At 44.9% G+C, this 144,179-nt stretch overlaps 2 long non-coding RNA genes across 10 annotated transcripts; both read right to left on the bottom strand.

Moving 5' to 3' along the window:
* Window positions 1-66,446: 66,446 nt before the first annotated feature.
* Window positions 66,447-88,815, bottom strand: LOC123028395. The gene is made up of 3 exons (XR_006415673.1): window positions 87,145-88,815; window positions 86,037-86,164; window positions 66,447-66,740 (listed from the first exon to the last, which is right to left on the bottom strand). It is a non-coding gene; the product is annotated as an uncharacterized LOC123028395 (long non-coding RNA).
* Window positions 88,816-89,056: 241 nt separating this feature from the next.
* LOC123028296 lies at window positions 89,057-130,691 on the bottom strand. 9 transcript variants are annotated; one of them, XR_006415648.1, is made up of 8 exons: window positions 130,524-130,691; window positions 114,275-114,350; window positions 113,906-114,096; window positions 102,905-109,377; window positions 101,769-101,909; window positions 96,250-97,297; window positions 91,788-92,171; window positions 89,057-91,335 (listed from the first exon to the last, which is right to left on the bottom strand). It is a non-coding gene; the product is annotated as an uncharacterized LOC123028296 (long non-coding RNA). The 9 variants fall into 9 exon arrangements; XR_006415650.1 differs by adding an exon at window positions 112,403-112,594 and having other exon boundaries at window positions 91,788-97,297; window positions 130,524-130,690; XR_006415649.1 differs by having other exon boundaries at window positions 91,788-96,364; window positions 96,717-97,297; window positions 130,524-130,690.
* Between the last annotated feature and the right edge of the window lie 13,488 nt (window positions 130,692-144,179).

Raw genomic sequence — 144,179 nt, 5'->3', positions numbered from 1 at the left:
AGGTAGGTTAGGCTGAGAGTCTGTCTGACCTGGAGTCACATGGTGAGAGGGAACTAGAATCTAGGTCTCCCAGCTTCCTGGACCAGAGTTTCAACTCCTACGTCATCCTGGCTCTCCATATGCTCAGTCAGGGTCAAAAAACATAAAATCATTGAGTGGGAAGGGGCCAAGAAGGCCATCGGGTCTAAGTCCTTCCTCAATGCAGGACTCCTAATCATTAAGAACTACACTGATATTTTGATGACTTTTTCTCCTTCAACCCTCATCTTTCTCTTTACTTCCATTTTTGAAAAGCCTTTAGAAGACTAATATTATAAATGCAGAAAGTAATTGCTTTTTTGAGAGTGAGAGAGAGAGAGAGACTTTCTCTTGGCTTAGAGACACCCCCCTCCACACACACGTACCCCCTTTCAGGTTCTGAACCTGGAGAGATTACTCTTCTGTTTCATTAAGGGATGTCGAGGAAGCTCTTCAAGTCTCTCTTTCCCTCCACTCCCAAGACACCTTTCTCTTTTCATTTCTCCTCATTTAAATATGTGGCCCAGTTTAAAAGCTTAATAATGATGAATAAATGTGAGATTAGGTCATAAAGAAGCATTTTAGTGAACGATTTTTCATTCCGATTCCTCTAGGTCTTGAGGTTGAAATGTTTTGGCACCCAGCCACCGCAAGCATGGTCTGGAAAGGTCTTCTCCCAGAGATCTTCTGGGATGATGCTTCAGGGAGCTAGAGTAGGTCAAAGAACTAGAAGAACTGGCACCAGGTAAGAACATCTGGTTGGCACCACCTGAATGTCTGAAGCTACCTTTTCCAACCAGACACTGTGGGACTCCAGTTCCCTTCATCTCTGACCACCATAGCAAATTGTCATGGGTGATGGGAACTGAAGGCCAGCAGCTGGAAGGCCAATTGTTCCTCTACTTTAATTGGAGAGCGTGACCTTTGGACTGAGGAATCCTGGTGAGCACAGGGAGCATTCATGGGGCACTCACTGGGCATCAAGCCCTCTTGCTGCTCGGCCAGTGCTCCTCTCATGCACCGGGAGAAGCCACCATTTGAGCAGCAGCAAGTGACGCCAATGAAGGATGGTCATGGGAGCTTGCCAGGAGATCAACCCCTGCGACCACTGCCCGATTCAGTCCCCTCTTCTCCACCACCCATGGCTGACGTGGAAGAAGGTTGCTGGTCGTCCAACTAGGGGCCCGTGAGTGTTGAAGGACTTCCCCTTGATTCAGCTGGCTTTGGAAGACCCCGGAAAGCACAAGGGGCTTCAGGTAGGCTTCGTCTCAACCCTAGGCTCACTGCCCTGCATAGCTCTCCATGTAGGCTGCATCAGTCCTCGCTTGGTCGACGGAGGAAAGTGGTGCAGAATTTCGCACATTTTCCACACCCAGAGAGCAAACAGAGAACAGCAGTGTGAACAGAATCAGGCCCAAGATGATGGGATGTTTGGAGAATCCTAGAGATGCATTGCTCATCTATCCATCCCTCGATAGGTCAGTAAAACTCAGTCTAGAATGCTCTAAGGACATAGCCACATCTGTGCTAGACCAGACCAAAGTTCTATCAAGTGCAGTAGAATTTGGTTGGCTCAGTGGCCAACCAAATGCCATCTTGCTTGTGAAGCTCAACTACCAGTATTCAGTGGAATGCTGCATCTTGGAGGCAAATTAGATCCATCAGGACTAGTACTTTGCAAAGTTCCGTCAAATCCAGCATCCACATATTTCACATAGACCGCCAAGCGCTTGTGGGAAATTTCTCGACAGAACACAAATAGAACAGCTAACTCCTACAATCGCTTTCCTGCTCACACTCACCCACCCAAGGAACAAGTGCTATTCAATGTCATCTAAATTCAATTTGGTTTCTGCATCTTTGTAAAGAGCAGACGGTTACAACAAACCATCAGTACAAGATCAGTAGAAAGCGGAAAGCAGGATGCAATGTAACGGGTGATAAAATCAAATCAGATTTGGTCAAAGACAGAAGTAGAATAAAAGGTGAGAAGAGAATTATGTTGATCCGAAGAACAACAACTGAACAATTAGGACAAACCCAGGGAATGATTAAGGACGTTAAGAGAGGAATGCTGAGCTCTGAATGAGGTGGGGTGTTGGTTTTCTTACCATGCCCTGATTTTTCTCCAGTCCAATAAAGGGGAAAGCAGGGGTAGTGAAGGAGGTTGGGGTGCCCATGGGAAGAAGCGTAAGTCCTTGATCCAGCTTCTTCCCCTCCTTGCCCCCTGGCATGCCCCCTTCTCCCACCATGAGATGCCTTTGCAATCTTAGAAACACAGAAACATAGAAAACAGAGCGAGTCAGAAGGGGCCTCCTGGGCCATCTAGTCTGACCCCCGGCACCAGCCGGCTCCGCTCACGACATGCCCACCATGTGGACGTCCAGACTATCCTTGGACACCCGCACCAATGGGGCCTCAATAACCTCCCATGGAAGCCCATTTTTGGTGGAGGCCACTGTCGTGAGTCTTCCCACACTGGCTGAGAATGAGGTGGAGATGGAGCTTAGGCTTCAGAGTGCCAGTTCTGAGATGTCAGCATCTCGGAGCTGGGCTGAAAGTGACAGAATGACAGTCAGTAGCGATAACTGTCAGTTCCACACCTTGGAAAAGTGGACCGAAGGCACGGTTATAATGTGGCAGACGCCCTGGCTCAGCAATACTGCAAGTGAGAAGAAACTTGGAATTGTTGTAGAATTACCTAGAGGCAAGTGGTACAGAATCGATTAGCTGGCCTTTCTTCTCGCATACTAGAGGCATTCAAAGATCAGCTGGGCAGCCATCTCATGGGGGTGGATTACTGTGGAGTCCTGCACTGAGCAGGGGGTTGGACCCCATGGCCTTTTTTCCCCTTCCGGCTCTACTCTTCTGTGGTTCTGAACAAGCTGAATATGAGCCAACCATGTGATGTGGCTGCAAAAAGGGCCAATGCTATTTTGGACTGCATTAATTGCATCGCTTCCCAAGCACACGAGATTCTGGGTCCTCTCCATTGGGCACTAGTTAGGTCCCTTCTTGAGCATTGTACAAGTTTTGGGCACTGCACTTCAGGAGAGATGTGGACGCGCTGGATAAAGTTCAGAGGAGGGCAAGCAGGATGAAACGTGGACTGGAAACAGAGCCCCGTGAGGAGAGATGGAAAGAGCTGGGCATGTTCGGCCCCAAGAAGAGACGATGGAGGGAGGGAGGATAGCACTCTGTGAGTGCTTGAAAGGCTGTCTCAAAGGCGAGGGCCAGGCTCTCTTCTCGATCATCCCAGAGTGCAGGACATGAAATAATGGGCGTAAGTCACAGAAAGCCAGATTCTGGCTGGACATCATGAAACACTTGGTGAGTGGTAGAGCAGGCCAGCAATGGAGCCAGTGACCGAGCGGCGGTGGGTTCTCCAACTCTGGAGGCCCTTAAGAGCCAGGTGGACTGTCTTCTCTCAGGGATACTTTAACTGGCATCCTGCATGGAGCAGTGGGGTGGACTCGAGGGCCTTCTGGCCCCTACCAACTCTATGGTCTATGATTCTATGGTAATCATACATCCAGTAGACAACATTAGAAGGCCATCAGGAGGCCCAAGGGATAATCTGAGGCATGCATAGATATAACAAGCCCTTCGACACTCATCATTCCCAAGCCAGTCATGCTGACAGGGGAATTTGGGTGCTGCAGGAGCACCATTTACAGAGAAGAAGGGGTGGAGAAGACCTCTGATTCTCTGTCCCTGAGTTACCTATCCCCGATAACCATTGAACCATTTTAAGGGGCTTTAAAAATGTTTTAAAAAAATAATTGGAAGGAGTGGATGTTGCAAAGGAAGGTAATGTTTTCTGGCACCCTCTGCATTGCCAAGAATGCTTCTGGGTGCCACAAGGGCCCCTGAAGCACCCTTCAGCAATGGGAAAAGGGTGGGGAGATGTGGTGCTTTAAGATGGAGCTCAGCACCAGGCAGGGGTTGGACCTGATGGCCCTCTGGCCCCTTCCGACACCACTACTGTGTGATTCTATGCCTAGAGGCCCAGCTGCCCAAGCAAAGAGAAAAAGGGAATGTTGATGTCACAGGGAGCATCATGCCGGGGTTGTGGAATGAGAAATGACAGCTGTTTTGTCTGTGCTGTGTGCGTGTATTGCTTCTTGGTGTGCCTGTATCCACAGTGTATGTTATTAGTCAAGGCCTTAGTATTTTTGATGCAGGCATTTCTCTCAGACCACCAGTTTCCCTGCTGTGAAATGGATATTTCATTGTGCTTCATGGGAACAAACACATGATTTGGCATTTAGGACTCAGACCCTGCCTTTATCTTGCTCATGGTTTCTTTGCCAAATGACTTGTTTCCGAGTCTTAACAGCCTGCCTCCTGAGGGGTGGGTGTTGGAGCAAAATGCAGAGAAGGTTCAAAGAGAGGTTTCGGGTTTTAGAATTCAGGCTTCTGCCTCATTGTCTAGGTTTGTGGGCAAGAAGCTTTTCTTCTCAGGTTGCTGTGGTGGGGGGCAGTTAGAGTTTGGATGCTTTTGATCCCTCTCTGCCCCCACCATGGCCACAAGAAGGTCCCCAGTAGTTGTGTCCTGGGAATTAGTGCATTTTTGGAACCAGAACTAAGTGTCTTCTACTATTAGAGATACCATATTAACATCAAGGCAAGAAACGCTTTGGGGATTAAGAAAAACTGAGAATGCATCAGCACACCTGAAAATCCATGTTTTTAATCATTTGTTGACACTGCTGGTGGAGAAATTTGAATTCTTGTTCAGCCAAAACCTCTAGAGAAATTTGAGCAATTTTGTGTAATGCACAAGATTCAGTTGATAAAATTCTGGAATGACTGGCTATAGTTCTCCGGAGCTCGGCACAGGAATTTTTCCAACTCTACCTGGAATTTTTGGGAATTGGACCTCAGAACTTCTGCATGAAAAGCTAGGACCCTATGACGGAGTTACAGCTCTGCCCTACAAGTTCAGGGAGAGCCCCATTGGCTTTTCATGTAGTCAAAACATGAATATAAATATAAAGCCCAACGGAGTATTTTGCAACATACCACCTTCCTTGAATCGATGGCATGAAGCTCGGTTGGGGAGCAGGTTGCCGCTTTCCCCACACAAGGAACACTGGGGAAGAGCCATCGCTAGGACACTGGTGTTGTCATTTACAGTCCTTGAGAGTGAGAGATGTTTGGGAATTTCGACTTGCTTCGTTTTGACCCAGGTCACCCAGGTGACCCTTTCCAAATTAAGCACAGAATCAGATACAATCTGCGGTTGAAGTTTGTAGATTTTCAAATGTGTGGGGCAAATCGCATCCACCAGCAAGTGCACCAGAGCACGTGCAGATTGGGAAAAATGCATGTAAATAGATGCATACATTTGAGAAATATGCACCATGCTTTCATCGACCCTCTAAGCGATGCAATGTGGCTCTGTTTAAACCCAGTTGGAGTGTCTCTTCTCTGCCTTCCAGTTTTGTCTACAAAGACATTTTATTTAATGGGAGGTGTGCATATATCATATGCATATACATGATGCGTCCATTTGGAAGGAATATGCATGAAAATCGATGCAGAACAAACAACGCTGGAAATCTGATAAGGGACAGAGAAGGAACACTCTGTTATGGAACGGAGCTCAGGTTTTGATGCTTGGTACTGGTGACAGAATGACAGCTTAGCCGTGATGCTTCGGTCAATAGCCATTGCCAGAAAAGGGCTGGGAGCAAGTCTGTCCCACCAAGTCTGGAGCTGGGAGAGGAAACAGACACCCTTCCTATTGCACATCCAAAATTAAAAAAATAAAAAATACCCCACACAAATCCACACACAACACCTGCGCACACACAACACCTGTCTTCTCCAGGGTGTTCAACAAGAACCCTTTGGCAGTACTTTGGGAAGGTCTGGAAGGCTGCCATGCACATGCATGGGTAGACTCCATTCCCGCTGGCCAAGTTCCTTCGTTTCCCGTAATGATGGGAATTTAATTTACCGACTGTGTGTTGAACAGGAGGGAGCCATCAATTTAGCCCTGGTTCCAACAACTCAATCAGCAGCAAATGCACCTGACTGGACAAGGTGCTCAGGCAGGAACACATGACCGACGTCTTTGCTTCCTCGGACCATATTCGCATAATTTTTCCTAATGATTGTTGAAAGATATATTTTTTTCAGTCTCTAGTAAAGAGACATTTCAGCTTAGGATGCTTCCAGGCTGTCTTTTCACATTTGTGCAGGGTCATGTAAAATGTAATGAAAGGTCTAAGGAATAATGAAGGGCGTAAGATTTTAAATGTGGACTAGTCCAAGAAGGAAGTATCTCTTAACTGTGCTAGTTGACTGCCATTTGAATAGAAATGCCTTCCGTCCGGAGAAGGCATATGATGTTGCACCAGGTCAACGGCCAGATACATCGAGGGACAAACCAGGCTAAGCATGGGAACCCCTCTTGGGTTACTTGCTGTGACGTGCGGACCCAGACAACTGGTTGCAGAATAGGGGAAGAACTGGGGGAAGGAGAGGACGAAAATAGTCAGTCCCTGCCTACTTGTGCTGGCCCCATCATTCGCTGCCCTCTTCTCCCTGGCCATCTTGCCTCCCAGAATGCACTGCCTACCGGAGCATGCAACTGCCAACCGAAAACCAAATCTGCCTGGCTTAGAGGCAGGTGGAGTCTTCCACTGTGGAGAAGCTTTTTGGCAACAACTGGTGTTGCAGATCCAACCGATGCCAATATTGGGCAAAGGCCAGGAGCTGATTCCTTTGCATGGAGCTCCGATGCATTTGCCCATCCCTCACTGCGTTTTCTGCTTCCCCTCGCTCCCTTCTCGGGAAACAGCTTCACATCTGCACCTATTCACTCCTCCACTTTTTTATTTATTTATCCCTGCAAAGGGGAGAATGATAATTGGGAACTCGAGCAATGAAGAGAGTGGGAGGAAGATTGCTTTGTTCTTTATAATTTTTACTTCATTCTACCCCCCTCCCAAACATCTTTTAGAGATTAACTTCAATTAGGAAGCAGATGGCACCGAAATGTCATCAAACATTTCGGACAGGCGGCAAATTACCGACTTAATTATGTAAATAATTAAAATGTATATTTACACCTGATCAGCCAAACAAGGGTGAAAATACCAATTTCAGGGCTTGTTCTGATCCTTGGCAGAGCATCGTGCTGGGATGGAAGCTGCATCTTAGAATAATAGCCTCATGCAGTTGGAAGGGGCCATGAAGGCCACTGGGTTCAACCACCTGCTCAGCACGGGACTCAAGTTACCCATCCAGATTCTAACCAGGCCTGACCTTGCTTAGCTTCCAAGATTAGGCAGGATCAGGTGAGAGAAAAGGGGACTTTAAGGCTGCCAGATCTCATCTATCAGCTCACAAGTGACCAGAAGCTGAACCAAAAGTTATTTTCAGATTTTTTAAAAAAAATCCAGATCATGCACAGGGGTTCTGAAGCCTGAAAGGTCTCTCTTGCTTGCTTTTTAGGACTTGCCTGTTGTGAGCAAGATCTTTCCAGCTTCTCTTCAGGGGCCAAACCTCAAGGCTTTCCTTTGAAATGCAGTTCTTTTATTGCAAATGAAACAAACCAAGCTGGAAGGCGAAGGAGACGCCGCATGCTTCCTCACCTGGTGCTGGGAATCACTTCCCAGTGAGTGCCACACGAGCGTCGGAAATGTTCACTAGGAGCTTGGACTCTGGGTCACTACAAAGCTGGCAGAGTTGAGGAAGTTGAGGTCAGGGAAACTGATGGATTTCCACCCCTAAATGGATGATTCACACACCCCTAGCGATGAGGGTCCTAGTGTGAAGGGTACAGCTTTTAAGTTCTGGTCTGGGGCCCTTCACCTTCTGAAGAGGAGGAATACGAATCCAGTGATGATGATGTAGCGGGTACATACAAGTTTGAAATCCTATGTTTTGGGCTGAAATTCTGACGTGGGATGCAGTGGTGGATGGCTTTTGGGTGCTTCAGCAGCTTCTTCTATCACGCTTTGGGTGGGCATTACCAGAATAAGAAGACACAACTTGGGCTGCTGGCGGTAGAGAATTCTGTCCCGTTCAACGTGTCTTGTGCACAAATATAATTTTGCATCCTGAACCACAGTGCCGCCATCCTTCAAACGTCACACCTGTCTGAATTTTGCAACGTTCTTCAGTCAAAAATGCACTCAAGGTGAAGGGTACTGGTGCTACTGGGGGTACTGGGGTAGGAGTGGCAAATGGGAAAACATGAGAACCCAAAGTTCATTCTGGTTTGAGTTCAGCTCGGATTGTGAGCTTTGCAACAACATGGGTTTTTTTTGCACACTCCTGGAATGGATACAATGTAGCCCTTTCTTTTGCTAAGCTTCATTTTGTTTTAAGACGTCGTTCAAATTGAGCCACACAGTACACATCACATATTGATTGATCCAAACTGTGCAATTGTTCTTCTGCTTTAAATATGGACACTGTGTTCACTCCATAAGCATGTTTTTGTACTCTAAGTGCTCCCCAAACCGGCAATTTATCTGAGCATTGTTCATCTGTAACTTCTTCATTTAATGTGTTAGCAACCACTTTGGGGGGAGAAAGTTCCCATAATACCCGAGTGCTTTGCTATAAAAGATAATTATTATGATTATGATCTTCATAAGCAAAGTCCATCGTCTGGTCCAGAAAATAGAAAATGAACATATTTATCTTTGTTTCAGTGGGAGATACCTCCAAAACTCTAAGCTGGATTTCTCTCCTGATTTCGGAACGCAGAACTAACTGTCATTCTTTTTCATATGGGATCAATGCCTGAGGAATTCTCCATTGTTCCATGACAAATTAAAGTCCCCAAATCATGTACGCAGAACTAGGCATGGACCATTTGCCCCAGTCCAAATAGTCCTATTCTTTATGCTTTTCCCTGGCAATGATAAAAAGTCATTTACAATCTGACCATAGTTGATACAATCGCAGAACGAGATCTGTGATTCATGGATATGCCCGATCATATGGGCTCTCCCGGACATCGTAAAGTCCTGCTCTCAGCCAACCATTGAAATAAATATATTGGCATCTCCTGGAGGCAGGGGCTTTTCTGTGATGGCCCCGTGTTTCTGGAAACACTGCCCCTAGGCAGAAATCCACAGCTCCTGCACTGACGACATTCAGGTAGCGATTTTCTTAATTCCATTCCACTCACCTTCTGGGCATTGCTGTTCATTCTGCTCTCTGCTTTTGGTGCATTTTCTTTGACTTTGGGAGTCCTTCTGGGCCTCACATGCTAGCAGAACTAAATATACTTTGTGTGTTTCCCATGTCACCTTGCCGCCTCTTAATATTGCCACATTATTTTAAGATATGGAGGTATTTAGTATTAGTGGGGCTTGCTTGACCCTTAAATGTGGGTTTCCCCCATCTCTCTTTATTGCGACGAACTCCGTTTTAAGCAAATAACACTTCTCTGAATGATGTCTTAATCGTTGAGACTGGCTCAGTTTCTCTCTGGGGGAAAAAGCCAAGTCACGGTCTTGTATGTGGGAAAAAGGTGTTTGCTGCCCAAAACTGTCATATTGGAATATGGCTTATTTCCCCAACATGTGCAGCTTTTTTCAAAGTCTGTCTGGGAATCCGGGCCACCGGCAGAAGCCTAAAGCAGCCGTTCAGTCTCACAAGAGAATATGTCTTTAGCAGAATGCTTGTAAATATTTGCTTGTAAATATGTACAAGCAATAAATATTTCAGAAAGAGCAGACAGGGAAATAATCGGGCTATTTCTCTTGACTTGGAGGCATTCCTTTTCACCATCAAAAAGAAAAAAGCGAACTCTCTTCGACTCACTGTGGCTGAATTAATATCAAGAACTGTTTTTTTAATTTAATGGAACCTCATAGCATAGTGGTAGACACTTTAGTCTTTTTCTGTAAGAAGAGAATGATACCAATTACAGGATTTAAGATAAACAAACAAACAAATAATTGAAAAATCGCCAAAGGGCTTTTTTGGAGGAGGGCTTTGCCTGCTGGCAGAAGGGTAGCGGAAAAGGAGAGATGCGCATCTATTTAGCATCGATTATCTCCATGTAACAAGGGAGACGAGACGTATGCTTCTGTTTCCAAGCATATGAGCTACAAGTGAGGGATTCAATTCCTCCTCGTTCGGAAGGGGTTGTTCGCCCTTGGTTTACTAGCTTCCACTTTCAGGATTCTCCCGTTTGTTTTTTGTAGGGATATATATGGGTTTATCCAATGTCACACTTCGGAATACATGTACACCTGAACTGAAACTCAGCGATGTCTTAAAAATGTGTGGTACTTTGCAGGGGAGTTCTCCATTGTAAAGAGGCGTGAGTAGCAAGCGCAAGTTGGGGAAAAGAGCACACAGAACATATTTAAAAGCATGATTAGGATGATAATAGCATTTATAGTCTGCCTTTTTCCTCTTTGAAGGGATCCAAGGTACTTGGAATGTTCCTTCTCGCCATTTATAATCCACACAACAGCCCTGTGAGGTGGGTTAGACTTAGGGTCAGAAATGGGCCCAAGGTAAGGCTCATGACCGAGTTGGAGCTAGAAACTGAACCTCTCTAGCCGTAGTCCAGCTCCATAAATGCTTGAAAAATGCACAGAAAAGGGCATTCGTAAGGATAAATGCAAATTTACTTGCAAACTTTAAATTATTCTCTTCAGAGTATGGAATAAGCTGAACTGAAAAAAAAATGAGAAAAATTAACAGAGATATTTGAGAGAGGTATTTTTAGTATCCAGAAGTACAGAATTCTGCTGCCAAGTTAAGATAAAGGTAGCCAATTGGTTTGTTTATCAGAAATACAGAGAAACATGTTTGAAATGCATCAACTTTATCACTGTCCAGCTTTCACACCCATAAGCAGTGACTGATTTTGGCTTTGGTAACCAGTGAAACATCCTTATATTTGACTCTCTTTTCTAGTCCCTCCATTGATACTTTCCAAGCCTCAGTCCTCTTCGAATTTCTTGGCTGCAGTCTCCCCTTTGAATGGATGACTGCACCAAGGTATACCAAATCCTTCAGTTTCAATTTCCTTACTGTTGACATTAAAGTTTTGTAATTCTACTGCATCCATGAATGCGGTTTTCTTGATTTCTGCTGTAGCCCTGCTTCTGCGGTTTCTTTTTTCATTTTATCAGGAGTCATTTCAATTCATTCCTACTTTATGCCACAGTCTGAAACATAGTACCAGAAGAGAGCTTTGGACCAACAAAAAGATGCGCACATCTAAATAATGCATTTTGAGAAACAATCCTATGCACACCTAGATAGGAAATGGCTGACAATTTCCAACATGCTCTACTTAATGCAAAGTTTTGATAGTTTCCATATGTATCTTAGTGCAAGTGTATGGAACTAGTTGAGTTTGCATTAAAATGCAAACTAAATAATTTTGCTCCCGTCTCTCCTTGAGGTTGGGGTGGGTGGTTGAAGAGTGAATTGTACAACAACAACATTTGTTGACTAAATCACGGTGGCAAATTATTTATGCTCTGCTTCAGACAGAAATATATTTTGGGCCAGCAGTGAATCCAACTGTGTTCATAATTGAAAATGCTAGGAAAAATGAATTAATATACAAATTAGATGTTATTTTTTATGGGCAAAGTTAAATGGAAAGGGCTTTATTTCATCCGGATTTGTTTCAGCTCCAGTCGGAATCACTATATCTTAGTTTCCCTCACAGTTCAAAGGAGCTCTGTGCAGTTCACATGATTCCTGTTTGTAACTTGGAAATGGCTAAAATATAAGCCAGTGGTTTTGTTCCACCTGTATTTCCCATGCTCCACATGAATTCACAGCATCTACCTTTTTTAATGCTTTCCTTACACCACTTCTGTACTCCATATGGCAAATACAGCTCCGTTGCCCCCACCCCCATCATCCACAAATGTAATTTTGATTCCTTTTCACCTTCCCTGGTGAGATTCATCTTATGTTGTAATGACAGTGTGAAACTGGAGCAGAGACCTAACATGAAACTTTATTATTGTTACACTAAAGTAGTTTTCCCTTTGCTAATTCCCACTCTCAGCATGCGGCTGGGTCTTGATGAATCTAACACTGATACAAATTTAACTGTGTGTATAACAGTGATAGATAAAGCTAATTATTGGCAAGGCTAGTTCTATTCTGAGTCTGTTTTAACTGGAGTGTAATTCTGGTCATGGCACGGCACCCGTCTTTGTCCAGTTGTGTATCATGTAGTCTGGCCTCTGTTGGGAGAAAGGTTGGATGGGTCTAGTTCTGTTTATCCCTCTTAGGAACACAGGAAACTGGGTTATTCCAAGCCAGATCTTTGGGCTATCGTCAACTTTATCTGGGTTTGGACAATGGTTAAGAAGCAGATCCATTGCATGGTTTAGAAGTGGAAGTCCAGCAGGACTGCAAGGGCCCAATATGGCCATCAGGTCCAATCCCCTGCTCTGTGCTGGACTCCAAGTTCAAGTGTTCCAAACACCTGCCCAGGTGCATCTTGAACACCTCCACTATGGAACAGTCCACAACCTTGCTAGGTCAGGAGTTTCTGGTTGTATTGCTGCAAAAGTTGGGAAGCTGTCTTTTTCTGATGCTCAGCTGGGAACTGGCTGCCTGGAACTTCACAGCTGGATTCTTCTGAAAGGGTCAATTGGTGACTTCCTGCTTCTCAACCAGAGCCACTAAGGCCTACCCTCCATGCCTATGGGTCACCGTGATGGACCAGAATTATTTCCTCAGTGCTCCTCTATCCCACCCAACACATAGATGGGCGATTTTTGGAAATGCTGGTGCCAGATGTGAGAGTGGATGGTGGGCACACCAAATTTGCTCCCTTTGGAGGACTCTTCCTTGAATGCAGGTAGGATTCCGAAGTATCCTACCTAGAAAGCATAAGGTCGTCCAAGTTTTGCATCCTTAGAATTCCGAAAACAAATAACACCCTGGGGAAGACCCCTTCCCATTTAAGTTTCCTTTTCTTGCAGTTGATGGTTCCTCTTTTCCCCTTTGCATCTGATTGCTGTTATGATTACTGCTACAGATTTGTATCTGTGAACAGTCATTCTTTTCTTACCCCCACCCCTGCGATGCTTCTCTTTTGCTTTTTAAGCTTCCACTTAGTGGCTGCATAATGCAGAATGCACCACTCAAAATGAACATTGTTATCTGATTTGGAGTTTAATGTCTGAAAGTCACTGAGACACCTTATCTAAAGAGCCTTCCTGTATAATTGTGCATTTAGAATTCAACAGCTGTGTAACACAGAAAGGCTTCATCTCCTATCTGGAATTCCAGAAAAAAATGTACTCCTGTAACGATCATCCAAGCACAGTGATGGTGGAGCCTGGAAAGCGTTTCAGTGCACGTGCTCCTTGCTCAGAACAGTGGATTGAAGATTTGCTAGAACAGTGGGATAGAAAACATGCTTACGGTCAAGCCAATGGATTATATATTGGGTCAACCATCCAATCACTTTACCCTGCTTCCATTTCTTGGGTTTCCATTCTCATTACAAACCTGTGAGGGGCTTCAGTTAGTTGAAGACCCTGGACTTAATTGAGATGGGTGTTATTTTGTTTACTTTCAAATGTGGTGAGGCGGGCCGATGACATTTGGAACCCCTGGTCTTTCTGCTAAATGGAGACCTGGACATCTGCCCTGGAGTCCTATTCTTGTGGTGCTGATATTTTGGGGAGGTAGCATTCTGATCATCAAACTAACGTGGAGAGGGTGTTTCGGAGCACAATGGGAGTATTCCTATTTGACCTATAAGGCCCAAAGGAGCTTGGATACCTGAAGGAACACCTTCTTCCCTATGTGCCTGCCCGTTCCTTGAGATCTGAGGTGGAGGTCCTTCTCTGGGAGCCATCTTTGAAGGAGATTAGGAGGGTAGCTACCCAGAGAAGGGCCTTTTCACGAGTGGCACCCTGACTGTAGAACACGCTCCCCAGGGAGGTCTGCCTGGCGCCATCGCTTTATTCTTTTCAACATCAGGTGAAGACCTTTTTATTTTCCCAATATTTTAACAGTGAATTGGTTTTATCCGCGTTTGTATCATCATCTATTGGATACAGTGTGTTGGGTGCTGTTTGTTGTATAAGGTTGCTTTTTTTGTTTTTTGTAAGCTGCACAGAGACTTTTAGTATTGCGATGTCATATAAAAACTCTAAGTAAATGAATAAATTAAATAAATATCCCACTACTTGAACACCTTCCCTTAGAGAAAGGGTTTGTGGAACTGGTGTTTTCCATAAGTCAAACATCTTCCCTTGTCTCTGTCTTCCCTTGCTGGTCGTCCCATGTTAGGATCTTTTTGCCTCTCACCTTTCCCCTCCTCCTCAGGACACGTGCTTCAACTTTTCTGGTGATTCAGCTTCTTTGCCTTGCCCCTCATTCTTGTGAATAATTAGGATTCAAGATTTCCATTGTGATTTGGTCCTTCTAGGTGGCAAGCAGACGAGCTGTGCATTTGCATCGACTGAAAGCCATTTAAGTGGTGCTTAGGCTGTGATCTTTTTGCCCAGAGACAAAGGTCATCTGACTTTTGAATTGGCTGTCTATGTGCTGCTCAGCAGCTCTTGATTAATGCTTCGAAACAAGGCAAGCTGAATGCTGAATATGTATTCAATAACCTCAAAATCGGTGCAATATTTTAACCTTTGTCCCTGATAAATATTCTAAAATGTTTGAAACTTGTTAATAAATATTTTATTCCACCTCTTTCCAGGCACCAGATGGAGCTAAAAAAGAAGAGGAGAAAAAGTCCATGCATTAAAGTGGCAAAGAGAACCTTAAAAGGGAAAGAAATTGTCCTAGATGGAACAAAGGATTATGCATTGCTTTTCTTGCCCCACACCCTAGAATACAGGCGAAGGATGGCAGCAATGGGTGAAACAGAGTTAGATATATATTGGAATCCCAGTTTTCAAAGGGATACCTAATTCTCTGCTCACCCCTTTTTTTACTTTACAGTGGATGTTAACTATCACTAGTTAACTATCACTCCCCCACTTCCCCAGGGAAGATCCGAGATCTGAGCCAGAGATGGGAACAGGGGCACGGAGGTGGGGAGAGACCTGTTCTCCCCTGCAGAGGGAGGCAGGATGCACTCCAACAGAGCCAAGTTCAGGGAACCAAGGTTTAATTTGCATGCCAGGAAGCACTTCCTGACAGTGGGGACCCCGAGGGTGTGGAATGGGCTTCCATGGGAGGCGGTTGAGGCCCCATCGGTGAGAGCGTTCAAGGACAGGCTGGACATGCACATGGTAGACATGTCATGAGCAGAGCCGGGGGTCAGACTAGATGGCCTGGGAGACCCCTTCTGACTTGCTCTGTTTCTATGTTTTTCTGTTTTCTCATCCTATACCAGACCCTTTGCACCAGGACTGCAGCTGTAATAACGCTGGACCCTCGTCCTGTACCCTCGACCTTGTTGCTGACTTCTCTGTTGCCTTGATTGAACTTGAACTTGCTGTAGATCATAGGCTGAATATGAAACCATCATGGTGTGGCTGAAAAAGGGGCAAATCCAATCTTAGGCAGGTTGACAGAAGCATCACTTCCACATCCTGTGTGGAACTCGTTGCCCTTCACTCAGAACTGGTCAAGCTTCATTTGGAGCACTGTGTCCAGTTGAAGAAAGATGTAGACTAGCTGGAAAGGGTTAGGCAGGGCAGCAAGGGAGATTCAGGGACTGGGATCAGAGCCCTATAAGGAGAGATGGGAAGGACTGGGCATGTGCAGCCTGGAGGAAATAAAGACTGGGGGGAGGTAGGACAGCACGGTGCAAGAACCTGAGGGCTCTCACAACAAAGGAAGAACAAGCTCTCTCCTTGATCATCCCAGAGTGCGGGACATGGAATAGCAGGTTCAAGTTACAAAAAGCCAGATTCTGGCTGGACATCAGGAAGAACCTCTGGACTTTTGGAGAAGTATGGCAATGGGACCAATCATCTCGAGGGATTCTGGGCTCTCCCACAGTGTAGGCATTCAAGAGACACCTGGATAGCCACCTGAGAGGGTGCTTTATTTATTTATTATTTATTTATTTAGGAGACTTCTCTGCCGCCCCATTCGCCGAAGCCTTGGGGAGGCTCACAACTGCTTTAACTGGGAGTCCTGCACCGAGCAGGGTTTGGACCCAGTGGCCCCTTCCAACTCTACTCTTCCGTGATTGTATGACTTTTGAATAGCCCTGATTGGATGAGAGTGAAAGAGTGAACAACACTGATTAGATTCAACAACCCTCAGCTGAACACTGATGCTGAAACTCTGCTGCTTTCTTGGATTGCTGATTTAATCAGACTCTGGACTAGACTTGGTTGCAGTTCAGTTTGTATCCAGGTTTACCCACTGTGCCCCTCCTGGACTGAGCATGGAACCATGTGTGGTTGGAGTTTGCAGATTTCTAGTCTTGCAATAGTATTTGTGGACTTAGAGCGATATGTTTGCTCACACATACATTTGGACAATGCACATAAAAACCCAATATTTGAAAAATGCACAGAGATGTACCCCGATCAATAAAAGAAAATGCATACATTGCAAAGATGCACACAAATGAGATGCACATTTCGGAAAACATGCAGGGATTTCCATTCCAAAAAGGAACGCCAGTTCTGATATGGATTTGAGCCACATCAAATTTCAGGACAGAGTTTAGAGAACTTTGGTGAACTTTGCTTTTGCTGATTTGCAGAAGGAATTTAGGAGCTTACACCTTGGGAAGACTGGAAAATCCAAGTCTTGTTGAACCAATAGAGTGTCATAGAGGCTGACTTTGAAATGTCAGAATGGGTAGACGAAAAGAAGGGCCTCTCATTGGGTCTTTTCGACATCAGCGACTGAGGAACTTGTCTTTGAAAATTAGCTACACAGCATGGCAGTGTTGAAATTAATTTGATGGCAGGTAAATTGACACACTTGATACTTTTTGATCATTTCTTTCTGCTTTAGCTGCTGACCAACAGAAATTAAGATGTTTACTCCCCGTGAGTTTGGGACAATAGGTGGCGAGGTTCTCCCTCCCTCCCTTTTCTACATCTGTCAGTGCCTTGCATCAGACTTCAGATATTAAGCATCAGCATAAGAGTCTGCATGCAATAAACCCACCCCACAAATACCATTTCTTTCAGGGGAGCTGGTATATGCTAGGGGGGCCTGGAATGTGAAGCAGGGCTTGCCTCTTAAATTTACCTTGGAAGTTAATTAAGAATGTTTATTGCAAAGATTTGTTGAACAGTGCAGTGAAATATTTATGGCCAAAGAGGTGACACAGTGAAAGTTTTGATATGTTCATAAATATGAAGGGACATTATTAGGTGTTTATTTCATTTTGCTTGATATTTTTGGTTTGCAAATAATAATAAAAATAATAATTTAATTGTCATTGTAAAATGGCTCATAGTGGCAGCAGATTAAATTGCCACAAAAACGCCATTAGGGAAATTCATGGCCCCCTATAAATGTAAAGTGTTTTGCCAATGGCCCATAAATAATGCCACTCATTCCAGAAATATGAAGTGTGGGAAATAAATTAAGAGAACCACAACCAAGTGGACTTTAAGGTGATGACAAGTTTTCCACCTGGATGGCTTCCGGGAACTGCAGCCGGACCAAGAGCGCAGAGGCAAATTCAAGGTTTAATTATGGCCATAGTAAATCACCCGTGTATGTATTGTGCCATATTGACAGAATTGAAAGATTACCCCACTGTCCAGCAAAATAACCCTGATGGTGGATGGAGAACGGAGTATATTTCAGATGCCTTTTGACTTGAGCGGAACTTTAAGAGTCTGCTTTTTTCCTCGTGGATCTGGAAAGGTTCCACTCACAAGAAATGAAAGTCATCAAGCCGGTTCCAGTCAGATTCATGCAATGGGATTTGTTATGCCTGATGGCTGGGTGCAGGCAACTCAGCACAACCTCTCGGCAGTGGGAGTAAGGTTGGCATCCTGTGGGGATACAAAGATGGTGAGGAGCAGGCAGAGTTCATGTGTGTTTGCTGATGGATTTCTTTGTTTGGTCCTGTGCGGTTTTTTGCTTGGGTTTTGTCTGTGTGTCTTTTGCCTCTGATTCCATCGAGTGTGTTTGTGTGTTTGTAGTGTGACTCATTCAAGGGAGTTTGCCTGGTGTGTAAGAGGATCAGTTTGCTTTGGGGGAAAAGGCATTTTGTCATGTCCATGTGCACTAACATAATTTTTCTTTTCAGGCTCAGATTCCACCTCTGCCTTGTCCTCATTTTCTTGACCACATGTCTTGTCTCTGAGACAAGGATCTGTGAGGAATCTCCTGGGGGTGGCGTCGAAATCTAATGGATCGAGCTGGCTAGATCTCCTTTATTCCAGCTCATCTGCAAAGAATTGCCTTTACTCCAGCAAGCATGGAGACAGCATGTGGTCTTCCATTTTTAAAGCAGGTCACACCTTACGTTCTTTTTTTTTTTAAAGGCCAGAGAATTTTGTGCAAAATATGGGAGCTATTTCTGTAAAATATGGGCATAATTTGTGTAAATACAGTGCTGGTTTATGCAGATTGTGGCCATATTTTAAGCAAATTCCCTTGCCTGAAAAAAAGTAAAGTGAATTACAACCCTCTTTATGAATGGAAGCCACAAAAATCTTGTATAATAGGATGGCATACAAAAGCTTTTAATAAATAAGAATCTGCTTCTCCCTTCTTTCAGTTGTTGAGTCGGCAAGGTGTGCCAGAGTCCACCCAATGCAAACTGGTTGCGTGTTGTCCAGGCTATCCTTGAGGGTCCTCAGTTTGGCTGTTGTGAAATGGAAACAGAACACGGTAAGTCCAAATGAGTGGTTTTGTGTTTTGGAATTCAGATTCTAGCTTTGTTACTTAGATCTTGGATGAGTTACTTTTCTTTTTTCCTTGCCCATTTGCCTCTTGGAAAAGGACTTTTGCCACTGGCCACGGACTCCCCAGGGGCCATTTGGTCAATGGGCAAACCCCACCTCTTGGCAGTGGTGTTGTGGGATTGCCCAAAACGTACAAAATATTCTCAAAATCCCAAGTGTAGCAGTAAAGATCAGAGGGAGGGAGGGGGGTCCCAATCTAGACTAGCTTTCTCAATGGAAACACTGTCTGAAAATGATGAAAATTATCCATCACATTTGGAAAGTGCAGTGAAAATGCATAAAACCATTGATATTTTGAAAAAAAAATAGTGACGTACCACTCCTCTTGCTCATATCTAGAGCTCTTTTTGGACTGGCTTATCGAGCTAAATATTTTCCATTTCTGTATACTGTGAGGGGTTCCTTATGCGATATTCCCCCACTCCTCGGGATAAGTAATGAGTTTTTAGATGTTGAGGCAACCATGCTCCTGCCCGGACATCAGAAATAGATTGAATGATCATATAATACTTTTTAAACTTTGAAAATCAAACTTTGCTTTTGGAGGAAAAGCTATTCAAATGAACATACTTATGCATTTAGTTATTTTACGCAGATGGAGCTTCGGCATAATGCAAGGTAGTGGGTAGATCGAAGGATGTACAGTTGGGGCCTAGTGGGTGGGAAAAGAGGATTCTTAACTTAATCGTGTTAGACAGCAACATCTGCGGCAAACATATTGGGTGGATAAACAATACAGCTGTTGGAGAATTCCTGTGAACAAGGAAATGCGGTGGCCATATGTAATACATTACCTGCCCTTAATTAGTTGAAATCCTTAATGCAATTCAAGAAGAGAAAGGAAAACCATCAGCAAAGACATCCAATCAGTTTGGCTATCCCTAACTCATCCATCAGACTTATTTCTGCCTTGGTGAGCCACTGATTGTGTTGCTTGAGCTCTCCAGAGCCCTGTTAACAATATGGGCATATGGTCGCATCCAGTTATGAGTTCATCTGACAGCACAAATGTGGAAATATGTGGTAACAAAGCACTTCTGATGTAGATATTTATGTAACAAGATGTTAGGTGCGTTTGAGTGAGGGCCATTTAACGACAATGTGAAATGAAGAACCTTCATCCCATCGAGGATTCAAATAGTTCGGGAGAAGAATGTTGTCTCTTCTATATATTCCTATCCATGTAATCAATAGCAGCGTCTTGATTGGGGCTCTCACACACATACGCACACATGAAGGCACAAAATGCAAATTAGGTTTGGGGGCCCACCCAAGGCAGGGTCTTCTTCATGGTAGCACCCAGGTTGTGAAATTCCTTCCCTAGGAAGCCCCCCCCCCCCCAAGGCTACATGGCAATTCAGGGAAGCCCTGTGAAGGCTGGTTTTCAATTCTTCCTAGGTTGTCACGTCTCCCACTTTATGGAGGGCATTTCTCTTTACGGGATGGGTTTGTCCAGTCCAACTCTGGTTTAAAAATACAGAACTTTAAGAAGAGAAGCACACCAGAGCTGTGATGTTGCCCACCGCTCTTACATTGCGCAGGAATGCATATCAACATCCCCCGTTAGGAAGACATAAAGACTAAGAAGAGATCTGTTTCATTTGTATTTTAAGACAAGGTTCCTCATTTGCACCTTCTGGACCAAGACATGAACCCAAACACAGTTTAACTATCAACAATTGCAGTTTTCCAAATTTTGCAGTGCCAAATATCTGTGCACAAAAGTTCATTCGTCAGTGAATGCAACTTTATTAGCATTTTAATCATAGAGTTACTCACAGAAATGCACAGAGCAGGCAGAACTGAGTGCAAATACCTCATATGAGGAGACATGTGAAAGAAAATCTGCATGCGTCCCTGTGGACTTTATTTTAAAAAGTGTAAATTGCTGAAGAAACAGGAGGAAATGGACTGAAGGCTGGAATGGGGAACAATGGAAACATATTTATCCATCCCTAAGGAGTTGCCTCGTATTTTTATTTAAATTATATTTTACTTATATTTGCATGTGGACAGAAATTAATGTATGTGGATATTATGCCAAGCTATATGTGCTCTCTTTTGCTATTTTGGGGGATGATGAATTCCTACTTGTTTGTTGAAGCATAAGGGAAAAGTCAGACCCATGTGCCAACTGTTCTTGGCGGACAGTTAATGGAAAAGAAAAAGGAGAGTGAGCAACTTCCAGGCACAGTTGGACACAACTTTCAGTAGAAGACTTTGAAATGCAGGGACCAGACACAGAACCAGATGATTCTGAAGAAGTATCTTCTAGTTCTGCCCAAGATCACTAAACCAGAGATGTGTGGATTGAAATGGAATACACTGAATGTGATCCATGTGCCATATTATTAAACTACCACTGTTCCCCTAATAAGAGGGCTTGGATCTGGCCTTGTCTGGTCCTATAGGTTCCTCAGATGTCATCCCTTTCCCTTTTCCCCCAACTGGCAAGCATTTGCCGGTTTTCCAACGTCTTTCTATTCCACTTGCCCCTTCTGTCTCCCTTAAAGCTCATTACTGACAGTGCTTGGATAGATGGAGGCTCACACTTTGTTCAAGTGATACATCAGAAGAGCTACAACTTACTCCTCCTTTGACATGGACAAATTTAGGCTGGTTTGAAAAAAATCCCTGAAGTTTGATCTCCTTCCTTTTATGACTCGCTTTCCATAAATGTGTAGTAGCTGAAATCTGAAATCTATTCTTATGCTGATTCAAAGCAGCTGGGGGAAATATTGCTCCTCAGGCGTGGGGTCCTGGCCAGGAACCTGGACTCATGGACACAGTGGAGCAGACCAGAGTCTGGGGAGCTGAATCCAGGGATACTATGGATCCAGATTCCTTCGCTCCCCACTGACCTTCCTCCTTTCTCCTAAAACATGGAAATGATGCCCCTTGGATTGAATTAGGGCCAGTGGTCCATTTTGCTTAGAATGCTTGATGTCTACCTCTCAACATTTTCCGGGATATCACACATGATGTTCTATTCGCCCCCCCCCCCCATCTCTAACTGGGGATTGGATTTTGGACTATACCACTGAGCTAAAGAAGAAGAGGTTGCTAGATGACTGCCATGAACCTCATTATAAGTAACCCTGGTGCACAAAGATGTGTGGGTCTTCTCATCCCCCACTGTCCACAATGGAGGCATCCGGAAAATGAACATTCTAGCGGGAGCTGGGGGTTCTCATCTCACCTTCCTTCACCCACTCTTTGCATAGCTCAGAAGTGGATCCTGCTGGGTCTAAAGCCAAGCTCACCTCCCAGCATCTCTTTCATCGCCGCGTCCCCTGGAAAAACTTGGCTGGTCCTGGGTCTGAAGGTGGACTAGGAGCTGGGGTTGATTACAGCAAAGCAAGGAACGCTGGCGAAGGGAGGGCTGTTGGAATCATGCCCCTCCTGCTTAGCCAGCCAATTACTGCCTGAATCTACCATGTCATGCTCTTCACGGCATTTAACAAATGCAGCAGGGGCTAACCTTGAAAAGTCGGCAGCTTCCCTCCCACAGACATGAAATGAAAACACAAAGATTCCTCATTAATGAGTGGGAAGCCAGGGACAGGCCTTGAAAGAGAGTCAGTGCCTTTCTATTTTTTAAGAACCACCATTGAGAATAATAGGATTACATGTTAGCACTGTAAGATTGTGTAAACACTGTGCTGTTAAAAGGGAATGCCTAATTTTCACCCTCTGCCCCTATGAATGCGATTCAGAACCACATGGAAACGGAGAGTAAAATAGGTCAATATTTGACGAAAGAACAAACACAGGATTTTTAATCTGGATTCAAGAAAGGTTCTCACTTACCCCCCTCCCCAAACAAAATGGACAGAAGGGGGGATGCACTTTGCATAAAATGCGTGCGTGCTAATTTTCAGGATAGAAAGCACAACACACATCGCCACTGCTTATCGTTCCATTTCTTTAATAAAATTCCTAGGCTGCTTTTCACGGCAACATTCTCAACAAGGGAACACAAATCCACTTTAAAAATACAAATAAGAGAAGCAGGAGAAAGACGTGTCTGTCTGTTTCTGATCAGGATTCACCCAATTGGCTTCTTCTGGATGGATGGTTTTGCCCATCCCTTGAACCGGTATTCAAACTGCCAGCATCCAAACATTGCCCTTCTTTGAACAACCACCTTTACTCACCGATGAACCGATTCTAAAAAAGATCCTGGACTGTGCAGAAATGGATAGATTGACTTTATCATTGAAGGAGAAGGAAGATACTTACTTCTGTCAAACTTGGGACTCTTTTTATTATTAGCTAGAGAAACGGGACTTTGCGTAGATTTAAATACGTTTTTAAGTTATCATAAATGGAAAAAGAAGGGTGTGGGGGCTGACCCAGCGGACCCGATGTTTTTGATGATGGATGTTTGTAGTTTTCTTTTTGTTTTTTAGGATTATAATTTCAAATAAAACTTATTTAAAACAACAACAACAAACACCGAGCCAGTTGCAACCTCTCCATGCATGCGCAAGCTCTCTGTGTGCAGTCAAGGACCCTGGGCGTTGCTTCGTCTGTGCAGTTGTGTTTTGTTCAGAGCTGCAGTGATGAGACTGGCAGGGCAGCAATTTTAATCATCGGGGATTCTGGCATCATCTGCCAGGCCTCGTGGAGTTCCTGCTCCTTCTGAGCAGGGCTGCAATTCTCACAGTTGCGGTGTGCATGTTTGTGTATCCAAGTGCCTGTTGTTTTCTCCATTCCGTTAAATGCACAGCGTAGTTTGGATTGGCACAGTCTTGAATGTGGAATGATGACCTGCTAGCACAGAGGTCCCTGTTGTTCTTGGATCCTTGGACACCTTTGGGAATTTTGGCACCCGGTGTGGGCACCACCACAAAAGGGGTCCACCATGGATGGTTGGTCCAGTCCCATCACAGCTACTGTGGGAACGTGGCTGGTAAAGAGGTGGAGAGCAGAGAGAGAGAGCGAGAGCACAGGGGGATGCTCTGTGTGGATGGAAGAAGATTGGGTGTGCAAGGAATCAACTCATCATTTTTCACTCCCTCCCAGTAGAACTTTATTTCTTGTTCCAAATTGCTGAAAAATCGCCTGTTCACAACCCTGAATGTGAACAGGAGTAGAAGTTCTCCAAACTGTTTACAATTCCCCAATCTTGCATTTGCAAAAGATGCACTTGAAAAGCACACATCTTTCTCAACATGTTCAGCTTTTTCCTTTGATGTACCAAAACACAAGTTGAAAGTGAGAATGAGAGTAAGGCAAGAAGAGAATGGGAGTAAAGGCTGGAGAATTTCAGGAAGTCCAACCTTCCCTGGTTTTGCTATCACTTTCCATCAGCACTGGGACACTCAGAGAAGGACTGGTTTGGACTCTGATGGGAGGGACTTCTGTTCTAATTCAGTGGGATGAATAAAAGAAACACTGGAGAGAAAGTTCCATTCAACCTTCTGCTGGAAAAAGGAACTGGCATGTGGTTCCATCAAAATGAATGAATGAACAAAAAACAGGGAGAACAGTGACAGCACGCATACTCTTTATTAATATGATGCTAAAATTAACAATGATACTAATTAATGTAGACAGCATACTAAATAGCAGAGACGTCACCTTGCTGACAAAAGTCCGTGTAGTCAAAGCTAGTTTTTTCCCAGTTGTAATGTATGGCTGTGAGAGTTGGGCCATAAGGAAGGCTAAGTGCCAAAGGATTGATGTCGGTGGTGTTGGGGGAGACTCCCGAGAGTCCCCTGGACTGCAAAGAGATCATATCAGTCAATCCTAAAAGAAATCAATCCTGAATGTTCTCTGAAGCTGAAGCTCAAATACTTTGGCCACCTAATGAGAAGGAAGGACTCATTGGAGAAGCCCCTGGTGCTGGAAAGGATTGAATGCAAAAGGAGAAGAGGATGGCAGAGGCAGAGGTGGCTGGATGGAGTCCCTGAAGCAGTCGGCGTGAGCTTGAGTGGACTCCGGGGGAAGGTGGAGGACAGGAAGGCCTGGAGGAATGTTGTCCATGGGGTTGCGAAGAGTTGGACGTGGCTTTCCCATTGAACAAGAACAAGATAATTTCATTTCCGGTGATGAACCAGTTCTTCACGAGGCTGCTTCTTTCATTTGGGAATATTAACCTCGTCTCTCTTGATTTTGAGATTCCGTATCACTAGAAATCTAGTCATGACAGGGCGGCACATCTGTCAGGTCTCCTTTCGGCATTCTGTGGAGCTGCCTGATCACAGATTGTGCCACCCAGAAATTAACTCTGTCCCTTTCAAACATTTCTGCCCCATTTCCCCCATTGCCTGGGATGCACACAGACATATTTGGAGATGCGTGAAACTGCTCGGGAGACTAATCCTTTGAAATGCAGAGATTTCCAGATCCTTTTCCTCTCCTGGAATGACAGCAGGGTGGTGACTGGAGCAGTGAAAACTTGCAGGCCCAGTGAGCTCTCCTGCTGTGGGGGAAATTGCTTTGAAACACATCTGCAGTTACATGTTAGCTTGTAACACAACCCGTGCAGGGCTTTAGATCCAGGAAAGGAGGCTGTGCTTGTGCTACAGCAATTATGGACTGACTTTACCCTTTTCTATGGCTCTTCCACCACTTTGGACTCCCTGCAATCCAGCCGCCATCCTGGTGACCCTGCACTGCACCCATTCCAATGACATGGATGGAGGTCATATTGCAGGGAGTCCAACTGGTGCAGCGTAGAGCCACAAGGATGGTGGCTGGATGTCAGGGGAAGCCATATGAGCTGGGATTGGTAGAACTGGGTCTCTTCAGCCTGGAGAAGTGAAGGCTGTGAGGGGATCTGTTGGAGACGTGCAGGTATGTGAGGGGGTGTCACACAGAGGTGGGCAGAGACCTGTTCTCCCTGCAGAGGAAGGCAGGACGCACTCCAACGGAGCAACGCTCAGGGAGCCAAGGTTCCATTTAGATGCCAGGAAGCACTTCCTGACAGTCAGGACCCCGAGGGTGTGGAATGGGCTTCCACAAGAGGTCGTTGAGGCTCCATCGGAGCTGGTGTTCAAGGATAGGCTGGACATGCACATGGCGGGCATGTCGTGAGCGGAGCCGGCTGGTGCTGGATGTCAGACTAGATGGCCCGGGAGGCCCCTTCTGACTCTCTCTGTTTCTCTGTTTCTATGCTGCAGAAGTTGAGTACCCCACCTTCAATTTTATCTGTATGGTTACAAGAAGTGTGGTCTCTCTCTCCCCCCCTCTTCCAAAATTCTCCTCTGGCTTGGGTTGTAAAATAAGGGGTTGCACATTCCTGGTACAGTCCATGTGCCCAAAGCAGCTCCGTGCCAGGCTGCCAGAACAGAATCTCGGGCATCCAGCCAGGGTGAGTTCCCAAGGCACGTAGGCTGGAAAGGGCTGGAGCTCAAGGGAGGAGGACCTGTTTCAGGGTGAAATCCCAGCATCTCCACACAGGGCTGGGACTCCGGATGGGCAGCTTTCCACCTTCCTTTGCTGCCCCAGGTTCACACATGGGGTGGCCCAGAGAAGAGCAAAGGGCTGCAGGAGGAAAGGCAAGGCTGGTGCACCGCCATTATTCCAACAGAATATTCTAGAACTGAGAAGGTTTTAGGCTTTCCACCTAGAACAGATCTACAGGCCATAAGCATGAAGGAATGGTTGGCCATAAGCACAATGACCTTGCTCCTACTCTACTCACAAGGAGTCCATATTCCTCAGCTGGGCTCTCCAGCATCCAGTAACTGGCTGAGCCCACACCTTTGGATAATTGTACTTCTGTTGAAGGAAATAACAATTTTAGAAGTTAGTTCCCAGAGTTTACTCTCATTGCAAACTTAGTTGTTTCCTTCTGCAGAAGTTGGTAAGTGTTTAGTGTCTTAAAAACCCAGCTTTTACCCTAAAATAAGAGTTCAGGCCTTTTATAACACTGCTAGCTGCACAAAACAGGGAAAAAAATCTGGGAACACTCTCTCAAACCATTAAGAGAGAAGAAATCATTTATTTCTGCACAACAAAGCTCCCATCAGAACCAATTTTGCAGTCTATGAATAAAGTGAACAATTTATTTCACACTTTGATGGAATCTTCGCCTTCAGTCTGAAGTTAGTGGTCTTCTCTAAAACTCTTTCTCCCCCCACCCCCGCAGATATATGAAAAATATAGACTTTTACCCAAGAAGAAACTTCAAATGTCTTGCTTTTTAAGATTAATTGGAAAATCTTGATACATTTGCGATGTGAAACCATCTGTTCGGTTATAAATACAGCTTAGCAACTATAGATTTCATCCCATTTCAGTGTTCTAGTTCTAGGTAGATCTGAAATCACATACAGGATAAAATTCATCAGAAATTCAGAATCCAAATCCCACTCTTTGAAATTTAAATATTTCCATTATTTCTCTTTCTTTCGTTTGGCTTTGGGATTCCCCTATTGCGGGGGTGGGGGGAGACAAGTCTTTACAGTTTATTTATGATATTTTGTCATTTGTAGTTTTTTTTAATAATTAAGTACATTTACCATTAACAAACCTGCATGCCATCTTCTTGTGCCAAGAGCAATTAAATATTCTTGGTTTGGAAATGAGTGTGTTCCGAACCTTTTCTTTTTTAATATACTGCATGGCTCCATCATGGTATTATGTGTTGGATAATCTTCTTTCCAGAATTTGATATTCTGATGTATAATTTGTAAAGGCCGTGCTCTAACCTTTCCTAATCCACTGGGCTGGAACCAGACCCCCAACAGACCTTTTGTTGAATTCAGTGGAGCTACCCGAAGCATGATTAGACCTTCCTCCAATATAGACTTACCTGGCAGGGAAGCCTGTTGACTGCAACCAGGCTTACTTCTGAGTAGACACATAAGGGAATGCATTGTAAGTCAAGGTTGCGACTGAGCTCCAGACTTGCAACAGCCAGAAACGTACCTCTTGCAATTTGTAGGAAGCTAAGGCTGCAAGCGAGTGACCTATTGAATGGGGTGCTCATACTTCCAGAGCGGAAGATATGGAAGGTGCCAAGGAGAGGTGTCCAGCTCCACCCTTGGGGTTCCAGATGAAAGGATCTTGAGGAGATCTTGCCCTGCCATCACTTGGCTTGCGGTCGCTTGGATCGCTGCAGTGCAAAGCAGTCCTCTTCTGGAGCAGAACTTGGTCTCTCTGGGAGTGAGATGGAAAAGCAGAGTAGATAATTTCCTGAGCTATTTGGGGCCAGTAGGGATTCAGTGACACTGTGAATTTCAGCTTGTTTGAGCTCAGCAGACCTCCTGCCTGCTTCCAATTCAGTGATCAGAAACAGTTCCCATTAGGATTTTTCCCCCCGTAGGCTTTTTCTGCAGCTTCTAAGAGGGGTTCATACGTTTAAAAAAAGCCCGCTGTTTTTGCAGTGTGTGTAAATTCGTACAGTTTGATTTATGCTGTATCTGTGAATAGGAAGATGCAAACTTCCTTGTCCTTGTGCAATTTGCAGAAGTCACATTAGAAATGTGTGCTTTTGTCTTCCAGGTTCTGTAAATAGTGCAAATCGTGGGGCTTCCACACATTTTATTTCTTTAATTATTTATTGCATTTGTATGCTGCCCTATAGCCAGAGGCCCTCTGAGTGGCTCCCAGTGCAACATCCATCCATCTATCTAGGCGCACACACGTGTGTGTGTATGTATTACAAATGAAGATAAATAACAGAGAAACAGAGCGAGTCAGAAGGGGTCTCCCGGGCCATCTAGTCTGACCCCCAGCTCCAGCTGGCTCCCTCACGACAAGCTCACCATGTGCATGTCCAGCCTATCCTTGAACACCCTCACCAATGGGGCCTCAACCACCTCCCGGGGAAGCCCATTCCACACCCTCGGGGTCCTGCCTGTCAGGAAGTGCTTCCTGGCATCTAAATGGAACCTCAGTTCCCTGAGCTTTGCTCCGTTGGAGCGCATCCTGCCTTCCTCTGCAGGGGAGAACAGGCCTCTACCCATCTCCATGTGACATCCCTCACACACCTGTATGTCGCCAACAGATCCCCTCTGAGTCTCCTCTTCTCCAGGCTGAAGAGACCCAGTTCCCTCAGTCTCACTTCATACCCCATCCCCATAGATAGCATATAACAATAGCAAACAACTCATAAAACAAAATAAAAACGCAATATAAATACAGCCATAGAAATAGGAAACAGGAGGAAAATAAACACAATATAACCAATATGATATATTTAAATATAAATATATTTATCTTATATATTTATATATATATAATAAATAGATAACAATCTAACCAATAAAATAATAACCCCCGCAACCCAACCGTCCCCCTTGCAAAACCAACAGCAAACCAATAATCCAATCTAAAAACAGATACTATATTAAAGAAGTCTTAACTTGGTGCCAAAAGCAAGATCGAGTGGGTGCCAGTTGCACCTCCCTTGGAAGGGAATCCCAAAGGTGAGGTGTGGTGACGGAGAAGGCCCTTTTCCTCACCGGCATCCCCCTCACCTCATTTGGGGGCGTTCACAAAGTGGACCTCAGTGATCCACAGGGACATATGGGGCACATGTTCCTTTCGACTCTAAAGTTTAGATATCCCATTCCCACGCCGTTGAAGGCTTCCCATGTTAGCGCGAGCTTTTGAACTGGGCCCGGGAATAGCAGGCCAGAGATGCAGTTGGTGGAGGACCCTCGTGATGTGCTGCCTAGGGCTGGTCCTAGCTAGTGGCCACGCTGCTTTGGGTTGGGTTAATTGAAGATCCTGGACCATCTCAGAGGCAGCCCACTGCAGAGCGCTTTATAGTAATTCAGGCGAGAAGTTACCAGCGCATGGATAACTGTGATGAGGCTCCACTCCCCCGAGTAGGAGCGTAGCAGAAAAATCAGCCAGACCGATTTCCGTAACGATTTGCTCCCTTTTCTTAACACTCAGAGTGTGGCTTGTCTTAGACACGGCACCCCATGAGCTACCTCGACGTTTACACCAGCAAGGTAGCATCAGTGTGTGGTTAGATCACAAAAAGTTGTTGGATTGTGTCACTCCAGCATCTCTACCGGTGACGTTGTAGGGCCTGGACAAATGCTCTATTTCTTCCCGAAATAGAGCATTCCAAAGTGGGTATGTCAGTCTTCGAATATGAACTGGAGAAATCTGGGGTGCTGTGGGGAGAGACCAGCTCTTGTCAGGGAAGAAGGAGTAGGTTATGGAGACTAAGGGTGTGTGAAAGTTGTTTTTGCTCTGTTCCAATTGAGCGTGAGTGTGTGTTGGACCAACCGACAGCGACAAAACCTTCAAAAGTGATCAAGCACACACTCTTGTGCATCTTGTTTGCCATCTATCATTTGACTTGTGTACAATGTCCCAATTTACACAAATCAAGGGGAAGCCGCTCAAATCTCTCTTTTGGTTGCTGCATCATTTGCACTCAAGCCAAGTTGCTCCTCCTGCTTTAGCACCATGAACAGAAATGGGAATTGCACTTAAGAAGAGTGATGGAACGTTCTTTGGGGAACCCCGGGAATTAGTGATGGGGTGTCCATCCACCCCCATGGTGTGTCCGTCCATCCCTAAGCAAGGCACGAGAAAATGTTTCTAGAATTCTGAATCAGTGGAAGGAACCCAAGAACTGGTGCTCATGACCCACTGACTGTGTTCCGTGGCATTCACAGATTATCCATATTCACACTTCCGAGGGTATTTTTCTATTTTTAGTAAGGTGTATGCAGCAGCAAGAGTCCCGAGCAGCTAAAATTGTAACAGCCTAAAGCAGCTCTGCATCTTTCCAAACAATGCATAATTTACAGATAAATTTAGCAAGAAACCATAATTGGCCTTAACTGCCTGCTGAGTGTATATTAATTATACGCGAGGCTTAAACAAACTGAAAATTTTTCTTGGTCAGATATGGCCTGGCCACTGTTAGTCATGTACTGGCAACTCATGAGTCCTTCGGTCTTCAGACCCATATTTATGCTTTTCTAAATCTTTGCACTCCTAATGATTTTTTAAATATCTTGACCTGGCCTTTTTTAACATTGCTTGAAGCAGAAGGCTTTTATATTAAGTTTTATTATGTTGATGCAATTTACAGTTTTAAGTTGGTTTGCAAATCGTCCATGCTGCTTTGGCCAAGGGTGGTAATACTAGTACCAGTTATAATAAAAATAATAATCCGGATTAGTCTACCATATGGCAATGTACAGAGGTGTCCTGGTTAATCTACACCCCATCCTTCGAAGCAGTCGAGGACTAGCTTTGATCATACTAATGCCAACCAGTAATTCTTTTGGCTTTGCAAAAGGAGAGACTTGTGGAAATAAGTAACTAAAGAAACTAGCACAGGTAAAATACTGCTCATAGGGGGATTCCATCTCAGAATTCATTCTACCTATAGGTCTACCTGATTACAGGTACTCCTTTTTTCCATTTTATGTGAAACACCATGCATATTTCCATGCATAGTTTTGAAATGTCAGCATCATCTGAGTGGATCTTTGAAATGCATGCACTCTTGTTTAATTGAGTAAAGTGAATTTGTGTCTCTTCCGTGTGCATGGAAAAGTCCAGTTGGAAAAAGCCATTTTCATGCATATTTTTCAAATCCAGCCCTACTTTCACACGTATTTCCCTTTTGTCTGCAAATCACATGCAAGCTGCGTAATGCATAAAACGTTGACTGTGGATTGCATCCGGGTCCTTGTTCCATTCAGAAAGTGCAGATTAGGCACATCTTGATGCAAAATAGGCTGAAATGAATGTCTGGAAAGAGTACTTGTTGTCATTTGTGTGTGTATAGAGAGGTACCATCATCACAAAACAGTGCCCCAGAATAACGCAATGTTTGGGAGATTGTGGGAATTCCAAAATGGTGGCTGGCTGCCAGCACTGGAATTTTGCTGCTTCGACAGTTAATTGTGATGATAACAGAAATTACAATAAGCCAGCCAGTGAGGAAGCGAAACCCCCATTACAACTTGGAGAGAGAAAACTCTAAAACTCTGCTGTTCCTGCTTAAAATGGTAAGTGATGATGCCGGATAATTGTATGCAGGCCACATTTTAAAGTAAGCCTACCTCATTTACACTTCCTTGCCTAATACAAAAATCAGAATGCAGTTATGTTTCAGATTACAACTCCTCTGAATAGTGGGATGCAATTCTTAGCTCAGGAAAGCATAACACGGTGTACAAAATAAGGACTTTGGGGAATTGTCTACAATTTAAATATGAAAGGCGTATGTGCTTAAAATCACAGAAAAGGGGGTGGAATGGATGGATGATTGAACTAAAACTAAGATAGATTAGGAATAGATGGATCTGTCTGTCCTTAATATGGTAGAGAATTGTGCACATAAATTCAGGTGTGCACATAAATTCAAATTCAGCTTGAAATCAGCATCAGACAAACTCTTCTAGATGCTTCTAGATATGTGCTGACCAGAGGGCTTCTTTCTTATTTATGTATTTGTTGGACATATATTCCACTCCTGTGATCTGCTTCTTAAGTGCACAACAATTCTGTGAAGTAACATAGAAACAGAGTGAGTCAGAAGGAGTTCCCTGGGCCATCTAGTCTGACCCCTGGCTCCAGCCTGCTCCACTCATGACATGCCTACCATGGGCATGTCCAGCCTATCCTTGAACACCCACACCGTGGGGCTTCAACCTCCTCCCATGGAAGCCCATCCCATACCCTAGGGCTCCTAACGGTCAGGAAGTACTCCCTGGCATCCACCCTGAATCTTGGTTCCCTGAGCTTTGCTTCACTGGGATGTGTCCTGCCTTCCACTGCAGGGGGAAAAAGGTCAGGACCTATAAGATGGAGACTGCTAGCCAAAGATAGCAGCTGATGGAGGTCCCGGCTCTTTGGAGGCATTCAGCCTCCAAGCTGAGCTGATGGGATGGCTGGAAGCAGGCATGGTTTCTCAGGGGTAGCATAGCAGTTTGGTCAGCTCCCAAAGCCCCGCTGCTTCCTCTGCCGTGGAGTAGCTCTGCTGTGCTGGGAAATGCTGACGAGAGCTGGAGACAGGCAGTTGGATGTCCTGCGGCCCAACTTGGATGTCTCGTAGCTGGTTGGTAGAGCAACTGCAGCTGATGGAGGCCTTGCTCAGTGAGAGATCTTTGGTGGCTTTCAGCCTTGGACAGGAACTGGTGTCGGTGGAAGGCTGAGGAAATCGCCCTGTGATGCCCGCCCTGTGATGCCCACCCTGTGGGCCAGGCCCCAAAATGGGGGAAACTTGGAAGGTCAGTGGATTGCTCCAAAAGTAGTGCCAAGTTGTTGGCAGAGGCCCTGCCATATTTGTCCTAAGTCAGGACTTTGGCAATGCACAGGAAGTGGTGTTGGTGGAAGGCTGGGAGCATCTCCCCAGGGCACTTACCCACAGGTCAGGGCCCTGGAGTGAGCGGAATTTGGAATGCCAGCTGCTTTGCCTTCTCCAGGTGCCCACAGCTGCTTTGGATAATAGCTCTGGCATTCATAATCCTGGCTGGGGCTAATAGGAATTGAAATCCTAAAAGCCACTAAGCTGGGGAAAGCAAATGCAGAGTTTAGAGTAAATTGAACTCAAAGCCGGGTTTAGTAAGGTATCTATCTTTCAAGGAAAGCATTTCCAATGTCCTTTGGAGTATGCGTTCTTCCATCCTGCAATGATCAACCATAATTTTCTCCCATTTTTCTGAGCTTTCTAAGTCAAGGGAAGTTCATCTGTTACTGTTTAATGTAAGGTTTTGTTTATGCACCAAAATTCTGACTCCTTTTCTGCTGCTTCTTGTCCACAGATCTTCCATGCATGCACGAGCATTTCCATGGAGAAGGTTTCAGGACCACCTGCTCAAATGTTCAAAGCTTAATTATTTTTATGACATTCATTGGACATTTGGGTTCTTAGCAGCGCAGGAGAGAGTCTGCACATGGTCAGAGGTATTTGTGAATTCCACAAGGTAAGCTTCACTTTGCTACTTATTGGGCAAGCTGAGGGTCAGTGTAGGTGGTAAATAACACAGAAGGGGAAAGATGCCTTTTGCAGTTAGGCCAAATTTTAGAGAAGATTGGAGATAGAATCCTTAAAGATTATGGAATTAGGATGTGGGGAGAGCAGGAAAAAAGAGAATCAGGAGAATGGAGCACCTAGTCTGAGAATGATTTTCAATTCATGGCTGAATTTTATGACTCTGTGCATGACAAGCGGAGAGTTTTCTGATTCCATCTTGCTTTGATAAGTGGAAGGAAGCATCATTTTATTTTATGTCCCTGGTGAACATAAAAAATGATTTTTTAAAGCCTAATCATCAGCTTGTAGCTGAAACCAATCCAAGGATAGCTGTTTAAATTCTTTTAAAATACATTTAATTGTTCTTATTCGAAAGGAGAACTTAATAAGAAAGAATCTGTATGTGGGTACATAGGGGATTGCTATGCACCAGCCTCCATCATGGCCTTCTGTTCTGAGTCCTTGGCTCAGAACTCCTATTTCCATCTGTTTAGGAATAAATGTGGGCTTCTATTCAGGTTTTAAGATGCAAAATCAAAAGCCAAGCAAACCGGAGATGAATGTGGAAATGGGGTGGAGCAGACCTATAGGTTGCCACTTGAGGGAGTAGCTTGAACCAGAAGTGGGCTGGTTCTCTTGTGTTTGCAGCATGCGCCGCCTCCGAGGGTCTACCCTAGAGAAAGTGCCTCTTGAGGAACTTACAGGAAGTGCCTCTTGCGGTAGGTTTTTCTACCCTTCCATCACTACCGGTGCTTGAGTGGGGGATGACCCTGCATCCTAGCTTTACGTCGGTTGGAGAAAAATGTCTCCCTTCTGATTCCATCCACTCTGCCTACCACTCTGCCAGGACCTTGTAGGCCTTTGTCCTCAAGTCCATTGGCAAACATTCATTTGCGCTCACTTTCACTTTGGTTTGTCCCAAATATTGAGTATTTTTCCTGTCCCAAACATTGCAATCCTTCTTTTTAAAGCTTGCGTAGCTTGCATATGTGGTTTGTGCCCCCCATTTTGCTAATATGTTTGAGTACAGTTTTGCCCAGTGCATGCATTTTTGCATGCAATGCTCATATGTAGAAAGATGCAGGTAAATTAGAAAGGGTCCAGCGGAGGGCAACAAAAATGATCCAGGGTTTGGAGACACTGCCCTGTGAGGAGAGACTGAGAGAACTGGGCATGTTCAGTCTTGAGAAGAGAAGACTGAGGGGGGACATGATATCCCTCTATACGGACCTCAAAGGCTGACGCAAAGAGGAAGGTCAAGCTCTCTCCTTGCTAATGCCAGAATGTAGGACATGGAATAATCAATTCAAGTTGCGGCAACCCAGATTCAGACTGGGCATCAGGAAAATCTTCCTCATGGTCAGAGCAATACGGCAGTGGAACCAGCTGCCTGGAGGGGTGGTGGGCTCTCCCACAGAGGAGGCATTCAGGAAGAAACTGGGCAGTCACCTGAGTAGGATGGTGTGACTTGGTGTCCTGCAATAGCAGGGGTTGGACTAGATGGCCTTCATGACCCCTTCCAACTCTACTATTCTATGATTCTAATATATTGCATTGTGACTATATCACAAATACAGACGTATACACTAAGGGGTGCATTTGGATGGGGGAACTCATTGCAAATTTGGAGAAGGCCACATTTGGAATGACAAACAAGTTTCCTGTTTCAGTTGGTTTGAAATATGAAATTAGATTAGTCCATGTTAAATGCAAATCAGATCTAATATTTTTCTTCTCTGTCCCTAAGGAGAACAGGGCTGACAAGTTATAAGTTCAGATCTTGATGGATGTAGCATATGCTTGATCTCAGTCAGTCCAGATATTAGCAAATCCTCCGAACATTCATTCATTCACACATTCATTCTAGTGATAATAAATATAGACGCTTGCCAGCCACCTCCAAGTCTCTGAAAATGTGTCTTGCTCATGCTTGCCATCTCCCAGATTAAATTATTTTGCAAAATGATCTTTTCGGGCACAGTCAAGCAGGTGCTGAGCTTCTGATGCCTGGAAGCTGGGACTCTGAAGACCTCGACACCACCCCACCTGTCCCATAGCTGGCATGAAGAGAAGCACGCAAGATGCTTCTTGGAAGATGCTGTGCCCTCAGAGAGAAGGGAAAGCGGTGAACTTGGAGGAGGGACAGGGAGAAGGCTGGGAGAGGCATCCTTGGATGTGAGCTGAAAACCAAGGCATGCTGCAGGGCCAGGAGAATCTCAGATTGCTAAGCACTGGCCCTGTTGTGGAGCTCAGATGAGGCTATTGGGCGCTTCAGAGCCCTTGGGGCAGCTCAGATAATGAGGATCTGATAAGTATGCCTCCTTATGAGTTTCCTAAACAGACAGAGAAAGTTTTATTAATGCAATCTAACATCGGGACAAGGTGGCACCCAGAGCAGAAAGTCATGTTAGGAGCTTCCGAGTTTTAGATCCTGTGGAAGAGGTCTCCTGGAGAAAAACGACCCGAGCACATGATCCGATCAAGATAACCATGAGTTCCTGAAGGGTCACATGCATGCAATCCAAAACAGTGGAGGCAATTTACTCACTCGCTCTCCCCCACTCTGTATTTCCACTGGCTTGTCCTTTTCCTTCCATTTCACACAGGCATTTTGGAGATGGAGGTGAGGCCATCCCATCTCCTGGCCCCTGAAATGCCCTATTCCCAACCTCAGAGAGCAGCCACTGCAGTTCTGGATGCCAGAGGGAGAGAAGGTCTCATTCCCAGCACAAAGCTGGGACCATGGAATGCTTCTCTAAGCAGTTGACAAGGGGCCCAGATATATGGAGGCAGGTACAGTCCTGACAAACCTCAAGAGAACTTCAGGCCAACACGCCCACCTACTCTGGGAACTCTGCAAGCATCGGAGAGACTGTTGTGAGCACTTTTCCTCAACCACTCAGACATGCTGGGAGCTGATCTCATGATCCTCAGGGAATGGCCATGTTCTCTGGGGACAATGGGAGCTGTAGTACATCCAATTGCAGAAGACTGGAATGGAGGAAATGGGCAGCAAAGGTTCCATGTTGAACTTTAACAGTGACCTTAAAAAATGAGTTGCATTTATTTCCGAGCCTTCAAGAAGATGCAACCCAGCTTCTCTTGCAGTCTGACTGGTTAATTAGCTTTGTTTGATTCTATTTTCTGAAGGATCATTTAGGCTTGAGTTATGTTTTAGGCAACTGCAGCACTTTCTTTAAAAAATAATAATAAAAATCCTACAGATGGCAAAAATTTCCACCAACATTGAAAGCAAATCATAATTTATGCCTAAACAATAAATAACAGCACAATTGCTGACAGTGTAACAAGGACTCCTTGTTTGTTTCTTTATTGTTTTTGTTTCACAGCAGAGTTAATAAAGGAGAGTGAAAATCTCAGCTAAAATATTTAGCCTTAATTAGTGATGATATACTTAATACTGTGTTTGTTTGTTTGTTTGTTTACTGCAGAAAATGTTGAGCATGACCAAGAGGGAAGGCACGCTCGGCGGCTGCACTTTGAGGTAGTCTGAAAGAAAGCACCCATGTGTCAAAGTTTTCAGTTCTGACTGTGTAGGAACATTTTCCTGGTGAACACAGGAAAAAGATGCCCACTTACCTTGCATCGTTCTGTCAGTCCATCTAGCGCATCTCTCGTTTCCTCTGATGGGCAGAAGCTCACTGGGCCTTAAGATAGAGATATTTTCCTACACTAAGCTTCTTTAGGTAAATATACCAGGGACTGAATCTGGGACTTACTGAGGTATACTGGAAGCCTAGATCTGGAGCAGAGCCTCTTGCCCAGGGCTAAAATACGCCCAAAATTGGCCATCAAGTAGAAGACCTCCAGTGAAGAAAAGGTCTTCTAGATCATTGTCCCTTCTAACAGGGATGAATTTGTGATATTCTGAGGAAGGACAGGTTTGGCCCTCCTCAGATGGTGGAACTTAGAAACATAGAAACAGAACGAGTCAGAAGTGGTCTCCAGGGCCATCTAGTCTGACCTCTGGCTTGAACTTCTTTCAAACAAACTCTTATTTCAAGTATGCAAGTGTTTGCACTAGTGTGGTAAGAAAGAGCCTCTTGGGAGTTGGAGTTGGCTGACCCGAGGAGCCTTCTGGCTAGAGATGCATGAGGAATCCTTTGCGGGTGGGCAACTGCTGGATTCCCTGGTCTCAGCTCTCCAGATTCTGGCCTGGTTTGTGGCGGCCCTGAGTCTGAGCCTCCTGCTGAACACGCCCAGCATTCGTGGGACAGGAACTGAGCCCTGTGCACTGTCAAGCAGCACCGCTCCGCTGGGTCCAGTGTGGCCACCGCTGGCGCCACCTGGTGGGGAAGAAGTTGGCCACTGGGAGCGATGCTCGGTGTGTCTGCTGACAGCATCGCTCTCCTGCATGCTGCAGCTGCTCTTTGGGCAGCTGGAGCTGCGGGAGAAGGTTGCTGGTTGTGTGCCTGGAGGTCCGCAGGTGTTCCTGGGCTTCCTCTTGGCTGGGCTCGCTTTGCAGGATAGCAAGTGTGTGGATGCTGGAGGGACAGCTTCTGAACGGGCTGCTCCAGACCTTTCCATCACGTGTTCTGTGCAGCCTTTCTGAATAGGTTGTTTTCATGGGGCCTAATGCCAGTCACCAGCATGTGGAGGAAGGAGGAAGGTGGAATTGCAGAGTGCTCCCTCTTGGTTTCATGTTTAGCTGCTGCTGGCAGGCTCCACCCCTCACGATCCGTCCAAAGCTTGCAATGCCATCAAAAGCGAGTGTTAAGACTTTTGACCTTGAGCTGAGTCATTACAAAAGCTGGAAGTGCCCCTGCTTAAGACTGGTCCCTGCTGGTTTTGCTTTTAGGCTGCTTTACCAGGTAGGTTTTAAGGTGGTCTTTAATCTTAAATTACGTTTGTATTTGGCGCATTTGGTGTTTTTCTTCTTCGAATTTCTTGCAGAATGTTTTGGTTGGTGGTCTAAAAATGCAAGACGTAAATAAGCTGCCTTGCATGGTTTTCATGGCGCATGGTTTCTCCTGGATGTGCCTGACAGAAGATCAAGTGGTTACCAAGCCTGACTGAAGCCTGACAGAAGATCAAGTGGTTACCAAGCTAGATCAAGTGCTTACCAAGCCTGACAGAGGCCTGGCTGAAGTCCAAGTGGTTACCAAGCTACCACTGTCCTTGGTCGGTCCTCCTGCTGTTGGCATCCATCCCATTGGCTGCCACGCCTGCATTTCAATCCCATGCTGGATGACTGGAGCATCTCCTGCTGCAGCTGCTGCTCCTTCCAGGGCTCTCTGCAGTAGCTGCATACCAGGAGCACGGAGACCACGATGCCCGGTTCAGATGACCAGAGAAGCCACGGAGAATCATGGAAGCCATAGAACAGGCCATTGTTTCTTATGAGTTATAAAAACCAGACGCACCATTCTGAGATCCCACCACAGGGTTCAGATGACCCAACAGACCATCCTGTGCAATGGTGGATCATGTCCCGAGAACCTGCCCAGTCTGTTGGTTCAAACTCTTGCTTGGGTACACAGCTATCTCATTGTGGAGAATAGTGAGAAGTGGAGAGGGACCTTGTATGGAGCCCTTTCAGAAGAACCAAATGAGCACGAAATCAACCAATAACAGGCCACTGTGCGGAAGATGCCATTAGTTCTAGGTGGGGAGGCAATCCATCCGTAAGACATTCTCACACAATTGGTGGCGGCAGCAGTAAGAAGGGGCTTGGAACGGTGGCTTCACCTGGGGCTGAGCCACTGAACTTCATCCCCAGTTACGGTCATTTATATTCTGCTAACTGCCTTGTTTACACAAAACAGCACAAATGCAAATCAACGTGAAGTAGTGCTGGGGCCAGCGAGGTGTGTAGCCGTAACAAGCTCCTGGGATTGGTTTTCTCAATGTAGTGTTAACAGAGCTACACTTGACTTCACACACTTTCTGAATCCCTGTGAGAAAAGAGGCGGCGGGAGGAAGGAGAGCAGGACGGTAGGGGAGGCAGAAGTATGATTATCTGGACACTGAGTATTTGCAAATCAACTCGGGCAAGGGAAGGTGATCGCTATGGGAAGGGAGAAAACCTGGCTGAATGAGTTGGTGTCCCTCTAGGGAAGCAGGAGACCTTTTCCCCAGTGTGTTTTTAGTAGGATTGTACAGACTTCACACCTGTTGGGCTTGATGTGAACTCCCAGGCAAACTGAGGTTGGAGTCCTTCAATGTCAGAGCTTGCAGTGTGATTTGGGCACTACAAATCCAACACAAACGAACAAAACATCTTTCGCCAGTGCAGGTACATGGAGGAAAATGTGTATCTGCAACACTGGTGTGTAACGTGATGGCAAGCACCCATTGCACGCATTTCAGAAGGGAACAATTCTTGTAAAAAAACCCATGTGAGTCCTGTGGCCCATTAATTAGCAGAGGAATCCACAGAGGAATCCTGTGGCCCATTAATTAGCAATCTGTTATTAGCCCACCCTTGGGGTGTCATTTTTAGAAGGATGGCCCATAAAGGCAATAGGGGAGCAAGAGAGTGCTGTTTGCAGAGTCTGAAAACAAAGGCTGCTTTTGCATGGATATCAGTGCACCTATTCCTCCGAAACCTAGCAGGCTCGATCCACCAAGAATGGGCAGTTGGCCTTGCACTTCATCAAGTTCAGGCAAACTTTTTTTTAAGTTGCAGTTCTGTTTGCAGTTCCCTTTAAAAAACTAGCATGTTAAGGTGTGTTTTACCTGCCCCTGCACGAACCCCTCCTAGGGGCCAGTACACCTGCCAATTCCATCCACATCTAACAGGAAAGAGAAGTTGTAGGCACTTAAAAAATCCCCGTGATAGCCAGTGGGAGATGGGCAGCCTCTAACTTCTCAGTCTTGGTTTGGACTTTGTACTGGTTGAAGCTTGCAATGTATGGCTGTGGAAGCTGGACCATAAGGAAGGCTGAGCGCCGAAGGATTGAGGCCTTTGAATTGTGGTGCTGGAGGAGCCTCCTGCGAGTCCCTGGACCGCAAGGAGATCAAACCGGTCAGTCCCAGAGGAGATCAACCCTGACTGCTCTTTAGAAGGCCAGATACCGAAGATGAAACTCACATACTTTGGCCACCTAATGAGAAGGAAGGACTCCCCGGAGAAGAGCCTAATGTTGGGAACAATAGATGGCAAAAGAAGAAGGGGACGGCAGAGGCTGAGGTGGCTGGATGGAGTCACTGGGGCAGTGGGTGTGGGCTTGAGTGGACTCTGGATGATTGTGGAAGGCCTGGAGGAATGTTGTCCATGAGGTCGCGATGGGTCGGACATGACTTCACGACTAACAGCAACTGGTTGAAGCAGATTGAATCTAGGTTGGTTGGAGCACAGCTGGACTCTTCCCCAAAGAGCCAAATCAGAGATTCAGTCAAATCTTGAGGCTGGGTGCACACTTCTAGTCTGTGCAGAATCAAGTGCTTGAATGGGTGCTGTGAGAGCCAGGCTCGACCAGTTGGCTTGCTGCTTATGGATCAGTATTGACTGAAGCATAATGGAGAATACAGTACAGCCCTGTGTGGCAAAGTGTTCCATTTCTGCAAAATAGACTTCTGACACCAGATGATGATTAATACTGCCCTCTGGATGGTTACTAAAGAACTGTCAAACAAATTTAGGACTGAATGTACTAATTCATCAATTACACACACACACACACAGAGAGACACACACAGAGCCAAAAATAAGAAGATTAAAAACAGTGACCCATCAAATACAACACCCAGTTTGGCAGGAAACTGGCAGTCCTGCACAACAGTCCTTCACAGCCCTGTTGCGTGTGCGAAGGGGCAAAACTTCAACTGGCGGACATTAATGCCGGATTAATTCATCTCAGCGAATACAGATTTAGCTCAGTTAATTGCATGGCATTGGGAGTCATGCTAAAAAGAAAGGAGCAGGTGAGGCATGCGGAGAAGACAAGTGGAGCCGCTGCTTTGGAACACTGTTTGGTGGTATCCAGTAGCAAATTTCCACCTCCTTGGACAAGGTCGTTTTTCTTCTTCTAGGTCTCAGCAACAGCACAATGAGATTATAATGTCTACGACTTGATCATGCAGGGCTCCTGTATCTCTCTCTGAATTTCAATCGCTTTTCCATTTGCAAAACTACATTTAAAAATACCTTATTAAAACAGATCCTTGCTAGTTTACAGTAATTAAAAGCAATAAATATTCTCACAGTCAATGCGGCAGACCTTGAATAACTATGGGGTCAATAATGCCTTCCTAGTGAGGTTAGATAATAAATCTTGATTCCTTCCTAAATGGAAACACAGGATCTTTCTCTTTCTTCTTTTTTCTTTTTTCTTTAGTTCTTATTAAATTAATGAATTTGGTGACCTGGTGAAGTGACATTTGAAAAGCAAGGACTTTCAAGATGAAATCTTGCCTTTTCTGAATGGGGCACAATCCAACCAAAATTAAGCACTCTTTAATGGGAAAGAGTGCTCAAGCAGATCCGTATCTTGCAGTAGGTTAATCGGCCTTCTCTTTCACATGCCTCCAAGAACTCATTTGTCTAACAAACTCAGACTGTGGAAGAACTTTCTCTGTAATGACACTGGAGAAGTCGTAATTCTGTCAAGGTTCTATAATGGTAGTCATGAACTCTGCATGGATAGCTCTGGAGACAGGCAAGTGGGAAGGTATTGGAATATTTCAGATGGGCAAAATTCAGTCGATATTTAAGCTTTGATCTACCCCTGAGTCTGGTAAGTGCAGATCAAGCCAGCCCACAAGGAACGGCTTCTTCAAACCAACCCTAAGGCGACAGTGAGGTTGTGAGCTCACCCAGAGAGCAACTTGATGGCTATTAGGAGCTGTTTGGCTGGCCATAGGAAGCGGTGGAGTCTCACTGTGACCATGGAAGGTTTTTCTGGGAACCCTGTGGGAACTCTGTCTTTACCTCCACCATCTCCATTTTTTCCGATGCTGGCTGAAGCCCTGAAGGTGGGGGTCTGCTTTTGGGACAGGTGCTCAGAAAGGGGGGATGAGAAGGGAGGAGCAATGTACTACTGGCGCCCCTCAAATCCAGGTGGTGCTCAGCCTTGTCTTCCTCACAGGAAGAGGGAAACATTTAGATGGCTGAAAGCAGACTAAATGGATCCATTCTACAAAGGAAGGCACCGCCTTGAGTTGACTAGGGCTGAGCAGGGCTTTTTATTTATTATTATTATTTCAAATTATTTTTTTTTGGAGGGCCTTCATGTTTAGGGTTGCTGTAAGTTGGGGAAGACTTGCTGACATGTAGCAACAAATGTTTTTGAGAGTGAGGGCAAGGTAGAGGCAATCCTTCTTGCACTCAGTTGGATGCTTGTAACCTTTGGAATTGGTTTACAGACAGCCAGAAAGGATTGTGGTCTGAACTACCTACCCAATCAGACTTGGTTTTGTGCTAACATCACAAAGAGCAACCAATGCCCATTTAAAATAACAAGTAGCCCGGCCTACTAAAATGGGCGAACCTAGTCAATGAAGATCGAGAAGCGAATTAAGTTCATCTATCCCATCAGCAGTGATAGCTTTGGAGGGGAGACACTGAAAGTGAGTCATTTAACAAAAGCACACTTCTCTGAGCTCAGCCCTGCATTTTGGCCTTGGTTTTGCCCATGCCTTTGAATACCAGGAGGAGGAAAAGCAAATGAAACTTTCATGAATGCATGAAAGGACAGACTGCATTGCAGGCTAAACAGAGGAGCATTCTGAAAGGTCCAAAGCTCTTGCATGTCTGTACAGAAGGATTCTAGGATCCTCAGGGTGTGGTGGTCATGGAAGCATAAGCTCTTGCATTCCTGACGCCATCTCTACAATGCACTCAGCCTTCATAGCTTTTGCTAACAGATGGAGGGGGTTGCTCCGAAGCCAGATCAAACAGCGGCGCTTTGTTCTCATCTACAATCGGCTTCATTTGCTTATGTAATCTCATTGGCTTGGAGTACAGCACGAGGGGGCCAATGGAGCCAAGAGGTTTTTCCCCACACATCACCTTCTTATCGTATGACAACATTGTGATGCAAAGCATGTAAGCAGAAGTCATGCCATTGTGCATTTGGTTGGAACGGGGCCATTTTGAGTGGAACTGACTCAGTGGATTTTGGAAATGACTCCCCAATGCTTGACAATGTAGGACACCGCAAGATCTTCTCAGGAGCGCTTCTGACTTTCCTGTCTCACTTTCACCACAACAGACACCCCCTCCCCTTTTTTTTGGCTCTTCATTCTCCAGTGCACATCCAGCAAACCATAACCAATTGGTTGAACCCAAATTAGAAACGACTTCTGAGAATGCTCCTTTTGAGAAACCCTGGGTCCCACCTCTCTGGAAATGTCCTTCTGGGACCAGGCAAGCCTCCTACAGTAGGTGCCCCTCAGGTTGGCGAGTCCTTCTCTTCCAATGCCATGTCATGGGGTCAAGCATCATTCCTAGCTCATCTGGCTTCTGGGCCTCCAGTCCCACACTCCTTCCTGGGACTTGCAGACTCTGTCTGTTCTCAGGACCTGCCTGAACACCTGCAGATAAGCCCTCCCGCCTCTTCGACCTTGCTATCTGGAGGTCATATTTCCCAGGGTTCATTCTTCCCATCTGAAGAGTCCATGACCCCCTGGGTCTGCAACACACACACACACACACACACACACACACACACACACACTAGGTTCAGGAATGATGCCTAGGCTGCTAACACAACTCCTGCCTAACCACATCCAGGGATAGCAATGTGGAACATTTGTGGAAACGCAAAAATCTGTTTTACCATTCAGAATGGATCTGAAATTCATTCATTTTGCACTTTGATGGGAGATTACTAACATTTGCACCAATGTTCAAACCAAAGTTAACTTCTGTAATGTGCCTTCTTCCAAATTTTAGAATCGAGTTCTCCAATTAAAGTAAAGCATAAATCGTTGGGTATGCCAAGGAAATGTGCACCCCAAAATGGCTGTGTTTGGTAATACAGTGGGCTTGACCCAGAATCTGCCCTCTGCAAGTGGAAGGGGCCTTCTCTACTCCATTCAGTGGGGTCTCCAGACTCTCCGTGTTCTACTGTGCAGGGGCTGGTGGGACCACCTTGTGAGGCAGTGGGCCCAGATGTCCAAGGACAACAGTGCAGTTGATCTGTCCTGAATATGGATCAAACCCCTGGACTTCAACCACAGCCCTCTAGACCATTGGCAATGTTGGTTGAGGCAGAGAGAGGCATTTTCAAAACATCTGGAGGACCTCAACATCTGCTGTTCTATTAAGAGTATGACAACCCATTCATCAGGTAAAATGCAGAGAAAGATTCATATTTTTCCTTGCATAAAAAAAAAATCAGTGTTCAGGATAAACCAAGCTATAGACTGCCAGAATTAGAGACTGAGAGAAATAAAACCAACAGATTCATCCCCTCCTAACCACCAGTGCTAGTGGGGTGCTCCAGCCCTGAGAAACTGTTGGATAATTTCTCCTGTTTCTGGAAAAAAATAATGGTTTCTCCATTCCATGCTGTTATGGTTCCCCTGGTTCACTTTACGCACCATTCTAGTCTTTCTGCTTGCCAACTAAAGCAACAAATGTCTAAAATTAATTCTGGATTTGAAGCATGCACAACTTGCCAAAGTGTTCTTTTTCAAGGTTCTTTCAGTGTATTTGCATCATTTCTCTCCTCTGGTTGCCCATGAACATCTGTGCCTTGAACAAACACTGCCAAAGGTGGTGGAGGAAGGGGAGAAACAGCCTTGTGTGAAAGAAATGAATTACACCATCTGGAAACCTGCACTTTATTTATTTATTTATTTATTTATTCAAAGTGCTGAACCCCCCTCTTCCACTGAAAATGTTTCCACAGTCATTTACATATGATCAACAAAAACCAGACAGTCCGCATTCACAAGCTTACAACTGAAACGCACAAAAAACAAAAATGAAAAATCACCTCCCCCCCCCCCAAAAAAAAAATAAGAGAGAAGGACAAAGAAAGCAAGACAAAGGAGGAGAGAAGGGGGAAGCAGATTAAAACAGGAATAAAGAAAACCCAGGAACCAAATCTTAAAGGGAAATAATCTTTAGCTGGAGCAGAAAGCAGGGAGCCAAACAGAGCTGTTGTGCTAGCAGAAGCAGGTACTTTTACCTTGGGGATGGGATGCTCGTAGCATGATGCAATACCCCTCTTCAAAGATTTCAAGGACTATTCTACGGAGTTGTTCCCATACCCCAGAGGACAGGCTTTGAATGCACAGGTTCAGATTATAAAGGAATTCATAGAAACATAGAAACATAGAAAACAGAGCGAGTCAGAAGAGGCCTCCCGGGCCATCTAGTCTGACCTCCGGCACCAGCCGGCTCCGCTCACGACATGCCCACCATGTGGACGTCCAGATTCCACTTAACCTCTGAAAGGACCTCTTGAAGTCTGACAGTAGAAGAGAAGACTGCCTTGAGAGGCAGACAATTCCCTGCTTTGCTTTGCTTTTTTTCCACCCTGGTTCTTTCCTGTCCCTCTATCACACTTTGCCTCACCTCACTTCACCTCGAAACAGAATCTGGATGTCCTGCTGTTACGATGCTGCAGCAACAGATTTCCTGCTTCAAGATGGGGCCAGTTAAAGAATTTTGAGGTAGTTCCCAACTTCCTGATTCTATCTCAGGTCTGTGGAAGTGATGAAGGACAGGCTGCCCATGCAAGGGACTTAGGATATAAACCTCATACAGAGGCAGATTGAGTTAATTGCACTCTATATTGTCTAACCAGAGGTCCAAAATAGAGCATCCATGATGTCTCCACTGGAACCCATGAGGAGGTCCCTAAAGGGGCACCAGCAGGACCCAGATTTGTGACTGATGCATTTATTTATCCCATTTTAATGGAGGCCACGTGAATTGCAAGAAATCGCAATTCTTGCAATTGTACATAAGTGTCCACAAAAGTGGACTAAATATCTAAATAAATATCCATTGAAAGGTGGCATCCATATGCCACCTGTGCAAATACTGAGGGCAGTATAACATCTCAATCCACTGCATTAGAGGCGCTTAGTGTTTTTCCTTCGGGTGTTTCAGTCTTTTCTCTGTTAAAAGGGCACAGAGAATTCATTTATACTGACTATTTTTCAATTTCCTTAAGCAGGTAAATAATTTAAAGAGCATGCACATCAGTAAATATGAATTATCATTCCCCTCCTCCCTCCCTCCCTCCCTCCCTCCCTCCCTCCCTCTCTCTCTCTGTGTGTGTGTGTGTGTGTGTGTGTGTGTGTAATTCTTGGAAAAGGCACACTACTCGTTGCTGCCAACATGTGTGCTAAGAAGAAGTCATGTTGCTCTCTCAGCAATTAGCTCATGCAGTCAAGTAGCCAGCAGACACAAGCAAACAGTGTTGCAGAAGAAGATACAGCTCAACAGCCATCCACGTGACGGGTAGGTGCAGAACAGTGTTCCAGTGCTCAGGTGGGGCTCACAGCAGTTTCTCAAAATACTTTTGGGACTACAGTTCTACATGAACTCTTTGATTTATTCATTAAGATTTTTATATGTGGCTTTCTCAGTGCATTGTTCTTAGAAAGGTTCACAAATGATTTACAAATGGTAAATGCCCCCGCCTTTCTCCCCATTAAGCCTGCAGCTATCCAAGAGTGGCTTCCTGACAGAATTAAGCCTCTGAAAACTCCTTCTGTCAAAGATTAAGGACTAGTTTATGTCGAACTTACGCATTTCCATCTCTCTGCAAATGCAGAGCACTGCGGCGGTACTCTCTGAAATTAATTTGAGTTATTTTAATTATAATTTTCATCTCTCATACACAAAACACCCTTGCACATTCACCAGCTGTCCAGAAAAAAGAGCTGTAGGTTTCTTTCCACTTAAGATTAATTAAAGTCGGCAAGTCACTCAGCAATTGCCAGTTGGCCAATCTAGGCACCAAGGGGTTGAGAGATTAGATTTCCAGGAAATGACAGATCGTGGGTTCAAATATATGGTTGTCTAATAAAACTTCTAATTTTCCTAGGGCCAGTCTGCACTGCTGCTCCCCTCTGCTTGTATGTCTTGCACTTAAAAAACAAGCAACGAACAAACATGAAGCGATTTTGCAGCTTCCTTTAATCAGAGACTTCTTTCCATGGAGCTACAAAAGAGCGTGAGATTGTAAATGGAAAAGAAAATTGGAAGCTTTGGTGAAGGAAATGGCCTTCAATAAAAATTGAAGAAGAACAGGTAGAACCAAGAGCATAATGATCGAGGGAAGAATGTATGTTTTAAATGATCTGCAGAGAGGAAGAAGGTAGGGATTTAGCTGAGCATTTTGTTTCTGAAGTTAATAAAGCCTGAATTCACTCGAATTTACAAAGCTCTCAAATTTAGGAGAAAAAAATAACTGATTTATGTTATTATTTGGATTATTATTTTAAACTGGATGTGAGAGAAACAGAACCTGACACAGAGTTGAAATGAGGTTGCCAACTCTTTCTTCCTGATTGGCTCCTCGTCCATAACAGCTCCATGGCATCATGGTTCATGGTGCATCAGGGCTTTCTCCATGCTAGGAATAATTATACCGACTGTGTCATGCTTATAGCTGAGAATTTAGTTTCATTTGTTGCTTGACACAAACTTGCAAGAATTTGTAAGGGTCTTCATTATTGTATGCCGCGGTTTTACGGATGAGACCAGACACCAGTTGGAATTCTCGAGAGAAGGAGTTTATTTGCCTGCCTGCAGGGACCATCACTCGTTAGAGTGCGGTCCTGAGCAGATTGAAGGCAGAATTTTTAAACTCTTTTACACGGACGGCTATGCAGGTGCTTGAATAACAGCGAACAATAGGGGAAATCCACTGAGCTACATTCGCACATTTTTTTTATGCTAAAGCAAGCAAGCGAGGGTGCAAGGGCGTAACGTTATGCTGGAACGTAGCAACAAAGGCTGCTTTGTGGTCAGCCTTGCGTAGCGTGCACATTTGTTGGGGTTCTTGTTCTTACGCGAACAGGACACTCTGATCATGCTTCTTACACATGACGAGCCATGCCCTAGCTGCATGTTCGATTAAGAGGGGGGTTACAACACTAACCCTAATATAGGGGTAAAGTTCCAGTGAATGGAGGGCGATTTTGAAAAGACCTTCCTGGAGTAGCTTTTTCTGCCCAGCTCATTCTTTCTGCCCATTCTAAATGCATTCCAACCAACAGAACCATGCCAGGACACCTCGTTTTCCTAACCCTAACCCTACCCTGGTGCACACCCCTAACCCTAATATAGGGGCAAAGTTCCATTGAATATTGGGTGATTTTGAAAGGCCTTCCTGGAGTAGTTCTTTCTGGCCAGCTCATCCTTTCTGCCCATTGTAAACGCATTCCAACCCTCAGAACAATGCCAGGATACCTCGTTTTCCTAACCCTAACCCTACCCTGGTGCACACCCCTAACCCTAATTGAGGGGTAAAGTTCCATTGAAAAAGGTGTGATTTTGAAAAGGCCTTCCTGGAGAAGTTTTTCTGCCCAGCTCATCCTTTCTGCCCAATCTAAACGCATTCCAACCATCAGAACCATGCCAGGACACCTCGTCTTCCTAACCCTAACCCTACCCTGGTGCACACCCCTAACCCTCATATACGGGCAAAGTTCCATTGAATATTGGGTGATTTTGAAAGGCCTTCCTGGAGTAGATATTTCTGGCCAGCTCATCCTTTCTGCCCATTGTATACGGATTCCAACCCTCAGAACCATGCCAGGACACCTCGTTTTCCTAACCCTAACCCTACCCTGGTGCACACCCCTAACCCTAATTGAGGGGTAAAGTTCCATTGAAAAAGGTGTGATTTTGAAAGGCCTTCCTGGAGAAGTTTTTCTGCCAGCTCATCCTTTCTGCCCATTCTAAACGCATTCCAACCCTCAGAACCATGCCAGGACACCTCGTTTTCCTAACCCTAACCCTACCCTGGTGCACACCCCTGACCCTAATATAGGGGCAAAGTTCCACTGAATAAGGGGTGATTTTGAAAAGGCCTTCCTGGAGTAGCTTTTTCTGGCCATCTCATCCTTTCTGCCCACTGTAAACGCATTCCAACCCTCAGAACCATGCCAGGACACCTCGTTTTCCTAACCCTAACCCTACCCTGGTGCACACCCCTAACCCTAATATAGGGGCAAAGTTCCATTGAATATGGGGTGATTTTTAAAAGGTCTTCTTGGAGTACCTTTTCTGCCCAGCTCATCCTTTCTGCCCATTCTAAACACATTCCAATCATCAGAACCATGCCAGGACACCTCATTTTCCTAACGCTAACCCTACCCTGGTGCACACCCCTAACCCTAATATAGTGGCAAAGTTCCATTGAATTTGGGGTGATTTTTAAAAGGTCTTCATGCAGTACCTTTTCTGCCCAGCTCATTCCTTCTGCCCATTCTAAACACATTCCAACCCTCAGAACCATGCCAGGACACCTCGTTTTCCTAACCCTAACCCTGCCCTGGCGCACACCCCTAACCCTAATACACGGGTAAAGTTCCATTAAATATGGGGAGATTTTTAAAAAGCCTTCCTCGAGTAGTTCTTTCTGGCCAGCTCATCCTTTCTGCACATTTTAAACGCATTCCAACCCTCAGAACCATGCCAGGACACCTCGTTTTCCTAACCCTAACCCTAACCCTACCCTGGTGCACACCCCTAACCCTAATACACAGCTAATGTTCCATAAAATATGGGGAGATTTTAAAAAGCCTTCCTGGAGTAGTTCTTTCTGGCCAGCTCATCCTTTCTGCCCATTGGAAACGCATTCCAACCCTCAGAACCATGCCAGGACACCTCGTTTTCCTAACCCTAACCCTGCCCTGCCGCACACCCCTAACCCTAATACACGGGTAATGTTCCATAAAATATGGGGAGATTTTAAAAAGCCTTCCTGGAGTAGTTCTTTCTGGCCAGCTCATCCTTTCTGCCCATTCTTAATGCATTCCAACCCTCAGAACCATGCCAGGACGCCTCGTTTTCCTAACCCTAACCCTGCCCTGGCGCACACCCCTAACCCTAATACACGGGTAAAGTTCCATTAAATATGGGGAGATTTTTAAAAGGCCTTCCTCGAGTAGTTCTTTCTGGCCAGCTCATCCTTTCTGCCCATTGTATACGGATTCCAACCATCAGAACCATGCCAGGACACCTCATTTTCCTAACCCTAACCCTACCCTGGTGCACACCCCTAACCCTAATCCAGGGGTAAAGTTCCATTGCATATGGGGTGATTTTTAAAAGTTCTTCCTGGAGTACTTTTTCTGCCAGCTCATCCTTTCTTCCCATTCTAAACGCATTCCAACCATCAGAACCATGCCAGGACGCCTCGTTTTCCTAACCCTAACCCTGCCCTGGCGCACACCCCTAACCCTAATACACGGGTAAAGTTCCATTAAATATGGGGAGATTTTTAAAAGGCCTTCCTCGAGTAGTTCTTTCTGGCCAGCTCATCCTTTCTGCCCATTGTATACGGATTCCAACCATCAGAACCATGCCAGGACACCTCATTTTCCTAACCCTAACCCTACCCTGGTGCACACCCCTAACCCTAATTGAGGGGTAAAGTTCCATTGAATAAGGGGTGGTTTTTAAAAGGTCTTCCTGGAGTAGTTTTTTCTGCCCAGGGAATCCTTTCTGCCCATTCTAAACTCATTCCAACCCTCAGAACCATGCCAGGACACCACGTTTTCCTAACCCTAACCCTACCCTGGTGCACACCCCTAACCCTAATCCAGGGGTAAAGTTCCATTGCATATGGGCTGATTTTTAAAAGTTCTTCCTGGAGTACTTTTTCTGCCAGCTCATCCTTTCTGCCCATTCTAAACGCATACCAACCATCAGAACCAGGCCAGGACACCTCGTTTTCCTAACCCTAACCCTACCCTGGTGCACACCCTTAACCCTCATATAGGGGCAAAGTTCCGCTGAATATGTGGTGATTTTTAAAAGGTCTTCCTAGAGTAGTTTTTTCTGCCCAGCTCATCTTTTCTGCCCGTTCTAATCGCATTCCAACCATCAGAACCATTCCAGGACACCTCGTTTTCCTAACCCTAACCCTACCCTGGTGCACACCCCTAACCCCAATACACGGGTAAAGTTCCATTAAATATGGGGGATTTTGAAAAGGCCTTCCTGGAGTAGTTCTTTCTGGCCAGCTCATCCTTTCTGCCCATTCTTAATGCATTCCAACCCTCAGAACCATGCCAGGACGCCTCGTTTTCCTAACCCTAACCCTACCCTGGTGCACACCCCTAACCCCAATACACGGGTAAAGTTCCATTAAATATGGGGGATTTTGAAAAGGCCTTCCTGGAGTAGTTCTTTCTGGCCAGCTCATCCTTTCTGCCCATTCTTAATGCATTCCAACCCTCAGAACCATGCCAGGACGCCTCGTTTTCCTAACACTAACCCTACCCTGGTGCACACCCCTAACCCTGATATAGGGGCAAAATTCCATTGAATATGGGGCGATTTTTAAAAGGCCTTCCTTTGAGTACATTTTTCTGCCCAGCTCATCCTTTCTGCCCATTGTAAATGCATTCCAACCCTCAGAACCATGCCAGGACACCCCGTTTTTCTAACCCTAACCCTAACCTGGTGCACACCCCTAACCCTAATATAGGGGCAAAGTTCCACTGAATAAGGGGTGATTTTGAAAAGGTCTTCCTGGAGTAGTTCTTTCTGGCCAGCTCATCCTTTCTGCCCATTCTAAATGCATTCCAACCCTCAGAACCATGCCAGGATGCCTCGTTTTCCTAACCCTAACCCTACCCTGGTGCACACCCCTAACCCTAATATAGGGGCAAAGTTCCATTGAATATGGGGTGATTTTTAAAAGGTCTTCTTGGAGTACCTTTTCTGCCCAGCTCATCCTTTCTGCCCATTCTAAACACATTCCAATCATCAGAACCATGCCAGGACACCTCATTTTCCTAACGCTAACCCTACCCTGGTGCACACCCCTAACCCTAACATAGGGGCAAAGTTCCACTGAATAAGGGGTGATTTTTAAAAGGTCTTCCTGGAGTAGCTTTTTCTGCCCAGCTCATTCTTTCTGCCTATTCTACGTACATTCCAACCCTCAGAACCATGCCAGGACACCCCATTTTCCTAACCCTAACCCTAACCTGGTGCACACCCCTAACCCTTATATAGGGGCAAAGTTCCAGTGAATGGAGGGTGATTTTTAAAAGGTCTTCCTGGAGTAGCTTTTTCTGCCCAGCTCATTCTTTCTGCCTATTCTACGTACATTCCAACCCTCAGAACCATGCCAGGACACCCCATTTTCCTAACCCTAACCCTAACCTGGTGCACACCCCTAACCCTTATATAGGGGCAAAGTTCCAGTGAATGGAGGGTGATTTTGAAAAGGTCTTCCTGGAGTAGTTTTTTCTGCCCAGCTCATTCTTTCTGCCCATTGTAAATGCATTCCATCCCTCAGAACCATGCCAGGTCACCTCGTTTTCCTAACCCTAACCCTAACCTGGTGCACATATCATGGTTCATGGTGCATCAGGGCTTTCTCCATGCTCGGAATAATTATCCCGACTGTGTCATGCTTATAGCTGAGAATTTAGTTTCTTTCGTTGCGTGACACAAACTTGCAAGAATTTGTAAGTGTTTTCATATCCAAGAGAGAAAGAATTAGCTTTTATTAAAAAAAGTGAATATCGCTGAAAATGGAACTGACAAATTGATCCATGCATCCATCCGTCCATCCATCTTCCTGTGTATATATTTCAGGGCGCAGTCCTCTCATGGAAGGGTTGCCCAGTCTACATCCAGTTTAAAGTTAAATATCATCAGAGATGGAGCCATGGCCTAGAGGTAACCCATCAACAGCCCAGACTGGAAGCCAGCCAGTAGGTCACTTGGACACAGCCCCTTTCCACTATGATGTGATGCATTTTATTCATCTTTTAATTATAGTGCTTCTTCCTAAATAGGCATCCATGAATATTTCATTTATTTATTTATTTAGACAGCTTATATACCGCCCCCTTTGCATAAGCCTTGGGGCGGCTTACAATCATTAAAATCCCGCATATAAATACAAAAAATACATAGAATATAGAAAATACATAAAATAGTGGAAACAGCCTGGTCAGTTTAAAAATCAATAAATAAACCTTAACAATATATATATATATATATATATATATATATATATGTGTATGTATGTATTCGTATATCTGTGTGTGTGCACTTGCACCCACACACATATATGTGACACACACACACACACACACACACGAGACTTTTAATGCAAATCCATATCTTCTTTTTCTTCCCTGTGAGTGATGCTTAAGTGATCATGGAGCTGGGAACTTCACATTGCTTGGTCTTCTTTCCAAAATGGACTTCCACAGTGTCCAAAACCCATGATAATCCCAGGGTTTGGGAAGGGAGGGGAAAAACAGAACAGCAGCCATGAAAAACCCAGCAAAACCAAATGGAAGACAGAATCCTTCATTGTGGCCCTCTTTATTGAGCAGGTGGCCACTCAAAGAAGCTCAAAGCGACAGCTTCTTTTCAGGGGAAAAATGCCCCTCTATTCTTCCGAGAAATGTTGCTCTTGCTTTTTCCCTTTTAGCCTGAGAGGCTTATTCTCAGCTTCTCGGTTGGTGGTGGCGAAAATGGAAAAAAGCAGACGGCTTGTACAGTGCGTGCTATAAACTGAAGTGACCTGCTTTGCCCACTGTTCCTGCTGGCAGAGCTATGAAGGAAGTTCTGTTTGCTGGCTTCTTCTCGTTGTGGCTGTATGTTGACGGTCCTTCCCCGAGAAGCTCTTTGCTTCATTTTTTATCATCCTCTGTAACTGCCAGGAAACAAACAACATGTATATTCTTCCCTTTTCCATTCCATCCTTGAAGTTGGAAAAGACAGAAAAATACAGCAAAGCAGAAGTTTCAGTGGAACCCACCAACAGAAACTCAATCAACAAAGAGTCATAGCTCACCCCCACTGGAGGCTAGTTTCGGAAACATCTCTGGAGACCTATTTGGCTGTTACTAAAAAAAGAGACGAAATTGCAGGCCAAAATTATTTCATTAACCCAAGGAGTGCTAGTTAAGTGACTGGAGGGCATCTTGCAAAGCCTTTCTCCAAAAGCAATTCTGGTAATAATTACTTATCCATTCCTCTGCTCTCTATTCTAATCCAGTTTACCTGGTTGGTTCCATCAGGCCAACTGTTCTGGCCCTCAGTCATTTGCGACATTGAGAAACATAACCTCTTTGTCTGAGTCAGAATGAACATTTCTCCAGCCAGTGTGTGGGTTTGTGAAGCTGTCCTTTATCATAACATGGCCTTTGTTTCAGGTCTCCATGGTTTCCTTCTCCATCTTAAGAGCACCCTGAGGATGATAGCAGCTTCTTATGTCCAGGTTTGTTTTCGAGACAGTGGTCTGAGGCCACAGTGCTTCTGTGGAAAACTTTGCACCTTTTAGGTGATCCGGTCTGCTGGGCTATATATCCTCTTTGAAGCCCTGAGCAGTACCTCCTCAGGAAACTTTGTGAGCTGCAGAAATTTGTCTCCATTCTTAGCCTGTTTTCCAGCTCACCTCAGCCACTTCTTGCTCACATAACCCTGTTTCACTGCTGTAAACCAAGTTCCCAGTTCGTCTTTATTGGCCTAGAAAAATGTCAGTGCCCAATGAAACTTTCGCTGTTTTTTCTTTTCTTTTCTTTTACGAACAGCACTGGGGAAGGTACATAATTTTGCTTTTTTTAAAAGAGTCTTTTAAAATTTGTTTTTGGGCATGGGATAAACTTATCACATCTCCATCTCCATCTGGAAAGTGCCCTTTCATTCCTTCCTCCCTGCCTCCAAGGCTACACAATCACTTATCAGCTATCCAGGATTGGGAGGTTCATATTACTGTGAATCCAATTGTTGTATCACCTGTACTAATCTGCAGGAAACTGTCAGCATCAAAAGCAGAATGACTGGCAAAACCCATTACATTAAGCAGAATATCATCTGCAGGTCCAGAAAAGCAATATACGCTACAAGATGCAAATACCCTGGAGGATATCCGAGGCACGCTAGGAAAACAATAGCTACCAACCTTTGCACCCTTTGCAGAAATCAGAAGCCTGCAATCACAGCCACCAAAACATTCAAGAATGTGTTGCATGATATTTTAGATTCAGAGAAGCTGAAGTCTTTCCAACAGGGACGTATTTACAAACTGTGAGTGGAGGCGCAGAGGGTTAAACAGGGCTTGCCATCTGTCTGTACATAGACGTCATTTCGCAGGACTCACCATCGTCATCTGAAGAGATGGTGCCATTTTGCTCTGGAAAGTGCACCAAGAAAGAGGGTTTCATCCTTTCCCAACATCAGCCATGCAAGGAAAATGTTATGTCTTGTATTACATGGATTGGCTGGGAAAGAAAGCACAACAGGGAGAGGGCAGCAACGGGGAGGTGGGGAAAGAAATCCCATGATTAGGACGTATTCCAGCAGGTATACTCAAGAGATACTCAAGATGCACCACATGTGGAGAGAGGTCACGAGGGGGTCTGGGATGGGCCGCAGAGGGGGGTCTGCGCAATGGCAGAAAGGCAGGGAGCAGGCAAGGAAGGAGGTGGCTCTGACACATAAGCAGACTGTTTTCCACAGGGCAAAATGTGGGGATGACTAAAGGCAGGGAGGGTAGCCATTATGCTGTGGAATGGGGGCGGCTGAATCCTGCGCTTGACTGCAGCAGGGAGATAAAATTGAGGCCTTGAATTAGGCAACTCGAACCAGGTATGGTGGGTTGGGGTGCTGTTCCCTGAAGCTCAAAATGTGAGACTCAAGAGATGCTTTTACAAAATCTCCCTATATTCAGAGGAACTTGCCCCTGTATTAGGGTTAGGGGTGTGCACCAGGGTAGGGTTAGGGTTAGCCAAACGAGGAGTCCTGGCATGGTTTTGATGGTTGGAATGTGTTCAGAAGGGGCAGAAAGGATGAGCTGTGCAGAAAAAGCAACTCAAGGGGGGCTTTTTCAAAATTGCCCTATTTTCAATGGAACTTCACCCCTCAATTAGGGTTAGGGGTGTGCACCAGGGTAGGGTTAGGGTTAGGAAAACGAGGTGTCCTGGCATGGTTCTGAGGGTTGGAATGCATTTACAATGGGCAGAATGAACTGTGCAGAAAAATTATTGGAGTATGTCTTTTTTCAAAATCCCTCTCTTTTCAATGTATCTTTAGTCCTTTATTATGGATCGAGGAGTCCTAATATGAAAGACCTTTTTATTTATCCATCACTTTTATAATTAAATTCACAATCTGTAGAAAAAATAATTATCAGTTACATCTTCTTTGTCTTTTCCTTTTCCTTTGATCTTTTCTTCATTTCTGTATAATTGGTTGGATTGAATGTTTTAATGTTTAATATTGAAGTTTATTTGTATTTGATGTAGTTATCTATTTTTTGCGAGCCATCCTGAGGGCATGCAGAGGATGGTGTTTAAACCCTTTAAACAATTAAATTCCAAGAGAAATACGTGTGGATGGGAAACCCCTTTCAATGGATGCTAGTTGAGTGTTACAATTCCCTCTCTCACCCTTGTTCCGCAGTTCTCGTTGCTTGCCAGATTGTCTCCGTGGGCATCCAAGGAGCTCGGGCAACCTGGTTGCTGTTCTGCTCACTCTACTCTTCAGCCCGCCGTAAATTCTCTCTTAGAAAAACCTTTATAGAGTCCACCTGTCCGTGCTGAATAAATCAGTTGCTCTAAATTACATTCCACAAGGCCTGAGACTTTGGGGGGCACATTTCTGGCATCTGGATTTATTCAGGAGATGAGAAAACCGTAATTTCCAAAGTCAGCTTCCTGACCCTATCTTTATCCACCCAGGGGACCGTGATAAATCTCGTGGTATGTCTGTCTACTCTAGAAAAAGCCATTGCTCTACTTAGAGATCGTTGTAATGTTTGTGTCCTGAGAAGGAAGAAGAAAAGACTCCCAGCAAAAGGAAGCTATTGAGCGCCATCCTCAGATTAGGTCAAATTTTATGGGGGAGGCTGAGTTCAGTTTCCAGAGCTTTGAGCATCCCAGGGAAACTAGGACAGAGGCCAAATTGAACACATGTAATACAATAAATCGTGCCATGGTCTGCCTGTTTGGCAGGCACGGCTTTTGCTGAGCATAACATTAGGGGAGTGTTCACTGGGATGCCCAGCTATGCTCACAGACGTTCTGCAAAAAAGAACCCCACTTGGGCTTTGTTTATGGGATTTCTCCCTCCCACCCTGAGGGCAGCTGTGAACAGAAGCCTGGAGAAGGTTGACCCTTGCACGGCCTGTTTATGCTTGTGATCTTCCGTTTCTGCTCACTCTTTGCAACTTCCCATGTGAGAAAAAAGTGGGGAAAGCATTCTGTTATGTCCTAAATGAAATTTATCTTTCTGTGGACAGAGTAGTTTTGGTGTGTTCGGTTTTTTGGGGGTTTTTTTTTTTTCAAATTTAGATTTATGTTGCTCAGGGCTCTCCTACAGTTCACAGCATTTAAGGTGCTGGTGCTGACCCATAGAGCCCTAAATGGCTTAGAAACTGGTTCCCTGAAGAAGCACTCCTTCCACATGTGCCTGCCTGCTCCTTAAGATCTGGGGCAGAGGCCCTTCTCTGGGAGCCCTCCTTGAAGGAGATTAGGGTGGCTACCCAGAGAAGGGCCTTCTCTGCAGTGGCACCCTGGTTGTGGAAAACACTCCCCAGAGAGGTTCACCTGGTGCCATCACTTTATTCTGTTCAGTGCCAGACCAAAACCTTTTTATTTTCCCAATATTTTAAGGTCTGACTGTTATTTTAATATGGTTAAATAACATTGACCAGTTAAGAATTTGATCAGGATGCTGGGTTGTATTTTATTTAGGTCCTACTGTTAAACCACCCTGAGACAGGTAAGGGACAGTCTAAAGAGTTTTAAAGAAACAGACATTGAAATACAGTAAGTAATTTAATTAAGCAGTACTATCTCGAGTATAGGGGAGGGGGAAAGTCTGCTGGAGCAGAGTGAGCTTGTATAAGCAGGTGCTACAATCAGGTCTCGAAATATCTGCAAAGGAGCTCAGTTTTTGCTGGTGCCAAAGCAAAAGTACTGGCGTCACCAGGCGGACCTCTCTAGGAAGCTGTTCCAAAGGTGGGGGGCAGCCACTAAGAAGGCCCTTCTTCTAACTGTCATCCCTTTTCCTTCCTTTAAGGACGACTCTTTCAGAAGGACCTCATTTGTCAAACGAGGAAGGCTGAGGAGCAAGTCCAAGCCAAGGATCCTCAGTTGGCTAAGAGCAATGGAAGAGGAAGTTGTGTTCGCTCAGTCATTCATCTTTGTGCAATCCTTGCGGCGCTCTCTCTCTCTCTCTCTCTCTCTCTCTCTCTCTCTCTCTCTCTCTCTCTCTCACACACACACACACACACACACACACACACACACACACGGCAGTCATGTTCATGTAACAGGAATGTGAGCCCTCATTGGCCAGGGCTGCTGAAAAAGAAACAGTGCAGGCTATGAGTGTTTTTAGTTTTCATCCTACTAAGCAAATATGTACCACCTTTACAAATTACCCCAAACCCTGTCTTAATTCCTACAGAGAAGACTCAGCTGCTTTACTCTTTCCTGGCAGTCAGATGGGGCCTTTCAACAAACTTGCCTCAACATGAAACGTTCCCCCAGATTCTCTAAATTATTAGAGCTGATTCAAAATGCATCAAGGCAATGCCTGTGCTTCAAAGACGATGCATATAATTTTCTGACACTAAAACCATCTAACAAACGTCATTGTTCAAAAGAACCCAGCTCAAGAAACATTCAAACTGGCACACAAAGAGCGCGAACGGGCCCCTTGCAGGGTTTTGGACCCGCACCCCCCTCAGTCCAACTGTTTCTAAATACCAACATGAAGATGATTAGAGTCTTATTGACACAAGGGAAGTGACATCAAACTAACTGCATAGTCCTCAACTAAGACATCTTTTCCCTGACTTCTCCTGGGGAGGCAAAATATCACCCAAAGGCCTTGTTAGACACGTCTTGAGGAACTCTGATCTGTCATCAATTCAGCGTCTTTCAGCTGCCTCTTTCCTGCCAGTTTATATGACTAGCTGGTGCATCGTTCCACTTAGTTCTTCGTCTCCTCTGCAAAGGTGCATGTGTGAGCGAAGAAAATGCTTGCTTGGCAGCACAAGGAAAGTGTCATTGGCTTTGTGTCTTTGGTATTTCTCTCCTAGCGAAAGGAGGAGAGAAGTGCTGCCCTGTCTCAGCATTTCCGAACCTGGTACCCTCTGGGGCTTGGGGTGCTGGCTTCCATCAGCTCCAACCAGCTGAGTCCGTGGTCAAGAACCAGCTGGGGACGTCCACAGAGTCCTGTGTTCACGTGTCATGAAAAGCAAGCCGTTGCGGTTTCCATGATGTGCTTTTTCATGTGGATAAGCTTAGCAGATTTTTTTTTTTTAATGCCAGTATAGTTTTCGCGAATTCTGGTGCTGGAGAAGACTCCCGAGAGGCCCTTGGGCTGCAAAGAGATCAAACCAGTAAATCCGAAAGGAAATCAACCCTGACTGCTCTTTAGAAGGCCAGATCCTGAAGATGAAACTCAAATACTTTGGCCACCTAATGAGAAGAAAGGACTCCCTGGAGAAGGCCCTGATGCTGGGAACGACTGAGGGCCAAAGGAGAAGGGGACGGCAGAGGATGAGGGGGCTGGATGGGGTCACTGGGGTGGAGGGTGAGGGCTTGGGTGGACTCCGGGGGATGGTGGAGGACAGGAGGGCCTGGAGGAGTGTTGTCCATGGGGTCGCGATGGGTAGTGCACGACTTTGTGACTAAACAAGCAAGCAAATAATTTTCACCCTCTTTGCTCTGCCCTCCTGCGGCTGGCAGGTATCCCATCAGCCACCATGCCTGATATTCGCTCCCACGCTGGATGGCTGGAGCAGCTCCTGAAGCTGCCTCTCTTCCCAGGGGACTCTGTGGCAGCTCCATATAGGACCACAGCACAACACCAGGTTTGGCTGAGCAGACAAACCCATGGCGAATGTGCAAACAATAGAACAGACATGTTTCCTTCCTGCTCTTGCTAGAACCAAATGGAAATACCACTACAGGGACCAGGTGATGCAATAGACCATTGATGTTTGCCCCTTGTCTGGGATCTCAAGGAAAGTGCGACACATTTTTGGCCAGTGGTGTCCCTGCAGATAATACATCAAGATCTGGTGTGTAAGATCGCTGGACACGCCCTTTCTTGCTTTCCAGGAGATGGTACACAACAGGAAGAGAGAATGAGGCTGTCTGGCTCTTACACTGGTTTTTACAGAGCTCTTGAATGCGTATTCTCAGTCAAGACGGTTGATTTTAATAAATAAAGACTTCACTGGCTCCAGGATTTTGCCTACGGACAGAGGGCAGGGATGGCGTCAAAGCCATCGCTGCGTGTGAAAGCCCCGCATCCAATCAGGTCAAGCATCGCCTCTCCTTGCTCTTGTGTCCTGCTGGGCCTGCAGAAAGAGTGGGGGCGATCGGGTGGGAGGGGGGTGTTGGGAAGAGAACAAGCGAGGAAGGGGCAAGGGGGGAAAGAGGGCCAGGAAGAGGAGCAGAGAACAGGGGGCCCTGCACGCCGGGAGCTGCTGTGCCGACTACGGCCGACATGGATCGAGCCCGCGGAGGAGATTCCCCCTGAGGAAACCCAGCCCTCGGCAGGCAGCGTGAAATCAAGGTGGTTTCCCCATTCCTGCCTTAGGGGAATCATGGCTATCCAGACACTAGTAGGACCCCGTGTGCTTCACCGGCCTTGCCACTGACCATGACGATGGCTATGGCGTAAAAGAGAACAGCAGTGATACTTGGATGCCCAGAGGATTAAGAGCATTACAGTAAGATGCACTGGCGACGGTTGCTTTCAGTTACAGTTCTGTCTTTCCTTCCTTCCTTCCTTCCTTCCTTCCTTCCTTCCTTCCTTCCTTCCTTCCTTCCTTCCACTATATCGTTCTTTCACTGTCTCTCTCCTTCCTTCCTTTCTCTATATCGTTCTTTCACTGTCTCTCTCCTTCCTTCCTTTCTCTATATCGTTCTTTCACTGTCTCTCTCTCCTTCCTTCCTTTCTCTATATTGTTCTTTCACTGTCTCTCTCTCCTTCCTTCCTTCCTTCCTTCCTTCCTTCCTTCCTTCTCTATATCGTTCTTTCACTGTCTCTCTCTTCCTTCCTTCCTTCCTTCCTTCCTTCCTTCCTTCCTTCCTTCCTTCCTTCCTTCCTTCCTTCCTTCCACAATCTCTCTCTCCTTCCTTCCTTCCTTCCTTCCTTCCTTCCTTCCTCCCTTCCTCCCTTCCTCCCTTCCTCCCTTCCTCCCTTCCTCCCTTCCCTCCTTCCCTCCTTCCCTCCCTCCCATCTTTTTTTCTCTATATCACGCTCTCTCCCCCTCCCTCTCCCCCTTCCTTCTGTTTCATCCAGAGAACCAACTGAAGTTGCAACTTCGGGAGGCTACTCCCTCCTCATCAAGTCTTAGATTGCCCACGAAACAGATCAGAAGGATGTGTGCAATAGCTTCATACTGAAAACATCAATTCTAGATGCTGAGTTTCCTAGAGTGCTTCATTTGTATCTTGCATTGCATGGGGGGTGGTGATGGACTTGGTTGTTGTTATTATTAATACTACTACTAAATCACCTTAAGCAAGCTGCCGGCTGAAAAGCTTTCAAACTTAATGCATGCATGAACATATTATGTCCTGCAAAGGAATAGAACACTCATAACAGATATTTTTTCCAGGGCTACAAAGCAACAAAGTGCCTGGCTAATAACTGGGGATTTAGCTAACTAAATTTCATTCGATGAAATGAATAAGACCAAGCCGAACACAACAACACTGCTACTGTTAGAAAACCAAAACAAAAAACCTGTAACAGTCCTAACCAAACAGACTGCTTGCAAGTCCATAACTAGCAATCTCCCCTACACCCCATCTTCAAATGGTACTGTCCTGCAAGGGCTGTAGCACAAGCTTTCTCAGGGTGGGGAGATCCACCCTTAGTTTGAATTTTAACTCCCATATATGGTGGATTGAGGCTTAGCTGCTGTTGCATAACCCCACAGTGATTAGGAAGAACTTCAGTCTCTCTCGCCTTGTTCTGCAGTTCTGTGGAACAAGTCTTCTAAGTGGTCCGTCCACCAAGGAAAACAGCTTCCAGGGTGACGACACTCAACAGGGGAGACGGCAGCTCCACAGGAGAACTCATTCCCAGCAGCACCTCTGTGGTCTCTGCCCACTACAATTCTTCTCCTTATTCTGACAGACCGAAAGACTTCTGGTAGGCTTTATTTTTCTCTCTTCTTAATGGCAGAGAATTAAGACGAAAGGCTACTTCAGGAAGTCCTCATTTAAAATATGCAGGCTTGAGAATGGGTCTGCTCAAGGTGAGGAGCTTCTTGGGGGAAAAATGGGAGCCAACTAGAATTCAAGTGGTGCCACAAACTCAGAACTGTTCATTGCTCAAAGCCCTCGACCTGGACAGACAAATCTAACCATTTTAGACTTTTCCACATTCATTTTTGTCCAGTTTGCTTTATTTTCTACTTAGATCCATCCTGTTTATGAAGAAATTAGGGACGTTTTCTTCTGAAAAGTCATAAGTAACTTTCTTAATTATCCCTAGTATGTAGCCAATCTTTCGCAAAACTGTACTATTTTATGAATTATTGTAACCTCCCCAGAAAGTTGCAGCTGTTGGACAGTGTGAAAGTGTTGTTGCGGCTGGTGATGGAATAATCTCTTGGCCTTTTTTCGTCCATTAAACTGGCACTGAGCGGCAAAGAGGGTAGTGAGTAGTTTCATTGCTTCATTGTGCCAAGTAGATCTGATGATGGGCACATACCAGAGTTTGACTACACCCACGAAGCGCCTTTCCCCATCTGCACGCAAGCTTTCTCCTGTTTTGCTTCATCTCTTTTAGAACCATATGAGCTTCTGCTATAGACCACACTCTCAACAGCTGTTTCTGCATGCCACAGATTGGCCAGGTCTTCAACAAGAGCTCCATCCATCTCAGCTGGGAAACCTCCTAGAACCTATGACTGATTGTTTTGTTGTTAGTCACAAAGTCATGTCCGACCAATCATGACTCCATGGACAACCTTCCTCCAGGCCTTCCTGTCCTCCACCATCCCCTGGAGTCCACCCAAGCCCACACCCACTGCCCCAGTGACTCCATCCAGCCACCTCATCCTCTGCAGTCCCCTTCTTCTTTTGCCGTCAATCGTTCCCAGCATCAGGGGCTTCTCCAGGGAGTCCCTCCCTCTCATTAGGTGGCCAAAGTATGTGAGTTTCATCTTCAGTATCTGGCCTTCTAAAGAGCAGTCAGGGTTGATCTCCTCTAGGACGGACCAGTTTAATTTTTTGTTTTCTTTGCATCCATTTAATTTTCAATCCACATTATTTAAAACCCAACATGGACCTTATATGGACAAATCTTTGCATTTCCAGATTGCAATGCATTTTATGGAAAATAAAAAAATGCATCTGATGAAAATAAGATGCACGCTTTCTAGCTTGAGGAGCTGCAGATCCTCAAGTCCTCCAAGCATCTTAACAAGGAAAAAGAATGACTTCCTCCAGTTTGGGACGTCCCCTGCCCTTTCCAAATGAACTCTTCAGGGGAACTTTGCTTGCCAAGACTTCCACAGCTGGTGTGATGGTTGATATCTGGAGCTTATTTATCAGCTCGTCCATCCATAGCACTAATTGTCCCCTTGTGTTGCTGCACTATCTGGGAGATGGGCAGAGAACATCCACCCCTGGGATGAGGACACGTGCAAAGCAAGTCTCCTGGGTCGAGGATAATTGACGTCTGGGGGACCATTCAGGTCCTGCGAATCAAGTTTGGCCAAGAGGGATCAATTTCCCGGGCTTTGAAGAGCTGAGGCGTAAGACTGATCCTCCATTCTATTGTCCTGATGGCCAATTAGCTCAAGATGCCATGGCTGTCCTTTTCTCCTGGGGAAAAGCTTGCAGCCGAGTTCAAGGAACAGCAGAATTTCGGGATCCAAACTACTTCCAATAGCTAAACTTGATGTTGTGGGGAACTCCCACCCCAGTTTTCCAGCCAATGCTTAATTGCATCCTTTCCGTTTTCCTGCCCCCAAATACTGTTAGGGCCTTTGTTTGTTACATGATCATGCCCCCTAAACAGAATCCTCAACTATCAATCTTTCTTTTCCATAATTTACCAGATTTGTTTGTACTTTACACCAGGCAAATAAGAAAGGGAGGGAGGGAGGGAGAAGGAAGCTTTGTATTTTGCCTTTGTGAGATTCTGTCCAAATTGAATTTTGCACATAGTTTGCCCTTGTTTTGGTCTTTGGAAATATGCCTTTTAAAATGCATCACCCAAGAGAGAAGAACACTCAAGAAACAATTTCACCTAACTTACACGGTAGGCATGTTATGAGAGGAGCCGGCTGAAGTTGGGGGTCAGACTAGATGACCTGGGAGACCTCCTTCTGATTCACTCTGTTTCTATGTTACTTCACAGAGCTGTTGTGCACTTAAGAGGCAGAGCACAGGCTGAAGTGGAGTATAAGTACAACAAATACATACATGAATGAGAAAGAAGTCCTCTGGTTAGCACATACCTAGAGGCACATCAGTTCGTCTGATGCAGATTTCATGCTGAAGAAGAAACCAAATAAACATGCACAATTCTCTACTGCATTGAGGGTAGACTCGCTCTGTTTCTATGTCTCTACATCTCAATCCCACATACCCCCAAGCAGAACAGGCTTTGGACTCCCATTACGATTGGTGAAAAGAACCATGCTGGTTCCTTTTCTCTGAGGTTCCAGAGTGACTTTGGAGAGTTGCATTCTGGGGGAGGTGAGGCAGGAAGAGCTGTGATGCCAGGATGCCACACACCCTAGAAGACCTCTCTCTTCTTCTCCCACTGCACACACAAGCCGTGATCTCACTGTGCTGCAGAGCAGGAGGAGTGCAAAACCGCCCGGAGGTGCCCCTGGCTTGCCAGCTGGCAGGGGTGACGTCTGGAGAACACCAGGCTGAAGAAAGCCGATTTGGGCTCAGTGTCCCCAGGCCACGCTGGGTATTTTCAAGGTAGTGTTGGCAAGCACCACTCTGATAATTCTATAATGTCTTTTGTGAGGTGAGCGTAACAGAAGCTAGATATGTAAATCCTGTATTGTTTTAACAGACACACACACTCCTCTCTCTCTCTCTCTCTCTCTCTCTCTCTCTCTCTCTCTCTCTCTCTCTCTCTCTCTCTCTCTCTCTCTCTCACACACACACACACACACACACACACACACACACACACACACACCCTCTAATGAAATTCATCAGCTTTGCTTTCTGGCTCATCATGGCAGCTCTTCCAAGGTGCGACAGAGGGAGGGAGCTGCTGTGTTTGACTGAGCTGAATTTAATAGCATCATTTCCCATCTCTCACAGGCCGAGTCTGCCCAGGTCGATGGAGGCCTGGCATCCCTAATGAAACCGGGCTTGGAGCTTATTCATTTTACAACAGGCTTCTCAACCTTCACTCCTTAATTACTCTGACAATCGAATGGAAACAGGGAATGTATTTGGAATGGAGATGTTGGTTTATTGCACCAGGGTGACATTGTTTCCTTAGATGGATTTTTAGCCCACCTTTCAGTCAAGGAGGAACATAAAGGGTTCCTTCTCCTCTTATCCTCACAACAACCCTGTTTGGTAGCCTGGACTATAGCAGCTGAAAATCCAACAGGTTTTCTCAACTCAGTTCCACAGGTTCCATTCTGTCCATTCTTTGGAAATGTCCTTGAGTCAAACCAGCCTGCAAAGTTATTTTATTGCTTCGTTTTGTTCCGTCCCATTCCATTGATGTAGCTTCATTTTGTTGTCTCTCTTTTCTCTTCTCTTTTCTGCAGTACAATATGTAGCAAAATTGGCTCTCCATTTACACAAAAGCGGGCAAATTGTGTAAATGTGTGCAAATGGCAGAACAGAGGCTTGGTTTCAGTCCAAATCTGAAATAAAAAAAATCCAATGTGTATTGGATGCATATTCAGAGACAGGAGGGGGGTTCTTTAGTTCTCATGTTCGGTACAACAACAACAACAACAACAACAACAACAACATGGATCCAGTGATTTGACTGCAATTTGTGCAAAGCATAATTTGCACAGTTGGCACTAGAGATGAGTTCTCAGCTTCCTATTCGCATAACCTGTGCAATTTCACAGAAGTTGAAAAAAATGGAAATGTGCCAAAAGTTGGTCAAACTCACATGGAACCAGTTTGCAATGTTTCATATACCTAAGTTTTGCAGAGAGAGAGGGAGTTGGAGACTGTCTGGCTTGAGCGAACTACATGACTGCAAGTTCCTGCTGAATGGGAACTGGAACCCAGATCACCTTGTTCCATGTCTGTTGCTATAATTAGTCTAATGCTCTAAATCTAGCCCCCCAAGATCTATACACATTTACCGAATACAAATGTGTTGCACCAGTAGCAAACTGGAATAAAGTTGTTTATAAGGATGCATTATTTTACAAGTTTAACGTTGCAGTTCTCCATGAGACAACAAATATGTGCATAGACATGCACATGGTAGGCATGTTGTGAGCGGAGCGGCTAGAGCCAGGGGTCAGACTAGATGGCCCGGGAGACCCCTTCTGACTTCCTCTGTTTCTATAACAGGGGATATGCAAAAATCCATGCACCTTAAAAAAATGAATGTGAGCACAGAGAAATAAGGAAAAGTAGTGTATAAAGGCTGCATCGCTTAGCAAGAAGGGTGCACTGAAATAGATATATTTGGGGAAAAGATACGCACAGAACTACCTATAGTAGGAAAAGTGTATAAGCACATACATACATGTTTCTATGTGGATCTTTAAAAGTAAAAAGTCTCACTGGTTTGTAGACTGGACCAATTTGTTTACTTCGTAGAATCTTAGTCACAAATACATAAAACTTCTTTTTTTAAAGAGTGCATTTCCCTCCTTGCCTAGATAGAATAGTAATACACATAATTTTCAATGTACAAATTCGCACAGTGCCAAATTTGTGCAAGTGCAAAAGGAAGGTTTGCTCAGGAAATTGGGAGAAGGGTGAAAGCATTTTTATCCCTGAACAGCAATCGAGCCAACAACTCCAACAATCTGTGAGATGCAGAGGTACTAGATTTAACTAATCCAGACCAAAAGAAGCTGCAAAACTATACCCACTTATCTAGGAGTAAATCTCACTGAAAGCAACAAGACCTACTTCTAAGCAGGCCTTTGCCTACACTGGATATTTTACAAACACTAAGTTTATTTTTACTGCTATGATAACTTTGAATTTCAATTCTCTCCTCTTCCTCTTCCTCTTCTTCCATTTCGTTTTGTTTCATTTCTGTTCATGACTGGGGATCTTGTTTAGATATGGAGTGGTTTATGAATTCCAGGGAAAAAAGAATGCATCAATGAAATAGCATTTCTGCCATACCTAACATATATACTTAATCTAACTGGGAATAAGAGCTGTATGCAACCCAAATCTAGCGTAATCTGTAGCTAGAGGGTTTCCATTCTCCGTTTGATGGATAAGATAGGCATGGTGAATGGAGAAACAAATAAAGCACTGAATTGGGTAGGAAGAAGGGGTTTTATGTAAACATGAAATGGTTCCCCTGAAGTGAGGGATGTTCAGAAATAGCACTTAAACTGGAAAATGGATTTAAAGGGCTGCCGCAAAGAAAATTGCTAAGAATTGTACTCTGTCGCCAAAGTGCTCAGGACCAGACTTAATGGGCGTAAGCGGCAGGAAGGTAGATTTCAGCTGAGCACTGGGAGCAACTCTTTAATTGGGGTGAGGAAGTTCTAGAAGTCCAGGTCTGCTTTCACACAGTTGTCACACAGGGTGTCATGCAGGGGTCCAAGTGCCAAAGCTACTCCAAGCAGCATAACAGCAAATACGTCAAGTTTGTTTCCAAGCTGAGCATAACCTCTTGCCGCTCAGTGGCATGCACAGGGCGTCAAAATGACTAAATTTAGTTCCAAAACAAAAAAGAAGCTACCTTTAGCCCTTTGATTCCTTGATCGCCAGTGCGGACGACAGTAGAATATTTTTGGAAAAAAATAGGAGAACACTTGCATGCAGCAGGGGCAAGACCTTTGGAGAAGTGCTAGCTTCGGAATATCTGCTGGAACCCCCCTGCAACTCCTGGGCACTATCATTCCAAGGGAATGATGCTGGCCATGTTTAGACAGAACGAAAGGCCTCACATGAAGAGAGTGCTGGGAGTCCCGTCCTTTTCTAGGCTTGGACTGGATTGAGCCTGAACTCCATCTGGGAAGTCATGTTCCTTTTTCCCACTTTTATCCCAGCTTTTCTGCAAGGATCATGTCACTGCATTCCGTCCTCATGGCCACCAAGCCAGGAACGTTCACTGGAGAAACCGCCATCAACCTGAGGTCAACTAAGGTGTGAAACATGGCGAACACTTTGCACCCGAGAGCATTGCTGCCTTGTGAGGGAAACTAATGGGGCTCCTTTGAGGAGGAGAGGCTGATTACATAGAATGACTACTGAGAAACAAGGCTCCCCTCCCACACTGGGGTTTTTCCTCCCTGTGGAGTCTCTGGGATCCTCCTCACTCGCATTCGGTTGTGAAGTTTATAGATGCCCGCCCCTTGAGATCAGCGGGAGAGGCCCTTCTCTGGGAACCCTCTGTGAAGGAAATTAGGAGGGTGAGTACTCGGAGGAGGGCTTTCTCTGCACCCCAGAGAGGTCCGCCTGTCGCAGTCGTTATTTGTTTTTCGGCGCCAGGCGAAGACCTTTTTGTTCAAACGTCATTTTAATTGTTAATATTATTTATTTATTTTATTCTTTGGCCAGGGTGACTTAATTTATATTGTTTTATTGGATTCTATTTATTTATGGTTGTGAGCTGCCCCGAGGCTTTGGCGAATGGGGCGGCATAGAAGTCCCCTAAATAAATAAAGAATAAATAAATACGTTTACACATAAGTAGGTCCACATTCAGAGATACAAGGATCCCCCTGAGCAGGTGGAGCTGGAGGAAGGCAGTGGTGGTAGAAAAAGAGGGAGTGCTGAATTGACACATTGTTCCTCCTCTTTTGCATCATGTCCTTCAGCCCAGGCACCTTTTAATTGAAAGTTAATTGGCTTGTGGGTTGCCTAGGGAGCAGCCAGTGCCTGAAACTTAATCCACGGGGCTGCTACTAGAAGGGAAGATACCAGGGGTGGGCTGGGACCATCCCACATTGCTTCTGGGCTCCTCGGAAGCTTCTCTGGCCCTTCTTGGAAATGAGGTGCCCTGCTTGATGCACCTTTGCTCCAACCCATCAAGGACCTTCTATTCTTCTTTTACAACAAGGTCCAGTCCAGCAGTTTCATGCCTTTGAAGCTTTTTAGTTCTTCAGGGCATCTCACTTGTTGAGAAAGCTTCATGGAACACGGACGCACTAATAAGCGCACCAGCAGCACCATGTCTGTGCAAGAAGCCCACTGAAGCTCTTGATTTCATAGCATACTTCCCCCAGGTATCTCCCATCAATGGAGCTTCCATTAACCAGGCTAATATTACTACTATAACCAAGAGCGGTCTTCTTTCTTCCAAGAAGCCCAAGGTGCCTTCCATCTGCTTCTACATGTTTCTCCTCACAAGAGTCCTATGGTGCGGGTTAGGCCAAGAGTCAGTGACCAACCCAAACCACCCATGAGCTTCATGGCCAAATGGGGCTAGAACTGAGGGCTCCTTAGCCCCAGGCCAGTGGACTAGCCCCCAAACCCCATGCAAAGCTCCCCATGCTGCTGGAATGCGAGAGTCTGACATGCTAGAGCATGTGGGAGATCCTTTGAGTCAGCCCGGTCTCCTCCTTCCAGCATCAAAAGAGGCATGCCCAGTTTTTCCCGCGTGGATGGAGGTCTGAGGATTTGTTTGCACAAGGCTATTTCCAAAGACCTTTTCCATCAACTCCCCAGGAGAGCAAACTTTTCACTCTGCACTGAGTAAAAGGCCTTTTAGCCCACCTGCTGGCATGAATGCATTAAAGTCACAGGCTTCCAAAAGCTTGAGCAGAGTCACGTTTCAGAATTGAGACTGCTCGGTTTTGCCTCTGCTGTGAGGAGGACTTATCGTTGTAGACAGGTAGGTGAGGTTTGGGGTGCAAGTTTACCTGTGGATGGGCTCTCTTTCCCAGTATGGTCAGGTTTCAGGAAAGGACCAGAGGTGTCCCCGTCATCTTCTCTTCTTCAGGTTAAATGCACCCCACTCTTTCACAGTTGCCTCATCACCACCCGCTCCTTTCTGGATACTCTTTCCCTGGGCTTTCTCTCCTGCTACATCCCATAATGCCCATTTTCCTCCATTCACCAGTCCTTTTCTGAAATGTTTTATCAATGGATCAAAGACGGCAGCAGCTTGCAAATCCTCCCTTAACATTTCATAAATGCAGCCCAGGAGTTTCATCACCTGTTAGCCTGTGAGTGGCAGTAATTAAGCAAAAAATGATAAATAATTAAGAACTAATTATGTGCTATTGGTAATTTCATTTTTCGGTGGAGAGCACTCTGTGTGTTTGCAGTATGGATTGGAGGCCCATCTGCAGTAACAATTTCCTCGTTTGTAGCTTGCTAGAGTGCCTGCAGCCTTCAAGCTTTCCAGGAGACAAATAAGATGGAAAGAGTTCTATTATGTAGGCAATTGCCCATTTCTTAACAGAAGAGAAGCACTGCTGAGGCTATTGTTAGGTGTGAGTTTGGTGAAGGAGAAAACAGAGTTGTAAAAGAGTGTTTTTTTGGTTTTTTTAAACTCTGTGTGTCGCCAGAGGGTTTGTGAACATTGCACATGAGGCTGGAGTTGGAGGTAACACTCAATTCACCACTGGGAGAAACTTCCGTCTATGTTATTTGCACTAACTGCAAAGTGGAAGTTAACAAGCTAGAAAGAATTCAGAGGCAAGCACAAATGAACATGGTAAAAAGTCTGAGAAGAAAATATAGACAAGGGAAAGCTGGAAGCATCGCCACGTTTTGTCTAACAAAAATAAGATTTTATATATTTCTTGTCCAGATAAGACAAATAATGTCAGGCCCGTCTTTTCTGGTTTAAAGAAAGAAAGCCAAGCACTCTGCCCACCTAGAAATATTCTTGGCTTCTCCTCTTACCTCTCTCAGGTTAAAGGCTCAGATAGGCAGCTTTTTCTAAGGTCCCCAAACTGTACAGTATTGTATTGCTGTTTTTATTCAGAGGAAAAATGGCTATATCAGCAGATATTAAGTAAAAAACAAATTCAAAATGACCATTAAAATAAATAAAACATAGCACACTTTTATCTTGTATCAAGACATGTATAGAAATATTTGTCAAAGTCTTTCTGCAGGTTATGGAAAAGAGACAAAATATAATTTCATATAATATGAAGAACAGTTAAAATTTTTTTCAGAAACTCCCCAAGAAGCCAATCTATTTTACTCATATTTTTTTCTGTGAAGGGAGGAAAAGTTAAATTAATTCCATCTACCAATAGCTAAGGTTACATTTGATGCTTTTTTGTTTGTTAGTCTCTGTATATATCATATTTAGATACCCTGGTGCTGTTAGTATATTTTGGGCTATGAACCCCAAAAGCTTTAAACAACATGCCCAATAGTCAAGGATCATGGGAATCATAGTACCAAGGCTGCTCACTTTTGGTCTAGCAGCAGCTGTCTTGGTCTGGAGCTGTCCAAGGTCTGGAGCTGTCTTGGTCTGGAGCTGTCTTGGTCTGGAGCCCATCTGTGAAATGCCAAGCAGGGCTTCAGCCACTCCAGCTCCTCCAGCTCCTCCAAATCCATTTGAGAACTGTAAATCTAACAAGGCAACGGACAGGCAGTCACTGAAGTTGAAATAAGATTAGAATTATTTGCAGCAATCCTTTCAGGACCAGAAGCCAGGGTGGAAAGAGCAGGAAGCCTCCCAAATACATCAGGGCTGGTTGACCACACGTATGGAAGTGGATACATATTGCCATCGAAAATGCTCTCCACAATTCCTGGTCTGACCATTCAATCCATCGACTAAAACGAGCCAACCACAGGACTGTCTGGGTGTTAGATGAGAGTCTGATGGCCATATCTTGCACAAATCGAACGTTATTGCCCCTTCAATGCAAGCATGCAAAACTGGATGTGAACCAAATGAGTTGATCCCACAGTGCAGTCTGGTGTGTGTGTGTGTGTGTGTGTGTGTGTGTGTGTGTGTGTGTGTGTGTGAGAGAGAGAGAGAGAGAGAGAGAGAGAGAGAGAGAGAGAGAGAGAGGTGAGAATTCCTGTTTTTGATGGGAATCAAATCCTCTATCATATAGTCAATTTGTGACCATTTCTCTTCTCCCACATGTTGTCCTCCTCTCTGAATTTCTAATTCAGACAATGAGAATGCATGTTTTGAGAGTGCAGTACAATGAAACATGATCTATTCATTTTAATCTGATCCAAATGATTTTTATTCCTTTCGATGTTTCTTTCGATGTCTTTTTGCCTTGGCAACCCTTCTGAAATTTCCCTCCTATTTCACTTTAGTTTGTTAGTGAGGCAGAAACAAATCTTTCTGGATACTGATGAAAACCCCGGGGTACTTCTCTGTATGAACAAATGCCCCCCCCCCTTCCCTCTGTTCCTGGTTCTGTCACTCATCTCTGTCTAGCACTGGAAAGATTGCAGCCACTTACTGCAGTGATGGGAAAAACCGCACTGCCTTTCAAATCACATCATCTGAAAATGCTGGGGAAGTTGAGTTTCTATAGAGAGTGGCCAATTCTGAGGAGCTGAGAGTGGCCCCCTTCTACTGGAAGCTCATTGAGCCCTGCCTTAGGTGGTAAAGGTGATGGCTGGTAAGGTCTTCATGGGGAAAAATAGAACGAAGAAGTATGATTGGAAGAGTTGAGGATGCTGGGAGAAATGAGAACCTATTGGTTATCTCCTGCTGTGTATGATGGGCATAGTCAAATGAAAGTTGTTGACTGTGTCTGATGAGCTGTTTACGCCTGTAAATTTGTCGTGCCCGTGGAGCTTCTTGGCTTTTAGTTACTGATTTTAAATCATTGTTTGGACTCATATGGGGGAATGTTTTGAAAGGCCTCACTGAGCACTTTGCAAGCCCCGTCCCTCATCAGATGGGAAAGGCCCGTAGGTCAATGGCTGAGCACATGCTTCAAATGAAGATGGTCTGATTTCTTTCAGTCCTGGTGCTGCTACAGTGCGTAAGAATTAATCAAATGGGGTTGGGAGTAGATCCATAGTGGAGCATTTGTTGCATGCAACGTTTCCCAGGTTTCATCCCCAGGGTCTCCAGGTCGGAGCAAGAAACATTCCTCTCTACTGTGTCTATTCTAGACACAGGCCACGATGATGTTCCAGAGTCCACTTGTCTGGTGGACCTTTTGGACCCTCGTCGCACTTTGCATCCGGTCCCGGCACCTTGAAACGTTGCTGTCTTGGTCGTGATCTTCCTTGACAGATCTTTTGTGCAGGAAACCCACCAGCAGAACAGGCTCCTACCAGCACCGCCCCATTGGAAGTCGCATACAACCCTCAGGACGACTAGCCCCAGAGAGCCTCATCTTCCGTGAAGTCGCCCAGTCCCCTTGAAAGCCATTTCAATGGGTGGCGATCATTACCTTCTGTGTACTCACTACAGCTTAGCTAAAACCTTCTCTGCCACTGTACTCTGAGAACTTACTGACCTGCGTCTTGCTCCTGGACTGCTCCTGGGCTTCATCAGCTTGGAGAGCTTTCAACTTTGGACCATGCTTCCCTACCCATCCCCAAGCTCCTATAAAAAAAAACATTGTGCGAAACCCCGGGGACTCAAACAGAGATGGGAGAGAACATGTTTTCAGTTACATTTCAGTAAGAATTCATCATAATTGAAAAACCAGCACATATTTGAGATGGATTTAAATGGAAAGACCAAGAGCAAGACCGTGGGAGAAAATGAACCATCCAGTTAATCTGTTCAGGCCAGGGTATCTTCAAGGGCTGGGCTGAAAACTTCTGCAGGTGCCTCTTAAGAAGTACAACATGGAAGGGAAGGTAGAAGGCAGTAGAACGTAAGGAAAGTCCTGCTGGATTTGACCCAAGGCCCATTCAGTCAGTCTGTACACATGGCAGCAAACCAGCTGCCCACAGGATCCATGGAGCAGGATGAGTGCAAGATCTCTGCCTGGCCAAGCTCCCCAGCAACTGGTGTACACAGGTGAAGAGGTGGCACATGGCCAGCAAGGCTAGTAGCCACTGATAAGCTTGCCTGAGGTGCTCAGAATGTGAAAGCAAGAAAACAAAGCAAATAGGAGAGAGAGAGAGGAGACAACTTTGATGTCATCTCATTTTGGGGTGGGGCAGGCGGGAAAAGCCCAGCTGGTCTCTCTGAACTCATAAGAATGCAGGCAAGGAGGAGAAGAGGGGCAAGAACAGTATATTCAAAAATTCAGCTTCCAGTGAAAAGCAAACGGCAATGCAGAATTCTATGGCATTCAAAGAGACTTGCAGCCAGAGAGCTGACCCACAGAAAACCCACCCTGACTGAGGGCCTCGGTTGTGGGGAACGCTCCTTTCAGCTCCTTCAGAGTTAAGCACAGGGACTGTTCTTCTAATCAACAGGATTTTATTATGCTAACCTGCAAGCAAGAGGAGTTGGCTTTAGGTTACAAATTAACTGCTTTACAGAAATCAATGGCAAAAGTAACAAGCTGCGTTAGCTTTCTATAGAATCAGGTGATCAATGCAATATGGCCCAGCTGGAAGTTGATTTCAGACAAATTAGAATTAACACCCTCCCCTTACTAATAGCCACAATTCCCAAAACCAGACACCCAAGGTGACTCCTTGTTTCTCTGAGCCAACCACTTGGAGAATCAAGAATGCCTCACCGCATTTCATTGGTCCCCTCATAATGCATATCTCACCTTTAGACCTGTCATACCCACTTCACCTTCAAGTACCTCAAGAAAGGAAAGATTCTGGTTTCTCAAAGCTGCAGGGCAGATGGACTCTCTTATCTTCGTTTCTTCTGGCCATGGTGCTTCATTCTCCACTTCTCCCAGCCGCTCTTCTTTGACATCAGAATTTATGCCCACATGCTTTTGAGTTCCTTCTGCCCAGTCAGTAGGCCCAATCCCTACTGCTTGAGAAAGTTGGCAGGAACAGACAAGATCAGAGTTGTGACAACTTCTCCATGGATCTAACTGAAGCTCACATGTTCTGCAAAGCCTGCCTGGAAGTTTTGCCTCTTTCCAGGGAAGCTTTAATCTAAACTGTGCTGGTAGTTTTGATATTTTGACCTTATCTTTTTGTCCTTGGCCTTGCCCATTTTGCATTTGAGCTCGCTGGTATGTGACCCCAGTCACTTGCTGAAAACTGAATTTAGCCCTCAGGCTCAAAGACCCAGGCGAGGGGTTTTCAGTGACTTGTTCTTAAAAACCTGGCATTGAATTCTGAGTGCTCAACTACATTTCAGGTTCTGAATTAGGGTTTGCTGAATCTTTTTCTTCAAGCCTATCCCAAGTTTAATAGCTACATGGCAATTTCTATGCTAGAAGAATCGTACCTATCCACTTAGGCTAGTGCCAAAGACGGCAAAGTATTTTGTTTTCATTCGCTGGTGATAGCAAGTTACCAAACCTTTAAAAAAATCTTCATATTCCACAAAGAAAAGTCTTGAGAGAATGTAAAATTCCAAGGTGGAAGAAGCAGAAAATTTAGATGTACCTCTTCTTGAAGAGTTATGCACAACTCTGGCCAGGGCGACTTCTTTTATATTGTTATTTATTTTATATTGTTAATTTTATATTGTTATTTTTGTATTTTATTGTATTTTATTTGTGCTGTGAGCCACCCCGAGGCTTCAGCAAGGGGCGGCATAGAAATGTTTTAATAACTAACTAAATAAAAAGGCCTTCCAGAAATCTCCACCCAAGCTTTGGGTAAAGAAATTGGAGGCCACACATGGCGCCATTTTGTTTTCTCCCTGCTGGAACCATTTGTGTTGTGTGTACAAATCCTACAGTTTTGGTTCACCTGCTCTGTAGTTATAGGTGCCTCACCCCCACCCTTCACTTATGGAAAGAAAAGGTGTGCAGAAGACACGCTTCATTTAAATGGAAGCAAGAATAAGAAAAACTGTGGCAAAGGCTGCTCTGTCTCTTTAAACAAAGTCTATGGCCTGAAAGGTAATTGATTTGCAATTGCACTGAAGATGGGAACTCAGCAACATAGCAATGCAGTTCTGCACTACAGTTGCCTGGAGAAAACCATCGACAAGGCAAAAAAGTGAAAAAGTAACTATTCTTTTTTCACGTTCTTAGTGTGTCTGCGATCCACTCCTATGAGGGTAGGAGGTATATGTTATATTTTTGGAAGACTGCCTACTATATTTCCTCAAGCCCTTTGAACGAAACAGCCCTAACAAAATAATAGAATAGGCGAGTTGGAAGGGGCCCATAAATCTATTGGGACCAACCCCCTGCTCAGGGCAGGAGTCCAGGTCAAACTGTTCCTCTCAGGTGGCTGCCCAGCTGCATCTGGAATGCCTCCAGTGTGGAAGAGGCCACAACCTCCCTGGGTCATGGGGTCCATTGCTGCAGTGCTCTAATCTACTGCTAAAATTGCAAGGGTGTAAAACTGCCTGCCTCCCCCGGAATTCTTCAATTTGTTTGCAGCCAAAAAAAACCCCAGGGTGCTTTTCGCTGAATTTTCTCCAAGTCAGACATCCTTTCAAAGAAGGGGTGGGCTCTCCATTAACAACCACATGGCTTCTCTCTTTTCCTTTCTACTTTTTTAACATTAAAGCTGTTAGAAGCTGCTCCTGAATCCATGATGTTTTACTTAGGCACATTGGACAACTTCCCCTCCCCTCTCATCTTAAACCTTACCTCCCAAAGAAGTTGGAATGTTTGTGATTATCCCCTGGTATCACACCAACTTCATGAACAATGTTCTCTCACACAATACAGGCAGCTAACAAATGCTCGTCTGGCTTTTGAAAACATTTACGAAAGAAGCAACTCCAGTTCCACACCCCTTGCTGCAGCTTTTTGCTGTGTATTCTTCAGAGACTTCTGTAAGTTTGAAGTAAAACAGCTTGTTTGAAGGGATCTCCCCACAACCTTTCTTTAGATCGAATCCATGACATATCCTCCTCTCACAGTATGCTTTTCATACACTTCATAATTCACCAAGCTGTTCTCCATTTTTTTTATTATTATTTTTGGCCATCGACATCCTTCCTGAACAGGTGTACCCAATGATCTAAATTTTAATGGCATGTTGAAATACTGCTATTCTTATCCCTTTTCTTTCTGTATTTTAAAATTCAAAACTTGCTGTTCTATGCATGCATAGGAGCACTGTGCCTTTCCATGGATTTCCTGAGAGAGGAGAAACGCCGTCTCCATATACCAAGAGGAACAGTGCTCTTCCAGCTTTACCGATTGTGCATTCATTTGAGGAAGGGAAGGCGCTGCTACCTGCGCAGTCAGTTCACAGTGCAAGAGGAAACACTGTTTGATTTCCCATTCCCCTCCTTCCATCCTTGTTTCTCCAGGGAAAGTTACTCATTCCTGCCCTCTCGTGTCTTCTTTGAAATGGAACAGAGATGGCTAATAAATGCAGACTCTTTCTAGCTTCCCTGCTTCTCCTCCTTTAATTGAACCTGAACTTCATACGTGCAAAGTCCTAATTGCATCATGCTCCATTGTGCCGTGAGCTACTTGGCAAACAAATAACTGACAAAACCTTTCGCGATTGGTCAGCGCACAATGCCTTGGCCCTCAAGAGCTACATTATGGGCTGCTCCCTGTTTGAACAGAACAAAAGGGTCGGCGGAGAGGTGGTACATCAGAGAAAGACAGCGGGGTCCCGGTGAAGTCATTAGCTGTCTATTGTGTTAGGCTGGCAGCGGCTTTGAATCTTGGCTCTAAAAATATTCCCCTGTTAAAATGATTATTTTCAATATTCTGCATAAGCAGCAGCAGAATCTCTTGATACAGGATAACCTCATGATGGGCTTGCAATGACATGTCTGCTGGATGGACCCAGAGGGGGAGTTTTTATGGAGACCAATGGCTGGAACTGTGTCTGTGTCTGTGTGTGTGTGTGCACGCGCGTGCGTGTGCCTGCAGTGATACATGCATGACAAATTTGGAACTTCTTTCTTACTTTGTGGGCGCAGGACTGAGCCCTCTTTTGCAAGTGGACAGCCATCTGAGAGGCATGGAGTCCTGCACTGAGCAGGGGGTGGCCCCTCTGGCCCTCTGCCCCCTTCCAACTCTATGATTCTAGGAATGCAATTTTAGGAAAGTGAAAACATGTCCTGTCTGTATTCACATTCAGGGTTGAGAACAGGGCAGGTTCACATGACTTGTGAACAGAAATAGAATTGGTGTATCTCCTGACCCAGTGCTATCGATAGGGAATGTTTTGCTCCTGAGGCCAAGATGGACAGAACTGTCTATTTTATTCTCTATAAGAGTCATCTTTCTGCCCTCAAGCACAAGTTTGTTTCGTCTTGTTTTGCATCCATTTATGGATTTTTAAAATGAATAATAAATGAAAATATGCATACAGTTTCCCCCTCAAATTTTTGATGAGCAATTCCCCATAATACATACCTATTTACAAGCTATTTTCCCTAATGTACACAGTTTGGGTACGCACATTTCCCTAGCACGTTCCTTTTGGAACACATTATATTTAAATGAGAGAACGTATCCAGGGAAGTATGAAAACCAAAGGGTAATTGTCTTCCGGTTGCTGTATGATTTTGGAAGCTGTAAATTAAGTCCGTTCAGATTAAAATGCAAAGCAAACGAACTGCTTCCCTCCCCTTGCTTAGGTTTTCAATTTCTTCCTCCCTCTAATTCAAGATGCTGTGCTATAAAGCATTTGATGGCTCTGGATTGCCTTCTGCCAGGTGTGTACAGAGTGGGCCCAGGTCTTGTTCACTGCAGACGGGTCAGGTAGTTTCACTGGATTCTGAAAAAGAGGTGAGGAGACAGCCAGGGATCAGATCTTGACCTTCCAAGTTTACCTAGTGAAGTTTCTCCAGCAGAACATGAGGATTGGCCTGCTTTGGCGGGTGGGGGCAAAGGGGTTTCCAGCATGGGACTTGGAGCAAATGTGAGACCTGGATCTTGACACAGTAAGGAGGCGATGGGAGAGATGGGAGCCCCAGTTAGAGAAGTTCTGGTACTCCTACAGTCAAGCAGTACCTGAGGGCGAAGTCAGAAGTTTTACTGGAAGGGAAGGGAAGAGGGAAAGTTTCCAGTTTGGATCCAGCCCTTGACATGTGTGAATGCTTCTCCCTCAACTTTGATAGAAGGCTACTTCAGGTTCATGCTGTTCGGTAATCTGTTGAGCTCTTGGGAAAGAGCTGCACCTCAGAGGACTATCTTGAGTTTGAAACCAGAAGGAAAGAGGCAAGGGGCCAGCTCGTGACATCATGGAACGCCTGCTCATGAATGAAGGCCATACTTGGAGGCTCCATTGCGTCTTCCATGGTCTTTGGTGATCCATGTACTCAGGACTAGCATGAAGGCAAGTCTGGTGGTCTCGTTGGACTTTGGTGTCCTCAGGTGAGCACCTGCCAAGAGCACCCAAGAGGGACTCCTCGTGCCACTTCTACCTGCTCATCTTGTTCTGGCCCAGGGAACAGCAGTGATGGAGAGAAGTCTGTTAGGCCAGGGCCTACACGCTTGCTGGACGTTTACTTGCCAAGCCAGCAAGTGGTAGCAACGAAGATAAGGAAGGTGAGGAGCAAGAGCGGTTGGAGACCATGTTGGGGAGAGACTAGACTCCTTGAAGGAGAGTCCCAAAAATGCAGTCCTCTTTGCAAACACTGGCGCCCCCTGTTGTCTGCTTCGGCATCTTCTCGCTCTCTCTTTGTCTCCCACTCTCTCCCTTATAGCTTCTGTCAAACAGCAAAGAACTTCCTTTCCACAAGTCCCTTGAATGAGCATATCTGATGGGCCCTGTTCGAGTCTCGCTTGATAGTGCTTTGTCCAAGCCGGCAACTTCCTGCTGCTATTATTTACTGATAAGCCCTGCTAGAGATCTTATCATGTTTCTGCAGCATCTGTTTTGATGGCTCCCCTAATATTATGGACAATGCCATTTTCTTTTTTATTCTATTTATGTGCCACCTTATTATAGAAATTCTCTGGGAAGCACACAAGGTAAAAATATGAACAAGTTAAAATAGCCGCCATTGCAATCAAAAATACACTAGAAGGCAGCAAACAGAACAAAAGATCAAAATGTTTCCTTTAAAGGCAAAGCCAAGTGATGCCACAGCATGTAAGGAAAAAGACAGTGCAAAGGTTTCATCCCACCGTTTCAGTCATTTTCGTTGGATTGTTTTGTGGAATTGTCGCTCTGTGATTTAAAAACAGCAACAAACAACATTAATGTTGGATTTCCTAGCCACATTGTACTTCTGAGGAGACAGGGAATGTGTTCACACAACTTCACAAAGTACCCTGCCTGTTCTCATGGTGTTGGCTTTCAGCTGTGGGGACCCAATGGCAGAGCACCTGCCAAGCACCTGGGAACCTGGTTGTGGTCCTCCACACCCTGATGAAATGGCTGCATTTGCATTTAAATTAGAGCAATTATTTACAGATTTGTACCTTTACATAGTGAAAGTTGGACCATAAGGAAGGCTGAGCACCGAAGAATTGAGGCCTTTGAATTGTGGTGCTGGAGGAGACTCCTGTGAGTCCCTTGGACCACGAGGCGATCAAACTGGTCAGTCCTAGAGGAGATCAACCCTGACTGCTCTTTAGAAGGCCAGAAACTGAAGATGAAACCCAAAAGCTTTGGCCACCTAATGAGAAGGAAGGACTCCCTGGAGAAGAGCCTGATGCTGGGAACAATAGATGGCAAAATAAGGAGGGGGCGGCAGAGGCAGAGGTGGCTGGATGGAGTCACTGGGGTGGAGGGTGTGAGCTTAATTGGACTCTGGGAGATGGTGGAGGACAGGAAGGCTTGGAGGAATGTTATCCATGGGGTCACGATGGGTTGGACACGACTTTGTGACTAACAACAACAACTTTTACATAAAAGGAACTCAGAAAGACCATGGTTTCACCTTGACCAAGGCCAAGATCATCCACACTATTGTCTTTCCTCCTGATCGCAACACATGGTGAAAAAGCTGGAAGTGAAGAAAGCTGACAGGTAGAAAATGGATGCATTTGAAACACGGTGCTGGAGGAGAGCTTTGTGAATACCCTGGACTGATAGACCAGCAAGTGCGTCCAAGAGCAAATCATGCCACGGCTCACCTCAGAAGCAGAAATGGCAAGCCTAACATCACAATTGAGTCACATCCAAAGAAAAAAGACTCCCTGGAGGAGACAGTCATGCTAGGGAAAGTCAAAGGCGGAAGAAGTAAAGGAAGACCAACTGTGAGATGCATGGGCTTCATGAGGGAGCGGACAGAAATGGATCTGGGAGAGCTGAAGTGGGCTGTTGTGGTTGGGACATTCTGGAGCGTGCTCACTTACAGGGTCACTAAAAATCAGGGATGACTTGACAGCACGTAAGAACAACGAAGCATTTACACACAAATCTCTTGCTTTAGCTATGAATTCTCTCTTTTTTTGGGAAGGGTTTTGGGGCGACTTGGCTCACGTGCCGACAGAGAGGGCTCTGCGTGCCCGCTGCGGCACACGTGCCATTGGTTTGCCACCACTGGTCTAAGTGGTCACTGTGGAGAAGGCAGTGCTCCATTTTTAATCTGATGAGAGACTCCAGAAATCTGAGTTCACTTTTATGGGCGATTGGAGATGTCATGGCAGTGAGGGAGGTGGCAAGAGGGCAGCTGCCTTTACTTAGTTATTTAATGATTTGCCTCTGGCATCCAAAGACTTTGCGGGAATATTCTTCCCATTGATCCTGTGTTTCAGTCTCGCTGCTCTAATACAAGCCCAGCTGAGCATCCAGGAACAGACCAAATTCAAAATTATGTGCAAAAAGTGCTTGGTAGGGGAAATCTCTCACTCTGGGTTTTTTTAGACTACTTCGTCTCCTACCGGTGAATGTTTACATATCTATGTTTGGAATGAGGTTCCCACCACAGCAATGCTGGCCAAAGCCAGATAGATTGAGGTCAAACCTAAACCAGGAAGGACTGTGGCCAAATCCTCGTAATCTAAAACACAAGGTTTAAATCAATTATGAGGATCATTTTGATGAATAATGTAGTACCTATATTTAAATAAATGAATATTTATGATTGAACTTCCTGACATCTGCTAGGCTCTCCCAGACCTAGAAGATGGGTGGGCCAGACCTAGGCTCACTCAGAGCTAGGCTCACCTAGTCCAAGTGCTTTGGACCACAACATTCCAGTGGATTGGTGTGGATTGGTCCCATAGAGTCCAGCCTGCAAACTCGGTGCTTTGCTGACTTGCTCTGATGTGAATCAAGCTGCCACGAGATCTTCTAGTTTGAAAGACGGCTGCAATTTGCATTTTTAAAAAAATGCTGGGGAAATTCACATAAATTCCAATCACCATTGGCTTGCTTTGCATAATACAAACTGTGCAAACTGCAGGCAGAATTTACACAAATTGCCCAAATTGTGGTTGGAGTGGCACAAATTCCCCTGACTTCAACACACGCACAACCGTTCCCCCCCCACATTAAAAACAAACAACAACAACAACAAACACCCCCAAGCATGCAAATAAACACCATGGCCTTCCTTAAAGAAGCTGCAGAACAAAGCCAGGAAGAAGGCTCTTTTAGACCCCCAAGTTGGTGAGACACCCAGAGCTCATTGAGTACAAGTGGGCTGTGATTCCTGGTGCTGCCTGGCCTTCATTTTTGGGCCCAATTCAAGGCGTTGCCAGAACTTGGCCCCTGGGTCACTTTGTGTTTAGGCTGTCAAGTAAAACTTCCCCTCTCCTACTTTTCTTATGCAAACGTCAAGCCAACACACATTTCTTCAAGGCTTCTTGGTGCAACCAAAGAAAGAAAGACCTTTCAGACAAGCATGGAAGGAAAGGAGCTCCACTCTGCGTTTAGGGTCATCTGAGTAAGTAGGAAGTGAGCACACCAGCAATTACAGGAAAAGCCCTGAGCTGGTGAAGTTTCCCCTCAAAGGTACAAGTATTTCCACCCACAAAGAAATGCCCATTGCATATTTAGTATTCCTTGGTTATAGAGAGGGAAATAGAAACTTACCCAATTACTATGTATGCAAATTAGAACAATCACAGATGCACCATTTAGCAAACGCTTGTCTCATTTGCTTGCTTGATGTTGATTTACAACAGGTACAGCCTTCAGCTTGTGTCGAAGCAAAATGTGAGATATAAGAGAGATAGACTACAGGCTGGGTTATCAGAGATATGTCTGATTTACTACATCTTGAGTTTCCTCAAGAACATGTATTAATTGCCTTCTCAGTGCATACACTTGGTTTACTTTCCCAACAGGAATAGTTGAGCAGAACATTATTCAAGACCTGAGCATCTCTGACTTCTATACAAACTTTGTAGAGCATAAACCCTCATTAGTTCCCTCAGTTTCCAGGTGTTACGAAACTGAGTGCATCTCTTCTAGCTTGCCCTCCTCAAAAGGAGTGGGCTACCAAGTTTCACTGTGAAGGCAGATCTGTCCGTGTTGCCCAAGTGGAGCCCAGTTTGAGAAGAACCTTCAGTATGGAGGCCACTTTTGATGGAGTTCCCTGCCTCTGGAGGTCAGGCAGGTGCCAGCAGTGTATTTTTTTTAAACCTCCTCCCAAAAACTATTATTTCAGGAAGCCTTCCTAGACCAACCAGACAGATGATGATGATGATGATGATGATGATGATGATGATGATATTATAAGTTCTGTTGCTGGAGAAGACTCCTGCGAGTCCCTTGGACCACAAGGCAATCAAACCGGTCAGTCCCAGAGGAGATCAACCCTGACTGCTCTTTAGAAGGCCAGATCCTGAAGATGAAACTCAAATACTTTGGCCACCTAATGAGAAGGAAGGACTCCCTGCAGAACAGCCTGATGCTGGGAATGATTGAAGGCAAAAGAATAAGGGGACGGCAGAGGCAGAGGTGGCTGGATGGAGTCACGGAAGCAGTCGGCGTGAGCTTGGGTGGACTCCAGGGGATGGTGGAGGACAGGAAGGCCTGGAGGAAGGTTGTCCATGGGGTCGTGATGGGTTGGACGTGACTTTGCGACTAACAACAACATAAGTTTTGTAGTCAAATCTCTCTGGGCAGTTCCCAACATTTTGGTCACCCATCCAGATCTCAACCAAGCCTGCTTAGCTTCCATATTTGGCCGGATCAAGCAATTCAGACTATATGAAAGCAGACTGATGCTGCCTTAAATATACTGGTCCGTTCTTTTTTATCTGTTCTCTCTTGCATTGCACACCACTCTGCAATTTCCGTACTGGAATATAGAGCGGTATAGAAACCTTACCAATAAATAAGATGGCATCGAAATACCCAGAAGGGTTCTTGAAGTGAGGATGAGGAACAATGATCGTAAACAAACCAGAAAGAAATGGAATTGCTGATGTGAACTAAATATTCTTAATCTCTGGACATAGGTGGGGTATAAATATCATCGTCTTCGTCTTCTTCATCATTGTCATCTCCTGGTTTGTGCTGAACCTATACGCTTAAATGGATGAGATTATACAGTTGCCATCATTATCCAGACAAATATTTATAACCCAGCATCTGTTTGGAAAAGGGATATTTTTATCCCATGCACAATCCAAAGTCAATTCAGATGCAAATAATTCCCCAATCTCAAAGGCTTGTGCACATCCAGTGTGTGGAGGGAGAGGTAATGGTAAGGATCCTTCCCACCACGAGGGAACCTTGCTCTTCTGCACGTCAGTGTTCAGCCCGGGCCAAGAGCTCATCTGCAAACCCTCGGGGTGGTGGCAGTCCCTTCCTTGAGCAAAGTACGCAACATCCTGAAGTCATGTATATGGAAGCAGAACCTCACCTTCACAGAAGGCATGTGGGTGGAGGAAAGCACTCACATCCGGCCAGATACCCACCTCAACACTTGGTGCAAATGGGCCAGAGTGTGGGGAGCCAGGGACAACCAGTAGATCCCCACCACCAAACTGGATTCCTCAGGCATTGCTATCCAGCAGCACCATCACCCAGTTCATCTATGTGGCAATTTTTGGCCATCAAGATTCAGAACAAGGGAGGCGGAAGGAGGAAGGCTGGAGCACAAGGAGGGGCGGGTGGAACGCATGGGCCCCGTTCTCCTCCGATCAGTGCCTGTACCTTCCCCACTGTACCTTCCGGACTGTGTCCTCGAAGTGGCATTCAGTACATTTCTTTCTATGTCAGCTGTAGTTTTCCGAGTCTCAGCTCCAAGGTTGTAGAAGCTCCTTCAGGGAACATCGGAAGGTGATAGGACCATACCCTAAGAAGATAAAGAATGCATTACTCATGGTGAAGCCTATTTTTAATAGGATTCACAGAAATAAGGAAAATAGAAACTCATTTATAGACAATGGAAATATACTCTCAGCATTTCCACATAGAAGTTTAGATAAAGCATACCTTGGGAAACACGGTATTGATTTTGCATTGATTTTGTCAGGGGATGCAGTTTATTAAGGATGTGCATAATTTTAAATCTTCGGTGTATGTGGGCATAAAGTGAAACAAAGGGAGACATAAATGAGAGAGCAAGAGAATTATTATTTTTAATTTAAGTGGTCCTTCACCTACAATGCATATTACAATGCCCATATCTGCCAGGAACGTGTGGGTGGCCATTTTTTTCTTACATGCTTAGTAGTAATTTTCCTTGAACTCAGGGGAACTTAATTCAGAGTGATCCTGAACTGGCTGTTAGTCCATTAGTCCAGAGACTGTATAAAAACTTCTGTTATCGATATATCTTTTTTTTTATCTGTCTAGTTGTAGGCTTCACCTTTCTACCAAACCATTCAAGGCATTTTACATTCTCTAATCATGATTTTTATACTAATTTAAGGGCTGTGCTAGGAAAGGGAAATAAAGAACTGGGGAGGACAGAGAGGGAAAAGCAAATTCAGATAACCTCCCTTTTGTATGGATCCATTATGAATGGTAATCAGGTGGAGTCGTGGCTCATGGAGGCCACCTGGACATTGACTCCAGCTAAAATACTTTGGCCACCTAATGAGAAGGAAGGACTCCCTGGAGAAGACCCTGATGGCAAAAGGAGAAGGGGATGGCAGAGGGTGGAGTGGCTGGATGGAGTCACTGGGGCGGAGGGTGTGGGCTTGGGTGGGCTCCGGGAGATGGTGGAGGACAGGAAGGCCTGGAGGAGTGTTGTCCATGGGGTCGTGATGGGTTGGGCAGGACTTTGCAAAGAATGACAACATGCAGATGGAGAAGACCTGTTGCTCTCACCTCTTGTAGCTGAACAGAAGGAGTAACAATGGAGGGGACGTATGACTGAGGTATGACTGAGGTCCTTGCGGAACCGATGAAAGGTGTTTTGTTGCTTCGGTCCTCACCAAAAAGCAATCACTACTGAAGCAACCATCTGTCTAGCCATCAATCCATTCCAGTCGAACAATATGCTAAGCGTAGCTCTAAGAATGCAACACGTGCTTGGCAACTTGAGACTTTCCACCCACCGATCCTTCTTAGAAGGCAGAGACCAGTTCCATGCACGCTCCAGATCTTGGCCTTGGATACCCCCAGAGGGTGAGGTGAGGCCATCATGTCTTCCAGGATCTCGTCAGACCTAACTGCTTTTTGATGTCATAGCCTGGCTTGACCAGGAAAGAGCCAATGAAATAGGGCAGAGCCCCGCTGAGACGAGCACTTGAAATAGGTGAACTCTTCCCGAATGTGGTTTTCGAGAGATGATACTGGAAGCTTTGGAAGAAAAGAGCTACTTGTGAATCGCGTTGGAGAAAGATCCCACGTAACTCGAGTGGGGCATCCATAATGCAAAGCATGCTTGGTGGCCACATGGTTTGTGATGTGAGGCCCGTGGATGTTCATGAATTATGCGCTGAGTTAGGGATGCTTTCTGGTGTGCTGCTAAGTTGCATTTCTTCCCTAACCGATTTCAGTCTCCAATTTTTGATAAGTATGGGGGACTCCCATTATGACCCCTGAAGGATGGAAATTCTGCCACTTTTGAATGAGCAGAAGCCCCAATGAGCCTCTTCTTAATTAGCCTAATGAGCCTTTTGGCTTCTACATGATGACAAGGAAATGAATTTGCCCTTTCCTTGACAAGTGCTTATGGGAATGAACTGAAGCTCTTTGTTTGCAACAAAGTATCAAAAGCACATAGTCATTAAAAACAGTTGCCCAACTATGAAATTAGATATTGATTAATATTGTATCCACCCAGGCATATTGTTTATTCCGATCGCAAGGAGGAAATGGTCCCACCATACATATTTCACTGTATGTGTATATTACTGAAGAACGTTTTTTTAAAAAAAACCATATCCCAAAACAAATCAAAACAGTTTTGGAATGCAGAATGGTAAATACACTTCTGGATCTTCAAAATGTGATGTAGCATAACTACTTGGTGCTGTTCCATAGGGCAAGACTAGAATCTGTGCTTAAACTATGCAGAAACACGCTCTTAAAAGTGCCCAATTGTCATTGGAACAGTTTCGTACAAGAGGTGGGGGACTTCACTCAAGACATGTCAGACCCTGTAGGTTCATCCTACATTGAGCAGTGGCCTGTATCAGATGATCTCTAAGGGCCCTCCCAACTCTACAGTTCTATGAAAATGAAACATGGAAACGGAGTGAGGCCCATTGTGTTAAGGCAGTTTATCTCTCTATCTTTCCACTATTTCATATGCATTCTTCAGGTGCAAAAAGGGTGAGGAAAATCTATTTACATCAATCTTGCGATAAATTCCAAGAGACAAGGAGTAATTCCAAAGAAGGTAATTCGAATGAATATGTGTGTCTTTGAAGAATAAAGGACTTTCCAGCACAAGATTTGAGAGCCAGTGTGGTGTGGTGGTGAAGAGCGTGGGACTGGGACTCAGGCAATCCGGGTTCGAGTCCCTGCTCGGCCATGGAGCCAACGGGGTGACTTTGGGCCAGTCGCAGACTCTCAGCCCAGCCTACCTCACAGGGTTGTTGTTGTGAAGATAAGATGGAGGAGGAGAATGATGTAAGCTGTCTTGAACCCTTTGTAGGAAAAAGGCAGGATATAAACCCAAAAATAAAATAAAATAAAACAAATAAAGATTTATCTGAATTATTACCTCCTCCCAGAAGGAATTGGCCATTGGAATTGCCAAAATTTGGGAAGAAGAGAAGCATTAGCGGCATTGTACCTCCAACAACCTGCTGATTTAATTAAGTCCTTATCAAAGAGACATGCCAAACTTGAAACATCAATTTCAGCTGAACTACTTTGAACCCAAGAGCCCTGAGCCCTTTCAAAATAAATATCAAGCACTCCACTGACGGCGTGTCCCAGTTCATTGTCCCGTTCTTGGTGGAGATCCCGTGTAGCATGTTTATTCAGCGATAATAGGTATTTATGCACATGAACTGTAGGCTGATGCCGTTGTTTAGCCTCAGTCGGATCTTCCAATAGCATAGCAGGCTTAGAAGCGTGAAGAGCAGCAGGACCAAACCCAGATCTTCACAAATGTTCCAGTTGCAAGCATTGCCCTGCAGCCGTAGCTCGGCCATTTATATTTAGCCTGCAAAGCGGAGAATGGCAAAAAATTATAATCAGAATCGACAAGCTGATCCAAAGTAAACATCAGCTCTTCTGTCCAAGTCTGCTGCACAAACATTTTCTTTTGCTTATTTTGTTCTCTCGTACATTCATCATTTTATTTCTATACCACCCAATGGTTAACAGTCTCTGGAAAATGTGCTACAATTCATAGATCCACCCTATTTTTAATCAGCTAAATCAGTTCATACAGCTAGGTCTTTGCAACATCTGCCAGAACTTACCCTGTCCCTTGATTTAGAGTTGCTAAATGCCTTGGCTTGGAGGGTGGTGCTGAAAGAGTTGGCACCAGGAGGGTCTCCCTGGGGAGATCATCCCGTAATTTGGGGGCTGCCATAGAGAAGCCCCCCCCACTTCCTTGTCGCTACCACCCAAGCCTCCATCATAGGAGAGACTTGAAGGAAGGCCTCCAATGTTGTGTTCGGTGTCTAGCACATCACAGCTTATTGTGTTATAATCACAAAATTCGCTCCTAAAATCTATTATAAAAGTGATAGTTAAAATTCTGTGCTGTGTGTGTGTGTGAGAGAGAGAGAGAGGTGGGGGATTAATATTTTAACATCACATCCTGAAGTAGGTTTGATCTTTTCTTTAAATATTTCCCTATATCCACATACCACAGGAGAAACAAGGCACAATCGGAGAATCGTCCTGAATGCAAAACAGTAGCTCTGCAGCCTGCAACTCTTGCCATCAGCAAATTTCGTCTTGTGCCTGAATTGAGCAGGAAACTGCTGGCTAGAAATTTACCTCATGATCTGGAAGGAATTGGCTTCTCTCATTAAAAGTAGTCCATTTTTATGAAGCTGAACATTCAGTTCACTGCTCAAGGATAAAGATGGTCTTTTTTCTCCTCCTTTTTTCAAACAAGAACATATTAATGAGAATTCCAGAATGTATGTTTGGTACAATTAAGTTAATAATGCATAGAAAGCTATCAGTATTCAAAGTCTTAGCCAAAAAGCTTGAAGGCAGGAGATTTTTATGCTGTAGAAAGTGCTTAAAATGTGATGGAACTCGGTGTTTAGTTGTGAATCATTTCATAGCCTGAACTTTGGTTCTTGGTTCAATGGTTTGAAGCCAAGAATTAACAGACCCCAGCTCTGAGAAGACCTACCTGCTTCCTCACTGGAAGATCTTCTATAGAACAATGGTAGTCATATAGCAGATTAAATAAAGAAGCTGTTGCAAGAATGAGGATGGCTGAACAGCCAAAGTCCATAAACAAGAGATTGGCTGCTCTGAATTTTTCCCATCACGTGGAACTTGCTCATTGGTGCAAAGATTACTATTTGGAATGGAGGAATGTGGGCTTTACCAAGCCAAATATACACCCATGGAAGATATTGTAGAAAAGTAAACAGCTTGGTAGCGTTCACAAATCAGAAACCCTTTTGCTTACTCTTTCTTGCATGTGGCTAGCTCACTCCTTATTTGGAATGGCTTTTTTCCTTTGATCCAGTTTTGAGTGCCATTAAGAAACATGAGTTCATTCCAGGTGGGGTCCAAGCTCATTTGGAATTTCATTGCTGCCACGGCTTCACTGCATCATCACAAAACCAGGCGTTTCCACATGATGACATCATGAAGCTGTTTCAGAGAAAGGGCAGGAGGCGCTGCCTTCATTCTGACTTCCCTTCATAACCGCTTAGCAAGAGCTTATTGGCTAGGTGATGGACTCCGTAGCCTGAATCCCTCAACGCAGAAAATTAGCAAGTCCTTGACCCCACAGGTTCAAGTCCCTACTGAGTCATGGAATGCAATGGGTAAATTCTGGCCAGTTGCTGGCTCCAAGCGTACTTCAGAAGGTTGTTGATGTGAGGATCAAATAGAGGGGAGTGAGAGCTTTATATATGCCATCTAGAGGGAAAAACAATGAGATATACATTTTTATTATTTATTTATTTAAAGTTTTTCTATGCCGTCCCCATTGGTACATAGCCTCGGGATGGCTCACATCAACAAATAAATAAAACAATACAATTACAATTAAAACTTGGAAACACACTGGCCACACAATTAAAACTATAAATATTAAAGATTATTAAAATACTGTTTGAATAAAAAGGTCTTGACCTGGCACCGAAAAACAAGTAACAACGGTGCCAGGCAGACCTAAATATAATCAATCATCCAATGTCTTGGTCTAATTTTATTCCAATGTATGTATTTTAATTGTTATTGTTTTAATTTATTGTGTATTTTATTATGTTGTGAGCCACCCCGAGGCTACGGCAAGGGGCGGCATAGAAATGTTTTAATAAAATAAATAAATAAAATTCACGGCTAGCTCGTTAGTACTGACCACTGACCTGTGACTGCTGGTCCTCAGTTTTCCTCAATCTCCATCAGTCTTGCAGCTCTGGGCAAAGGAGCACCAAATACCGCCCGATGTGGAGTCGAGCCGTTGGTGCCTTCAGCCCAGTGCTGTAAACACTGACTGGCAGCAGGATCCTGGGATGTCTTCCTAGTCCTAAGGAGAGACTCTGAGGCTTGAACCTGGCACCTGTTCCATGCTCACCCATGCAGAGCACCTGTAGCTCTGCCCAGTTCCAGCCATGATCACGGCAGCTGTTCTGAAAAGCAGCACTGCGTCAAATGGACATGTAGGGCAGCCACGCAGAAAATAATGCACAGGATTTCCAGTGTGGAGTGATATTGGAATCCATGCCTCATTAGGGATCAACGTTTCAACTCTGCTCATCAATAAAATAAAAGGAGGTTATCTTCCTCTGGAATAATCTCTCATAAATAGCAGCTTACATTCATTAATAGATTTATTATTATCATTAGTATTGCTATTATTAGTAGTTGTGGTGGTGCTAGTAGTATTCAGTTTATTTTGTTATCTGTCCATGAAATTGCTCCCATATTACTAGATTTTCTACACATTTAATGGATATATTTTTGGTGTAATTGTCAGTCTATTAATTCATTCCAATTACCTCTAAGTAAAATTTAAATTAAGCTAAATGGGAGAAATTAAAAAAAATGAAAACTCTTTGCCTGCAAGCTTCAAGGCATCATAACACTGTCATAGCTTATCTTCCTCCTTGTTTATACAAAAGGAATAAAAATGCAACCCCAACAGCTCCTGTTCTGCTGAGATGCCGAAGCAGGTTTGATGGCTGTGCGTCTCTGCACTGAACGGCTTTCGTTTAGCGGTCACTGTCGAAGGCAACTTGTGTAGAACAGAATTGAGCAGGAGTAGGGAAACTCCAGGTTGTTGGGATGACATTTCCATTTTCCCTGTCCATGTTGGCTGGGCTGATGGGCACTGGAGTCCTCTGTCAGAGGGAGGTCCTTGTGGAAGATGCTCATAAAATTTTACTTTGTGTGGGAGAAAAGTGTAGCAGTATATTCCCATCATGGCCACTTCACTAGAACTCGGAGGTTGCAATCAGGCATCCAGAAACTCTGCAGGTTAGATGTGTGAGTAGAGGCAAAATAGTACCCTTTCTTCTCTTCACACATTTCCGCCACTCCGTGGAAAGAGGCTTTACAACGACACTCATGGAGCAGTGAAATATCAGTATCTAACATCATGAAGAGGCCCTCCTGGGATATAGGAAACTCTCTCATTCATAAGGTCACCGTCCACATGTAGAAGGTGGTGGAAATGAGTCTTTACAAAGTACGGCTAGCTCAGCTCCAGAGCACCTGAATAGAAGTTGACTCTCCCAATGAAACTGATGGGCAGTACTTTAGGACAGACAAAAAGTATCCGTTTACTCAGTTCAGAATTTAGTTATAGATTTCAAAGCCACAAGATGCATTCATGGCCAGTGGCTTAAATAGGACTAAATGAGTATTAGGCGTAATTCATGGAGACAGAAGCATTTAAACTGAATCTTTATGTTCAGGGAGAGCAAACTCACATGAAAGAATGGTTGAAAGGCTCGTCCTGTCTTACTACTTCATAGATTTTTTTTGCTGTGGTCTTCTCCCCCTTTTATCCCACTCCTTAAAGTTTCCTCAAGAAGCCAATAAGTTTTTTCCTTAAGAACTTAGCCCTGCTTTCTCTTCCTTTTCATTCAAGACAGAAGTCAACCTGTTTTGCAATGCTAAAGCTTTATTATTAAGGAAGAATTGTTCGAACTTGGAGGTTTTTTTTTCTAAAGATGCTTTTCATTCTTTTTATGAGGTTATTTTCCCCCATTGACTGAAAGCAAATTTAATATGTGACAATTCCACCTACATAGGAACTCTGCCAGAAGCAAATAGGTTTTCCTCTGCACTTCTGTTTAAAAAAAAAGACACAAAGAAGAAACTGAATGTGGAAATGACTATGAAGTTCATGATGTGCAGTGCAGAAATTGAAGCAGGAAGTAAAAGTTAACCCTTCAAGTCAACTTCTCCTTGGGCTGTTCCATCAAGAATGAATGTAGACGGAAGGGCAAGGCCCATCTTTGATCACTAGGAAGAAATGGACAGCTTCAACTTTGCCAAAAATGTTTATGGGGTGATCAACAAATTTCTCCATTCCTACCTCTGAGTCCACTTGCTCAAGTTATCCAACAGTACTGATCAGTTATGGGTCTTCAGAGTTTCAGACATCACCCCAGAAAACAGAACAGGTGCAATGAGGAGACTGCATGGTTCAGTTCTGCCAGTCAAATGCAGAGCCAAGTCCCTGTTTGGCTGCTTCGTGGTGATCTCTGCAAGATCAGCAGAGGAACCGCGTGCTGCTGATGTGTAAGGAATCCAGTCTCGGGGTGGGAGCCTGTCGGATTTTCTCAGCTCAGCTCCTTGGAGTTTGACCCACATTTTCTCCGCTCCAAGTTCCTGCACACTGTGTGTTTGTACGGGCAAAGTGAGTCCAAGAGAGCCAGTGGGGTCAGCTTGTGCTACCTGCTATGCACACACGCATTGCGCAAGTGAAGCTCTGCTTCTACACTCATGACTTCCGGGCCTTGTGTCCTTTGCAGAAAGAGTCGCACAAGTTTCATACTTCATGCAAAGAAGGAATTCCTGGCATTCCTGGACTTGGTGCACAGGCCTTGACAACGAAAATAGCATCAGCAAGACAGGTATGTCTCTTTGTACTTCAGACCCAAGGAATGTCTGATCCCTTTCTCCCTAACGCACCAATATATTTTTTCGGTGTGCTCTGGAGCTGAGTTGAACATTCCTGGTAAAACTTTTTTGCTAGGAGCATTGGATGTGTGGGGAAAAGATTTCATGATTGAAATGTTTCACTGGGCACTTGCTGGCTACTTATGTTCCCTGAAGCAGAGGCAGTTGTACTGTTATCAAGTGCTATATTCTTATTTATATTATTTTATTATTTACTCACAAAAGGCCCGTGTAAGAGCAGGAGGCTTTGCTCTCACTCCAAACTGGCTTCAAGATGAGGTAGCAGCAAATGCAATTTTGCTATGTGATAACATTTGAAGCCAAAACAGAGTGAGGGTGATGCTTCCTGCCCACTATGTGGCAGTCAAAAACAAAAAAAGAAAGAAAAAAAGGCGATTGTTCTAAGGAAGAACCCAGCGTCCTAAATTTTCAGCTTCCCTTAACCCTGAACTGCCAAAAAGGGTGGGGGATGTTTGTATTTTCACTTATCCTTTTATTCTTCAGGATGGGTTCTCTGTATTAACGGTGTCATTAGCTGCAGCAGAGGTGGAATCTCACTTCCCTATTTAGCAAATAACATTTCAAAGCTTTGCAAGAGAGGAAAACATTTCCAGCAGTCCTCCTTACTGGATTTCTCTGTAATGTAACTAGAGACTTAAATACGATTGAGTTAATCTTGGAGGGAAATAGAAAATACTGCAACAATAAAAGCCTGTAACATGGATACAAATGAGAGCTACGGCTCCCTTCTGCATGCTAAATTCCGAGGATAATTCTACGGAGCTTCATTACTGGCACATAATTGTGTTATAGAACGCTAAATCACCTCACTACACTTAACTGGCAATAACATTACGATAGCACAGATATTCATTTTAATTAAAACATGGCCTCAAACTATTTCCTTGTTTTAAGAGGCAAAACTAAAAACTAAAAAAAAAAACCCACCCAACAATCTAGCACTGGAAGCTTTCGTTTGTTGCTAGTGCTCCTGTGGGCACTAGGACTGTCCAAGAACGAAGATGAAATTACTCATATTTAGAGTGTCAGCTGGTTTCCTCCTGGAACCGGTTTCCCTCTTTCCTGAGCATCCAAACACGGGAGTGTACAAGTGGCCACTGCACCAGAATTCTGTGTGAAGCTGAGAGATCCACATCACAATCAGCTGTTTGTGTTAAGCCATGCCTTGCAGAGGGCCCGGAAGATGGTGGTGCTCCATAATGACACAAGCTCTGCAGCTGGCCACATCCCTTTCTCCTTGCCCCATCCCTGGCGTTTTCCTGGCTTTTGGGATCGGTTGTCCCCCGCAGTCCATCTTACTGGGCTACGTGGTGACTTGCAAGACTTAATCAATGGAAGAAGTGATGAGATGTTCTACATTCTGGGCTCTTTGCCTGCAACCGCCGCTGGAATAAGAGTCAAAGATATGCTTTGCGACTGAATTTGGCCTTCGCCCACCCCAACCTGGCAAGGGGACAGCAGAGAAACCCAGAGTGAGATCTCTGGATGCGCAACCCCAAGATTCCACACCAGGTTGGCTTTTCCCAAGTCACACAGGGTTTTAGACTTCAGCTTTCTGGAATTAATGCAAATTTCATCAGACAAATTAATAAAAAATAAAATAAAAAGAGCAACTAAAAGCCCCCATTTCTCCCATAGGTTTAGGAATGAAAATATGCAAGGGGGTGCTTAGCTCACCTTAGAAGTAAACACTTCCACAAGTGCACACCTTCTGAAGTGAATACAACTTCGGGAAAGTGAGAAAAATCCAACACAGTCAATGAGCAGACAACTGAAGACAACACCTGCAAATCTGCAAAACCCAGAAGGAATGGATTTAACAAATCCTTGCATCTTTTGCCTTGAGCATCTTGCTCATAAAAGTCTGGCTCTTAATTCCTGGATAACCAGACACGTTTTGCATGCACAGCAACCTTCCCCAACCTTGCACCCCCCAGATGTTTTGGACGACACACAGCCATGCTTCTGGGGATGGTACAAATTTTAACACAACTCATCCGGGGCACAGGTTGGAAAGGCTAAACATCTTCAGAAAAGGCTAGTCAGAGAAAATGAGAAAGTCTTGATTTTTTGGCGATGGGGTGGGAGTCCCTGGGATGGGAATACTTTTTAAATACCCTATTTTTTGCTCTCAAAATACTCACACTTCCACCAACCCTCTGCCAAATAGAAAGGAATGCTAGCATGAAAAGGATCTTGAGCTTCTGCATTCCAGTAACTCAGTCCTTGCTTTACAAAATCCTCTTTCAGCCAGTTCTCTTCCAGTGACCTAAATTGACTGAGCTTGCTATGAGGATTACTGTGGTAGTTGAAAGGTTAAGATTTCTTGCTTTGCTTTGGCTGCTTCTTTTCCTGTTGGCTGAAAGGATCTGGCAGGCCAGGGGAGTTAAGTTAATAGTGCAATGGATTAATCACTCTTTGATTGACTTTTGGGCTGTTCGTGCACTGAAGATAGTCCTTGCCTTGTTGCAATATCTTTATCTTCACTTTGCAGTCACAATGTTGGTCTCTGGTGTCTTTCATTCTGTCCATCAGAGATACAGAAAGGGCTTGAAGGGAAGTGAAACAGCTTCTTGCCTTCAAAGAAGCATTGCTAGCAAGGAGTGGGTGAGACATGTGCTCCATCAAGTTTCTGTTTTTTTTAATGAATTTACCTAATCTAGCCCTCCAATTTGGAAATCAGTGTGCAGTTGAAAACTCGGACTTTTCCAGATATGGATGCATTCTGTGAAAGGGGAAAAAAGAGGGTTTAATGGCACGTGGATGTTTCAAAAGAATGCAAAACAAGCCCATGGTGTACAAACACATGTTAGTCATGAAAACACCTGCTTGAAAAAACTGTGCACAAAAATGCAAGCAAAAATAATAACAAAAAATAACAATTAGGAACAGCATGGGATGACTTGGATACAGGAAAAGGAGGAAACCCATGGGAAAAAAAGCTTATCTTCTTATCTTCTCCCCAGTTCCTGATAAGGACAGAAGAACAAGTTCAGGCAGGCCAGTAATCTCTCTCTCTAACGATATGACAGATTGGAGAGAATTTTGTTTGGTTCATTTTGGAGTAAGAACTTTCCAAAATTTGCCAATTTCCTCCCTAATGAGATGGAATATCTTTGTTCAGTTCAGTTGCTTTTTTCTGTTTTTGTGCTGTTGTTTTTATATAATTTTAATGGAATTTGTATTGTTTTATTGTTTTTAATTGTACATTTGTGAACCATCCTGAGATGCCGAGGCATGTGGTGACGGCACATAAAAGTTTTAAATTAATAATAAATAAATAATGGCACCTCATCAGCCAAAACATCAAAGTAAGGGTTTATTTAAATAAGGGGATTGTGCAGAGTTGCACAGATGCATATTAATAAGTGCCTATTAGTGCTAATGTTGTGAGCCGCTCCGAGGCTTCGGCGAATGGGGTGGCATAGAAATGTTTCAATAAATAAATAAATAAAAATAAAATGTGCATCTGCACACTTTTGTATTTGTCCCAACCCTAGAAGTGCAGGGGAAAAGTCATGGGGCCCGAGAAAGCAGTTCTGCAATTCGGGAAACCCAAGGGAGAGAGAGACTGATGCCGTACACCATCGCACTAAATCAGCGGGCCCTTGCGAGGCATGATTTCCCCCTACCATGAGCTGTTCAGCACGCTGAGGCCGGCCGCCTTCCACATAAACACAGGTAGCCCCACTCGCCTCATCCATTGGGTCCGTCCCTTTCTTCCACCCCTGGCTGCAGAAGCTCACCGTTGTCCCTTTGGCCCCCCCTCAGCCTTGTGGCGGAAATGAGAGGAGCGGGGTCCCTCGCGCCCGCTGTCGGCTTCGGACGCAAACATGACATGTCCATAAAACATGATGCATGGGCGCTCCTTGAACACACACGCCTTCAGACGGGGCAGAGGAGTTACTTTGCTAATTAAGTTTTACAATCCAGCAGTGACGAGGAAGATAAAAACATGCCCCTGGTCAATCCATTACAAAAAAGAATGGTGCTTCTGACCTTTTCATCCCACCTTCCACTTGCACTCGGCAGATCTATAACCTTTCTCAGCTGGAACGGAAAGTTCAATTAAGTTTTGTTGGCTCAGAAACCTGTCGGTGTCCCAGAGAGAAGATTAGGCACTCAAGGCCTGCAATTATCTATCCGGTGCCTATTCAGAAATCAGACAGACAGACAGACAGACAGAATGTGGTATAGGTGCCTCAGAAGAGATCGAATTTTATCTGGACTTGAGTTGGATCATCCACATCGCCATGTTTTATGCCAGGTCTAACCCTTGGTCCGTTCTTTATCCCCTAGGGACTTAGCTGAGAGAGTTAAGCTGAGAATGTGTGGGCCCTTTTTCAGGCTGAAATAGAGGGACATGGTGGAACCAAGGTTCAGTTTGGAGGCCAGGAAGTGCTTCGTGATGGTTAGGACCCCAAGGGATGGGCTTCCACAGGAGGTGGTTGAAGCCCCATCGGTGAGGGTGTTTATTTATTTATTTGGGATATTTCTAACCTGTGCAATCACTACACAACTCTGGAAGGCTTACAATGCTCAAGGATAGGCTGGACATGCACATGGTAGGCATGTCATGAGTGGAGCCAGCTGGAGCCGGGGGTCAGACTAGATGGCCCGGGAGACCCCTTTTGACTCTCTCCGTTTCTCTGTTTCTAATTCAGGCCTATGAGAAATGAAAAGAGGTACTCTGTCCAATCCTGTTTACTTCCTCATTTTCCACAGTAGTTTTCCCCCTGTCCTGTTTCTTCATCAGTTTATGATGAAATTTGAATGTTTTAAGAACACATCTACAAATCCAAAGGCATTTTCGTGCAGATTTATCAGAGTGTATGCATTTTTGTGTATACTTTTCCCGACACAGTTATTTTATATGCACTTCTGTAAATATAGTCCTTTTTATATGCCCTTTTTCAAACAGGCACATTTTACCAGTATTTCCATGGCTGTGATGTATTTGATTGTTTGATCCAATTTGCCCTCCAGCTTTTGGCCAGAACAATCCCAAACACGAACAAATATGTTCTCCTTGTTGGACACATTCCTTGTACACTTTCATTTTTATTTGGGAATTGCATCACCATGTATGGTGAACTGAGAGTATTGCCATATTCCTGCATTGTGGTCCATGCATAAGCACAGGAAGTCGGAAAGGGGTAAGTCTGTGGAAAAAAGCTAATGCACTACATTTCAATTTTTGTAAAGGCGTTTCATCAGTTGCTATTAGCAGTGATGGCTAAAGGAAGCCCTTTTGACAGGCCAGGAGGCCACCCAATAGCAGCTGCTGAGGACGAGGTTGAGGAGCTAAAGTCAGAGTTCAGGGGCAGCATCACACATGGACCTGGGCTGGGTCTCTTGTTTGCAAGGTCCACCAAAAAATGAAGGTTTTGCTGGAGGCTCCACTTCGGTGCAGGATCCAGGGGAATAACTGTGGCTTTTGCAAGTCTGGGCCTCAGAAGAAAGCTTGCCAAGGAGAGAAATGGCCCGCTCGTGTACATTTAAAGGTCTTCATCTGTGTGAATTCCATGATTTATGGGTATTTCAAAGAAGGATGGGTAGAACCGCTTGGAAATAATTCAAGCTTTGTCAAGCAGTGGTGTATTTCTACCTGCATGCTTGTGTGGTGTTTCCCCCTCCTTTGGGTTAAAAAATACTGTTAATTTATTTGAGGACAAGGGGTGTGAGTCCCTGGCAGATAATTCATGCAATTACCGCAAAGTTGAAGCATTGACAAGGACAAGTGGTATCAATCATCCCGGCGGATCAATAATACCTGTGGAACATGCAATCAAACCTAATCAACCTCACCCAGCCCTGTGATTAAAGAACTCCCTCTGATCCTGGCAACATGGAGAAATGGCATAATGGGGAGAGGTGGCCTCTACCAAGTCTCTTGTTTGTGTGTATGTGTGGTTTTTTCCCCCCCACTTACAGATGAGAATATGGTGCGTCTCGCATGAACCTTTCCTGCATGGGGGATGCTGAATTTCTGTTAGGGCTACGTTTGGTTCCGGAGTAGACCAAGTGTTGCCTTCCAATTATTTTATGAAAACATTATTAGTATAGTATTATTATAGCATAGTATAGTATAATAGTATAGTATTATAGTATACTATAATACTGTAGTATAGTATTAGTATAGTATAGTATTATAGTATTATTATAGTATAGTATAGTATTATAGTATTATTATAGTTCAGTATAGTATTAGTTTAGTATAGTATAGTATTATTATAGTATATTATATTATTATATGTGTCTATTACTGCCCTATAGGCAAAGTACCCTGGGTGGTTTACTTATTATTTCGTATGTTTATTATATGTATTTTTTTCTTTTCAAGGAACTCAAGGCAGCTTACATAATTTTCCTCCACCTCGCAATTTTACCCTCACAACAACAACCCTGTGAGGTAGGTCAGGCTGCAAACCTCTGACTGGCCCAACATCCACCTGAACCTCATGGCTGAGTGGGCACCAGAATCCAGATTTCCCAGGTCTCAGTCCCACACTCTTCACCGCCTCACTGCACTGGCTCTCGGATTGCAACGATAAAAGCAAGGCAATAAATCCAATAAAATGTCACAACATCAAAGAAACATTAAGAAGTTTAAAGCAGCTCCAATTGTGCAAATGGAGCCTAGAAATGGTCCAAGCCATCTGATGGCGGAATCCGTGTCATGGGGGAAAGCCGGTCCATTGCCGAATCTGTGGATGAGATTTGTGGGAATTCAAACACGCTTGAGCCCTAAAGCAGGTGCCTCATAGGCTAGACACACAAGTTTGCTTTTTGGAAGAAACATGGCCTGGGGCAAGCTGCCGCCCTCTCCATCTCGGAGTCCCAAAACAGGCTTTCCGGATAACGTTGCTTCTGCCGATCTCCCAGTGCTGGGACCGGTTTCTGCTGCTTCTCTGAGCACGTTGCCTTCCCCCTTCCTTTCAGCTTGAAGCCTCATTACCAACATTTTGCTTTTGCCATTGGAGAGCTGGGACTTTGGCAGCCCCGTGTAAACAGTCAGCTTAATTGGGCACTTAGAACAAAAAGAAGCGACCGAGGCATTGTCGTGCCAGAGTTAAAAACTTACGAATAGGCAGTTTGAGCAACATTTCCCCACCGCTGTACTGATTTCTTATAAAAAAAAAAACACAACCCCACCTCCTGACTAGTATCACTTTCAACACAGCAAGATGACAAACCCGCGGAGCTTCGGCGGCCCGTTTGCACAAGCTGCGCTCGAGTCGGGATGGCGGAGAAACGGGTTCTGCTTGCATCGGATGCAGCTGCGAGAGGCTGCCAGGACCAATATGGAAGGTGGATGCGTCATCTCATCGGTGAACCTACAAGAGGGGAGAAAGGATGCGGTCCGAAAAGTGCATCACGCCAGACGCCTGAACTAAAGCTGGAAATTAAAATGGAAGGACGGCAGGTCGCAAAGATGGGGGTTTTTACAGGGATACATTCACATGTGCAGTACTCACTGCATGCCATTCTGTCGCTCTTGTCCTTTAAGTCCATGACATAGAAACATAGAGACAGGGTGAGTCAGATGGGGCCTTCTGGGCCATCTAGTCTGACCCCTGCCTCCAGCTGGCTCCACTCATGACACGCCTACCGTGCCTCCTTGAACACCCTCACCGATGCTCTTCTAGTGTGTACATGGAGAGTCCTCCAAGATTGGGGTGAAAAGCCAAGGTATCACGGATTTCAAAATACAGGCACACCTTCCCTGTAAAGGAATTAGGAATGGGCTAACGGGATCTAACTGTGTTCAAAATCCCACAGCACCAAAAATGATTTCTTGACTTTCTGGTGTTCTTTATTTGGGCTTGAAATACAGCCTCTTTATGGCATTAGCTAGTGGATTTTCCCTGCGCAGGTGGGCATTTTATCTCTGCTTGCACTGTTTTTCATTAAAAAAGAAAACATCAATAAAAATGTAAATTAAAAATACATAACAGCCTCAACTTCTGCTTGCATTTACGTGGCAACAAATATCGACTCGTGTTTGTGTGTTTGTGTTGCCTGGATACCCACATCAGTGGACCGTCTGTGCCTTCATGATTATTTAAAATCACATCCGGTGAAGAGGGACTCGTCCATGAGGATGGAAAGGAGAAGTTCAGAGGGTCAGGGATTCTGCCACCTGCTTCTTTATGTGTCTAATCTCAGGTGGGTCATCTTAGCTGATAGGAAGAGAAGGCCAAGCTTAGCGCATAGGCACTCAGCTCTCCGAAGAGGTGGACAATTTATTTGCCAAAGATTGTTTCCAGCCCCAAGAAAATGTCCTCTGTGCCCCTGCCCACCTCCGTCCAGCGACAAGCTTGCTTCCCACCTGTGGTTTCCATGTAGACGTCACACTGATTGAAAATGACGGTGACCACCCAGCCATTTCGGTGTCGTTCCGGACTCAACTCTTGGGCCATGCCAGCATTTTGGAAGCAGGAATTTCTATCACACCAAGTCTGACTCTTCCGCCTTTTCAGTAGGTCGTCTTTTGGGGTTGTGCCAAAAGGGTTATACCCGTCCATGCTGTCTCACCCAAAGGATTAAAGAAACTAAACTAGGAACCATTAAAAAGAAACCCACATGAAAAATATAACATCCTAACACATCCAAAGTCATGTTGGGAACTACTGATACCTTATTGGCAGGGTAAAATAGTGTTCAGGATATCCAAAGAATGGCAAAAGAGGCCACCAGAAGCTGCAGCAGTTGAATACCCAGTATTTAAATATCATTTTTTAGTATACTAGGAAAGCAACAGAAATGAAGCCAAGAATGGACAAATGCTCTCTGTTCATGTTTCAGAGCATCACACCACCGAGAATCCTGCTTATTATCATCATTGCATTCTATTAATATCCCAATATTTTCTGCTTGCAAGGAAGCAGATTGGCTTACATGGGCCGCTTCTTCATCATCTTATCTTCACAACAACCCTGCGAGGTGGGTCAGGCTGAGAGAGAGTGACTGACTCACCCAGGGAGCTTCAAAGCTGAGTGGGGACTAGAACCCGGATCTCCTGAGTCCCCTTCTAGCCCTCTAACCACTAATAAGAAGCAACACTGGGTTCTTATTAGCCTAGGAAGTGAGAACTAGGGCTGGTTTACTTTTTAAAAACAGACTCCCTTTGCTTTTAGTTGCTGGGGCAGATCATTTATTTGTTTGTTTTATTTGTTTTGATTATCTGCCATTTTAGGATTAAAACACTTTTGTAAACCAAGCATGTACCGTAAAATGAAGGCCAGCATAAAATATTTTTAGCCACTAAATACATAACGCCATCCAACAGAGGCTATGAAGTGCCCTTTCACAGCATCTGTGCCAGGAAAAGCTTCACCTGATCAATTTCTGCTTCTCGGGATGCCACGGTAAACATGGGCAGCCCTCCATGAAACAAAAGTTAGCTAGTTCCTGTACATCTGCTGAAGTTCACAGTGAAAAATCACCCTACACTCTCTCTTTCTCGTCTGGTTTTTTAAAGTAAGCAGCTAATCTTAGCCCTGGGCACAGAATTCTATTTCTTTACTTGTGGAATACAAATGTCTCCGTCGATAACATTTCCAGATCTGCCAACTCTCCTTTGAGGGGGAGAGATCTGAGCAGACGGTACCTCCTTTAAAGCTGGAACTTGGAAATGGGCCTATGTTTTAGCCACTATTGCTTTGAGCATCAGAAAGGACCAGATTAGAGGTTAACTTTCTCTGCTTGGTGAGCAACTAAGTCTGGGGTTTTAAAGGAATAAATACTGGAGCTTGGGTCTATATTTACGCTGGATCAACTTCACTGATGTGTTCCCCAAACATTTTCCATGGTTGCAAAAGGAGTTCAGATAGATGGGTTTCACAGGAGGATGAATTGCTACAACTGGACTGAAGGAACTTCCTAGAGTGGATCTTGGAGGCAACCCAAGGGGCGGCTTTGCCACCATGCATGCTTGCTATTAGCACCACGGCACATGGAGCAGAAAGACACTTCACAGAAGATGGCTCTGAGTGGCTCTTCCTGCTCTTCATACTGCAGCGTCTATGGCCTCTGGTTCCCGAGTAGCTTCATCCCAACTGTGGACCGGGAGGCCCCTTCTGACTCGCTCTGTTTCTATTTTTCTATATTCAGTTAGGGTTGCTCAGACTCAGCATGGCACTCCAAAATGAGCTTGCTTCTTGTCTGTTCTGGTTCTAGGATGCATTTGTGCTCTCCGTGCATTTTGCACTAATGGGAAAGTTGAGCAAAATGAGCACTTTGCAGAGTTCTGCAAAAAGACCCGCGATTTGTACAAATTTCCAAAATTCTCCAAATCTCTCTCTGGAACTAAAGCACAGGCCATGGAAAGGATAATCCTCGGAGGAAGCTGGAGCTTTCTGCACGCTTTGTGAACACAAAGGCGAGTTCATGAATTAGGAACTTGTCCCCAGAAAACAAAGTCCTATTGGTGTTCTTGTTCGACATTGCAATCTTTTAAATTGTTATATTGTTATTATTTATGTATTTTGTTTCTGTTGTGAGCTGCCCCAAGGCTTCATTGCGATGGGGGCGGCATAAAAATGTTTTAAATAAATAAATAAATGGGGTATTTTAAAGCAATTTGCAAGGCAAAGCGACATTCTCATACATTACTCAGCTGCTTCATTAAATTGTAAATACCTCACACACCCAATAGTGTGGCCGCATTTGTAGGAATCTTGCAACAGTTGCGGAAAATCAAAAGGCACTTTCAGTGGAGGATAAAAGGCTCAGGAAAACTGAGCTTCTGCACAAGGCTGCTTGACTCTTAACGCTGGGTCCCGCTTCTGGTTATTACAAGGAGACTGACATTGGATATCCTAATGTACTGGGGGTTCCATTGCTCGTCTGAAGACTGATCTCAGATCGCGGCTGTCCTAGAAAGTGGCCATGCTGGCTCAGGTCTGATTGAGGCCAGGTGAGGACCTGGTGGCGGTGGTGGCCCTGGAGGAGCGCCTAGGACTCCCTCTGTTGGCCTGTCAAACAGTGGCCGGCCTGAGACGTGAAGCAAGGTCTTTCACACCCTCTTTCCTCCTCACATCCTCAGGCTGGCCTGTCTGTCTCAGTATCTCTAAATGCACTGACTGAAACAACCACAACGCTATTGCTGGAGGCAATACAGCTCTAAATAGATAGCCGAGGGATTCTTTTTCTATATTAAACTATTGATTTTTCATAAACTAAGAGCACAAAAGGCCGTGGAAAACAATTGAATCCCAGTACAGGAAGCTGAAAAATTAGACACTGCTTTGTGCCCTGGTGACTGTGGCTCGTGCTGAGACTCTCAGTTACAAAAAGCTTTATTTATGGGCTATGAACCTTGGAAGGTTCAGAAGGGCAGCAATGGAAAAGTTGGCTTCTTCTTAGTTTAGAGAGACTTCCTTGGCAGGGAAAGGGGGAGCGGTGTGGGGGCTGGGTTACAGTTTTGGCATTCTGAGGAAATGGCACTGGGGAAAAGCTTTACTCATATGCTGGACCAACAGAAAGATCCACAAGTGGCTCCTGGCTCAAATCAACTCAGACCTTGCCCTGGAAGCAAAACCGGTGAAACTTAATCTGCCCTTCTTGGGGCACATCATGAGAAGGCCAGACTCCCTGGAGAGAAATCATGCGAGAGAAAGTTGAAGCTGGAAGATGACATGCAACTATGAGATGGCTTGGTTTCCCAAAGGAAGGCACAGCCTTGAGTGTACAAGAGCTGAGAAGGCGATGACATCTTGGAGAACGTTCATTTATAGGGTTGCCAACAATCAAAGGCGATTGGGCAGCACGTAACAGCAGCAGCAATGACAACAACCTTTCTTCTAACTGTGTGGTGTAGCAGCACTTTCCATACCTCTTTAAAGTAGCCATCCATTTTAGAATTGCAGCTCCTTCAGTCCATCCCCGCAGTGGTGGTAGAATCTGCAATGCATTTCTGTCCAGCCTCCACTTAACTCCCTCCAAAGAAGAAGAGTCCATCATCTCTTCCATGCTAGAGACATTCAAGAAGCAGCGAGATGGTTATCTAAGCGGGATGGTGCACCTACCATCCTGTACCAGCAGGAGGTTGGATTCGATGGCCTTCTTGGCCCCTTCCAACCCGACTACTCTACGATTGCCCAAGGTAGCCAGCTTCCCTGCTGAACAATCTGACTGCCAGGAAGTTTCCGCCAATGAGACCCCTTCAGCATCTTTGTTCTCCATCCAAGACTGTTTTCCACTGATGGTTCACCAAAGATGGGGGAGGTGGAGACAAAATGTTATCACAAACACTGACAGCAACAAATGTGCAATCAAATAATACTTACTTGTTTATTTTAAAGCAGCAGGCAGAACTCAAACACACCATCTGGCCCCACTGAGTATATGCAGCCTTCTCCGGGGGAAGTTGGTACAGGATTTCCACCTTAAAATTGTGATTTGGTAAGTAACCAAATCACTCATTATAGTTTCCAATACCTCCAAGGGATGCACACAACTTACTTCAGGAAACTCATAGTGTGGTATGTGAGTTTTGTCAGACATGACAATGATAATGCCATGCTGAGGCAGCCTAATGAAATCCCCAGTAAGCAAGAAAGAAATCCCCAGTATGAAGGAACCCATCTCTCCTCCTCCTCACAGAGTGGAGGGCAAAGAGACATCCATGTTTAGGAACAGCATCAATCATTTCAGGAGATGAGGAGCAATGGCTGAGCTGCACTCTTTCACAAGCTCCCTGTGTAGAGAATTGGCTGGCACTGTGACTTACCAGACCTGCTCTCCTCCTGGAGGTTTTATTTTTGGCCAAATACGAAGTCCTGCACACGTGAGCCGGCCCAGCAAAATGCCAAAGCCGTCAAGACAAGAGCAAGTCTGCTGGTAACCTCTCTGTGCCGAGGTAAAAATAAACCTTTAATAAGACCCTGTGTGGAGACTTAATGGAAAGAAATGCAAATGGCTGCTGAGTGGCACTGTGCTCTGAGGCTGCAGAAGACTCGCAATATTTTTGAAAAGGTGTCTTTTTCAGCTTTCTCTTTTACAGAGTTGGGCTGCCCTTATTGCCTCATTCATTTCTAGTCATTAGTCGTCAATGGCTAACCCTGATGTGTGGATCCAGCCATCCTAACCTAGAGGAGGCCAAACCATCGTAAAATGCTTACAGTCTGGAAATTGAACGAGGAGCATTTTGCAAAGGGGTGGAATCAGGTCTTCCTTCTCTGCCTCCTCCCTTTATTTTCTGGCAGCTCTGGGAGAACTTTGTATGGACCAGATCCACAGAAGCCATGTAGTTGTGATGGACTTCATGACAAGGGCAGGTTCAGCAAACCAGAATGGTAAGAATGAGTGGAGAAGAGTAACTCCACATGGTGGGCATGTCGTGAGTGGAGCCGGCTGGTGCCGGAGGTCAGACTAGATGGCCCGGGAGGCCCCTTCTGACTTGCTCTGTTTTCTATGTTTCTATGTTTCTAACTCCCAGGTCGGTGGACCAGTGGATCCATTCCAGGTCGCAGTCTGAACTATTTCAGGAGCTGTCTGTGGTGCTGAACTGATCTGGGCAGCAGGGAGATGGGATTCATTATATGGGTACCATCTTTATAGCTCAGACTAGAACCCACCTGGTTGATTTTGGACTGGGGGGGGGAATTTATGCACTCTTAAAAGTGAATCTGAGTTCATGAAATGGTGAACCTTTCCAGAGAATCATGTTCTTGCTTGGTTTGGGGTTGAGAATGGGAGATGTTTATATGATTTCCAAACAGAAATGGCATTCTCATAGATCTCTAGATCCATCTCCAATTCAAAATTGAATTGTTTGCCCATTGCAAGCCATCCTGTACAGAATTTGTTTGCATGCCTCCTGTTGCAGGAAAAGCCTCTCTGTGTAACTCTGGAAAGACGGTTTGATTTCTATTGCAAGTCTGGGAAGGGGCTTCTCTTCAGTTAAACTATTCTGGATTAAACTTAATGACCAATCAATTGGAAGGGAGGGAGGGAGGGAGGGAGGGAGCAAAACAGCAACTGTAAACACCAAGAATATAGAATATCATAAAACAGGTTTTGTGATATTTTATATACAATATTTTACTCTTCCCATTTTCAAACTTTTTTGGTCTGAGGGTTCTAAATGAGGAATGGATTCTCTGCCAACTACATCTTCTTGAACCAAAGACCTTCCATCTAATTTCATAGAATTTATCTACATTTATGTCATTCACATCCAACCTCAATGAAGATCATCATTCTTGGAGCTTAATTAGGTACCACATGCCCTTTTCTCTAATTGCCCTAGATTGATCATTTGCATAGAAAATTGGCAGGACCTAGTCTGGGATTTGGAGCGTGGATGCTGGCATAGTCAATCTGTTAACCCCAACTGTTTTGGTCAAATGTTGGATTTGCTTCCAGGGAACCAGATGAAGATGGAGATGAAGGCTATCCTACGCATCCAAGCACACAGGTAGAGCTGAAACATCAAAGAGGTCGGCGGACTAATGATGCAGCTGTGTTTTGCAAGACATCTGAATCCCGACCAGTTGTGGTGAAGAGTTGTTCTTATACAGCTTTCAGTGTGCCTAGCACTTTACAGGGTACAACACTGCAGGTCTGTGCCCCAAGCAGCTTACTATTTAAACGTTTTAAGCATCCCTGGTTCTCCCACTCCTACAAGGAGCTGCTCTTGGGCCACCTTCTCTCCTTTGCACCCCCTTGCTGTCTTGATGGGCAGTGAGCCAGTTTTCTTACCACCTCCATAACCTGGTCCAGAAAGAAAGGCAGATGGACAACAGGGTCTGCTCATGAAGAAACATCTCTGGTCCTTAGAGCTTCAACTGTGGGACTCTAGAGAAGTGGAAATAATAATAATAGTAATAATTACAATACAGTACAACCATATATCTTGTATAATAGGAGAGCATACAAAAGCTTTTAATAAATAAATAAAAAATATAAATAATGTAGGGTAGAGTAGGGTATAATAACAATAACAACAACAACTGCTTCCAGTATGGAGGTCCTCAGCAGCGGTCTAAACATGCTAACCCTGGTTTTTCGTGCTATTTCTGGTTAAAAAACACACAGAGATTTCCTTTCTAAAATCATGTAGTTATTTTAATAGTGTTGCTTCTAAATGCTCCTTAAACTGGGTTTGGGGATGAAGTTGGCATTGTGAGATTCCCCACTCCCCCTCTGGCAAATGTACTGTTATTCATGTGTATCTGCATATTTTCTCACTGAATCTGCTGTATATTTGCTAATCTAGTTGTCAGTTCTTTAAACTTAGGGAAAAGAGCTTTCCATCCTCTGATAATATACTTATCCTCATGATAATGTATATTGTCTGCATCAAAAGCCACCCAGTTTTTTAAGTATTAGGATTACAAAACCTACAATGCATTAGCTATGAAAGCAAATATGCCTGCATGGACATATTGGGTGTTAGTGTAAACCAGAGTTCACTTAAAAACAAAATAAAAATCATTTATTTATTTTCCTTATGAAAGGAACTGGTACCAAGAGGAGAAGTTGCCAAGTCTTGGATACAAAGGAGTCTTAAAAGGCGTTCTGACAATTGGCAATATTATTATTGAGGAAACATGCTTGCAGTGGGAAAAAGTCACTTTGTGGGAAATTAAACTATGTAGAAGGGGAATAAAAAAGAAGATATTAATCTGAAATGGTGATTTTTCCTTCTCCACCTCCCCTCTGTCTCCCCTTTGGCATTTCATATGCCTACAGTCCACAGATTCAGCTCTGGTTCCAACACCGGTGAGGATGGTAGTTAGAGAAAACTTACAGACTGGCAGTATTATCCCTGGATTATGTGGCACATGGCCTCAAAACCTGGAGAGTCTGAGGAAGTGGTAATGATGGATCTCCATCTCCGTCTCCTTCCTTCTGTGTCTCCATCTCTTCCTCCTCCTCCATTATTACTTGGTTGGGTACCATCCAAGTTTATGGTGATTTCAAAAGAACACGTATGAATGGATCGTATGCCAAGGAGCTAAGATTCTCAGATGCCATCTGTATGAGAGAGTGCCTTCTCCCTTCCAGACTTCTCCATCACTGAGATCATTAGATGGGCACTCCTGGTGGCTTGGCATTGACCTGCCATTTTTTTGGGACTCCCCTTAGAATAGACCACTGGCTTGCTTCTCCATGGAACTCCCTGCCTGTTGGATGTAGGCACCAATGCTGTTTTATTCCCAGCATCTGCAAAAGATGCTTTTATTTCAACAAGCCTTCTCTGACTCGATCATAAAGCTTGTCATTTTGCAACGTGGTTATTCTTTCAGCATTTCTATTGATTAGCACATGGGGATTTGATTGGGTATAGAGTGGAATAACAAACTTGTAAAATAAATAAATGATCAAATAATAAAATGGGCTCAGGAAAGAGCGGAAGATGAGGGAAGGGAGGAAATGGCTAGATGGTGAATTGCAGGAAGAATACGCAATGCTTTCTATAACATGTATATTGTTTTAGCTATAGCAGCAAAGTATCGGACGATGTGGACTAGGTTTCAATTAGGGCAAGCAGCCTGATGTTGCAGAAAAGGAAAATTCCAGAGCTTGTGGGCATCTGGGTGACGGAGGAGCAGTTCCAGGAAGAACAGGGAAAGGGAATGAGGTGAAACTATGACAGCAATTGAAATGCAGAGACAGGCATGGGGAAAAAGTGGATTCCAAGGTTCCTGATTAGGATACCAGCTCACCTTCAAAGCAAAATGCAAATTGAAACACCAAACAATTTACCCCTCTCCCAATTTTCAGTTGAATTTGCTCCTCAAATTATGCAGGAACAAATGCAGAGACAAAAGGAAAGGGCACCCAAAAATGCATACGGAGGTGGAAGGTGCATTCCCAAATCCATCGGATAACTCACATTGCGTAGAGTTTGTGTCTATAAGAAGAACCATGCCTCTCTCTCTCTCTCTCTATACACACACACACACACACACACACACACACACACAATTATATGTATGTATGTATGTATATGTGTGTGTGTATGTGTGCATATATATAAATATATACACACACACACACACACACACACACACATATATGGTTACAGATGTTTATGAGTCCATTTTGTATAAAGAAGTTGCCACAATCCAGGAAGGACTGAGTTTAAGACTGGAAAGGAGGGATACAAATATACAGCACTGTTTTTCCTAGCTCTATGGTGATAACAGCAGTACACAGCCATGCTTGGGCAGCGAGGCAACAGACAAACAGTTTTGCATCCTTTTTTTAACTTATCACATGCCTAGTTCTGGGAATCCATTATGCACCAAACAGAATGAATCTCAATATAAAAGTGTACCAGCTACGTCAGAGTTGCCTCTTCTGTGTTTGGCTTTCCGCTGAGTTATATTTTGCAAATGTGCTTCAGCAATGTAGGACTGAGCGAAGGACAAGAATGAATGGAAGGAGCTGAAATGTGTGGTGAGCAGAGGCAGTATGCTTGGAATGGAGTCAGTAAAGCATGAAAAAATGAAGCAATCAAGGATTCTTATGCATGAATTCTCCTTCAGAAACAGGACGAAATCATTCAGAACTCCAAAATGGAAATGTGCAGCATATTGAGAAGAAGTCCTGCTTCTGTGTGGAAAGACTGAAAGAACTTGGTATGTTTAGCCTAGAGGAGAGATGATGTGTGATTAATGATGCTGCTTAATTTCATAATTATTCCACTCCTTTGCTGAGACTCATCCATTCATAATGCTCACTTTTGTAGCCAGCCTGAATCACTGTGTTACGCAATTGCTACTCAGTGTGGAACGGATTGTGAGTTTCAGCAAATGCATAGTCTTAAACTCAGATGCTTCAGCTGGAGCCCTGCACTGCACAGGGGACTGACCTTGCTGGATTTATAGGCCCCTTCCAACTCTTCTGGGATTCTGGGGTTCATTCGAACCATGGCAGCCCTGAGGTTGTGCCGATCTGGCTGGTTTGTCTACCACATCTCCCTCCATCGCCATCAGCTCTGCAGTTCCTGCTCAACGAGGAGAGGAGGAGGAGGACCCTACAGACCTTCTTTCTTTTCTCCTCTCTGTATTAAAATCACTGAGTAAATTTCACATTCCACACAAAGACAACCAATGAACGGCACAGCATCACATTCTGCATGAAGCCATGCCATACTAGGTGATTCCATATACTACTTCCCAAGATGCACTTGGCTATTGCGTGTGGACATGAATTCATATACCTTCATGAGTCCATGAGCTCTTGCATTAAAGGAGAACTCTCAGCTCAGCTCACATGGGTGGATGCGTTACTTTGTGAAGAAATAATGAATTCAGTCCGGCTAAGTTCACCCACCGCTAGATGTGCTAATGCTCTTCAGGTGCCCCAGTTGATGTTGGGAGGTGGTTGAAGTCCAGTTGGTGAGGTTGTTCAGGGATAGGATGGACATGCACATGGTAGGTGAGTCATGAGCAGAGCCAGCTGGAGCTGGGGGTCAGACTAGATGGCCCGGGAGACCCCTTCTGACTCACTCTATGTTTCTATGTTAAACAGAAGATGGGGTGGTTTTGCTCTCTGCTGTCCCAAATGGCAGCACAAGATCTCATGGGCTTCAGTCACAGGAGGATAGACATTAATTGAACAATGGGAGAAGGATATTGATGATAGAGCAGGCTGGGGATTGAATCAATGGTCCATCCATCTGTTAAAGATGGGACAGTTGTAGTTTTCAGGCATCAAACAGGGTATTGAACTGTGTGGTCTACAGTTCCCATGATTTGATGGAAGTAGCTTTGGGAATCCCTTATCCTAGGAGGAGACAACACCTAGGTGGGAGAATGTCTACACAGAAGTTGGATGGCCTCCTCTTAGGGACACTGCAAGTGCAGCTTGCCTTGTAGATTCTGCATAGAACAGGAAGTGTGTCATATCCAAGATCCCTTCCAACTCCATTAAAATCCAGGTGGCCTTCTGGGAAATGCTCCTGCCAAGCAGGTGAAGGAACATTGCTCCACACTCCCATATTTCATCAGCTCTAACGGCCATCCTAGTGCTGAACTTTCCTAGCCCATTGCCTTGGTACCACACAGAACTTGGCTGATTGGGTGACAGATTTCTGGCTTGAAAGAAGGAGTGAGTGAAAAGCCAAATCCATGGGAAAGAAGAAATACCAACCGACTACCGACTGACGGACCGACCCCTGCAGTGTGTGAAAACGCAGTTACAGTATAAAAGGGAGGAGAGCTTTTCAAGATCACTAGTGATTTATTCAACATATACATCCACAGACAAAAAGCTGCCCCCTTTTAATTAAAATTAAGGCCGGAGGGGAGGGGGCGGAGCAAGAGACAGAGTGAGCAACAAACGCGGCCTGACAGTTTCAATTTTCACTTACAGCTTACTTTCCGGGGATTGACGTCCTTCTCTTTTCTGCTGAAGAGACTGCCTTTGCAGCTGTAAATCAGCCCAGCACCGAGCAAGCAAGGCACACAGGGCCTTACCTCTTACAGAGGCTGAGGTATCTCTTGGTGCGCTCATGCACATGGGTGCTGCGGAACATTCTGGCACACGCTGGAAGGGCGTTTTCTGCAATGATAAGGAAGCGGGGACCATGAAGAAGCAGAAGAAAATGAGGGTGGGAAAGAAGATGGCCTTCTTGGCCTCTTCCAGTGCTACAGCTTTATGATTCTAAGATGTAGGCAGAGGAGGGGAAAGACGGGAGTCGGATGGACCAGAAGGCATGGACAGTGGGACTTTTACTCACCTAAGTCCCACTGAAAACATGGTGAATCACATCTCGGTTGTCCTTAGCGTGCAGCGACTATAAGATGAAGTCAAGTCTTTGCAGAGAAAGAGACGTTGCTTTTGGTTAAGTATCACACTAAATTTTCAGCACGCACACACACAGACACATCCAATCCGTGGCTATTTGTCTATTTATTTCTTCTCATTTTTCCACTTTACAAGCCTAGAGGGGGTTATATAAATAGGCAGACAATTGACAGTGGACAACCGAAAGCCTAAAAATATTGCATTTGTGGGTTTGCTTTTTCCTTTCTTTGCCTATTTAGAGTATTTATATGCCAACTTCCAGGACAAATACCTCCCCAAGCAGCCTAAAAAGACAATTAAAACAATATAATATTTTTTTGTAAAGACGTTTGTATGAAGCCCGGCTCCCAATGCAGTAAAAGAATGCAGATGAGAAGAAAGGGAGTCTGTATAAAATGCTAGCAATTACAGGGCTTCACATAATGAGTTGGATCCCACTGTGCCCATACTGGCTGGGCGCTGATGGGGGAGGTAGTCCAAACAGGTGGCAAGCCCCAAGTTGGCTACCGTTTTGTAGGCCATGGCTTACACGCAGGTTTAGAAAGCTATCCTGTAGTCCCTAGACAGCATCCTGGCAGGCCTAGGAGTGCTGGGGAAAAACCTCCTTGTGGCTATAGAGGGCACCATTCCCTTGGTGGGTGCTCTTTAAACAATAGAACCTCAGTTTTAGCTCCGCTCAGCCATCGCAGAATTGTTGCAGGATCTGCAAATCAACAGTCCACCCTATGGAAGGGGCAAAACTCAATGTGTTTTTGGGGAGGTATCATTGGTAGGGCAGGAGTGTCCAAGGGTCTAAGAGATCCTAAAACTCATGAGCCACCCACCTACCAGTCCCCAGATATGGGGGTGGAATACACTCAAAGGAATGCACTACTATATCTCTCTCCCCCATTGCGAGCAATGGTAAGGATTTTTTCCATCCCATCCACGAACAGATGAAAGATACAATGACATTTCCCTTCGGACATCCACCTTGCCATCAAAAACTGAGGCAAGGAAACAGAGGGTTCATAAGATTGCTTCTTAGTCATGCTTTGATTCGAACCCTTGAAATCAATGAGACTTAAGTTACGCCCCATTGAATCCTGAGGATCTGCTCTAGAGATGGCTAAATCTAGAATCCCTGCCTTTAGCATCCTCATAATCCCATCTCAATTTGGGCAAGATCCAGAACCCATGAGAGCCACAGAAGCAAGAGGAGACAGATATTGGCCATGCTCTCAGAGAGTGTCAAAAGTTACCAGGAGAGTTATGATTTAATTAAAGATAATAAGCATGATTTCACAAAAGGAAGCCGGGATGAGCGAAGCTGAACAGAATGTTAGAGGCAGCAGCACTGTGAGAACAACCTGATGATCGAGAATGCCATTGTTCAGGTACGCATAAGGGAACAAAGAGCAGGCCCTGTGTGAAGTCAATTATGCATAATCTTCTCTATCACTAAGTGCAGGATGTAGAAGAAAGGTGAGACTGGATGGCGCTAAGCAATGGGAGAGAAAGGTGATACCAGGATTCATGCATCCACATGGCTCTTTCTGTGCTTCAAAGAGATCCCTTTGCTTTCATATTTTCCTCTGCCTCCTCTCAGCAATTATTACTCATTTGCACAGATGTATCCCTTCTCTTATGCTAGCTCAGAGCTGGAAACATGTGGTCTTCCAGATGGACTCTAATCCCCATCAGCCCCAGATAGCATGGCCCATGGTCGGGGAACATGGCTGCTGAGATCAGTCAACATCTGGCTTGTCCATTTTTCTGCATTAGAAATTAAATTGGAAATAAAATTATTATTATTATTATTATTATTATTATTATTATTATTATTATAGCATTTCTATGCCGCCCCTTGCCGAAACCTCGGGGCGGCTTACAACATGATAAAATACATTGAAATACAATAGTACATAATAAATTACCATTAAATATAACAATACAAAAAATACATTGATTTACAAATTGCCAATATTGTAATATCTTTACACAAAGCGATCTTTGGTGTGATTTGAAATACTGTGTGCCGCATAATCCAGCAATCACATTGCCACCGAAGCCGCAATTCTCACCAGTCTTGGAACCAGCATGCTCAGCCAGAGCTAAATCTGTGACTGGATCCTCTGTGAGAAGAGGATCGTCAGGGTGGACCCATCTCTCTCCTCTGATCTGCGGAGTGATCCCATTTGTGGAAGCTAAAACCCAGGGTCCTCCAAGGAAGAATGACATCCCCTTCCCTCTTCATCTTGACCAGCCCCATTTCTTCTTGGCATGTTATGGGAAAACAAGAGCGAGGTGACCCATGTGGGATCAGAACAATGCTCATTCATGCTCACTGTGGCCCAACCTGATGTCCAAATGGGAAGGCCAAAAACTGGACGTGGAGCACAAGAGTACTCTTAAAAACCATAATGGCCATGTCTGGCTTCCCAGGAACAATAAGCTACCGGTTGGATTGGTTGCAGCAGGCAATTTGACAGCTCTCAGGAGGAGCTGATGATATCTTTGTAAAATGAAAGCGCTCTCTCTCTCTCCATTCCCCCAGTCTCTGCAACACTAAGCTTCCTGTGGCCACTTCTCGGTGCCAATCAAGCATCCCATGGGATGAGGTGATGGCTGTTGCTGGCAGGCAAGATGCGCTCATGGACTCAAACCACATAAATATTTCAAGGCAATGTCAGGGCTCCTGAAACATCTGTCAAAAGTGATCGCTTTCGAAGCAGCAGCTTGACCTCTTCCTGCCACTTGCAATCTCTTGTCCTGCTCAGACTCCCTCCAAGCTCGACTCGGAAACAAGACCAGAAGGGCGCCAAATGCTTCCCTCCACCCTCCAAAGCAGAACCCAAATTCAAGCAGGAACCTGAGTTGTGAAAGAAGCGAACCGATGCGTTGTTGCTGCTGCTTTGGTGGACTGGCAGTCCTCCGTTTTCAGGTTTTATGTATGTGAAGAACCGTCCAATCCAAATTTGATTTGGGAATGGGGGAACGAAGTCCATCCAGCTGTCCAGCTACTCCTTGCACCTGTGCAGGAAACTGAGCACGGCGGTCGGCTATCTGGGCATTGCCTTCTCTATTATGCTTCGGAATCTGCTTCTAAATGTGGTATTTTTATTAAAACAACAACAATAACAAGGGCTTTATTGTACCTTACGCCCCGTTGAAAACCTCCCAGAGAGCTTCAACAGTTGGGAAGTATAGAAGTGTATTAATGTACTAAATAATAAGATGACACATTTCCCTCCCCACCCCAAAAATTTTTTTTTCCTAATTTGGAGGGGCAGGGGAGAACATTCTGCTCCACAATGGCTTTGGAATTTCCAAATAATTTGCATCTCTAGCTATAAGAGAGGGAGGGAAGGGACAGAACACACAGAAGTCTGGTGATTTTTTTTCTCAGTGCCTGTGGTGTGCCACTCACAGATGATTGGGGGGAAAGTCATGAAACTCTGGAGGGCAGGGCAGGGCAGGGCAGGGCAGGGCTGAGAAACAGCTGCCTTCCAATGCAGCAACATTTTATCAAGGGTCTCACATTCCAAAACCACAAAGAGACCTTCCGAAAACCATGATCGATAGGGCATTCCAAATTTCCACCTTCTCTGCTCCGCTTGCTTCTAAAAGGGAGACTAAATTACGACATTATTTGTGATATAATTGCTAGGCAGAGTCCCTGATGTATGCGCCAATCAATCAATTGATCGATCCATTGATTAATTAATAATAAGAATAACGATAAAGCTCAGGCTTTCTGGTAATGAACTCAGTGAGAGATGCTGCTTCCATCATGGATGTAGTCAACATATAAGTGAGTGCATGGCTTTCCTTTGGACGGGTGGGACAGAGAAAGGGACAAAAGGAAGAAGAAAATGAAAATAATGGCAGTTTTTCTGACCCAGAGCACGTGAATTTAGTGTTTCCTCAGCAGCACCTCTGTTTCCATGGTTATCTCTCCACGGCCAGCATCCGTGGTGGCTTTTGCCCTTAGTTTCCATCTGGGTGGGCAATGGACAGCATTATCATATGCATAAAGCAATCAAAATGTGTAGGACAGGCAGGAGAGGTTCAAAAATGCCTCTCTGTTTTTAACGGCTGTTGTTCCACCATAAGCAAGGACTGATGGGAAGAAGAAAAGGACCCAGAGTGGTTTTGTTCGTTCTAGATTTGAGGTTTCAAAGGGAGATGATCCATTTCCGACGGGAATGCGTGATTCTCTCCGTGCCTTTAAGCATGCAATTTGGTGCTGTGCAGATGATGGCAGACTACAACTCCCACAATTCCTGACCATTGGCCTTGGCGGAGTAGGGCTTCTTGGCCTTGTTGCTTAAGCCAACTGAGAGAGCACGCATTTCCTTGCCTGTGTCTTAGAGGATCCCAGCTCTGCTTCTCTTGTCTGCAGCCCACTGGAATAAATAAAATAATCTAGCTCTAGAAAGATAAAGGCCTGATTCTCCCTAATTGTTCTATGCACCTAATTGCCAAGAGATGGCTCCAACATAGATATGCTTACAATAAGCCCATTGAAATAAATGGGCTATCAGTTATGACTATTAGAAATCAAGTCCCATCAAGGGCAACCTAATCTTCCTCCTTCCACCCTAATATCCCATTTTCCACAGATGCTTCAGACTGCAACAATCATTTCATTTCTTAATCTTACTACATGCTTTCCCCTAAAAAGCACTCGCACATGGTGGGCATGTTGTGAGCAGAGCCGGCTGGAGCCGGGGGTCAGACTAGATGGCCCAGGAGGCCCCTTCTGACTTGCTCTGTTTCTCTGTTACTATGTATCTTACATCAAATGCACAGAGATATAAAGGAGTTCAAAACAACTGGAAACAATCCTGCATTTGACCTTGCATGGCACTTATTTATTTTTAAAATTCAATTGCACCGAACCTCTGAGCTCAGGATGGCATAGAACACATCCCCTCTTAAACCTGCATCCATAAAATCCTGCCTGTGTTTTCAAAAACCAAATAATTTTGAGCGCCCATTCTGATGGGATCATCTTTAAATCATTCTTTGTCTCAGATGTTTTTGCATTTTGCTTTGGTGTTGCAGCCATTGAAAAAAAGCTTTATAATAAAGAAAACTTTAACAGAACATGATCTGTTGCAAGTTTGGAGAGAGAAAAGCAGTGTTGCAATGTTCTCCCTAAACTCGTATAGGATTTCCCTTTAATGTTATAACAAGACTCAGGGTTCACTACAAGTTGCCAAAATAGAAAAAAATGGAGGGACCAGGAAAAATCGGAGGACCAACACATGGCAGAGTGGGTCAGGCAGGATTCTGTGGGTTTTTCTCCCCTGAAACTTACATGGCTTGGTCTAAAGGCAGGTGACCTTTCTGGTCCTGCAGTCACGTCTGATGGTTTGAAGAAGTGTCCCAAGCATCTCCACAAATTGCTTTGGGAGCATGGCCAACCACAAAATATGGGCAGAACATTTCACTCCCTTGCTTCTGAGCCCGCTTTCTTCTCTGCCTCTCCTCCCCAACCCAACAATCAGACTTTCTTTCTGGAGTGAGAATGAAATCTATCTCCGAACTCTTTCCCTCTGTAGATTCCCTGATGCTGAGTGCGGAGCAGCCTTCTCCCACCAGATATTCTCCGGGGATTTGGGATGTGCATCAGCCCCATTCAGAATGAGCAATGGCTGTGGCTGATGGTCTTGGTGGATTCCCTCCCACAGAAGTAGTGCCCCAGGGACAATGTGGTGCCCACAAAAAGAACACACCAATTTGTCATCCATATGGTAGCTTAAATGTTGGGTCCAGATTAATGCTTTCTGTGATGGCAGGGATGCCGAATGCAGCCGGAGGCATCACTGCCCTGGAAAAATGCTGGACAAAAAGGATAAACCGCACAGCGTTAGTCTGCCAAAGGCAGCTGTTGGGATTGGCAAAGGGGGCTTGAGGCTGAGTGGAAATGGATGCCCTCAGTTTGTCCTGGTTTAGACCGAAAAGAGAGCAAACAGATCCAGCTGAAAGGGAGGCTTGCTGCTAATCTTTTATTATCTCCACAGCCCTGTCTTATGCTGGCTGCGGCATTCATTTCCTAGTACGCCTCCCATCATCACCGGCAGTTCATTCCCGGGTCCGTCACATTTTGCAGGGGCTTGAATGGAATATCAGCAGTGGACCACGGGGCGTGGGCCAACTCAACTGTGACCATCTTCTGGATCGGTATCTTCTCCCTCTGGATCAGTGGCATGATGACACAGTGCGAACTTCGAGGGCTTATCTCAACAGCTCCCACAAGGCCTGGCCAACGGAGAGCCTCCAAAGAGAACCATCTGTGTCGAGCCGTGTCAACAAATCGGTTCTAGCAGTTTTCAGCCCAACCAGGAGCAGGACTTCTGTTAGACTAATGGGTGGTATTTGTCCAGTCAAGACCCATCCACCCCAAATAATTTTCATGACTGGATTGCAGAATACATTGCTGCTTGGAACATTCCTTCCCCTCCCATAGTTCCTGCTTTTCCTATTTTTTATTATTGTGTTTTAAGAACACCCTAAGGAGGGGGAGAAGAAAAAACCAAATTGTAACTAGGAAGATTTGAACGTATCACTTTCAGTGCAGGTAGATATATAGTATTTTATTTATTTATTTATTTATTTATTTATTAAAACATTTTTATGCCGCCCCATTCGCCGAAGCCTCGGGGCGGCTCACATCACTAAGTTAAAATAATTATAATATAAATTAAAAATATAAATATTAAATTAAAATACAACAATACAGTATAAAATAAGCCGCCCTGGCCAGATAAAACCAATAATGTTAACAGTTAAAATGCCGCTTGAATAAAAAGGTCTTCGCCTGGCGCCGAAAAACAAATAACGACGGCTCCAGGCGGACCTCTCTGGGGAGCGCGTTCCATAACTTAGGTGCCACCTCAGAGAAAGCCCTCCTCCGAGTACCCACCCTCCTAATTTCTTTCACGGAGGGTTCCCGGAGAAGGGCCTCCCCTACCGATCTCAAGGGGCGGCTGGGCATATATGGATGCAAGCGCTCCTTCAGGTAACCAGGACCCAAGCCATTTAGGGCTTTATAGGTCATCACCAACACCTTGAATTGGGCCCAGACTTCAATGGGACTTCAAGTTCCAATACAAAGTGTATCCATATTATGGTCTTCTCCCCAAAGGAGTAGCTATTGGGCATTGCCAAAATAAATGGTTAAAAGGAACAGTGCTTGAGTCACATATCCGGCAATTAGCTGACTTAAACAACTATTATTAAGGAGATGTGGTATTCAATAGAAATAGCAAAAAAGTTATAGCTGAACACGACCCAACCTGGAATCCATAGATATTCCAGAGGATAATGTGTTGATAGTCTAATTTCCTATCCTGCTTAAGATCCTATGTATCATACTTATTCACCAATAATAAGTAAACAAACATGGATTGTTGGTCAACATAACTGATCAACTTCAATAAGCACTTCTAATTATGAAAAAATCCTGAAGCTGTGAGGGCATCAGGGCCAAATATCGATGCTAACATTATGTTGCAATTGCAAATATTGCCATTCAGCCATTGTGATGCACAAACAAAAAAATGTCAAAAAATCATTACCGGCACCCACTAATTGCTCTAAATCAACTTATTCATCCAAGTCCTCTACAAAGGACCTTTCTTACTATTTTTAAAACATCTGGATTTGCCCATAGAATTATTTTAGCATGAGAAAAAGGATCAGGTAGAATTGATGTGATATTATATGCAGCACATATAATCCATCTTAATGTGCCCAAAGCTTAATGCCATTCATTTGGAGAAAGGATCTAGACAGGGTGATTCTAGAATTGACCTGGGTGGAAATCTAAATGCACTGGGAAAGTGCAAAACTCACTTAGGGTGAGAAACAGTCCTAATGATTGGAGCAAAATTTGGAAAGCCGACCCCGCTTTCTTTAATTGAAAAAGTACATCTACACATGGTAGGGAGAAACTTCCCTCAAATTTACAAAGTGCTTTGTTTTGAAAATAGTTTCTAGGTACAGATGGAGGACTCACACGTACAAGATAAAGAGCACAAGACGTGTTATTTGCTTGAAGTGTACCCACCTGACCCAACCAATTCAACCTGAGATGGGCCCACCTGTCTATTTCATCACATCTCATTCATCAGCGAAATCAAATTGGGCTTGATCATTGCAGATGCTGAATGTCTCTGGGGAATAAGCACTTGCCAATACGTAAGAAGATCGGGATGCCTACAAAATCAGTGATTAGCTTCTACATCATGAGATATATCTCCAATTGCATCAGTTCAGATTTTGATGAGTTAATTCAATAGCCAGGTAAATCACCAAACATATGGACCACCTGCATCTCGAACAGAGGACCAGTGCACAAGTGAAACAGTAAAAGATCACTCCCATCAAGAATAAATCCAAATGATCAGGCACAAATCCTGAATGGTGCTGTCCGAGAGTTTTAAATATAAATCATATATCAAAGGGAAAAGTGGACATGCTCTTTGGTACCCCTTCCAAGTGAGAAGAAAGCTGAGGAGGAGCAATCAGACCTAACTCTTGCTTTTAGGGTAGAATATAAAGTTCTGACTCATTTCGAAAGATGCCGCAGCAAAACCAGAAGTACCCCATCTAGTGAAAATAAGCCGTAGAGCTGCTGGTGGTGTGTTTGGAGGGATGGATTCAGCCTCAGGAGATCCTGGTTCTAGTCCACACTCGGGCATGAAGCTCATTGGGTGATTTTGGGCCAGTCAACTATCTCCAGTGTTTCACCACAAATGAGAATCAAAAGTATCCCTTTCCATGGGAGATGCATGTCCCATCTCACCTTCCATTTTAATAGCTGAAATAACAGGGTTTTTTCTGGCTTAAGACAATGTGCCATAATCTTAATGGAACATTCATCATTTTCCCAATATACCTTCATAAGCATGTTAGGGGTAATTCTGCCTGCTGACTATTTCACTTACATTTGATTTTCTGTAACTCTTGATAAAGTTGTGCAGTTGGGCAAATAGCAAACTGGGCTGCACAAGAGCTTAACTTCATATCTAGAGGTATTTTATTAGGATAAAATGGAGATGAAGAGAAGGAGGAATATGTCAGTTGTCTTTGGTTCTCTGCAGTGAAAGGGCAAGGTATAAACATAGCAAATATAAAATAAAATAAAACAAATAAATAGATAGATAAATAAAATAAGTTTTATTTAAGGTTTTAAAGGATGCACAAATGATCGTTTCTCCCTGGCTAAAATTTTTATGGGACTCCCATTCAGTGGGGCAAGAATTAACAGTGCCCTCATTAAAGTTAAAAAACTCAAGTAACAGCAGAATTCTGATTTTTAAACACCTCATTATTAAGAAAGGAAACATTAAAGTGCCAGAGACTCGGGGGGAGCGGGGGGGGGGGGGCAAATCTGAAAACTGCAACTCCAGGCAAACTGAAACATGGTCTACCAGCAATTCAAAATTTCAAGCATTTATTTGACATAGCAAAAATGCAGGAATTAAAAATAACCTAATTGAAAGCAGTGGTGATGGACAGATGAAATGAAAGTGTAGGCTTTCTCGCTGGATACTAAATTATCTGAGCACCCATCAAACCAAGTTCATTCCTTAAGCATTCTCCATTTGTCTCTTGCTTGGAGGTATGCTCCTATCTGGCACTGAACCCAAAATCTCATTAAAGTACTCATCCGACAATCGAATGGTCAGTAGCGATGGTGAGAACATGTGTGAAACACAACCAGAGAAACTTTGAAAGGTCCACACACAACTGCCATGATACAAGCATTCTCAGACCACACTCGCTCTAAATTGTGTACCACACTGCAAAGGACTAGATCCCCGTCCTTCCCTTGTAACCTCTGCATGAAACAGAGGCATTTCATCTGGTGGATGCACCTGGACAAGCCCATCACTTGCATTCTCAAATGACAAGAACGTACAACAAACAAACCAACACGTTCCTTATTGCAGGGAATCTCTGAATTCCACCTCAAAGTTCACGCTGATGTGTGTCCCTATTGGATCATAAGCTTTCTTTCTCAGAATGTGTCTTTGGTGCACATGTTCTCAAATGTCTACACACAGGGTGTGCAGTTCAGAAACAAATGCATTTCTTCTCCCATTGAGTAAACCATGTTTGTGACCCTTTCTCCAAAGTTCACCTTTTATGAGCATTTGCTTGACAATACTATAGTATAAACGTGTTCTTTTTCTTTGATATGGGAATCACATATCAAGCGGGACCTCAGCTCCAGATTCTACCTGGAACCAAGCAAATTCTATTTGGAAACAACCTGAAATCATCGATTCCCCCTGTGAACAGAAAATGCTGGACTGGAGAAACTGGTATGGTGCTTTGTACATTCCTTCATACCAAAGAACGATGACAGATCATTGCTTCTGTGTGATAATCTTCTCTTCAGAATTATGGTGCTTGGTGGCCTGCCTGTCGCAGCCACGCTTCCTTGCACGTCTGTGATGGATAGGTAGTCCTTCCAGGTCAGAGGGCATCTCTGCTACCTGAACCTGACCCCACACTGTCTTGATAAATTAAATCCTACCAGCATCGTTTCCCATCTGTCTGTGGAGAAGAAATAGTGATCCAGAGTTGCAGATCATATGATCTACAAGACTGTTCCTTCTCCTAATGGCAATTTATGGCCCCTGATGTGTAATAAATCAAGGCGTGAGAGCTCTCCTGCTCACTTACCAAGAGGATGCGCTTCCTGGCTGAGTGTGCTAAGCACTCAAGCGTGTGCAAGGAGCCAGCCGGCGGTGGGGCAGCCCTTCATTCTTCCCCAAAAAGAAGGAGCGCCATTCAAAACAATGGTGTGTTTCAGCAGCAACGGCTGCTAAATTAAGAATGTTTAGAGGAGTCTGGATGCTTGAGGAACTGAATCTTTATTAATTCCTGAAGGAGGTGACATGGTTTGAACCTCTGCCGCTGGGGCACAGATTGCAATTTAGCTTTCCATGAGAAATTACGTTTCTCTACGTGTTGCGCTGGAGGACTTGTCAGTGTGTTCACCGCATTTGTAGACAATCAAATAGGCGGTGCTCTTGCAGTGGTTTAGAAAATGTAAACGCTACGATGACGGAACATATACAGGTGTTTTAAAAGACCATGTTAAATCTGAAATGGAAACCCCCAGTCGCATGTGGACCTCGGGGAGGAAGGGTTTGTGCACCCCTGTAGTAAAACATCGAAAAGGATAGAGAGGCGGGCAGTATGTTGCTGTTACTGCAAAGAAAGAGGGGGCAGAGGAAGATAGATGGACAGAATGGAGGGAGGGAGAGAGACAGAGATCTGGGGGAAAGGTCCTGAAGTTAACTTCCACTTCCAAGAAAAGGTCAGCGAATTTCTCCTCTCGCTGGAGAATATTCGGCAAAGTTTTGTCCCTATCCCCTGCCCACACAGACAGTAGAGAATTTTGCAAGTTTTGCTGTGCTCCAAAAAACTGCCTGATCGATCTCTTGCAGGATGGATGGACCTTTTCTTTCAAGAAGCTCAAGGCAGCTGACACCCTCCTCTTCTCCAGCTGATCCTCACCACAGCAACCCTGTGAGCTGGGCTAGGCTTAGAGACAGTGACTGCTCCAAACTCACCCAGGGAGCTTCATGGCCAAGCGAGGACTGGAGCTCAGGTCTCCCCCCGCCTCAGTCTGCCGCTCTTAAGCACTGCACCCTGCTGGCTTTCTAGATCCAAGGCCAGCTAATTCATAACTCCAAATGTGGGGGCAACGTTGGATGGAGAAGCTTCGAAAGCTCCAGAAGGCTGGACTGGAACCAAGGGGCTCCTTTTCAGGGAAGTAGCTGTCATGTTAGGAGACACGATCTAGCAAGACGTTCAACATTGAAATGCCTTCACTTGAGAGCTGGTGGGTTCTCCTTTTCTGGGGGTCTTTAAGCAGAGGGTCTTGGGGATGCTGCATTGTAGCTCATGCATTAAGCAGGGGTGGACTAGAAGCCCCCAAGATCCTCCTGTTGGAGGATCCCGTGGTCCCAGTAACTGGAGAAGCGTGCATTTTCCATCGGAACGCTCTTCCTTAGAACAGTGTGACTGATCAGTGGGCACGCGCTGTCGTGTTCTTGTGAATAGATGTGACATTAAAGATTGTCATTATTACTCATCGATCACCATTCGTTGCTGGGCTCCCCTCCTGGGGATGTAACCTCTGCTGCACTTGGAAATGATGGATGTGGCATTTCTGAGAGCAAGGAAATGTTAACATTTGAACATGCATAATGCGAGCTGGTGAGACATCTTCGTTCAGTGGTGGGAAATACAAACAGTGATTTAAACCTTTAGGGAAAGAAGCCACAAAGCACCTCATCATTTCACAGTCATTTCCAGGAGGTGATCCTTTAAACCTGTTCTTTCCATTTTCTTTAGCAATCCATGGACTCTCTTGGTTAGAGATCAAGTTCATCTGGGGCTATTTTAAGTCTTCAGCTTTATGATATCAGTTATTAAGCTTGGCCTGGATGCAGACCAATGCATCTAGATTTTGGTGGTACCTGAGGGCTGCTTGCTTTGTTTTGGAGGGAGGATCTGCTAGAAAGGCAGTGAGTAATTCATCTGGTATGCAGACCTTTCCAAAAAGCAAAGCAAAGCAAAGCAAAGCAAAGCAAAGCAAAGCAAAGCAAAGCAAAAACAAAACCTGGTAAACCTTTTAAAATATTTGAGGATATTTCCAGCTACTAATATATGGAACAGACTAATCTATCAACTGTACTTTCCCCAAATATTCATTTTATGAAAATAAACACCCATCTCGATTTTATTCCATCCTGTTCCTGAAGAAGACCTGGCAAGCGAAATTCACACCCATCTACACCAGGCATGTGGAATGTGGTCGGGAGCGTGAGGCAAAGCGGAAGAGGAAGAAGAATGCAGTGTGAGTGCCTATCAGTAGCAGAGCTATGGCAAGGTAGAGGAAAGAATGAAGGGACTGGGCCAAAGGATGTAGCAAACGTCCCGTGCAGAGCGGAGGGTCTGTAGCTCATTAGCGGAGCAAGTACTTTGCATGCTGAAGCTTCAAGTCCAGTTCATAGCATCTCCAGGAGGATTGGCAAAACTTCCCATCGGAAGCACGGGAGCACCAATGCCGGACGATGTCGGTGGCACCAAGCTAGATGGCCTAGCGGTGCAGTATAACTGATGCAATAGAATGCCGCTTGGAAATAGCAATGAATGCCACAAACCGCCTGCCCCACCAGCAACTCCATACGGGGAAGGGAAGATGCTGACTAGGTTCAATTAATCCGAGGATATGTGAGGAGGTAGAATTCCATTCCATCCTCCAAAGGCCCTGTGCTGCCTGCAGGTTACCAGCAGTGTTGCGTTCCATGAATCTCAGAGAAGGCTGCAACGCACAGGATTAAACGAGAAGAATTATGCATTTTTCTATTTATTTTATTTTATTTATCGGCCTCTTGGGACGGCTTACAATGTAGAATTAAAACAATAAAACAGTAACAAGTACAGTAAAATTATATAAAACCAAAAACAAAAAACAAAACGCGACTGTTAATGATAAAATTAATTTTTAAATAGCCATTCAATAAAAAGGTTTTAACCTCTTATATGGACTTGGTGCCAGGCACACCTCTCCAGGGAGCGCATTCCATAATCTGAGCGTCACCACAGAGAAGGCCCTGCTCCAAGTAGTTGTTCTTTTTATCTCCTTTAAGGAGGGCTCCCAGAGCAAAGCCTCTCCCACAGATCTTAAGGGGCATGAGGGCATGTAAGGGAAGAGGTGCGCCTTCTGGTATCCTGGTCCCAAGCCGTTCAGGGCTTGATAGGTTGAAACCAGCACCTTGAATTGGGCCTGGACATCAACTAGACCTCTTTATTCAAACGTCATTTTAACTGTTAATACTATTTATTTATTTTATTCTTCGGCCAGGGCGACTTATTTTATATTGTTAACTAGTTTATATTTTATTGTAATATATTTTAATTGATATCTTTGTGAGCCTCCCCGAGGCTTCGGCAAATGGGGCGGCATAGAAATTTTCTAAATAAATAAACAAACTGGGAGCCAGTGGAGCTGATAGAGGACCGGCGTTACTTGAGTATGCTATGGAGCCTTGTTAAGAGCGGTAGTAGAAATCTGAAACAGGGGTCAGACAGATTCGTGGAGGCTAGCATTATGAATGACTACTATTACATAGTATTGGCAGCCGTATTTCCCTGGAAATATACATGCAAAGATGTTCTTGAACTCATGCCCAGCTTGTGAGTTTTCCATGGACATCTAGTTGGCCACACCGGGAACACAAAGATGGACTAGGCAGAACTGTGGACCAGTCCAGCATGTCTGAAGGAATGCATGAGAACGTCAGTTTAATTCACACGCCATCCCGAAATGTCCCATCTGCACTTTCCTGTACTTGCAATCCCATGCCAAAAATGCATTATTTTTTAACCACCGTACTTTGAAGTGTACATTGAAAAAGCATTTCCACATTTCTGCCAGTAAGAAAATGGAGCACTTTTGAAAAATGAGCACTTTCCCCATTCCAACAGCCTTTCCCATTCAGACGCAGATTGTAAGCAAAAGCAGGAGACGGCAAAATGAAGCTTCAAAGTGGCATTTGGAGAATTTCATGAAGTTCAAGCCTTCTGGGTCCTCCTGTCCTTGCAGGTCTTATGATTTTGCTGCTGCTGCTGTTGTAGAAGAAATAACAGCAGCGACGGCAATAATAATAGCAACCACAGTAACAATAAAAACAATTTAATCCACAGAATGCAGAAACAGTGCAAGGCCACTCAGAATTCCAAAACTGGGGGTGAAATGCAGAATTTCTGATGCTCCTCCTGCATTTCTGGACATCCGACTCACAGATTCAGGACATAAACACCGTGCAGATCACAATCAGCGGTTTAAGGCAGGTTCTCCCGACTCTCGCCAGAGCTTTAACTGCGAGTTTGGCTCCATGCGCTGCTTTTGTATCAGATTCATCTGTAACATTAACTGTTTGGCATTCTGAGCAGCCATGCAAATGTGCATTTCAGAGTCTCTCTCTCTCTCTCTCTCTCTCTCTCTCTCTCTCTCTCTCTCTCTCTTTCTCTCTCTCTCCTTCTCCTTCTCCCTCTCTCTCCTTCAATTGCTATAAATATTTTATGAATTTCCATCCACTTACTTTAATGGGGGATTGTAAAAGCATTTAACCATATTACACCCTATCTCTGGGAGACTGCATTATTCCAACAGAACTGTTTTTATTAGAAGCAACTGCCAGAGTTGTTGTCGGCAGTTCTGTTTAAATATATATCTTGATGCCTCCGAACGGATGAAATCGAGTGGTGGCCAAGGAAAAACTAATTCGCCAGAGTCGCGGACTGATGTAAGGGGTTGGTTTCATTTGGCTGAGTTTCACTTCAGTGCCTGCATCGTCGTGGTTGCTCATTTTTTAAAGGACACTATGTTTTTTATAGACTAAACTTGAGTCTTTTGAAACCTGCATATCTGTCTCCTCTCACCCTGAATCAGATTTAAACGTGGAAGCATCTGACTGTCAAAAGTTTAGAAAACTGTGTAAGGCTTTTGGGCAGGGAAATACAGGTCATGGGTTGTACGGACTTCATTAAATCCATTCTTGGATCATCCAAAGAGAAGCCAGAAACCTGAGCTTCATGTCTTGTGAAGTTGGAACAACAAAGCACCCCTCTAATTCCGCCTACCGGTTGACTTCCTGGGATGCAGGGATGAGGGGTGAGATAACGAAGACAGCGGTAGACAATATGGTGCCCCTCCTCACCACATATGTGGGAACATGACTCCCCGAATCTCCAGCAAGCTGGTCCAATAATCAGGGAGGACATGAGGATACTTCCCCTTGTTCCAAAACACCCTGGAGACATCCCAGTGGACAATGGAAGGATGAAGGGATAGTGGGGAACCTTGTGTACCACTCTGAACTCTTTGTCTGAGGAGAGATCACAGCAAGGTAATCAATAGCACGTTGGGCTCTTGCGCATGGCACCTGGGAGGAGAAATGGTTGCAGGAACAAACGTAGCGTTTTGCCTTCACTGTGTTGCTTTCTTTCTGGTCTGGTTGCAATGCATCCAGCTGAGAAAAATTGAAATGTCTCAGCCACTGCTGACCTGGCTAGTAATTCCATGCACTCCTGAGGGTATCTTGCACACCAAAGGGGGAGATGCCCCCCAGTTTGAGAGACATGGTTCTAATTCCTACCTTCAGCCCATGCATGAGGAGCAAAGGTCTTCATTTCCCCTGAAGCAGTAACCACGAGGGTCAAAAGATAATGTATCCCACTGTGTGGCAGAGTTTCCTTTCCTCAGCAAGGAGGTAGATTCAGCGAATGATCAACTAGCTTGTTGGCTCGGTCCTGCTGCATCGCACCATAATTAGATGCAAGCACATCATTGGCCTCGTGGCAAGCAGCCCTGTGCTTATTGCAGTCCTCGGCAGAAATTCAAGAAGCGTATGTACATATATGGAACAAATCGTAGCTTGAGAGTGGACTAAGCCAGAGCTCAAGCAGGACTGGTTGGGAGCCAGGAGAGCTGCTTGTCAAGAACAAGGCAAACAGTAATCATCCCCAGATAAAAATACACACTCTACTGTATATAGAACATTGTTGGTCTCCTCCTATTTATAGTTGGTGATGCCAAGACACTTATTTTTAGCATGGAAGCAGTAGGTCCCTCAGCAGCATTTCAGCATTTGCTGCCCTTCTGTGCTCACCACCGTTCTGGCTGGGCTGCTTGCTCTGTGTCTGTATGGCTGAAGTTGTAGATGAGCAATTTGTTGGCCAGGTGAACTTCAAACCATGTTTGCCAGGTCCTAGAACCAAACTACCTGGGTCCTGGCCTTCTTGGAGGCCTGCTAGTTCTGCCTTTCAACCCCACTGGTAAAGGTTGAGTCTCTTCCCTTTGGCTTGCTGTGTGGAGGATCCTCAGCGGTGAAGCAGCTCAATCGCCATGTCCAAGTGTCAGCACATGAGTGAGTTAAGCACATGCGTGAATTAAGCACACGAGTGAGTTAAGCACACGAGTGAGTTAAGCACACGAGTGAGTTTAGCAACAAAGGAGGAGGCCAGGACACTAGATGCTTCCCTGCCTTCTACTACCAAGTAAATATAAAGAAACTACTATAAACACTGGTAAAGCAATTCCCCACCTGCTCCTAGTAAAAGGTTTTCAAAGTAAGCAAACATATTAACAGTTATGTTAATTATATGATGTTATAAAGGTAGAAAGTCAGCGGGGGGTATTGGGACTCTGCTGTGTATTATACTGAGTGTCACATGCATAATTATCCATTGTACAAACTGTATGTTCTTGTGCTCAGTGTATCATAGAAACATAGAAACAGAGCGAGTCAGAAGGAGCCTCCAGGGCCGTCTAGTCTGACCTCCGGCACCAGTCGGCTCCACTCACGACATGCCCACCATGTGCACGTCCAGCCTATCCTTGAACACCCTCACCGATGGGGCCTCAACGACCCCCCGTGGAAGCCCATTCCATGCCCTGGGGGTCCTAACTGTCAGGAAGTGCTTCCTGGCACCCAAATTGAACCTTGGCTCCCTGAGCTTGGCTCCATGGGAGCGTGTCCTGCCCTCCTCTGCAGGGGAGAACAGTCTCTGCTCACCTCTGTGTGACAAGCTCGCTTGAAGTCAAGGTTGCTGTCCTGGAAAGGCTAAAAGAGACAGAGAGGCTACTGGGATTTAGTTGCAGTGTGCTAGTTCCTGGAGTGTGAGGTTCTCAGGGATGGAAAATGTCATCCTGGGGAAGAGAGAACCAACCCCTCTGAATGGAGCCAGCCATTGGAAGAGGAGTCCATCGCCTCCCATCTTGCAGATGCCATATTGGGCTATTCCATCCTCAGTCACAGAGAGAGTGTTGACCACTGTGCCTGCCAGGCACGAAGGCTGTAACTATCAAGTGAAATCTAGAGAGATTTACCAGTAGTGCTGAGGTGGAATAACGGACATGGTCCATGTCAGTACTAATGATGTAGGGATATGTACTAATTTTGAATTTGGGGTATCCAGAAAATTGTAGACCTGCTGGTGTCATGCTTGCTCCAGGATTCTGAAAAAATAAAATGAGGAGGCATACAGAAAGAGACCATCTGCTGAAAAAGAGTCGACATGGCCGCCACAAAGATAAGTTATGTCTCAACAACCTTTTAAAATTCTTTAAGGGTGTGCATGAACATATGGATAGGGGTGATCTGGTAGACACTGTTTGCTTGGTTGTTGATAAAGTCTCCCACTGAGGACTTCCGAGAAAACGTAACAGTCATAGATTAAGAGAGAGGCTTTTTATGGATCAGTAATATGTTAAAGGGCAGGAAGCAGAGAGGGGGACAAAAGGGTACATTCTCCCAGTAGATGGATGTAAATAGTACAGTTCCATGTGATCAGAATTCGAACAAATGCTTTTCAACTTATTGATAAATGATCTACAATTAAGGTGAGCATTGAAGGGACCTTGAACATCAAAGTTTGTGATAACACCACATTGATCAGAGTAGTTAAATAAGTAAATTAATAAGACCTGGAAGGAACTCCCAAATACTCTCTCAAAATGGGGAGAATGTACATCAACATGGCAAATGCATGAGAGCTTGATAAAAGGATCCATCAAGTGGGGAGAGAGGGAGAGGGAGGGAGAGAGAGAGACTACCTACAAATATACAAGGAATATTTTTGGTGGTCTTCTAAGCCAGGCAATTATGGTACCCACAATACTGATGGCAATTTCCGGAAGTCAGTATCCCCTGAGAAGCATTCTAAACTGACCCGCCCAGGCCTTGGTCCTCTGCCATTCCCTTCTGTCCTTAGCATAAGCCAGGAGATCATTTGTGACAGGGGAATGGCTCCAAACGCCAATCCCAATCAGCCTCTCGAGATGGTTCCCTTTTTCTCAGGGAGGACTTTTACTGGTCTGTAATTTCTCATCCAAGACAGCAAACATTTCAGCTCCTGACAGTTTCCTGTCAACCGGGCAGCTGTGTGTCTTGTTTCTGGAATACTAAGCTATCCTGAGAGTCAAACAGTGTTTCTTCTACCTGATGTTCCGTGTCAAAATAACAAGGCTAGAATGGCAGGGAGAGGTGAAGGCCTCAATAATCCTTTCTCTAGACCTGCACAGAGGCTGTAGCTCACCTCTCCCGCACAAGCGAAGAGCTAAGCAGGAAATGAATGAAAACGTTGCCAGCCCATGCAACTCTGGTTAAAGGCAAATTGATTCCCTCCTTCTCGGATGGATTTGGAATAGACGGAAACATCTTGTCAGGGCTGGGCCATGGGCATCAGACTGAGGTGAGCCAGAAGTCACAAACCAGGTGCTGCAGAATCAGCTAGTAACTGAAGAGGAGGTCAAAGCCAATGGGCAAATCAGGAGGCAGGGTTGAGGAACAAGCCAGGGGAACAAAGAATGACCAGGGGGACGGGAACGTGCTGCAACGAAGAGTCTTGAAGCTACCGTGAGGTCCAGCAGCTCCTTTGCCTTCAGACCCCCATCGCCAGCCCCTGACAAACGGACTTCAGCTCCGAGTTCTCAGGCTGGTTCCCTGGTCTTGCAGCTGTTCTCGCTCCCGGCTGATGTCTTCCTCAGGCTCCTCAGCCTCTCACAGTGACATCTTCTGATGACTCTGCCTTAGGCAAAACTCCCAAGACAAACTCCTCCTGACAGCCTTTCCCAGATCTCTCTCTCTGCAGTTCCCAATTTTGGCTCCAGTCGCTCCTTCCAGCCACTCAGGTTTCACAGCAGTCACATCACCCCAACTCGGGGCCAATGGGCAACTTTGCAATGCTGTTTTTCTTCATTCAGATGGTACCAGTTTAGATCCCACCTTCCCATATAAAGAGGCAGAAGCCCACCTTCATTTCCCGATCACTGATACCAGTGCCTTTAATATTTCTTTTATTCGGTTCCATGCTGTCCATTAGCTAACCCCCCCTGGGCAGTCTGTAACAATACACAAAGACACAGATAATGAATATAATCAAGGATTTCATTCACTGGTTCAACTCTAAGTTGAAGGACAATTGAACAGCTAAAATATTTCCCATACAATGTCTTGGAAGCAACATTCGAAGGATAACCTCAGAGTTTGTTTCAAATATCTGAACAGATGCGGGTCGGGAAAGGGGCCCTATTATTTCTTTTTGGGTTTAATTTCTGCACTGCCCAGCAGCCCAAGCTCTCCAACTGGTGAACAACAATCAATCAAGACAAGATGGTATGAAAACAAACAGTAGCAACATTATAAAAGGGTATTAAACATGTAAAACCGTCTCGTTGCATCAGACTTCATTCTCCTTCCCAGTCCACATTGCAAGTCTTGGTGCTCTAGCTTTAATCTTCTTTTCAAAGATTTTAAATGATGTGACAAGTCCTGACCCGGGTCCGTGTTACAGCACTGATAGACCCTTTCAACGTGTCCAAATTGCCGAGAGACGGGAGAGGAGCGAAAGCTGGTATTTTCAAATCAGTCGAAATGGCTAGGGCTTTTCCTTTTGACTCCCCTGCAAGGGAGGCAATTCATGATCCAGAATCTCAAGGCAAATTGCTTTATTTATAGCTGCACACCACTTCTGAAAGAGAAATGGTGACAAACAGCAGGAAGGCCACCACTTCATTTAAAAATCACGGCCTGGCTCCAATTACTCATTCTCAGGATGTGACTCAGTTTTGAGAGTTGCATCTAATCAGTCGAAACAGAGCGAAAGGTAAGGCTGGGGGGACCTCTTAGCAGAGTGGTTGACTTTCTCTTCCAATGAAGGAGCATCTCTTCTAAATATCTTGTGAGCCGCCCCGAGGCTTCGGCGAATGGGGCGGCGTAGAAATTTTTTAAATAAATAAATATGCAGGGGTGGAGAGGAGAATCGTGTCCATGGGACTCTTGCCCAGCAGCTCTGATGGGCTTTGGGCCCCAGCACACACCTGACCGCACCTAGTTTTGGCACCCGTCCTGCTTGCAAATGCACATGAGAATATGTTAATGTGGGACTGGGGAGACACACACAAATGGACTGGAGGAACTGAACGCTTCAGCGTATGCTGAGAAGCACAAGGAGCTCTGGACCTCCAGGAGCAAAATGAGGGAGGGATCTTAGCAGCATTGGTTCAGAAGGAATGTCAGCAGCGGTTCCTCTGCAGGAAGGAAGAAGGCAATTCAGAACTTCCAGATGAATTCCATAGTGGAGACACATTCCCAGCTTCTCCGCTGCAACTGCTCTGAAGTCAAAGATGCTGTTTCTGCCTACGGGGAATCTCATCTGCCTTCTGCAGACCCTAAACCAGTCCTAGCCATGCCATTCTAGTTTGCCTCTCCAGGTAGCAAAGGATCCAAAAAGCTCCTCTCTTCTCTTTTTCCTAACCAGGAAAACCCAGGAGCAGGTTATTGTTTGGACTTGTAACTAGATCTCTGAAGAAGTCGCTACGCATTGCTTTATTTGTCTGCACGCGTCGGGGCATTCTCCCCACTCCCACCACTCAGACTGGATCCCACAGGGATCTGTAATGTATGAAGAATTTATTCTGGTCTGCTCCCCAGAATGCATCAACTCCTAATAGATACGGGCATTGACATCACCAGATTGCAATCCAGTTAAGCAGAGTTCTTCCCCCTCTGGAACACACTTGATCATTATGCATCCGTTTTTGTAATGTGACAAAAGACATCTTTTCTTCTTTTTTAGAGACTTCCTGTTGCTGAAACTAATGAGCACTGCTGATTGGCATTTATCCAGGGAAATTGAAATAAAATTTGAACAAATCTACACTAAGAAAATGTTACATTTGTCTGATGGTATATTACCAGCTGGTATGGAGATTTATTAATATCTCACAGTATTAAGGTCATAAATCAAACCCAAGACCTTATTGCACATCCAGAGAAAATTGCTTTCCAGCGACATGTGGCACAACCTTCCAACTTCCAAATTAATGAAATTCTTGCCAATCTACACTGCCCACCCCAAGAAAAAGAAAGAATTCAAGGTTTTAAAACTCATGCATTAGTTTTATGGAAGTTGTTAAGTACTCATAACATCGGGGTCAAAGACAAAAGCTGAAGGTTTATGGCAAGCATTTAAGTGAAATTAGCGGCCATGTTCAAATATCTCAGTGCTCAAACTGTTCCAGGAAGAAATCAGATCCTGCCACAAGTCACTGAAGAGGGCTCGAAGCCAAGAGTTTACATTGCGAGTGACTTCCTTGAAGGAGTTACATTCAAATTTTAGCATATTTTGCTACGCTGAGTGTCTCTCGCCTACCTTGTTTTAAGATCCCCTGCTGGTTCTTCTCACACCTCCCTCCCCTCCTTTCTCCTTTTTGTGGATTCTCTGTGACCTTATAATTTGCCAGCCAAGACTTCACATACCTGGGTGATTTTTCTACCGTCTAGGGAAGCTTTTGTTTTGGGACAGTTGAGGTAATAGCAATAGCAATAGTAGTGATGATCATTCCAGTAGAAGCACGCTTTTCCGTTTACGTTGTGCCTCTTATTTGATTTATATCCCACCTTTTTTCATACAAAGAAATTGGCTCTCTTCATTCTCCTGCTGCTGCCCTCAGTCTTATCCCAATGTCAACATCTGGGGCATGGAGGGCTGACTGACTGACCCAGGCGCCAGGGCCCAGACAACCAGGCTAGAGTCCAAAATCTAATCCAAATTGTAATCAACAGTCACAGTGCCAAGAGGAGGAGAACAAGGGAAGTCCAGCGCAGGAGGCCAAAGTGTGGTCAAGCAAGCCAGGGGTCAGGAAAGCAAGGAGAATCGGTTTCCTAATTGGCATGTACTCCTATTGCAGATGGGAGGTGGTACCTGGGGAGTGGCGCAGGAGGAGGAACCAGTTCAAGAGTCCAGGTCACAACACTTTGTCTCCGAAGGAGAAAGAGGATACATACTTCTATCAAACTTGGAACTCTTTTTATTATCAGCTAGAGAAATGGGACTATGTGTAGATCTGAATATGTCTACGGATTGCTATAAAAATAAAATAAAAAATAGGGGGCTGACCCAGTAGGTCTGATGGCTCTGATTAGCTTCTTCTTTTTAGTTTGCAGAAAATAATAATAAAATTTACTTAAAAAAAAGAGTCCAGAGGTCAAAACAGACAAGGAGCACTGCATGAAGTCTGGAGTCTTTCTTTGCCAAGAGAGCTTCTGGGGGAAAGAGCCAGTTCTTATATAGCTTTTCCTCCAGGGCTTCCAGCTGGTGCTCATGATTGTCCTGGTAGCTGCAGCGGATTGGGGAGTGATCCTGCAACCACCAGGGCTGCTATGCTGGCCCTTGGCCTGCAGATGGAGCCCCGAAGCTCCCTTGGATCCTGTGACTGGCCCAACATCACCCAGTCGGCTCCATGGCTAAGCAGGGCCTAGAACCCAGATCTCCCGAGCCCCAGCGCCGCACTCTGAACCACCACCTTTGGCTACCGTTGGCTTTCAGGGACTCTAGTTTTTCCATATATGGACCTGCAATCAAGTCTGATAAAACCTATGAAAAATAGGAGGAGCTGGGGAACATGGGTAGTGCAGTTGCATTCTTGCCCCGTTTCTGGTGGCGCATCAGGTACGGCTTGGACAGAATGCTGGGCCAGCTGGAGCAAGCAAAGCTTTTTTTAATATGCTGCTTTTCTTAAGTAGCATTATAAGCTTGAACACTGATCAAGTCAAATCAAATATTTATTATAGTCAGAGGCCAGCATAAATAGTACACCTGAAGCACAAAATCAATATTTCTCCAGTCTAATTCACATCGGCCTTACATAGTTTTCTTGTTTGTCGCAGAGCCGTGCCCTGTTCTTTCTGCCCTTCATAGAAATAAAGTCACTCATGGAACAGTTCCTTAACTCGGGCAAATGCCCCTCTACCCTTTCTCGCATCCTGCGCCAGATCAGGGTCTCTTGGAGGCAGCTCTGCAGTGAGATATGAGGGGCCTTTGGCATACATATTGGTTTTCTTTCTCTCCGATTCACTCTTGAAGTACCTGGGAAAGAGGAACTTGGATGTCTTCATTCTGAATAAGATTTCAAAAGATTCCGCATTATAGACCCTAGCCTTTGTTTGTGTCCATCATTTCTATACCGCTGTTGGGTGGTATAGAAATTAAATAAATAATGATTCAGATGATTTGGGAGTACATCCTTTCTGATGGAACTCAGTGGGGTTTACTTCCGAGGTGATACACACAGGAGCAGAATGCATGACTCAATGAGACACAAATCTCATTTAGGTGTGGCGGAATTCGTTTCCTTTCTTTCTGTGCTTAAGGTGATTGTGTAATTGGGTAGCACATGTGAGTGAGGCCCTGAGCTATCCCATAAATTTGATTCTGAATTTATAGCATGTAGCTATTCATATTGGAATGGGCCAGGTTAGAAATGGAAATAGATATAAGGTGCTTATTGTATCCCTTGGAGGGAGTGAATAAAAGGAGAATTGTAAGTTAGTGGGAAGGCCACATTCTGATGATTGATTTCGGATGTCAGGAATCATTAGATATTTGGTACTTACGCAAGACTTGGGCTGTGAACCCAGGCTGGGTAATCCCTCGATCCCTAAATCATTTCCCTGCAAGCATAATCATTGCATAGCAAAGTCTTTCTTGGGAACCTGCCAAAATCTTGGGTTGCAGCCTGCCAGAGACTTGCTCCCCTTGCATTCGGATGCCAATTACTTGATACAGTGGATGGCTGGCATGTCAGAAACAGCTGTAAATCAGCAGCTTTAAAAAGAGAAAGGAAGGAGGAGGTACCTAACCATGAGAGGGGATCTGGTATGGCCTGGTGGAACCTGGCACCCCTCAAATTTCCTGGATCTGCTAAGCAAATAAGGACACCCTGTCCATTCTCTCTCTCTCTCTTCCTGGGAATGGCCATTGCAAACCAGTGGAGACCCTGCAGGGAATAGGATGACTTCATTATGAACGTGACAATATTACTATGCTATTCAATCCAATCATGTTTGACTATCCACATTTTAGCATCTTGGAATACCCCAGTGCCACAAGTTAGTGGTAGGCGAAGTAGCGGCAGGTAATACTGTGGTGTTCTGTGTGTTTGCCACACAGAGGCAGAGAAGAATTGGGCCCAGAATCAAGAATTGGCCCCAGAAAACCAAGTTGTCTTCTAACCATGCAATGATAACACCACCAGCATGTTCTGAGCCCAGTTTTGACCTCGCTCTGCTTTTGTGCTCCAGGAGCATAGCAGGAACTGAAACCCAGACACAGATAGTACCCCTTGTCACGAACACCCTCCCAACTTTACCCTCCTGAAGTTCCCATCCTCCCTCTCTGGCACCTTCTGCTGCTGCATCTCACAAAGTCTAGGACAGTCTCCCCCAACCTGGTGGCCTTCAGAGGCATTTGGACCACAACTCCCAGAATTCCCCTCCAGCCAGGGCCATTGGCTGGGAATTCTGGGTGCTGCAGTCCAAACATGTCTGGTAGGCACAAGGATGGGAAAGGCTGGCTTTGTAGGAGCACCTAAGCTCTTCAGTGCACATCAAGTCCCTTTGGAGTAATAAGTCCACCATGGTGGATTGATTAGATAGTCTCACTCAGAGTTAATTGAGCTGGAATGTTTCAGGAGAGAATTGTCTTTTGCACTCACCCCTCCCAGCAGTGGACAATTCCACCGGGCCCCCCGTAATCTAGGAAACCAAGGGGTGAGGGTTGAATGAATATTTTCGTCCTAAGCGCCGTTCCTCTCGGAACCACCGCTGAGGCTGGATCGTGCCTGTTGAACTGCTTGACCATGCTGGGTGAGCGTGTTGTTTCCCTTTGACGCTCTGGGCAGACTTTACAAAGCCAATATTAGATCTGCTCCGGGTTCAGCCAGTGACTTAACACCAGGACCTGTGTTCCCTCGTGCACAGGACATAATGTTCCCTAAGAATAGGGTACCAATGCTTCGTGACTACAAATGATGCGGCGGAACTGCAAAGACTGCGATGCAACCCAGCGAACAGCTCAGCTCTGTAGTGGAAGTGAGGAACTGGTGTGCTTCAGCATACAGCACCAATAAAGTAGATTCCAGAACTAGAATTCCGGAGGAAGTCTTCCTGGGGTTTCATCAAATCAATAGAACAGACTAATTCATGCTTCGTCTTTCTTTCTGCATTGGTCTCGATTGATTGACTGATTGGGAGGGAGGGAGAGTCAGACAGACAGACAGACAGACAGACCAATTAGGACTTGACTTTCTATACGAGGGACATGTGCGGATGTCCGTTGCAGCTCCATGGCCCTGCCATTCCCTTCTGGATCATCCACATTCCCAGCCTTGTCTTCCGTTTTGCTCAGCAACCTCCATGTCTCCGACCATCTCCCCCAACCTCATCCGAAGATGCACCAACATTCTGGTGAGTCATTCAAAGCCTGCCAGCTCCCTCCAGTAATTACCAACAGAGCCTTCTCTTGTCAAAGCTCTTAAGGTGGCATCATGCTGGGATAAATAAGCAGCTTAGCAGCATGGAAAGAAATGGCATTTAAACTTTTAATATCTTTTTTTAGCTCCTTTTCAGAAGTACACCATCGCTTCCCCTTTGTGTGCATGTGTGATCTCTTCAGGGAAGTCTCCGTGTGGCTTGTCTCTTTCATTTCTCTGTGGGACAGGGTGGGAGGCGAACAATGCGTGTGGTGATGCCACCAATTACAGAGCCTCTTTCCATTATCTCTAAGGAAGGGGTAGCGATCTAAGATAACTATACAGAGGTTTAATGCAGGCAATAATATCTCTGAAAGGAGGCTAAACCCACATTCAGATGTAGGACACACGCTGGAGGGTCCAGGTTCAGTCCTGCCATCTTCAGGCGGAACTGGGGAAGAACTCGGTGCAAATGCTAGCAAAGATTGCCGAGTGGGATCTTTCCGAATTGCAACGCAGGTGGAATGTCATTCCCGACAGTCCGAAGTGGCTGCGGACAGTCACATGAGGACAACTTTGCAGTCAGCTCCAGCTAATGAAGGGGGTGTCAGCCTGCTTGCTAAAGTTCCCTGAGTCCCGTTACAAAACTCATTCCGACCTGAGTCCATATTGGAGTGTGAGCTTTGTTTTCTTCTTCCTGTTTTATGTGAACATCCATGTGTATTTTCATGTTTATTTCTCACATCAATTCCGCATGTCTTCTAAATGTGTGTGTTGCTCTCCTGCACATGAAAGTGCATTTGTGTCCATGTTTCCAAGTGCGCATTTTCCAAGCTCTCTTTTCAAAGGTGCACCGGCTGCCAAGCACATTTTTTGCAAATCATACGACAGAGACCAAGGTGCAATCCTAATAGAAAGCAACACATTTCTCAAACATCTCTGGGCAATCCCCATTGGCCTCTGTTATGAGTATAACACTGTACGAAAAATATGAAATTTAACCAGCAACAGTACAACAGCTAGTCCCTCTAGCTCAGCCTCCCCCAACCTTGTGCTTTCCAGACACATTTGGACCGCAACACCCAGGATTTCCGGTCGATGGCCCGGCTGGATGGGAATTCTGGGACCTGCAGTCTAAATGCCTCTGAAGGCCACCAGGTTGGGGAAAACTGCTCTAGCTAGTTGGTGATTGCACTAAGTTGCCCTCAGAATTCGAATCTTTACCTACTGCAGGGCCAGCTAGCTGAATGCACTCTGAAAAAGCCAGATTTGGGCCTGCATCTGGATGAGGACAACTTTGGAGCTTGCTTGATAGAGTTCTTTGTGGGGTGAATTCCAAGAAGTTGCTGCCCGAAGCGAAGGAGCCCTGCTTCGGCCGGATGGTAGTAATATGTCCTTCAGTAGGCTGAGCTGAAGCAAGACCTTTGCTCATGCACAGCTCATGCGTGGAGGCAGGTACAGAAAACAACATCCCTTGGGAGATCCATTGTCCATCTCCCTGAAGATGCCTCTCCATCATTTATAGCAATTCCAGAATCAGGTCCCTCAGCCTCCACCCACGACTGTCACACTTTGGAGAAGGCTTTTCTCGGTGTGTCGAGTGTCCTGCAGCAGGGCATCCTTCAGGAATATTATAAGCCTGGAGGGATCTTGGTTTTTGGATCGCACATACAGTAGAAATGCATGAAGGGGTGTCATCCTGCCTAGCTAGAAATGAGTTGTGTACTTCTTCACCTCAAATGCACATGTGTCAAGAGACTTCGCAGCATTGGAAGCTACATTTTAATACAATATACATTATATTGAATCAGCTCTTTGGTCTGTTGAGCTCAGGACCGGCTAGTCCACCTGTCCATGTTTCTCTGTTTCAGGCAGATGTCCTTCTGCACAAGCAAGCAGAAATGTTCCATTCACACACTTCAGTTATGAGGATTACCATGAAGAGGGATAACTCCAGGAATGCGCAGTCCAGTCTTACCCAGCTCTATTCAGAAGTAGATCACATTATTTTCAAGGGGGCTTACCCACAACTGTTATGTTTTTTCAGTCGCAAGTCCGTGCCCAACCCATCATGACCCCCTGGACAATATTCCTCCAGGTTCTCCTGTCCTCCACCATCCCTCAGAGCCCACCCAAGCCCACATCCTCTGTCCCAGTGACTCCATCCAGCCACCTCATCCTCTGCCATCCCCTTCTCCTTTGGCCCTCAATCGTTCCCAGCATCAGGGTCTTCTCCAGGGAGTCCCTCCTTCTCACTACATAGCCAAAGTATCTGTGCTTCAGCTTTAGTACCTGACCTTCTAAAGAACAGTCTGGGTTGATTTCCTTTAGGATTGATTGATTTGATCTAGGAATAGATAAATCCTTCTGCTTAAAGATCAAGGCTGCTAATTTCTGCATCTGTCTTGAAACCTTGACCGGATTTTTGTGCCCTGTTTCCCCCATGGATGCACCTTCAGACACAACTTTCCCCAATGTACACCTGGCCATAGTGAGGTCGTTAACAGCCACCTTTAAGAGGAAGTGGATTGTCACCCTTCATGAAGTTTGAAGTCCCATAGAGAAGCATGTTCCAGTGTCTGGGAAGCATGAGTTAGTCGGTTCTTATAAAAAGGCAGACCCAGGAAAAAACCCCTTTGCAACCCAGGTAAATGTCTATAGGATTGCAGACACACAGCACTTACATGCAAGCAAGGCCACACGAGAGAGAAACCGGGAGCGGCGCTTGTGGGGAGGACAGAGATTGGAGAAGAAGGACTGTCCCAGGTAAGAAGGATGCGGCTGGTACATACTGTGGCTTCTGGAGATCTCCGTGGGCCAGTGCCCAGGGCACACGCACAGTGTTTTTTCGTGAACTGATCAGCCTTCCAGAACTGGCCTCTTCCCCTTCTCCTCCTTCCACAGATGCTGCAATGCCATCTGTTTATGCTTTATTATTTTATTTTCCGAACCGCTTTTGTCAAACAACTTAAATGCCATCCCTCCTACAATTACCCGCAGAAGAAAGCAATGAATAGGAACATTCCCACAGGGGTCCCTGTCTTAAATGAAGCTTTTGTTGTTATAAATTGTTACTCAAAGCGGTACAAGCCTTTGGAACGGTGTGCTTGTTGCTGCAAACCTGATGCATACGGCTTTGAATTCAGAGCGCTCTGCTGGAGCTTGCCAGCCAGCCTGCCTTCTGGAGGTGGAATTCTCCAGGTGTGGCTAAAAGGAGCAGATTCCGTTTGGGAGAGGAAGACGGAGGCCTCGCTCTCGCCCAGGCAGTAAGCCTCAGCTGCGTGTACCTGCACGGATGCAGCTGGGGGATCACCGAAATGCATTCTTTACCCACAGAAAACGCATAGTTAAGAGGGACCACTGCAGCCCAGCTAGGGTGGACATGTGGTGCAGTGGTTAGAGCACTGGGTTGGGATTGAGAGATCTGGTGTCATTCTCTGTCAGGCGTGAAGATCACTGGGTGGCTGACTCTTATTATTATTATTATTATTATTATTAT

Source organism: Varanus komodoensis, unplaced genomic scaffold (genome assembly GCF_004798865.1).
Source record: "Varanus komodoensis strain SLA01 unplaced genomic scaffold, ASM479886v1 scaffold36, whole genome shotgun sequence".
Classification (NCBI taxonomy): domain Eukaryota; kingdom Metazoa; phylum Chordata; class Lepidosauria; order Squamata; family Varanidae; genus Varanus; species Varanus komodoensis.
Note: the sequence above shows the minus strand (reverse complement) of the source record. Positions and strands in the feature narration are given on the sequence as shown.